Here is a 132,898-nt window from a genome sequence, read left to right as displayed (position 1 = left end):
GATGACCAAGGCATCCCTAATAAATATTCAAGAAGTCTCAAGCATCTAAGCTTGGGGATTCCCCGGTTGGCATCCCACCTTTCTTCTTCAACAATGATCGGTCAGTTTGGTTGAACCTAAGTTTTTGCTCCTTCACATGATATGTGTTGTCCTTGGAATGTCATTTTATTTTGTTTTTCTTGTTGTTTGAATAAAGTACTTAAGATCCGAAATTTTATTTGTGAGAGAGAGTCTTCACATAGCTACATAATTATTCATCTACTCATTGATCTTCACTTATATCTTTTTGGAGTAGTTTGTTAGAAGGATATAATAAAAACTTTTATAAAGTGGATTGAATACTGTGAGAAGTTTGATTCCTTATGATTGTTTTGAGATATAAAGATGGTGATATTAGAGTCATGCTAGTGAGTAATTGTGGATTGGTAGAAATACTTGCGTTGAAGTTTGTGATTCCCGTAGCATGCATGTATGGTCAGCCGTTATGTGATGAAGTCGGAGCATGATTTATTTATTGATTGTCTTCCTTATGAGTGGCGGTCGGGGATGAGAGATGGTCTTTTCCTACCAATCTATCCCCTAGGAGCATGCGTGTAGTACTTTGTTTCGATAGCTAATAGACTTTTGCAATAAGTATGTGAGTTCTTTATGACTAATGTTGAGTCCATGGATTATACGCAGTCTCACCCTTCCACCATTGCTAGCCTCTCTAGTACCGCGCAACTTTCGCCAGTGCATTACACCCACCACTTCAAAAAATACACTTTCGTGATGATACGTGTTTGTCACAACAGGTCGCGTTTTCTATCATGCATGTACATCCATGACGATTTTATGACAGAATCAAGATAGTCATACCTGTGTTGTCGTAGAAGTGTTCCATGACATTACTAAAATTATCATCACGGAAGTGTCCACTTCCATGACGATAAATCATGCGCCATAGAAGTGCTTTCATCAAGGGTGACCGACACATGGCATCCACCGTAACGGGTCGCCGTTAAGCTATTGGGTTCCGGTTTGGATCCGATAACCCGTTAACAGCGCGGACCAATGGGGACTTTCCACGTGTAAAATTCTGATTGGCCGGCAGATCCACGTGTTGGCCCGGCGTTCGAAAAGTTGTCATCCAGCAAATGGACGGAACGCACCTATGATACGTCAACACGTGTCTCGGCCCAACAGTGGCCCATTTAGGTTAAATGGCCGGGCCTGTCAAAATAAGCGGGTCGGCCCATTAGCGGCCTACTTGAGTCATGCCCATTTACAAGCACGGCCCATACAAGTTACACAGAATCATCCCATCAAAGGCCCATTCTAGATTTGACAATTTCCATCCCATCATTAGTTTAAGACCGTTAACGGCCACTACGTCTTTGGGACCAATTACAGCCCGAGCTTCTTTCGACCTGTTGGCAGCCCATCGTCAATTCCAGCACGTTAATGGCCCGGAACATCTTTCGGCCTTTTCTCGGTGCATTCTACAGTTGGGCCAATTCTAGCCCGCTGTGACTTTAGGCATGTCCTCGGCCCATTCGGTAAATGGGCCAACTCCTAGCCCATTTTGTCTCTCGGCCTGTTAACGGCCCGCACAATAGTTGGGCCTTTGACTTTAGGTCCAAGGGGCCCACGTTCTGTAGGGCATCATTTCAGCCCAACGCGACTTTCGGCCTATTAAAAGCCTAGTTTGCAAACTGGGCCTCCTCTGGCCCATAAAACTTTCGGCCTCTTACTGGCCCATAAAGTAAAAGGGCTGAGACAAAATTGACATGTATTTCGGCCTGCTAGAGGCCCGCGGGCCATTCCATTTATACAGCCCTATCGAGCTTTTGGCGTGTTAACGGCCTGCTAAGAGTCGTTAATACGGTGGGCCACATCATTTGGGATCCACTTAATATTATTTTGATCAGCTCAATTAAGGCCCGCTTTGACTACACATGTTTGTTCCTTTGTATGGCGTCCAGGAAATGTTTGGGCATGTTGGCCCCCGTTTCAACTATATAGCATATTCAGGAATTATCCTACTCTATACTATCGCCTCTAAAAAACATACACTATACAATAAAAAGACTAAGGCATAGAAACGTTGAATAATCCTACATTATACAATAAAAAATTACAACCGAATATACCCACTGGGCATTATAGTTCGGCACCAGTGATAATAAAGCGTACACAAACAGCAAATTACATACACTGGACAAATAAAGCTCATACATCATGGACACGCATCAACAGAACTTACCATTTGAACTATAATCTCTTTAGAAAATAGGATTGACCGGATTTAGATAGCACAAATTTCATTCTGCAAAATCTACAATTCCTTCGTGGTTACCTCAGTGTCTTGTTTCATTTTTTTGACTCCTGCATCTAATACCAGCAAGTCCAGTCTCAACTTATTGATTGTACGTTGAGAATCATGTACACATTGTCTTGCCACCTCTAGTTGATGCTCGAGAACATCGGCACATTTCAATTCCAATACATAATCATTTGGTAATGGCCATGCTGCACTGCTCACAGATCTTTGTGTTGATGTCACTTCATCCTGAAATGTTTCTGTAAGTACACATGACAAGGGCCAAAATATAGTTACAACAGTGAAGCAAGCAAGACAGACTATTTTGTACATGGCAAAACATGACTAACAATAATGTTACACGTCATGAAGCATAAGCAGGTGATATTTTAAAAATTATAAAAATGGTAGTATGTGCAGCCCGCATACAGAAATCTCTCTTAGCTCACCAGAGGAGCATGATGTTGGGGCCAAATCCAAAATACAGACAAGTTACAAATTTAGACAACACGTTGCATATAAGTAAGCAAGCAGTTGGTCATTCTGTAGCTCAATTAAAGTCTAAGGGAGCATAATGAACATCAGAGGGATTCATACAAACCTACTACAGCAAGCAAAACTATGCAATCATTAGCCTAGTATAAACTAGATTGTGAGCCTCATGCAGTAATGGTTGGTTAATAGACTTCAAAGTTTCAGGCACACTTCGCCAGAGTAATTAAATGGTAAGGACTTTAATTATGTCAACTAATAGTTATACAAGTACCCAACATCAGGCATCATTGTCTGGGCATCTCATTAACTGAGGACAAATAAAGCAATTGAAAAGAGCAAATTAACTATGCCTGAAACAAAAAAGAAATTGAACTGTTGAGTTTTATACAGTGACTTACCTTAACTGGTTGAACAGGCTCAGCGCTGCTCCTACTTCTCTTGCAAGGCCCCTTCCTACCATCTTGTACTTGGAAATCCTCAATCTTATCTTCATTGCACCCCCTCTGCAAGGTGACACAAACTAGTTACTCATCTCCTTGGAAGATAAATATGCATACTTTCCAGTCTGTGAACAACACAAAAGGATGAGATTATAACAAAACAACAACACATAGTGAAACATGCCACATCTCCTGCGCTTGCACACAATGAAATGAGCATTTACTATGTGTGCATTATGTAAAAACTAGGCATACCTTCGAACTGGATCTCTAGGTACTCTTGGAGAGCCTACTTTAGTGTACAGTCAAACCTTTATGTCACCTATGAGTTAGACAATCCCCCACTATAGCATCCCTTAGTGCTTAAACCATTGACAAGCTCTGATAGAGTGTTAGGTTAAGAACAACAAATAATCAAAGCAAATAGTCCTAGTATGGCTGGCTAATGCAAACAAGCAATTGAACAAATGTGTGAGCAAATCTTACATATCGAGAAAAGAAGCAAAGAAGGAGGCTTAAAGACCATCACTTGACTGACCAGATTTAAGGGGCATTTAAACATCATGTGCAACGTATGAACTAACATAAACATTGCATATTCCGGATTCTACAATGGAATGCACATGTATTAGGTTATGCCATGTATGATGATGCCTAAATGTACACTATAGCAGGCAGGAGTGATTTATCATTGCACACACAATTGAATTGCAGGTTAAGGGCTAGTTATATTCTGCCTTTTCAGAGCTTATTGTCAAAATAATCCATAAAAATGTAAAGAAGTCATTTTTGAGTTATGGGCTTGGCTTAACTTATTTCGCTTTGGAGGGGGTGTTTCGGGTAGAAGCTCAATAAAAATTGAAGGGAAGGGGAATAGTGAAATGACTCTATTGCTTGCCTATATTACACTCAAAATGCAACTGCTCATGCCTGCGTCACACTTGACCCTCAAGTAAAAACAAACACGCAAGCATTCATTGCCCTACCCGCTTGCATCTCCTCTCCCCTTTCCCTCTACCTCGATCCCCTGCCTACAGCGCTAGGGTTCCTCCAGCGAGTCGTCGCCACTGGTCCCATCTGGCCTGGTCCTCGACGATGCTCTGTCTAGCTAGGCTACATGGCCGGCGGGTAGGGCCAAATCTCCCTGGCTGCTCCTCCCTCTGGCGTCGCCCCTCATTCTCATGGTCTCCAGCAGCTGCTCCACAGTGGTCCGTCCAACGCACTACTCCGGCGGGCGTCACACAACTATGACTAATGCCACACTGCGGCAAAAGGCACCTTGTCCCCCCTCCCCTCCTCCTAGGTCATGGCCTTGAGGTGCTGTTGAAGGATGAGCTCATCCAACAAGGTGAGGATCTCCTCTGATTTTTTGCCAAATTTTCATTCTGACCTCCTATATGATGAATTGCTATGAGCTGCTTCTGCTGCTGCTATATGATGCATTGCTATGAGATGCTCCTCCTGCTGCTATATGATGAATTGCTATGAGCTGTTGATGCTATATGATGAATTGCTATGAGCTGCTGCTGCTATATGATGAGTTGCTATAAGCTGCTCCTGCCGCTGCTATATGATGAATTGCTATGAGTTGCTCCTGCTATATGATGAATTGCTATGAGCTGCTCCTGTAGCTGCTATATAATGAATTGCTATGAGCTGCTGCTGGTATATGATGAATTGCACACTGCTGTTGTTGTATGATGAGTTGCTATGAGCTGTTGCTGCTATATGATGCTTTCAGGTGGTGCAGCTATATGATAATAACCATCCACTTGGACATCGAATTTCAATAAATAATTTTTCTTCATTTAAATGTGGGTCATGTGTTCTTAGCTTAAATTAGGCAATGGGATATCTATGAAAGACATTGACCAAAGTAGATTGTGCCAAGTAGATGGTATCTTTGTATTTGTAATTTGAACAAATAGTGATGGTCTGTTTTCCTATCATATTAATTACTGCACTGGGTTCAATTTGTGATGTTTGCAAGTCAAATTAATTTTCACATGGGCAGCAAAATGAAAAAATATAATGCAATCTAGACTTTTCACTGATCATACCAAAGATAAGCTGAAAAGGAAGGCAATTAAAAGAACTGGTTGGCTTATTACCTAGAGCTTATATTCACAGGTGCTTATTTTCTTAGGATAACTCATAATAACTGTCCCTAAGAAACTTGGCCAATAGAACTGACATAGAAATAACATGTCACGATGATTGCAATGGAGGAGTGACCTACCATAGCACACTGTATAGGCTCACCGTTGCCTCTCCTTTTTGTGATGTTCCATGAAATTGCCACATACATCTTGTACTTTTTCATTGTGTAACCCTATCTGCAAGTTGACACGGCTAATTTCAGACATCTCTACATGATAATACATTGCATATCCGTTGCACATATTTAAACCACCAATTAACGATTGTGTGCGTAGCATAAACTAGCCATGACTTTGTGTGCTGGACTAGTAGGCACTCTGAGGGAGCCTAATGTAGTGCACTGGAATTCCTACATGCCACCTACGATTTTGTGTAATGTACTACCTCTATTCCTAAATATGTCTTTGTAGAGATTCAAGTATGGACCACATACAGATGTATATATATGCATTTTCGAGTGTAGATTCACTCATTTTGATCTGTATGTAGCCTATAGTGAATCTCTAGAAAGAATTATATTTAGGAACGGAGTTACGAGGTAGTATCATGTATGACATCTACATATCTAATTTAGCAGCTAGTAGTAGAAATCATTGTCTGCATAAAGGGACTACAGGTCAAAAATCCTAGCAAAGCACGCTGGAGGCACACAACAATACAAGAAGAGACGCACTTACAAGATCATAGCAATGCCTCAGTCCAGGATCTTGGTTGGCCAAGCTGTTAGATCTAGAAAAAAAATCGTCCTTGTAGTTTTTGCCAGCTGCATAACATGTAACAGCAACCTATTAGTATATTTGAAGTACATCGGGCAGGTGATGCTGGACGGGTTTAAAGGAGACAAGTACCTAGGGCGTGGCGGGTGATTGGAATCATGCCAGACGGTGGGAATCGGGTTAGAAACGTCCAGGGTGATGACGCTATGCTGGCTGTCAGGGTATGGTAAGGAGATCTAGAACCGTTGAGTAGGGTGTTTGTGGAGCGGCTCCGATAGGGTGGACTACGGTGTGGGTGAAGTGGATCTGTGGTCGTGGACGAGGGCATCGGCGAAGCCGCTCTGGTGGTTGGGTTCAGGATGGTGTCGACGATGCAGATTTGCAGCCGTGGATGGGGCGTCAGAAGCTGCTCTGGTAGGTTGGATGAGGGTGCGACGAAGCGGATTTGAGGCCGTGGACTTGTGAGTTGGCAAAGCGGCCCCGATAGGGTTGAGAGTGGTATAGGCGAAGCTACTCTGGTAGGGTTGACGATGGTGTCGGCGAAGCGGCTCCGGTAGGGTTGAGGAAGGTGGTGGCGAAGAGGATCAGAGGCCATCGACGGGGGCGGCGATGGGGCAGCTCCGGGGGTGTGTGGACGAAGCATCTCCGGTGGGGAGTACGAAGGAGCCGCTGCAGATGCGCTGCGGTTGACGATAGTACTGACGAAGCAGATCTGGCGCCATGGGCAAGGCCGACACTGAATGGGATCTAGTACAGTGATGGATGAGTAGTCTACTTGTTTCTAGGGGGGGTGGGAGGGGTCGATGCGGTCGCGGAAGCAGATCCGGCGAGGTGGACGCCTCTGGCAGTTAATGGGCTCTGGTACGCTGGTGGATGAGCAGTCTAGGGTTTCAAGAGGGGAGGGGTAGAAAGGCCGATGAAGTACGGACGGCGTGATGTAAGATGCTCTGGTGCTGTGGAGTTAGTCGTTTTTGCAGAGGCGAGAGGAAATGGGGGTGTCGTGTGGTGGGGGAACTGGAAGTTACCAAAGCAGCCCCGACCTATTATGTCGATGATGGCGGTATTGTAACTGTTGTTCTCCGTGCACCAAGGACGAAAGGGGAATTTCAAATGCTAAAGACTACGTGGCGGAAATTTTAGAAGGAGGCGGGAGATTTTGATGCCCGCGGGATCGTTCGTATCCAGTTTCAACTAATTTTAGACCGTGCTAGGGGGAAGGTCATGCGAGATTGTGTACACGGGGCACGCATCAGCAGTTAATAACTGGTGTGAAGTCCACCCCAGAAAAAAAGACAATAACTCAGGATGATGCACCGATAGCTTGGACGTTCACACGGGCGCGACCAATCGTACGGGTGTAGAGGCGTGTTCACAAAAAAAGTATCAAACGCTCAGCCTATGTATTTCTCGTGTAAATAGATAATTTAGTGCCATTGGTTATTTACTTTAAACATAATGCATTGACGTGTTAGTGTAGAGGCGCACAAAAAGAAATGGATATTGTAGTCCCATAAAAGAAATGGATATTGTAGCCCGCTACTTAAAAGTGTTACCTCATATGATTACATGGCCTCCATTTCATAAATTGCATACCCGTTGAATTCATATATGAATATTACATATATTACTTCATAATAGAACCTTAAATCATCCAAGACTAAAGAATTTGAATGCAAGACTAACAATGGTGCATGTACATGATAGCTACATTGGTTGTTTGAAGAAACATCACTGTAACTTTGCCATGCATAATTGAAAGGTTTATTTAGAAAGAAAAAATGTGATATGTGAGTGTCTAATCTTTATAGCATTGAATCGATATTGTACCTTTGGCTACGATACGAAGTAGATATTGATTTATGTTCAAGCGATGCACGTCCACGATCGCTAGATAGTGATACGTGAATAATTGTGCAATCTCTCTCACACACATACATATATTATTTCCCCGTGGGCATATCACACACACGCACTTTGTGTATTTCTCTCCCTCCATCAAGGTTAGAATTCGTCTTTCTACCCCGTCCTACAAGTCTCTCACACAGAAACACACACGCTCTCTCTGTCGAACACGCCCACCCCTTTAATTCCGCTCACCCACAGCCACTAATGTCTCAAAGTATAATTATGTCTCTCACACATATGCCTAAGGTTAACTCGAGTTCCGGAACCATATGAATACATACAATGGGATTCCAGCAGAGCACCTTTTGTTTTGAGATTTCGGTCTCTCTCTCACACACACACGCGCGCGCGCGTGTAGAGATTGTTTCTCGCTTCATTTTTTTGGCACTTGCAAGCACACCGTTTGTTTATCTCCGTGATGCTTTAAGTATGCCTCACACACATGCTATCTACCTATCCCTTAATATAGATATATGTCACACAGACTCCTTCTCCCTACTAGCAAGATGCCCATGCGTTGAACGAAACATCAAGATGCATTTGTATGAGTAGTGTATCTTATGGGAGAAAAGGATGAACGAGGGAAGGCCTTATTTGCAAATGTGGAGAGGGGTGTGGGTATCTTTTTGCAGAATTGCCATAGTTTCCTTCCTATCCGTCAGATATAAACCGGATGGCCTATATTGCAGGATGGCAGGCACACCATCATCACCAACTCTGTTTTTATAAGAGTAGAGATATCTAAGTGTCACTGCCCCCCCCCCACACCCATAGACACACACTTCCCGACACCTAAGGAGAAGGGTGACAGCTCGATCTTGATACTAATCTATCAACTGGCTTTTCTCTCAAACACACATACACACACAACCCGACACCGAAGGAGTAGGGTGGCACCTCGATCTTGATAGTAATCTATCTACTGCTTCTCTCTCAAACACACACACACACACACGCTAGTTGTGCCTCCGTGCCTACCGCGCACACTCCCGATACGTCTTTCTCTCCCTCCCCCCCCCCCCCCCTCCCCCCCCCCAACAATGACAGCAGAACGGTGACAACCCGATCTGATCTTAATCTGTCAATTGGTTTTTCTCTCAAACATTGTGTCTCTGTGCCTCGCTCAGACACACTCGATACGTCTTTCTCCCCGTAGCTCCCTCGATATGTGGACTTCTCGCGCACGCATAGTGACGATGACGCTGAACCCAGTGTGCCTTGTTTTTACTGGCCTCATGTGATAGTTTTCACCCTGTTTTCTGTTAATTAACAAGGCAAAATTTTATTTGTTACTACTAGTGAATCTAAAATCATTCGGGGCAGACATAAAATATATCACTTCAACCCAATTATCACAGTAACTATTTTAAAAGAAACTAGCTAGATGCCCGTGCGTTGCACGGAACATCCAGATGCATTTGTATGAGTAGTTTATCTTGTGAGAGAAAAGGATGAATCAGGGAAGGCCTTATTTGAAAACATGGAGAGGGGCGTGGGTATATTTTTGCAAAATTGTCATAGTTTCCTTCCTATCCGTTGGATATAAATCCGATGGCCTATATTGCAGGGTGGCACGCACACCATCATCACCAACTCTGTTTTCTACTCCCTCCGTTCCTAAATATTTGTCTTCTTAGAGATTTCAACACATGACTACATACGAAGAAAAATGAGTGAATCTACACTCTAAAATATGTCCACATACACATCTGTATGTGGTAGTCCATTTGAAATATTAAAAAGACAAATATTTAGGAACGGAGGGAGTATAATAGTAGACATGGAGATATATCTCCAGCATGGTCCACAACAAAAATGTGCTGGACTAGTTAGCGCCGGATGCTCGCAACACGATGACCTGAGTTTGAATTATGTCTTTAACTTTATATTTTTATAGTATATATTACTTATTTAATATATACTGCTTTCACTATTGTATTGACAGTAGAACCTGCAGAGTACTTAGAATACAAGATTAAGGATGGACTTGTTTCTTTTTAACTTTCTGTACGAAGCTGTAGCCACCCTGCAAGTCATGTGTACACTGTACATGCAATTAACTTTTTATAGAGGGAGAATCATACACGCAATTAACTCAAATGGATTGGATGTGACTCTATTATTTCTAGCTTAAGAGCATCTCCAACTGCAGCCAGCAAATTTCCTCCCGCTTCCTTCTGTGGAGGATGACATCAAACACCAGCGACATACATTTTCACAACTCTAACCAACCAGATGAACTTCGTGCAAACACGGACTGATTTCATATAAGCATGAAGGATTTCGTATAAAAAAGTCGGATCTTCATATAAAGATGATGGATTTCATTACATTTACATGAACTAAGCGGTGCTAATCCGTCTCTCTTGGTATAATTAATACTCCCTCCATCCGGAAATACTTGTCCTAGAAATGGATGTATCTAGACTTATTTTAGTTATAGATACATCCAATTTATCCATTCTTAGAACAAATATTTCTTGTCAGCCGGAGAGGGAGTACCTAATCTAAATGGCCGCATGCGGATCCCTTTGTCTTCCTCATGTCCGGCAGACACTTGCGGGGTCGACGAAGGTCCTCAGAAGAGATGAAGCAACAAAGAAACCACCTGAATGCGCAGTCGTCGCCTCGGTGGTGGCCTTCATGGGACCCAAGTGGTGGCGGCCTCCCGTGTTCTACTTCTCCTCGATGATGGCGGCGGACACGGAGAAGCTGGCCACCGACTTGTCGCTCTCCACGCACCCGACTTCTGTCTCTACCTGCATGGCACTGCCGCAGGTACGGGAGGCACACACACAGACATGGGAGGTGCGGCCACCACAGACATTGGTGGTGCAGTACGACGCAGCAGCGACGATGCCCGTACCGACGTGCTCGCCGCCGTGCCGGTGTTGAGCAACTCGCCACTCCTCATTAATATGAACTGGAGCGGCGAGTTGCTGAACCACGCGCCGGCTTGGGGTGGCAACTGGCTCCGTCGGGCCAAGCGAGGTTGGTGAAGCACTGAGCAACCTCGCCCATATCCGGAGGGCTCGGCGGGCCACCCAGTCGGGTAGTATGCCGGAGAACGGCTCCTCGGAAGCCATTGGAAGAGTGGAGAAAATGGTGAAGGAGGAGATGGGGGAGCGACGAAGGGGTGCGATTCTTGTCTGCTGTCTGTCTGGCCTCTTTTAAATAGAGGGCAGACGATAGGAGCTTGGCCGGCGTCTGGCCTCATTTAAACTGAGGGCGGACGGGAGGAGCTCGGTCGGCGTTGCGTTTAATTCCGGCCTGCTCATGAACGGGCGTGTGGCCGGAGTAGGTTTCTTGGTTTGCATGCGGGTTTAATGGAGGGGTTTGATGGAGGCGAGGAGGCATGTTCAGCCGGACGTGCAGCGGGCGGCGCAATACTATTCGATTTGACAGTGGGCGGTGCAGTTCTCATAATGGCTTTAATGTAGACGAGGGAGGGGGTAGCGGTTCCCGGAATGTTGAACGGCCAATGATGCATCCTCCTTCAATTAGCATTATGAATGCATGAGGGAAGTAATGGGAGGAGGACCGGAAAAAGAGGCTGCACGATGTGAATGCAACGCTGTTTGCACTCATATAAAGGTGCCCCTCCATTCCAATGCATCTACCACATCATACGCACAGTATTTGCCTAAGCACCTACACTAAGAGAAAAAGTGCTCACTCCAGACCCATGGCGGCGATGCGCGCGAGCAGGCAGCGGCTATACCAGATGGTCCACGACGCCGGCCTACGGCATGGCGCCGAGGACCGTCTCCAGACAGTGTTGGCGACGGCTGGTGGATGGCCGCCGTCGATGCCAACTACGACTCTCAGTTGGACCAGATGATCGTTGCCACCACCAACAAGTTCACCGTCCTCAAGAAGCTCGCGGACGACATCGCCGTACTCCTCCAGCCCGCGCACCCGGGCTCCTCATTGCCTGCCACCCTGATCGGCCTCCATGGCCGGAACCTCTTTCAAGCACTGGTGGCCCTGTGACTGCCCGCCGACACCATGAAGAATGTCCATCTGGAGGTCGCGCTCGCCACAAGGCGCCTTGCCCTGCAAGAACTCATCGACCTACACATCCACGTGTACGAGCAAATCGTGTACATAGGTATCTACAAGGCCAGTGAGGATGCTACTACGTTGGCCTTCCTCAACCGGCTGGAAGCCTTGGATGCCTTTGCTAAGAAGCACCTTGACCTCGCCACAAAAGCCGCCGCTCCTTAGCTGCCAGTCGGTGACCCGGCGCACTAAGTTGAGGAGGAGGAGGTCGTACATTGATGGATGCATCTTTATTCTTGCCTCCTGTAACCACCACTGCGATCGCATCATCGTGGCCTTAATTCTTATTGTGCTATTGCATTCTCGTTCCAGTCAATACCGACATGTACGATCCATTTGCTTAATTATATGCATCACTGTAACTAGTACTCCACCCATCAATTTATAAGTTGTGCTTACCTTTTCCATCAACTTCGTGCAACGCACGGGCATCTTGCTAGAAACACTAGAACATGTCGGACCGCATGTGACCAAACCGATGATGCGCCAACCTAGCTACTACGTACCCTGCTTATCTGGTGGAAATAGCCCCACCCTAGCATTTCCAATCGTTATTTCTACCTATCAATCGTGCCAAGGAGCAGAACCAAATGTTACAATTTATACGTGTTTCTCTACTCCTACTCCTATAAAAGACTCAGTTGGTGATGGTGGTGTGTCTGCCATCCGTCGTTTCTAACCATTAGATCTGCATCTAACGACTGTGAGGTAAGTTGTGGCATTTTTGCAACAATAACCCAATTATGTGCTCCAATTTGCAGAAACCCCTTATTATCTTGAAAGCAACCACATCCCTCCCTCACCTCATCAAAACAGCCTGAGAAATATATTTTGAGTGAAAAGCAATATATTTTTAGTGGTATATATGTATATCAAAATAAGAGTGATTTCTTTCAAGTTTGTGAACAAGTACTACTATTCTACTACTTTGGATCCGTCGCAACGCACGGGCACATTGCTAGTAAAAGGAAAAGGCATGTTGCATTCGCGTCGCACCCCCACACGCCTGAGAATCGGGAGTACTCCATGGCCCGTCCGGCACACCACATAGCTAGGGAAGGTGTGTTGCCTAGCATTTTCACTTTCATGTGGGACCGCCGTTGAGCAAACCGACTTTGGCAATCTGCACCCCACCCGCCGCCGGGTTGGAAAACAAAAACGAGGGGAAGATCTAGCTATAGCACGGAAGCCAAGAAATTTGGTGTCAGATGGGGCTCGTTGATAGAGTAGGGGCATTCCGTACTACTACTCCTACTAGTACGAAGTTTGTACTACAACTAGTACTACCTCTATACAACTAGGTACGTGCACGTCACAACATCGTAGGAACAAAAAAACGGGAAGATCTTGTTTTGGGTGGTTTATCTTTTTTCAGTCAACGTAGTATGAATAATATGATCTGGGAGGCACCCATGAAGCTTATGTGGCTTGGTTACCTGGCTACGAAACGTTAGAGAAAAGTAAATAGATAATGTGTTTAGAGTGCACTCCACTAAATAGATATACTTTGGATCCATTGCAATGCACGGGCCGACACATTGGTAGTAGTAAGAAACAAATTTCGGGTTTGGCACGAGCTCGTAATGCGGGAGCACCACAAGGCCTGCCGCAGGAGTTACATTTCCCTCTTAGGGCCCATGGGACCGAGCTTCAGTGGCTTAGTGCATCGGCCTATGAGTCAATGACATGTGGACCTTAAATGCGGCTGGCCCACATGTCATTCTCATGGTGGTGGCGTGGTTCGCGACTCACTCGTTCGAGATGAACCGGCTGGTGGTGGCGTGGCTGTGGCGAGGGTGCCACAGCTGGGCGTCGGGGCATTACGAGGCGTAGATGGCCACACCGGCGGGTACTACCTGTAGTATAGAAGTACTCCAGCTGATGATTGATGCCCGGGACAAAATGTGTCACAACCGCTGGATGAAAATTCGATGGTGCGGGAGTACGGATCGGAGCACAAGAGCGGAGCAGGCAAATCGTGTCCAATCGGGTGTGGCTGTGGTAGAAAGTTGATGGTAGCCGTAGTTCAGCTGGCCCGCATGTCATGCACACAAAGGTAGAGGAGCGGTGGAGCCGAGAGGGATGAGGCGCACGTCGGGGGACGTTGTGTCGTGGGTTGGAGCGGCGTCGTGGAAATCACATGTGGGTGTGGCAGTGGTAGAAACAAGAAACGTGATGGTCATCATGGTTACAAGCTGTCATGTCTGCTCACACATGCATTGCATACTGCTCACTGCAAGGAGCAATAGTAGAGAAAACTTGTTCCAAAGATACCATTTTTCTGATAAAATTCTCGACGTATCATTAGTTTTTACACATGGGATTACTCCTGCAAGGGTCAATCACAACATGTGTTTTGTAAAAAAAATACATCTTGATGTTCCCTACAATGCACGGGCATCTTGCTAGTTATAGAAGAAGCCCACACGGGCATCTTGCTGCAGCGTGTGCCACCGAACCAAACTCAATTTTTTTTAGGCGGTTAGGTGCACCGGATGCCGTGCCAAGCTACAAAATGTGAAAATAGCTCTAATTTTTTAAAACATGTTATCTTCAAACCAGCCACACCCATCCCTCACCTCATCAAAATAGCCCGAGGAATATATTTTGAGTGAAGCATGATTTATTTTTATTGATATATGTATATCAAAACTAGTGTTTATATTTCAAGCCCGGGAACAAGTATTATTCTACTACTTTGGATCCATTGCAACGCACGGGCCAGCACATTGGTAGTAGTAGTCTTTATCTCTATCTCTACTCTACTCTTATAAAAAACATAGTTGTTGATGATGGTGTGCCTGCCATCCTGCAGTATAGGCCGTCCGATTTATATCTAACGGATAGGAAGGAAACTGTCGCAATTTTGCAAAAAGATACCCACACCCCTCTCCACATTTGCAAATCAGGCCTTCCCTCGTTCATCCTTTTCTCCCACAAGATAAACTACTCATACAAATGCATCTTGATGTTCCGTGCAACGCACGGGCATCTTGCTAGTCTACTACTCTCTTATATCTTATAAAAAGTAGAGTTGGTGATGATGGTGTGCCTGCCATCCTGCAATATAGGTCGTCCGATTTATATCTGACGGATAGGAAGAAAACTATGGCAATTGTGCAAAAAGATACCTACACCCCTCTCTACATTTGTAAATAAGTCCTTCCTCGTTCATCCTTTTCTCTCACAAGATAAACTACTCATACAAATGCATCTTGATGTTCTATGCAACGCACGAGGATGTTTCCTTGGGGGTCTCTCCAGTGCGGCGTGGCCGTAGTTGCAAGTTGACACCCCTTGAGATGCCGATGTTGAGGGGCACTCGGATTTTGTCCGATGAGTAGGTAAGATGAGTTTGATCACGTAGTAAATGCATTCTAAAGACTACTTCCGTGTCCATTTCCTAATTCTCCCCCTGCCCACTGTTTCACAGGTTAGGCTCGGTGCGAGTGGAGATTGGCTTGCATATGTATGGGACGGTACCAACATTAATTTGCAAAACATTTAAAATGGTGACACCGTTCTTGTAGAAGCTTTGTCCAACATTGGGATCAGCCATGCAATGGGCCACCGCCCGAATTGGTATGATGGAACCACGGTGAGATTGAAGTAGAAATCATGGAAGGCCCGATAAGGTCGTCTGCCAACCAAAATTACACTCTCATCGCGGTGTTCGACATCGTGATTGCTTTCACGAACCTTGCACATGGCGTTCAAAGGTGGACCATGTTGTGTGTGGCCGATTTGTTGCCGTATGAGTACGAAGACGCTGTGCTCCTTTCTAACCGCATCTTTGCGGTGACAAACCAGGGGACTTGTTTCGTATGGGACACATCCTACGGTATACTCCCTCTCTTCCAATTTATTTGTTTTGAATTTTTTTTGTTTTATAAGTTTCAAATTCAAATTTAGAGCTCCCCATTAGATGTTGAGATTACAATGTCCATCAAATCATTGCGTGCATGTATAGTAAATAAACAAATCTCGAGTTTGGCACGAGTTCGTGCAGCATTAGCACCACAAGGTCTGGCGCAGGAGTTACATTCCCCTCTCGGGGCCCTCGGGACTGAGCTTCAGCGCCTTACTACACCTGCCTTTGAGTCAATAACACGTGGACCCGATAGGTGGCTGGTCCACATGTAATGCTCCCGAAGGCAGAGGGGCAGTGGGGCTGAGAGGGGTGAGCCGCAGGTCGGGGGACATGTGGTGTCATGGGTTCGAGCGGCATCGTGGGAATTGCGTGTGGCTGTGGTAGAAACTTGATGCTTACCGCATTTTAGGTGGCCCACATGTCATGCACACAAAGGCAGAGGGGCGGTGTAGCAGAGAGGGGTGAGGCGCACATCGGGGAACGTGGTGTCGTGGGTTGGAGCGGCGTCGTGGGAATCGCGAGTGGTAGTGGATGAAACGTGATGGTCGTCGTAGTTGTACTTCCATGGACAAGTTGTCGTGTCTACGGACACATGCATTGCATACCGATCACTGGAAGGAGTAGTAGAGAAAGCTAGGCGGATAAATAGTTCCTTATAGTCAAGCGGACCCATACTTCTACTTGTTCCAAAGACATGCACACCATCGAAATAGTCCATCTATATCAGTATACACAGAGAGGGAATAATTTTTTTACAACAGAGGAAATAGTTCATCCATCCATAATGCCCTGCTGCTGGTGTATCTTCTTCTTCTTCTTCTTCTTCTTCTAATTTTCTGTGGGAGACGGCTTCGCAACAAGCTCTCTGGACCTTGCAGCTATCTCGAAACTCACATGGGCATTGAGGGCAGCATATTTTATCCGCTCATACGTCAAGGGAAAATTCTCCCATCCAGACGACCTTAATGCCAGCGTCTCGTCACCCTTCAGAAGATTTGTTCTAAGCACAAAATTTGCTACGTCGAATAGGGATGGTGTCGGTTTATCATAGTCTTCTACATGAATTTTTATTTTGGTTTGTACGTCAGCGATGCTTTTCAAATCAAGGTTGTACGGCTCCAACTTCTGTTTGTCCCCTGCGATGGCTGCCCCACAGAAGTATATGTCCTCCTGAGACAAGAAATCGTGAATCTCACCTGGTATGAAGGGCTCGTGTATGATGTGGTACACCAAAACATCATCTTCGAGGCACAGCTGAAGGACGGCGGCGCGTTGGATCTTCCCAGTGGCACACTACGTGTACTCTGCGTCGAGACCGATGACCTTCATCTCCACCTTTTGGAGGGAGTTGGATACATTGTTGATCCACTTCCGAACAACCCTTGGGTGGTCGGTGACTGTGGCAACTATGCTCAATGAGCCTTCACGAGGACATGTTGGACGCTAAAAACCTGCATCTGGATCTCTTTCGCCATTTGGAACCGCTGGACCAGAGGGCTATGGTTTGGAGAATTAGGATTAGATGGCTAGTCTAACTGAATAAGATGATTATTTTAAGGGGGTTTCGGAATTACTCCAGGATGATGTGAAGAGGTTAAAACAATGTGAATGCAGTGTGGTTTGGATGCAAATGAAGATGAAGGAGAGGTGAAGAAGCCGAGGAAAATCGATTCCCGATGGAGAAGTAAATGGGAGAAGTGGCCTGCAGGAAGTTGATTAGACGGCTAGGTATACTAAATGAAAAGGCTATGCGGGTAGTGTCGGTGTCAAAACCGGTCGATCTCGGGTAGGGGTCCCGAACTGTGTGTTTGAGGATCGAAGGTAACAGGAGACAAAGGGAACATAATGTTTACCCGGGTTCAAGCCCTCTTAATGGAGGTAAAACCCTACTTCCTGCTTGATTAACTTCGATGAGTATAGGGGTTACAAGAGTTGATCTACCTCGAGATCGTAATGGCTAAGCCCTAGCCGTCTAGCCTATATGAATTCTGATTGTCTCTATGGACTAAACCCTCCGGATTATATAAATACCGGAGGGGCCTAAGGTTGTACATAGTCGGTTTACAGAGTTAGGAATCTATACATCCGGACGCCAATCTTGTCACCCACGCAAGGGAGAGTCCCATCCGGACACAGGGGAAGGCCTTCTACTCTTTATCTTTCACGGCCCATCAGTCCGGCCCATAACACACGGGTCGGACACCCGAGGACACCTTAATCCAGGACTCCCTTAGTAGCCCCCGAACTAGCCTTCAACGACGAGTAGTATCCGAATTATGTCTTCGGCTTTGCAAGACGGGTTCTTCATTATACTTCGTATCAATGTCAGTCCGGCCATGACCTTGATGTTCCTGCCTCTTACGCTTCCTCCCTGTTGCCGCTTCAATTTCCGTGCACTAAGTGAATACGAACGGTCCATGCTTTTTTGCAAACAGGCCCCACCATGCTCAGACGACATCTATATAAGGGGTTGTAGATCCCCCAATGCCATCCCACAACGCGCAAAAAGGAAAAGTGCCAAGTTTAGCCATGAATAGAGCCCTCCATTATGGCTAGTGCCCCAAGCTCCTCTTCGCGCCCCATGGCCCTCAAGAGGGTGATTAGCAGAGTTGCTCCATGCCTCATCTTCAGCTGAGCTGACTCCAGACGTAGGGCTATCTTCCCCTCATGGATCCAGTCTCTGTTCGAGCGGGATTGGCCTCAATCAGCAACGACGTGATGGCTGAGAACTTCCCCAACCCCAATAAGGAGGAGAGGGTGTGTTTCGTCCCATTCCTGTTGCGGGGCCTAGGTTTTCCAATCCATCCCTTTCTCATGGGGTTATTGGAATTTTACGGCATCCAACTACACAACCTCACCCCAGGTTCGATTCTGCATATCTCAGGTTTCGTTGCCCTCTGCAAGCTATTCTTAGGCATCGAGGCCCATTTTGAATTATGGAAGAAGTTCTTTTGCCTCGTTCCCCGCCATCGAGGAGGTTCCATATTTGAAGTGGGCGGTGCCGAAGTATGGCGTATAGCCGGATCCGGATACCTTAGTGGAGAGAGAGGGCCGGCCAAGGCAGGGCCGCGCGCCCCCTCCCCTCTAGTCCGAATTGGACTAGGGAAGGGGGGGGCGCCCCCCTTTCCTTCTCTTCTCTCCCTCTCCTTCCTTCCCCCTTCATCCTCCTAGTTGGACTAGGAAAGGGGAGTCCTACTCCTACTAGGAGGAGGACTCCTCCCCTCCTTGGCGTGCCCCAAGGGCCGGCCGACCTCCCCCCTTGCTCCTTTATATACGGGGGCAGGGGGCACCCTAGGGCACACAAGTTGATCATTGATCCCTTAGCCATGTGCGGTGCCCCCTCCACCATAATCCACCTTGGTCATATCGTCGTAGTGCTTAGGAGAAGCCCTGCGCCGGTAGCTTCATCATCACCGTCATCACGTCGTCGTGCTGACGAAGCTCTCCCTTGACACTCAGCTGCATCGAGAGTTCGTGGGACGTCACCGAGCCGAACGTGTGCAGATCGCGGAGATGCCGTACTTTCGGTATTAGGATGGGTCGGATCTTGAAGACGTACGACTACATCAACCGCGTTGTCATAATGCTTCCGCTTACGGTCTACGAGGGTACGTGGACAACACTCTTCCCCTCTCGTTGCTATGCATCACCATGATCTTGCGTGTGCGTAGGAAAATTTTGAAATTATTGCGTTCCCAACATGTAGCGGTTGTGCGGCGGGGGCGACACCGGCTCGTCCTTCACACGGCGGAGATGCTAAGGGGATGCCGGATCCTGCTTCACATGGCCACCAATTTGGAGCCCGCGGTTGCGTGGTAGGGACACCGGCTCGTCCTTCACCTGTCGCAGTGGGGATGCCGCCCCCCGCTTACGTGCGCTGGCGATGGCGGCGCCGGGCCCATGTGATGGAGGGAAAACCCCGTCATGATCTCCATCTGACAAACGAATTCTTCGTCCGTCGAAGCCGCCTCCGAGAGAAGATGGGGCCTTTGTTGTGGTTGGTCCTCCTCGTCGCCAGAGGAGCCCGCCGTCGTGGATGCAGATGGTCCCGCAGAGCAAGGTCGGCGGTACCACGATCCACCTGAAGAGGAACTTCTACCGGCGCGGAGAACTAGGACTTCGGCATCGCCGATGGGCTCAAATATGAGGAAGGGCTCAGCGAGGTGACGGCGAGGGAGAGGAGGACGGGCGCGATGCCAGGCAGGGGGAGTGTGGATCTGTGCGTCACCAGTGTAGGTCTTAAATAGCCACGGCCAGGCCAGACGGAGGGTCGGCCAGCCTGCTTCAGTGTGGTGCAGCAGCTGAAGTAGGTTTCTCGTGATGCGGCGTCTGCATTGAAGCGGCGACACCCGAGAGGTCGCGTCTGTTTGCACCGCCTTCCCATTCGGTCAAATCGCGGACATCAATGCTGGACACTGCCTGCTTTGGGCCGACATGAATGCGGTACGGCAAGCAGCCCGACGCGTGGGATGAAAAGCGCGGGAGGTGGGTTTGGGTGGGCCAGTCGATTAGATGCGGGCTTGGGAGCGGTCCGGATGCCTACAAAGCCTCTACGTTTGCGAGAGAAAGTGCGTCCGGACTATCCTGTTAACCGGTACAAACCCGCACTGGATGACACAACATGTCCGGACAGCATGATCCGGACGTATGCAGGCGGGTCAAGGGTCTGTGTTGAAGATGACCTTATATTTTGTGGAACGTAAGGGATACTATTGCTTTTTTCCTTTGAAACTAGGGATACCATTGCTTACTACACCTGTCATACATTGCGCCACATCACGCGGTACGTGTAATACAAACAAGAGTAAGAATTCTCTGGTGAACCCCCAACCAACTGACCGGGGCCAGCCAAAGCCAGTCTATGGCGGCCACCTAATGACACGGACGCTACACAAAACACGCAAAGCCGGTGCGGTCACTAAACAAAAGCGCACTCGGTGGCTGCACAAGTGTGCGTCCCAGTTGACAAGTGACCTGTGACGAAGCTGATGAGAAGCCAAAAAAAAGAAAAGAAATGGCAAGTGAGGTAGCTCGCCACATGTCCTCACATGCCCGGTTGGTCGGGAAAGCAAGGTGGGATTTGGCCTCGCAGCCAGAGCCAGGTGGTCATCAGGCAGCGTCCCTGACGGCGATGCCCAAACGAAATGGCCGCAGTAAAAAACACTCCTACTCACAGCTCAAAAAAGAAATATCGTACCCTCACGCGAATGTACTATATCTCGGCAAAAAATAGCACATGGCTCGGGCACTGAGCAAAGCAAAGAGGGGGGGAAAAGGAAGAGAAAGCTCCCCGTCGAAATCCATCCGCATACTTGGCACCCACCTCAGGCACAAAACAAGGGGATAAATCCAAGGGGGGAGACGAGGCGGGGAGAGGGAAAAAAAACCCTACTTAACCGACAGTCTCGCCGGCGGGAGGTAGAAGCGCGGCGCGGCTAGTCGTCCAGGCGGCCTCCACGCGCGCCCGCGGGTGGTTGCGGCGGCGGCGGCGGCGGGGAGCTGGGGGTCGTGGGGGCGGAGTCAGATGCGCTCGGAATGGGGAAGCCCGTCGATGTCGAGCTCGGCGGCGCGGGAGGCCTCGCGATCGCCGGCGGAGGAGGAGGAGGGGGAGGGTGGGGGTGCGGCTTCGCCGGCGCGGTCGGCCGCTCCGTCTCGTTCCGGTGCGTCTTCGTGCTCGCGCTCGCTGTCGGGGTCCTCGTCCCGGCGCTGTTCCTCCTCCTGCCCTCCCGCCCCAAGGGTTACCTCTCCAGCGACCCCGACGTTCTCGCCGGTGAGCTCTCCGCCTCCACCGCTTAACTTCTTCTTCCTCGTGGTTAGCGATTAGTCGGTTTAGTTGGTCTACTGCGCGTGCGCGTGGGTGCAGTGACGACTCAGTCAATTAGGCCTTAGACAGCGGATCGACGAGATGGGACGACTGCGAGTTCATCACCTCGGGCTGCTGTTCGATGCTTCGATGCATCCGCCCTGGATCTAGGATTTGCACGATTTTACTACTCAACTTCGGTCGGCTGGTGCTCTGGGACAATTGGCTGTCTCTGGTTGGTGAACGATTGGTTCTCTACTTCTCTTCTTGTAATGAATTTCAGATTCTGGATTCAGTTGAAACCTTACTTAGATAGTTTGAATTACAAGTTCATATAGGTTTTGCTGTTATGACCTGGTGTTTGAAGGCAATTGTTATGATTGATGCAACATAAAAGTTATTCCTGGAAATGTCTTGTTAGAGCCTTAGAGGTCACTTGGACATGGTACTCGGGTTCCCGTATTTTTCTTTTTGTATACAGCCTGTGCCTGTATGATTTGCTCTTTCATGGGTTTCCCAACACACAGGGTGTAGCCTTCAAAAAAACACACACACACAGGGTGTAGAATTCTTGGCTTGTTTCTGTCAAAGTTAGATGTGTAATTTGTTTCCAGAGTACTCCATCTGTAAAGAAATACAAGATCATTTAGATCACTACTTTTGTCATGATAACAAGGGTCATGGATTTATGAATTTCCTACTGCATAAGCTGGTGGTAGTGTACTGGTGATTCCAGACGTGGTTGCTGTGTTTACTTTACCCTGCCTGTATAAGATGCTCATTTAAATGGAGGCTTGCCATACATGTCATTGGCTTCATTTATCACTGGCATTGCATGGTTGTGTTGGCTAGGCTACGGATTAATTACAATTTACAAGCGTCCTCGTATTTTGCTATTAAGTGTTTATGTGAAGTGTTCTCGGGTGTGTGTTATGTTGTTGACATACCTACCATACTTATGCACGCCTATGAATTAGATAAGAAATTGTTCAGTGAATGATTGAAGGTATATTTCTCTGTAGTTAAGTGTAAAATATGGTTATTGTTCTTTGCCCAGACCATGAAGTTTAAATAGTTGTATATTTGGGACCTGTATGAAGTGGCTTGAGCAACCTCACATTCTCAAACTCGTCATATTTTTCATCAAGATTTAATTGGGTTCTCACGTGTAATTAAACTCACACTACCTATGCTAGCATTTTCTTAGCCCTGGATTCTAAGGGCTTAAGTAGAATATAAACTCCTTACTTAAGGTGTCTCAAATGTTTGCAGGACAATAAAATCTTACCATGTAATTAAGGTACTCTTATCTAATAGCTTACCATGCAATCTTAATCTAATAACTTATATACGGTAGTGCCATAGTGCTCTACTGCCCTCTTTAATCTCTGTATCACTTGGTTCTTCTATATGCATTTTGTCTTTCCTGTTGAGATAAATTTTCTGTGCTAGTATATACTAAGTTTGACGCCTGTACATTCTTATCAGTAATGGTGGCTGTGCTAACTAGGGATAGCTTGTTTCGTGCCCTGGGCTGCATGCCTGGAGGAAAGTGCTGCCCCGCCTGGGCTTCTGGATTTTGATTTTTTGGCCTGGCCAGTCAGCCTGGACAGGTAGCTGTTTGGATCCTGCCCTAGGCCTGGGAAGCCATCAAAGGATTAAATAAATATATGTACTGACATACTGGCCTGTAATCCATCTGCAAAGTGCTGTATTAACGCCAGGCTGCTGCTTTCCATGATCCAGGCTACCAGAATAGGATGCCTGAGTCTAACCAACTGCCTGGACGATCCAGGTCATGCACTGGTCTAGTTTTTCAGGAATCTAACCAAACAAAGACCAGGCTGCTCCCAGGGAAGCTCCAGGCCAGGCGTTTGGCAGCAAGGACCCGAACCAAACACGCTCCCAGTCCCTCGCATTTGTGGCACATTTATGTCAAGTGCATTTGACCTGTAGCTTTTTATACCCCTAGTCACTCCCTGTCCGCGGAAGTGCTAGAGTGATTCTTTATTGACTGGTTGTTATCTCTCAAACCACTACTAGCAATCCTATTTTACCACTAGGTTAGTTATTTACTTGTACTGAACTGTGCTAAACTAAACAAAAGCTAAACCACATTGTCCCTTCATCTTGGCTAACTTGGCGAACATTTTCCTAGAGCTTGTCTATTTCTATTTGCCCATATGTTTGTTTGTAAAAATGTCATTTGCATTTTCTACTTCACAGAACTATATAGTGATGCGTAATGGTGGATTTGAGTATCGACTAAAGGACTCTTTTCTCTGTTTCAGCTGAAATCCAGGTTGGTTTCACGTTGGAAAAGCCAGTATCGTTCCTCGCTGCTCACATGGACAGAATAGGGAGTGACATATTTGAAGAGATTGGTGTACCTAATAGCAAGGTGACAGAATTTTCTTATTTCTCTTCTATTCTTCTGCCTTTACCATTGGTTAATCCAAATATGTTTTAAAACAGGTTTCCATTGTTTCGATGCACTCTTTAGCTTCTAAATACTCCACGCGTGTGGTTTTTGGTGTTCTTCCTTATCCAAAAGATGCTTCAATAAGTTTGCCGGCCCTTAGTGTACTGAGGTCATCCTTAATAGGGATGATGCTGAAGCAGCTGAACCTATCCTTGACACCATCAATTTTTGGTTATCCATCTTCCATCGAGTTGTTGGGATTCCCTGGAGGAATTACTGTTGTTCCTGCGCAATCTGGTTCTATATGGGCAAGCACAGACCCACTATTCAACTTTGTGCTGAACAACTCCATTGGTCAGATCTTGGGTAATCTTACAGAGCTAAAAAATCAATTGGAATTTGGATTGAACTTGAGGTCCTATGAGGTATCACCGATTTAATCACTTTCGACGAGGTATTATTACCGATTTTCTGGCTTCATTTTTTGAATTTAAGCTCACTGTCTATCATATATATGCAGAGAATATACTTGCAGTTCAGGAATGAAATTGGTTCTTCAGTTGAAGCCCCAGCAACTATTGAGGCATCGGTGTTAGATGGGACTAGTATTCTGTTGCCATATAGATTGAAACAACTAGCTGAGCTAATCAAAGAACCTGACGCGAGGAACCTTGGGCTTAATCACTCTGTATTTGGTAAGGTAAAAGGAGTTCAGCTGTCATCGTATCTGCAACACTCAATCTCATATTTATCTCCTAGTCCAGCTCCTTCACCATCTCCATATCCATCCCCCTCTCCATCACCTTCTACAAGTGTACCACCATCTTTGTCGCCATCTGGGAGTGTCCCGTACCTTGCACCCCCAACCTCTAGTCCCTCCCCTCGGGCTTCTCCCCCTTTACCAAACCACCCCCCTTGTTTTCCATGTTCTGACTGTAACCCCTTTCCTCCAGCTGGTAGGCCAATGTTAAAACCACCCTGCTTTGGTAGTGGCCCTAAGCTGCCTCCATTTGTGCATTCACCACAGCCATCTGCTGTTCCATCCCCCCCAGTTCATAAACCATACCTTCCTCCAGCATTTCCACCAATCCCTGGCCGTGTAGATCCTCCCCATCCCTTACCATCCCCCAATCATGTACCAAACGCAGTCCCTGGACCAACTTATCAAATGATGCCGATACCTTCACCCCCAGTGCCTCATTTTCGACATTCCATTCCTCCACGGAAGAAACGAAGTGGCACAACAACCAAGTCTCCTCCAATTGCTCCATCTCCGTATTGTAAGTATCTGATCTCTTATCTCTGTAGCATGTACTTAGGGTTGTATTTCTAATTTAATGTTTATTATTTGGATAGTTAGTTTGAAGTGCTTTAGTTCTAGCCAAGTAGCCATTGACTTTTGAATTGAGACACTCAATGAATCTACTGCATTGTTTTGTATCTAATAGATAAAGTATTAGGGTTATTTTCCTTTAAATGAAAATAAATGATCATATTGAAGATAGAAGATATGTACTGTATTATTTTGAATTAACCTAATATTTTGTCTTGTGGTGCATTGGGTGCTTCTTTCGTACAACACTACCCTATGGATTGATATGCAATCAGGTCTGGTGGACATTTGATTTATGTATGTATCCCGTTAGCGAAATTGCATTGATTGAATCCGAATTTCAAAACCCACAAGTCTGCTTCAGTTACATATGTGCTGCTTCAATTTGCTTTTCAGTTCTCTGCCCCTGGGTAATTTATGAGCAAAATAAATCTCATTCGAGTGTAAACTTGCAGCTCTCCTCCATTCCTGAAGTGATGGTCAGATTGCTTCCAATGTATCTGCTCCATTGTTCACAAATCTATCCTGAATATGAGGTCGATGTGGTTGCAATTTTGCTGCTTGGAACTTCCTGAACTGGGAAGATGCTGCAAAGGCGGGTTCTGTGTTTCAGTAAATTTTAACTGTATGGTGAATTCCGGACCATCTGAGGCGGATATAACTGTAGATATAGGTCTATATTATGCTAATTTACAGGGCTTTATGTCACGAAGGTGGCTGCCTTACGCCTTTACCAAATTGTAAGGTCTCACCGAAGGGTTGGGGACTTGTGGTAGAGAAGAATGTGTACTCTTAAGGTCTCGCCGAAGGGCTGGGGGCTTATGGTAGAGAAGAATGTACTCATGCTCTTACCTGTGACATATTCAGCATACTACAACGCTCATCTTTGATGTGGCATTTCATGCCGTGGGCCTTTTCGTGCTGAGTGGTAATTTAGCATTTGTACTGTGGCGCGCTTGCTTATGTTGTTGAAATATCAAAGTTAGGTCACAGAGGTTACAGCTTTTGGCTTGCCTTTCATGTGCTCCACCTCCACCTTGGTGGGAATAAAATGAGCCTATATTTTGGAGTGCGGCGTTTCAGCACCAGGGCTCAGATGAGCCTGGGCAAAATCAGAAAAGCAAGAAAATCTGATTTTTTTTTCCAAGCAAATACTTGTGTGCGTGATGTTTGTGCAAAATTTGGTAGAATTTGGACATTCGAGAAGTACGTGACAAAAAAGACAAAATTTGGCTCTGTAAGGTTATTGTTCACGCACGGTTCTGGCCGAATTTCTCTTTTTTGCCACGAGCTCTACAGATGTCCAGATGGGATGAAATTTTGCACGCACATCATGCACTCAAACATCTTCCAGTAAAAAAATTTATTTTTTTTCTATTTTTAATCACTGCACTGTTCACCGGGCTCATCTGAGCCCGGGCACCGGAGTGGATTACCGTATATTTTGGCCAAGCTGTCAACATTATTAACTCAAAATCGAAATGGTGCCAAATTTGGTATGTTGAACTAGGTTGGTGCCACATTTGATCAGATTTACTGGAAAAGGCGGAACTTCGCCAGAATTTGGCATCCAATCAAGTATCCCTTCGTAAAGAAATATAAGAATGTTCAGATCACTACTTTAGTGATCTATATGCTCTTATATTTCTTTATGGAGGGAGTATCCCCTAAAATACTTGTAAATGTTCACGTTAGTACTGTGAGCTCATGTTCAGTTAAACCAAGCTGAAGCCGGGAGCGCAAATCCCAAATCAAGGAAGGAAAAACGAGAAAAAGAACTTCAGGGAGAAAGGGGTAGCAAGTCCTGAATTTTGCTGGTGCGCAACTTACTTCTTTTTGAACACAGGTGCCCAATATATTTATTGGCATGCCACAACAGTCATCAGATCTTATCCATGCACCGAAATAAAACAAAGTGGTGACAAGAATGATCAATACCCATAGTTAGCAGGATCAATCATGAATTCAGTTACACAAATGATTATCAATGAGGTGCTACCAATGCTTGATAAATAAACAATGTAAAATACAATTGTCAGTACCGCCTGACCATACCCTGTCACAATCGTAACAGCTGCAGGTGATCCAAACACAGCAACTAGCTCCAAGTGAGCACAGAGGCACTGGTCTTCTCTGAGCTAGAGCTAGCTCAGCAGCCGCCACACATGGGCATGGTGGGTGATTTCTTCTGCAGAACTAGGTATCAGCCATGGTTTTCGGCTGCTCCCTTTGCTTGGTATGTTGTCCCAATCTTCCTTCTTACTTTCTTTTATCTTTCCTGTCCCACGTGTCTCAGCTATTATACACAGTAAAAATAGGAGCACGGCTATCATACACGCAGTTACCGTGATCTTTTACTGCCTATTAGCTGGTGAATGGGTGCCCTGTCTTTGAACACCATTCTTCCATCCTTTGCTACATACTGGTTTTGCCAAGCTGGACCAAGAAACCATGCCGCAGCCACTCCCCCGAGCAAGCCTCCTAGCTGTTATTAATCAAGTGAACTCATGAGATAAACATTTCATTACAGCGCGGAATGAATTATGCAGAAGTTTGGGAGACTTACATGACCCCAGTTGTCAATGCCCCTTGAAAGGAGACCCATACCCTGTATCAAACCGAATATATGAGATTTCTAGATGGGACAAAGCAAATAGCAAAAACAAAGAAACATGAGGTAAGTGGAAATATATAAATCACTACCATGTTTAAGATGACTACACGTGCTATCTGCTCTAAACTTTCCCTTCCATGCCCCAAAAGCTTTCTGTGCCTCCATGTATAAACAGCATATGCACCAACCTGATGATACACATAAGGTGATAAAATGATGTAGGAACGTATATCATGAATTTCTTAACTAAATAAGAATAGGCCTACGGTTCTTGTTGTTAGTACAAAATACTGGTGGCAATTAGAAATGATATTATTCAAATGCTCAAGTATGACAGATAAAACGATGTACATTAAAATTTAAAGGCCAGCTCAATCAAGATGTTCAAACAAAAGATACACCAATGTAGTACATAGAACTGGGTCCAAATGATATAATATTTTTCAAATGCTCAGGTACGAGTGTACGACAAACAAAACGATGTACATTAGGCCTTGTACAATGCAAGCCACTTAGGGAGGTGTTTAGTAAAATAAACCGATTTTTTCTTAAGCACCAGCTGCTTATCTCTATAGCAGGGGTGCCTAATTAAGCGTTTGTCCTCTGTAAATAAGCACCGGTGCTTAGACAAAAATCGGTTTATTTTTCGAAGTACCCCTCTAAGCACCTTGCATTGTACAAGGCCTTAAAGGCCAGCTCAATCAAGATGTGCAAACAAAAGATACACCAAACGTAGTACATAGAACTGGGTCAAGATGATATGATATTTCTCAAATGCTCAGCACGACAGACAAAACGATGTACATGCAAGCTCAATCAAGATGTGCAAACAAAAGATACACAAATGTAGTACATAGAACTGGGTCAAAATGACATTTTTCAAATGCTCAACTACGGCAGGCAAAACGATGTACTCCCTCCGGTCCTTTTTAGTCTGCATATAAGTTTTGTTTGAAGTCAAAGCATCTTTACTTTGACCAAACTTGTAGAAAAAGGTATCAATATTTACAATGCCAAATCAATATTGTTAGATTCATTATGAAATGTAGTTCATGGAGTATATATTTGGTATTGTGGATGTTGATATTTCTTAATATATATTTGGTCAAACTTTGCAAAGTTTGACTTGACCCGAACCTAATACGCGAAGTAAAAAGGACCGGAGGGAGTACATTAAAGGCCAACTCAATCAAGACGTGCAAACAAAAGATATACACTAATGTAGTACATAGAACTGGGTCAAATTGAAGTTTCCAACTTTGAGGTCGTAGAATAGAAAGAAATAATGATGAAACAATCTGAACAAATTACAACAGATGATCTATGTTCTGATCTACCAGTGACATTTCGTAATTTCATATTGCTAGTAAATTATGCCATGCTGTAGGGTTAAGCAACCATGATAAAGCATCATACATAATAAAATACTCATGGCCCCTGATGTATTTATGTAACTGTATTTTGGAAATGAACTAGACATACCAGTCCAAAAATGGCCCCTGATGCGCCAACAGAAGGTGATTGACAATAGCGATAACTCATTAGTGAACCTGTTACAGTTCGAAGAATGAAGAATCATTTATGAACCAAGAAGCAGACAGCAATCACACCGCCACATGAATTTACCGAAAACAGGTAACAAGGAGAAACAAACACCTGCCAGTGCGGAAGTGAAATAAACAGCAAGAAATCTTTTAGGACCAGTAACGAGCTCCACAGTAGGGCCAATCGAATTCAACGAAAAACAATTGAACTGCATTGCCACAATGATAGGAAGGAAAGTTAGCAATGGTCATTTTGTAGAGTATAGTTCTAATTCTCGATAGAAACAGGATCACATACAGCAAGATGAGTAAGATTTCCATGAAGAATTGTTGATGTAGCCAAACGCCAAAATTCCCCTCTATCAATTAGGCTGTTGACCTTCCATCGTAAATCATGGTTGCAGTCCCATAAGTCAAAAAATAAACAGAGTATAGGTGAAATGGAAATTTCAACACGTACCAACCTTTGCTCCCCACATAATAAGCTTTCCTTGCGATGCTATCTGAGCGATATAAGCCCTTTGGTTAAAGCAGTAAAACTGTGTTAATCCACAAATGCTGAAAGGAGGCTAATACTACTATCGAATAGAAGGGAATCATGCGAATTAAATTGAGCAATCACTCACAGGATATTAACAGCAAGAAGAACATTAGTCCACAGCCTCTTCTTCGAATTGATCCCACGAGGCCGTCTGGGCTGCAAATTTCCGCTACCGACGTATCTCCCACCTGATCTATTCCCACCGAAGAAAGCAGAACTGCAAACAAACGATGCGGAGCACACATTTCCCAGCGCCCCAAGAACGTGGTGTGTGTCAAGTGGCTGTAATCCTCCAAACCAAATGTCGCCTATTCTCGGTAAGACATCAAGAGACCGCACCTCCTACGCATTGCACAATTCAGTTCAGATCAAGTTATGCAGCGAGCTCACAAATTCTTAAACCAATTTCTAACATGAAAAGTTAAAGAGTTCAAAGGCAGCATAGGTGATCATGATAACAACCAACATCTGTATAACTAGAGACTGAAGGATATCACAGTATATTACAAGTGATAAGTCTTAACTAATAAAGCTACCTAAAATAGGCTTAGATGTCGCCAGTGAAAATCCGACAGTTTGCGTCATCACAATAGAAGAGTGAATTGAAGGCTAAGCGAGAGCGCCAGTACCGGCGAGCTGAGGAGGCCGGCGAGGCGACGGCGGAGGGAGCGGCCGAGGTGGACGCCGGCGATGGCCGTGACGACGTTGGGCTTCCAGTCTCCGCCGTCGCCTCCACCGCCTCCGCCGCCGCGGCCAGAGGAGGAGCCGGGAGGGGGCGGGGGAGGCCACGGGAAGGAGGGGAGCAGCAGCCACGGCGCCATGGGATTGGGGCACCACAAGCCTGCGTCGTGGACCCCGTTGATGCCTCTCGATTGGAGACCTTTCCTCTCGCTTTGCTTTTTTTTTTTGAGTAACTCCTCTCGCTTTGCTTGGAGAAGCGGCATCGGACCGTGCTACGGTTGGCCATATGGGCTTCTTTTGCCTAGCGACAACATCATGGGCCTTTCCGATGTCATAAGTACCTCTGCGGCCCGCAAGTTCTTCAAAAGTCAATATGACAATTGCTCGCTGTAAAAATTAACTGTAAAAATCTGATGTCTGATCGAACGCATGGTAATTACTTGCTGTAGCGATTTTTTTTAACAATTTCCTTAAACTACATGACAATTATCTTTTTTTTTGCGGGGTACTACATGACAATTATCACTTTAGAACATGGTAAATCTTACACAGCAACATGACAAACTTATCTGTTTTTGTATGACAAATCTGTATGTTCGGTAGCACGTCAAATTTTTAACATTTACCAAACATAGCCATCCATATTGGAGTTTGAGCACAATATTTATATAGGTTTGGTTGTGTCGCTGTTAGATTTTTCAAGGAGAATAGTTTCAAAATGTTATCGTAATTGTTTATTTACATATTTATACAACAATTAACGGCCAAAATTGCACATTGGAGAACGTGCAGTATCTAAAATATCATGTGTTGTAGAACAAACATATTCTTTTGTATGCGCCTGCAAACTACTCCCTCCGTTCTTAAATATTTGTCTTTCTAGAGATTTTAACAAGTGACTACATACGAAACAAAATGAGTGAATCTACACTCTAAAATATGTCTATATACATATGTATGTGATAGTCCATTTAAAATCTTTAAAAAGACAAGTATTTAGGAATGGAGGGAGTATTTATGTTTTTTTCTACCAAAGCATGACAACCTTTGTGAAAACTATTCCCTCCGTATCAAAATGTAAGACTATTTTTACACCGTGATAGTGCAAAAAAGTAGGCTTTTTTTTGGGGGGGGGGGGGGGGGGGGGGGGGGTAGTTAATTGGCCACCACCCCCTCAAAAAAGAAGTTAATTGGCCACCACTACACATACACAAACAATTGATGTCATCCATCAAAACCAGTTTACTCTGTGGGATCGCTGCCATCCAGCATCCAGGTAAGCATTCGTAGTTGGACCCCAAAAAATGGTAAAGGACACACGTTCGTTTTGCAGGCAACAGCCCTGCGTTCGATGTTCGATCGGTCACCGGCCAGCCATAAATTCGTAAAGCGAGCCAGACATGGACAAATCCAAGCCAAAAGGGATCAAAGACGAGAAAGCGAAAGACAGAACCAACAGATCGGGGATCATGCCCGTGTCGTCGCTCCAGGCTCCCAAGATGATCTGGAAAGCGCGGGCAGGCGTGAGGGAATCGCACGAGCTCGCCTTGTCAATTCATTCATGTCACCCCAGCCCAGCCCAGCCCAGCCCAGCCCACGGGCCGGCATTGCTCGTGGAAAGTAAACCGTCACGGTACAGTGGGGCCAGATCCCTGCATTTTCTAACCTGCACTACTAAAGAATGTCTCTACCACATTGGCACGTTGGCTGGATCGTTCAAAAGTGCAGTGCACCCGCAGCGTTCGAATCGAATCTGAAACCCGCGCGAGGCAAAACCGGTCTCGTGAGCCGCTGTCCTTGGCGGCGGCGCGGTCACCGGTCTACTCGCCGCGCCCGACACAGAGCCTACGGCAAGCCCACGGCACGGCGGCGGAGGATCACTTTTCTTTCTTTTTTACCCCAGCAAGAAAGACCGTGCCACCGCTGCGACGATTCCTCCCTCCCTTTTCCCCGAAAACTTCACCCGCGGCGGCTACCGTGGTCGAATTCTCCGCTCCCTTTTGGCTTTTGGGCAAATTTCCTTTTCTTTACCCCGATGACACGAGAGCGCTTTGGCTTTGGGTTTGATCAGAATCAGATGATGATTTCGTCTGGGGAAACGCTGCTCACCTACTGGCAATAATTCGTTCGCTGGGACACGTCCCGGCCGAGCTTATCTACAACGGGAACGCACTGCCCCGGTTGAACTGGTCCCGCTGGATGGCGCTGTGCGCATACGTCTATCTATCCCGTCAAATCCGCCAGGCTGCTCGTAGATTGGATTGGATTGGGGAGGTTTCGTCTGCGCTGCAGGGCGTGGCTTGACCTGTTCGTCCATTGCTGAATTATCTTGTTCGGAAGAAGAAGAGAAATGATTGAGCAAGCAGCGACCTCATCATGTTACTTGGGCGACGCAGAGCACGTATGGCCACGATGAGCCACACGCGCCGGAAAGCTGTGTGTGCCGAGGTTTTGATAGCCCAACGTACTGCACGTACGTACGTACTTGTCGCCTGGCTGTGACAAAGACGGCGCTCCCGGCCATCGAGCGGCCAGCGGCGTGGCTGCATGCATGCATGCTGCATCTTGCATGGTCCATGCCGTGCCGTGCCCCCTCCACGACGCCAAAATTTCTTAAACGACAAGGCAAGCACGGACGAGATTGGAACGGCGCGCGCATCTTCACATTGCACTTGATTGGGTGCTCCTCTTCAGGCCCGAGCCAATAAGACCAAGATAACAACGGAATTAATCACTGTGGCAGAGCGCTCTCTCTCTCTCTGACTACGGCGTTAGTATTTCTCTGGGCAATGTCAGATGAAGTTCTTATTGTGTTCGTGGTTTTGCTCCCGGGATGGGCCATGGAAGCAGGCCGGAGTTACTGCTGCATGCGTCGCGATCATGGCGAGCCGAAAGACCAAAAGACCAAAAGTATCGGGTACGATGCGGAGAAAGAAACGTGGATGCTGCAGTGCCATTAGGCTTCTATCTATCTATCTATCTATCCTCTGCGCGCGACTGCGCGGGCAGCTACGGTGGAAATTGCACGCAGCGACGTGTGCTTTCAGATTCTTTTCTTCTTTCGCGAATTGACTGCTGAATATTCTGAGATGCTGCTGCTACTGCAGAGATGCTGGCAGATCGTCCAGAGCTCGAGCAGAACGGCACACACGACGTAGAGTTGAGACGGAGGGAACAAAAGTAGACAGGTAGATTCAATGTAATTTTGAACTGCATTCGTCATTTCGTCATTCCGGCCTGCATCCATGGCCCATCCTCGGAGCAAACCACCACGTACACAATAAGAACTTCATCTGCATTGCCCAGAAAATACTAACACCGCAGTCAGAGAGAGAGAGAGCGCTCTGCCACAGTGATTAATTCCGTTGTTATCTTGGTCTTATTGGCTCGGGCCTGAAGAGGAGCACCCAATCAAGTGCAATGTGAAGATGCGCGCGCCGTTCCAATCTCGTTCGTGCTTGCCTTGTCGTTTAAGGCTGGTCATAGTGGGGAGTAACTTAGACTAGTGTCATATGCATGATACTAGTTTAAGTTACTACCCTCATAGTGCAAAGTATCTTAATAGTAGTGCCATAGTTTGTTTCATTTATTGACTTATAGACTCATTTTACCTCGGAAAGCGCTATGTTACAGTAACATATTAGACTATCCATAGTGAAAGTAACATAGATGCATCTCTCTCCCTCTCACTCGGATATCCTTGGCAATGCCAGAGCAACAGCATGTGCGGGACGGGCGGGCGCCACCGGTAGCTGGTGGATGCATATGGTCCATGGAGCAAAGAAGGAAAAAGGCCATGTGATTTTGCGCGAGCGTGTAAAAAGACCACGCTGCCTTTTTCCTCCCCCTCTCTCTCCCTCTCGGTGGGCGACCGGGTGAGTGAGCTAGTGGAGGCCGAGAGATTCAGTCAGTCAGGTGTATGATCTGGACCATCGAAGGGTGCAATTGATCGGCCCGTGGCCGGCTTCGATCCAGGGCTGCGAGCAAGTGGCCGGGCGCTCGATTAGACGGGCGGAAGCTTGGCGAGGACGGAGAAAGCCGTGCATGCCGTTTCTGGATCGGGCCGCTGGAGTGGAGTGGCACGTACAGTAGAGTGTGCCGGTGATGAATTAGGGTCGGAATTCTCGCTAGGTGTAGCTGCTTTCCCTTTGTCTCACGCCCTGATTGCGAATCCATGCATGGCGAAAGCCTCTCGGAGGAGCAATAATTGCCCGCCACTACGTGCATGTGATCGACCTCTCAGCGAGGAAATTCGCAGCTACTTACTACGTGCAGCCTGTCTGTCTTGAGCACGCACGCTCCAAAGCGGGCGCCCCCGTCTAGTTCTGGTAGGAGCGGTGCTCGGAGTAGCATAGCGTCACCCACGCCAGCTCTGCCAACCAAAGAAGGAATAGTAGACTAGTGTAGAGTACTGCTATAGTAGTGGTAGTCACCTACTACCGTACTACAGTACATACGTAGCACATCTAGGGACGCGCCGAAGTCTACTGTGGGTAGGAGCAGGCGTAGGCGCGTCGCCTACAGCAGTGAGCATGCACGCCGGCACGCCCCCAAAGCCAAAGCAGACTAGTCGCCCGTCCGCCCGTCCGCCCATGGATCCGCAGCGAGCGACGTGCCGCCCGTCCGCCCCGCCCCCACCACCCACCCACCACCAGCCCCTCCGCCGCACCCAACCAACCAGCCAGCCAGCCAATTACCGTGACTGGCTGGCTGACCGGCACCGTCACGCCACACGACGCCGTCCGTGGCATGAATGAACCGCAAAAAAAGTCGTACTGCGCGCCCGCCCCGGTCCGGGAACGGAACATGACCCAGTCTTTCGCGCCGTGCCCCCGCTGGCGTCGTCGTGTAGGTGTAGGGGTGGGGGTGCTGCCGCCGCCGTGTAGATGTAGGGGGCGCCCGCCAGCGTAACGTGGGAATCATCGGCGGAACGGGCGGGGCCGGCGGGGTCAAGTCAAGGCGTGGTACAGCGTCCGTACCGTAGACTGGCTAGGGTTGAGGAGGTTGAACTGGACCTGGGGCACGCGCCTTCGGAGGGAGGGCGTTTTGGCTTGGCCGCCAAGGCGACCGCGCGAGCGAGGGCAAGGGCGCCGTCGATGACCTCGAGGGCAAGGTTTTGGCTCACGACGTCAGCGCGAAGGTCATCCACCGACTACTTAAAACATCTCAATAGTCTACGGCTATTTGACTATGGCGATCAAAGCACCCACTGTCGATGCTTGAGACCGAGTTCACTGCATATACTAGACAAATTAGGAAAGAGCGCATCTGTGCATTTCCGGGAACCTTGGATCTTCACGGACGGTTTACGTGATATTTCCAGGAAGAAGGTCTCATGAGGTACTGGGTCTCTTGAAGTGCCCAGTCATGCAAGGTTGTCTGCTGCAATGTTGTCGCTTCTTTTGACATGGTGCAGCCCAATATCGTCGAATTTGCCCTTGAGTTCTCGCGACCTGTTGTACCACGAGATCAGGGGCCGCCTCGACAGCTAAAGTGTCGAATGCCCGTGGAGGCCACAATGTGGAGGCCGTGGAGGAGGGCCTCGTACTCGGCAACGTTGTTGGAGTCCCAGAAGTGAAGCTGCAGAACATAGTTCATTTTATTACCTCTTGGGGACACAAGGACTACTCTGGCACCTAGTCCATGTAATGTCATCGATCCATCGAAATATATTGTCCAGTATTAGAGGTTGATCTTGTTGGGGACGTACTACGCCTCGGTCCATTCAGCCAAGAAGTAGGTGATCGCTTGTGACTTGACTTCCGAGTGTGGTTTGTAGGAGATATCGAATGGTAGAAGCTCGATTACCCAATTAGCCACGCGGCCTGTTTCGTCCTTATTTTTATGACGCCGGAGAGTGGTGCATGACTCGCCATTGTGATTGGGTTGGCCTGAAAGTAGTGTCGTAGCTTCCCTGGCGGCCATGAATACTTCGTATGTTATCTTTTCACAATGCAGGTACCGTGTTTTGCACGGCGTTAGTAGCTCACTGACGTAGTACACCGGGGGTTACACCCGCTGGGTCTTGCCGGTCTCCTCCCTTTCCACCGCGATCACCACACTTACCACTTGGGTGGTCACTGATATGTATAGCAACATTGGTTCGGATTGTGCCGGGAGGCGAGTAGTGTGTTTGATTGTAGTAGCCTTTTGAGATTTGCGAAGGCTTCTTTGGCCTCGTCACTCCAATAGAACCCGCCTCCTTTTTTTTGGAGCCTGTATAGCGGGAGTGCTTCCCCCTCAGCCTGGAGATAAATCGGTTGCCACACACCTGTCGAGCTTCTGCACGTGTCGAACTGTCTCTGCTGGCTTCAAGTTGATTATTTCTTGGATCTTCTCCGGGTTTGCTTCAATTCCCCGTTGGAACACTATGAATCCTAGAATTTGTCCTGCGGGGACCCCGAAGACACATTTTTGGAGTTGAGCTTCATGCTGAAGCCGCGAAGGTTGTTGAAGGTTTGTTGGAGGTCTGCGAGGAGGCTGGAGCCCTGACACGATTTGACCACGATGTCATCGATGTAGACCTTCGTGTTTATCCTAATTTGCTTGTTGAAACACTTCTGCATCGTTCGTTGGTATGTTGCCCCGACGTTCTTGAGCCCGAAGGGCATTGTGATGTAATAGAATGGCCCGTAAGGCATGATGAAGGAGGTCATCTCTTGATATGACTTCTTCATTCGTACATGATGGTATCCGGAGTATGCATCAAGGAAACACAAACGTTCGCAGCCTGTGGTGGAGTCAATGATTTGATCAATTCTTGAAGTGGGAATGGGTCCTTGGGGCAGACTTTGTTGAGGTCGGTGTAGTCGACGCCCATACAGCACGACATGTTCTTTTTGCGCATCATGACTGGGTTAGCTAGCCACTTTGGATATGTGACCTCTCTAATGAACCCGTCAGCCAAGAGCCCGGCTATTTCTTCTTCGATAGTCATTCGCTTCTCTGTGGCGAAACGACGTAAGGCCTTTTTCACTGTTCGTGCGTCCTTGCGGGCGTTCAGACATTGCTCGGCCTTTTAGGCTGGTACTCGGCATTTCGGCGGGTTTCCATGTGAAAATGTCCCATTTTGCTTGGAGGAAGGCAAGCAGTTCTGCTTACTGCTCGCTTGGGAGGTCTCCTCTGATTGTTACCATTTTCTTCATGTCCTACGGGTGTACTTGGAATTTTTTCGTGCTTGAGCCGACTGGAAGACTGAACCTGGCCTTGGATTTTCCAGGAGCTCCAATTTTTATGGATGTACATTCGCTTAATCCTTTCGAGCTCCGTGGAGGCCAAAGCGGCCTCGACGAGCTCCATGTTGGTGACCTCTGCTTCAGAAGCTCTTTCTGGGCTCCCGCAGGCGGTGATAGTGCCATTTGGGCCTGCCATCTGTAATTGTAGGTATGCGTTTTTTACATATACTGGCTGATACGTCTCCAACGTATCTATAATTTTTTATTGTTCCATGCTATCATAGTATAAATCCTGGATGCTTTATATGCAATTATATGTCATTATATATCTTTTTGGGACTACTTATTAACTTAGTGCCAAGTGCGAGTTGCTGTTTTAGGTTTTCCAGGATATCAATACCAAATGAAGTCCAAATGCCATGAAACTTTTTCATGATTTTTTTGACACAAGAGATCCTAGAAGCTTCGGGAGAGGGCCAAAAGACAAAGGAGTGGCCCACAAGCCACCAGGGAGCGCCCATGGGGGTAGGCGCACCCTGGTGCCCCGTGGGCCCTGCCTCACTCCGTTTGACCTAACTCCACCTCTATAAATTCTCTAAAATCAAGAAACCAATAGAGAGCCACCCGAAACACTTTTTCCGCCACCCCAAGCTTCCGTTCTCGTAGATCCCATCTGGAGGCCTTTTTTGGCACCCTACCGGAGGGGAAATCAATCACGGAGGGACTCTACATCAACCTTGCGGCCCTCGTGATGATGTGTGATTAGTTTACCATAGACCTACGGGTCCATAGCCAGTAGCTAGAGTGCTTCTTCTCTCTCTTTCATCTTCAATACAATGTTCTCATCGATGTTCTTGGAGATCTATTCGATGTAATCACCTTTTGGGGCGAGTTTATGATCAGATTATTGATACGTCTCCAACATATCTATAATTTTTGCTTGTTCCATGTTGTTATATTATCATTCTTGGATGTTTTACAATCATTTTATAGCAACTTTATATCATTTTTTGAGACTAACCTATTGACATAGTGCCGAGTTCCAGTTGCTTTTTTTGCTTGTTTTTTACTTCGCAGAATATGAGTACCAAACGGAGTCCAAATGCATCGAAACTTTTTGGAGAATTTTTATGGACCAGAAGGAACAACTTGGGCCAAAGAAGTACCAGAGGGGTGCCCCGAGGGGGGCACAACCCACCCGGGTGCGCCTGGGGGCCCAGGCGTGCCCTGATGGGTTGTGCCCACCTCGGTGGCCTCCTGCACCGCCTCTTCGCTCTATAAAGACACCAATATTCCAAAAAACCCTAAGGGAGTCAACTAAAAATAACTCTAGCTGTCACAAGTTCTAGAACCACCGGATCCAATCTAGACACCGTCATGGAGAGGTTCATCATCCTCATTGGTGCCTCTCCGATGATGCATTAGTTCATCATAGACCTATGGGTCCGTAGGCAGTAGTAGATGGCTTCCTCTCTCTCTCTTTTGATTTTCAATACAATTGTCTCTTGGAGATCTATTTGATGTAATTCTTTTTACGGTGTGTTTTGTTGGGATCCGGTGAACTTTAAGTTTATGATCATATCTATATCCATGAATATTATTTGAGCCTTCTTTTGATCTCTTATATGCATGGTTACTTATAGCCTCATATTTCTTCTTCGAATCTTTGGTTTAGTTAGGCCAACTAGATCGATTTTTCTTGCCATGGGAAGAGGTGCTCTGTGATGGGTTCGATCATGCGGTGTGTTGGGGAACACAGTATTTCAAAAAAATTCCTACGATCACGCAAGATCTATCTAGGAGATGCATAGCAACGAGCGGGGAGAGTGTGTCTACGTACCCTTGTAGACCGAAAGCGGAAGCGTTGAGTAACGCGGTTGATGTAGTCGAACGTCTTCGCTATCCAACCGATCAGGTACCGAACGCACGGCACCTCCACGATCTGCACACGTTCAGCTCGGTGACGTCCCTCGAACTCTAGATCCAGCTGAGGCCGAGGGAGAGTTTCTTCAGCACGACGGCGTGTTGACGGTGATGATGAAGTTACCGATGCAGGGCTTCGCCTAAGCACTATGACAATATGACCGAGGTGGAAACCTGTGGAGGGGGGCACTGCACACGGCTAAGAGATCAACTTGTGTTTCTATGGGGTGCCTCCTCCCCCGTATATAAAGGAGGGGAGGAGGAGGAGGGCCGGCCACAAGGGGCGCGCCCAAAGGGGGGATTCCTACTCCTAGTAGGAGTAGGTTTCCCGCTTTCCTAGTCCAAGTTGGAGAAGAAGGAAGGAAAGGAGAGGGAGAAGGAAAGAGGGGGGCGCTGCCCCCTCCCTAGTCCAATTCGGACCAACCCATGGGGGGTGCGCGGCCTCCCCTTGTGGCCCTTCTCTCCTTTCCACTAAGGCCCATGAAGGCCCAATACTTCCCCCAGCGAATTCCCGTAACTCTCCGGTACTCCGAAAAATAACTCTCCGGTACTCCGAAAAATACCTGAACCACTCAGAACCTTTCTGATGTCCGAACATAGCCTTCCAATATATTGATCTCTACGTCTCGACCATTTCGAGACTCCTCGCCATGTCCGTGATCACATCCGGGACTCCAAACAACCTTCGGTACATCAAATCACATAACTCACAATACATATCGTCATCGGGCGTTAAGCGTGCGGACCCTACGGGTTTGAGAACTATGTAGACATGACCGAGACTCATCTCCGGTCAATAACCAATAACGGAACCTGGATGCTCATATTGGTTCCTACATATTCTACAAAGATCTTTATCGGTCAAACTGCATTACAACATATGTTGTTCCCTTTGTCATCGGTATGTTACTTGCCCGAGATTCAATCGTCGGTACCATCATACCTAGTTCAATCTCGTTACCGGGAAGTCTCTTTAGTTGTTCCGTAGTGCATCATCCCGCAACTAACTCAATAGTCACATTGCTTGCAAGGCTTATAGTGATGTGCATTACCGAGAGGGCCCAGAGATACCTCTCCGACAATCGGAGTGACAAATCCTAATCTCGATCTATGCCAACTCAACAAACATCATCGAAGACACCTGTAGAGCATCTTTATAATCACCTAGTTATGTTGTGACGTTTGATAGCACACTAAGTGTTCCTCCCGTATTTGGGAGTTGCATAATCTCATAGTCATAGGAACATGTATAAGTCATGAAGAAAGCAATAGCAATAAACTAAACGATCATAGTGCTAAGCTAACGGATGGGTCTAGTCCATCACCTTATTCTCTAATGATGTGATCCCATTCATCAAATGACAAGACATGTTCACGGCTAGGAAACTTAACCATCTTTGATTAATGAGCTAGTCAAGTAGAGGCATACTAGGGACACTCTGTTTGTCTATGTATTCACACATGTACTAAGTTTCCGGTTAATACAATTCTAGCATGAATAATAAACATTTATCATGATATAAGGAAATATAAATAACAACTTTATTATTGCCTCTAGGGCATATTTCCTTCAGTCACCCACTTGCACTAGAGTCAATAATCTAGTTCACATCGTCATGTGATTTCACACCAATAATTCACATCTTTATGTGATTAGTTCACATCTTCATGTTACTAATACCCAAAGGGTTTACTAGAGTCAATAATCTAGTTCACATCGCTATGTGATTAACACCCAAAGAGTGATCATGTTTTACTTGTGAAAGAAGTTTAGTCTATGGGTCTGCAACATTCAGATCCGTATTTATTTTGCAAATTTTTATGTCTACAATACTCTGCACGGAGCTACTCTAGCTAATTGCTCCCACTTTCAATATGTATCTAGATCGAGACTTAGAGTCATCTAGATCGGTGTAAGAAGCTTGCATCGACGTAACTCTTTATCACCTCCATAATCGAGAAATATCTCCTTAGTATTCTAAGGATAATTTTGACCGCTGTCAAGTGATCCACTCCTGGATCAATATCGTACCCCCTTGCCAAACTAATGGCAAGGTACACAATAGGTTTGGTACACAACATAGCATACTTTATAGAACCTATGGCTAAGGCATAGGGAATGATCTTCATTCTCTTTCTACTTTCTGCCGTGGTCGTGTTTTGAGTCTTACTCAACTTTACACCTTGCAATACATGTAAGAACTCCTTCTTTGACTGTTCCATTTTGAACTACTTCAAAAATCTTGTCAAGATATGTAATCATTGAAAAATCTTATCAAGCGTCTTGATCTATCTCTAGATTTTGATGCCTAATATGTAAGCAGCTTCACCGAGGTCTTTGTTTGAAAAACTCCTTTATGCTTTCCAGAAAAATTCTACATCACACTACAAAAAAAAGACACATCCGTGACATTTTGGGCCGAACAAATTTTTTTTCTGTCATACTTATGACACTTCTACGACGATAATTGTGACAAAATCCGGTATCATCATAGATGTGGTGGGCTCCAACTTTTATGAAAAAAATCATGACAGAAAATGGGCTTTTCGTCCTGGGCGGGCCGGAGACGCAGCTGCATGACATCCTTTGGGCCGTCCATGACGGAAAAAACCATGGTAGAAGCGAGGGCACTCCCCTTCCCTTCTTGAGCGCCTTTGCCTCCAGATCCGTGGAGGCCCCCCTTTTTTTCCTTCCCCCCTCGGGGGGGGGGAGTTACTTTCCTCCTCCTTCTCCTCCTCCTCCTCGCCGTCCTCAACAGTGGGGGAGGAATAGGTTTCATCGTCTTCGAACGTCACGTCCGAAGTGCCTTTATGGCGGAGGCCTCTTCTGGTCCCATTGACCTTCTTCTTGGCCGTCTTCTCCGGCGCCTGGTAGGGCGCCGAAACCAGCATCTTCGTTAGAAGCGGGATAGCTGGGTTTTCGGGCAGCGGAGCCGGACACTGGATCCGCTCCGCCTTCTCTGTCCAGCCCTGGAAAGACAAATATGGAAGCTTAGACATCTTCCTTGAATACACAGGTGAAGGATACACCTTGCAATACGAAAAACTTACCGGACTGGCGGGATGGGCCAGGTTGTACCCACGGTCCTCGGTCGTCTTCGGCCACGTCTCATTGGCCTTGAAAAGCACCTTTCAGATGCCTTCGTGCGTGACGCCGAAGAACTGTTGCAGGGTCTGGTGCTTGGCCGGATCGAACTCCCACAGATTGCAGGTCTGGCTCTGGCAAGGAAGTATCCGATGTCCACAATGCCTGCTGTACGGCCAACCATGCAATTTTTTTGCATTTGAGAATGGCCCCACTCCGTCAAATGCACTCATAAGTTTCATATTTACTTTTACCATAAATGAGATCATGAAAAACCAAGAGCACATATTAGGCTGGTCGTAATGGAAGTATCATACGCGGTATTATGCATGCCAACTAGACTTTTTGGATGATGTGACACACAATTAAATGAGCAAAGAAAGGGTATGGTATCATATTAAATGTTGTACTACTTTATGTTATGCATGGCAATTAATGAAGTATTGTAAGATACTAACTTATGATACTATGCATTATGAAAGTAATATCATATACTATTATGATACTAGTATCATATGCATGATACTAATATACTATACTCCGCATTTCAACCAGCCTTAAGCTTTGCTAATTCATAATCGAACCAGGTTCGAGCTCTTTGTAGGCCCGGTTTGCGCTTTTGTCCGAAAAGAGTGGAAAGCACATCCAAGCCTCAATTGTTTCGAGCTATATATTGCTTCCTAGTTATATTACTGGTACGATAAGTAAGGTAGAGTGAAAGTTGCCGAGCGCTCTTTACCACCGCTAACCTACGCCATCCATCTGCACTCCACGAGCGTATATACATTACTCAAAAGACCAGTCGTTTCACTCCCATATAATCCAACAGAGAAGAAAGCGGCCGCTAAAAAGACAGCGAAAAAGCGAGCCTCGACCGAGAAAACACCAGGACGCGACGGTTTTTTTACCCCGAAAAGTCCCGCGGTCAAAAAGGGGGCAAGGCGGCCAGGGCACGCGGTGCCAGGAGCCCCCAGCCGTTTCCAAGCTGGGCACGCCGTGCCGCACACGGCCACAGAGCCGTATCGCGCGCGCGCGCCAGTCCAGTTCGTTTTTGGCCCCGTCGCCGCGCCTCGACCACCGTCCTCTCCTCGCCCCGTCCGTCCACCGGAAAGCTCCCCCCCGCTCGGCCGCACATGCCAGGCCTTGGACGCACTCGCCTCACCGCACCCTACCCTACCCCACCCCTTCCCCAGGGATTCAGATCCGGAACCGGCGGGCCCCGCCCACGCTCACGCCCAAAGCGCTCCCCGGTCGGGTCCGGCCCGGTTCGATCCGATCCCAGCCGGGTAGTACGGCCCCGGCCCTCCGCGCGCAGGGCCAATCAAACACCGGGAGTACAGACCAGACCCTGTCTTCTCCCCCTCCGCCCCGCGGAACACCCGGGTCGCGATCCCGCGGGATCCGTCAACGACCCACTGACCCCGGGCGCCACCACGGGAGGGCGCCCCACATGGCAGTGTGCGCAGCGCCCGCCGTGGGGCGCTAGGAGTTCCGGAGGAGGATCCGCTAGGCACGGACGGCGGGTCGGGGCCGGGGTCGAGGTCGGCGCCCGAGCTGGTCACCTCCCCCGCTAGTTATAAGAGACCCCTCAGCCTGCCTCCCCTCCCCTCCCTTCTCTCCGCTCCACCCACTCCCCCCTCTGCTCCCTCCCTGCTCCCCTCCGATCTGCGTTCGCGGCTCTCTCTCACGCCGGCGGCGGAGCAGCAAGATCCGTCGGAAATTGAGGAGCGGGACGGCGCCGGGGAGCGGCGGCGGCGAGCAATGGACGGCATAGGAGGCGCGGGCAAGCTCACGCGGACGCCCTCCTCGCTGCTGCGCTCCCCGACGGTGCGCAACTGCGCCTCCTTCCAGGCGGTGCTGGTGGAGGACCCGGAGCCCGACGACAAGAAGTCGCAGGCGCCGGCGCAGGGCAAGGCGCTGCACCCGCACGGCCTGCGCCCGGGCGGCCCGCCCCACCCGGCCCTCATCCTCGCGCTGCCGCTCGCGCTGCTCCTCCTGCTGCTCCTCCTCCGCGACGACCGCCACCTGCTCCTCCTCGCCGCCGCCGCCACCGCCGCGCTCGCCGCGGCGGCCGCCGCCGCGCGCCTCCTCCGCGGCCGCCTGCGGATGCGCCGCTCCCCGCAGTCCGGCTCCGTGCAGTGGTTCATCGGCGACGAGGACGACAGGCCGCACCACGCCCGGGACACCAAGGGCCGGGCCGCCGCGCACGGCCGCGTGGTGCGGGAGGGCGTCGAGTTCTACAGCAATGGGGACTGCTACGAGGGGGAGTTCCACAAGGGCCGCTGCAACGGCAGCGGCGTCTACAACTTCTTCGGCAAGGGCAAGTACGAGGGGGACTGGGTGGACGGCAAGTACGACGGCTACGGCATCGAGAGCTGGGCGCGCGGCAGCCGCTACCGCGGCCAGTACCGCCAGGGCCTCCGCCACGGCCACGGGGTCTACCGCTTCTACAGCGGCGACTGCTACGCCGGCGAGTGGGCCGGCGGCCAGAGCCACGGCATCGGCGCGCAGACCTGCTCCGACGGCAGCTCCTACGTAGGGGAGTTCAAGTGCGGCGTCAAGCACGGCCTCGGCAGCTACCATTTCCGGTGAGCCTTTTGCCAGCGAAATTCCCTGCTTTGATTTGGTCACACTGTTGGTTTCCATATCTCAGCAACTGTTCGATTGCTTCATTAATAACTCCCAACAACCTTACTAGTAGCAGTAATAATTCAAGCCTTACATCTTCATTCATTCACAGTAGTAATAATTCAAGCAACATCGGCGAGAAATTTGGTTGCTAATTTCTAACTTTCCATTGCAATTTGTTTCAGAAATGGCGATCGCTACGCCGGGGAGTACTTTGGGGACAAGATCCATGGCTTCGGTGTCTACCGCTTTGCCAATGGCCATTGCTACGAAGGCTCCTGGCATGAAGGCAAGAAGCAGGGGTTCGGAATGTACACCTTTCGGAACGGCGACAAGCGATCCGGGGAGTGGGACTTCGGGACTCTCAAGAGCCCCCTGCCCCCAACAGATCCTTCAGTCGAGCGCGCCGTGCAGGTACAAACCGATTTGCTTGGACATATTGCTCCCTAGGAGCCCTGCCACTGCAATTCCTTGTGGAATTCTAATGGTTCCATTGTATGATGATGATCAGGCTGCGCAACGGGCCGCGGAGAACGCCTTCCACCTGCCGAGGGTCGACGAGCAGGTGCACAAGGTGGTCATGGCCGCGAACAGGGCAGCCACGGCGGCGCGGGTGGCGGCGATCAAGGCGGTCCAGAACAGGATGGACGGCAAATTCTGCGACACCTATGTGTGAAGTGTGTGTGTGTGTTCAAGGAAACATGCCCCTTTCCTCTAACTGTACATTAGGGTAGCGAAGAAGGCCAATAACACTAATCGGCGAGTTTCAGACGACGGCGACGGCGACGACGACCGGGGCGGCACAACCGCCTGCTCCGAGTCAGTGTGAGAGAGAGATCAGCAACAAGGCGGGAGCGCCTCCGAGGAGGAGCGGAGCTGACAAGTTTTGCATTTCAAAAACAGCTCAGATCCTGCGACGATCGCGATCGCGATCATCATCGGCGGTCCCTCCCTTCCCCCCTCTTCCTTCCAGCAAGCTGTAAATTGTACATAGATCCAAGTTGTATCAATGGAAGAGTGAGCCTTTCCAGTTCAGTCGCCCTTCTTGGTTCTTATTACCACTTGCTGCATATCCTAGGCAAGTTCTCTGTGTGCATTGCACTTGCACATACCACGAATGTGCTTGTGCTTCCGCTTGCACCTGCTGCATTTTCATGGCACCAATCTAAATCTTGACTGCCCGGGCCGGACGCCATGTGCGGTGATTCCCCATTTTGCAACGGTAGGACACGGAGATGCACATGGGGGATTGTGAATTTCTTCCGGTCTGGTACCCCCTTTGCTGCCTATCCACTCCCTGAATCTGAGCCCCACCGTGTTGATTCAAAACCGGCAGCAGCGATTCATAGCCCTGGGTCCCCCTGCTGCCCCCAGATTTTCCCACCAGAAACATGAATGCAGGGGAGGAAGAAATCATGGAGGAAATGTTAGGCTGTCGCAATTGCGTTGTTGTGTGCCGGGGGAAGTGCTGTTGCTATATGCTATCCGTCCATTTTGTGGATCATGACCATTTTGAGGATCATGTCCATTTTCTGGATCAGGACAATCATGCCACCAACCAATGATTCCGCTGCATTATATATGTTGCATATGCTTATATATTCCGTAATGTCAGAAATCCCCATTATTCCGAATGCCTCATGGTGACATGGTCGCTCTTATCTTCGCGCCGATCCACGTTAACGTCCCTTGGGAACATGTTTGCTGTTGAAACCGTTTGACCCGCAAGTCTGTCGATCGATCGCACAAACATTGGGCGCATAACACATGGTTCAAATGTGCTGTGGTGCCCTAGAAACATGTCGCGGTCCAATTGTTGCTGATAGCGGCCTCAAGCAGAGACCAAACAGGGGTTGTGATACTCAGTAGCCCCTACACTGCTCCAGACAAAACCTGCTTAGGTAGGAGCATGGATTAGCTTAGTCCTCCAATCTGCTGGATTGCTCATCTCAAGGTGGCACACACTGTTTCTGCTTCTCACTGGCTGGCGGCTGCCATGCCTTCCTCCACAGACCACAGTGTGACGCAGTGTGTGCATGCATGGCGAGAGCTCCTGTTGTTTCCACAGTGCAATCAAAAACATGGGCGGGAAGGGGAGGGGAGGAACCAACGGCGGCCGGTTTTCTGGCCCCGGCAGCTTCTCCTGTTTCTGTTTCCGTTTGAATGAAAAAGCAGCAGGACAGGAGCCAACTTGTGCTTTCCATTCCAACGTCTTTTCTCCTTTTGTGCAGATGCAAGAGGGTATAGACATGATTATCATTGGCCTCGCACAAAGGCTAATTGCAAACCCGGCATGAGCCTAACACATCGTTAATTATATGTAATAATCTGCTTGCTTATTCTATGTCCAGGGCTTGAATCATACTAGTGACATGCCTAAACTAAGAGGAGCATCTCATCTGTTCATGACATGATTGTTGTGTTTTGTTTGATGCTCCAAACCATTTTTCCCTGCGACTTGCTCACCTGTTTTGGGACATGGAAAAATTCCCCTTATTTCTTTGAGCGCTAACTGAAAAAAATAAACAAATGAACTGAATTGTTCATCCGAACAAACGGGGCCTTGATCGAGCGTGAAGGAAGTCAACTCGCGCCTGCTGATCCCATGATGCTCTCTCGCTTGCGTGAGAAGCAGGTCACACATACTATGCATGGCCCGCAACGGCATGCATGGACCCGTTCATCCCTTTTACCATTTTCTTTCTTTAATTAAATAAATCAATTCACCGGCTAATATAGTAAACAAATTCCCATGGTTTCGTTCAAAGAATGCGTCGCTGCCAGCAGACATTGCTTTCGGTAGCCATCATGTGACCAGGCACCCGATCCATCCGTTGTTTTGTGATTTATATTTCCATGACGCATCGGTCATGGGCTACTTACTACTTATGATACTGCAATGCCGACCATTTTACAAGTAAGAAAAAGAAGGAGAGGAAGAAGGCGCCGCGGTGTGATCTCCGCTCCGACAAATAGTAAACAGGGGTAGCCGGCCGTGGAAAGGATCGCCCGCCTTGTAGCCTCCGCTTGTCGCCTGCCTGCGTTCAAAGCGCACGCAGACGCAATCACTTGACAGCAAAAAACATACGCGCACACGAACCTTTTTTTTGCCATCTACGAGTACCAAGTATTTTTCTTTTGTCCAAGCAAACAAGAGGCAACGTGCGGCTTTCCTCCGCTTGTGCATCACACACACGCCTCATGCAGTCGTGCTCGTGGATGGAGCAGGTGATCGACGTTCCAAACGAAATCGCCACATTGGTGGTGCATCTTCTTCTTTTCATACTCATTATACTTCCCTTTTTCAAGTTAAAAAACATTTTATTTTTTGTCCAAGCGTGTGGACAAGACTCAAGAGGAAGAGGAAGAAGAAGAAGATGGATTCGGTCTGCCCGATCGTGGCCCGTTTGAACTTTGAAAGATGAATGAAGATCGTGTGCCTGCTCTCGTCAACGGCGGTGACGCCGCAGGTCGGACCTGCGTGCGCATTCACGCCATCGATCGTGCGTTTTCTTGGTGGTGCATTGGTTCAGCAGCGTACTAGCAGAGGAGCAGAGCAGCGCGCTCCGCCGGAGGGTCTCGTCGGGCAGGTGGGTGGGTGGTGGTGGTGGTGTTGGTGGGTGGCGGATCGCGGAGCCAGGTAACACGGGGGGAGTCTCGCCTCGGCTTTGGCGGGCTGAGAAACGGCCGGCAGTGAAGCGATTGAAAAATGCGTGCGACCCGACCCGCGCCATTTCGTTCACGTCCCAGCTCCTTGGGGCGGCCCTTTTGACTGTTGACACCGAGGGGAGGGGAGGGGAGGGGAGGGGATGGGCCGGGATTCGAGCGATTCTGTTGGGTGTTTGACGCACACAAGAGTTTGCTGAGGTCAGAGGCCTTTTCATTTCGCTTCATTCATGCGTCCGTCCCAAGTCCAACCACGGGACGGGAGCAGTAAATGTGCGTGCGGGAGCACGTCGTTGGCGGTTGGGGCGTACGTCAGGTCACGGTTATAGGTACACAACGGACGTGTTTTATAGCACTCCTCCTACTGGCATTTGTGTTACTGTTAATACGTACATACTTCCTCCGTTTCGATTTACAAGTCCTGCGCGGTGAAGTAATACTACTTACTACCAGGTTTGCTTGCTTGCTTGCGACGGTGATTACCAGTAGTACTTTGTAGTACCAGCATCCGATGTCCTTTGGTTTGGTACTAAGTACTAGTAAGTAATTAGCATCCGATGGAGTAAAAGAAAGAATACAAAAAGTTGTACTGGCACCGTGGGAGTAGATACTGGTACTACTAGCAGAGTGCCGTACTAAGCACCTGCTAGCAATCATAAACAAGCACCCCCACCGTACTGCTAATTCGTACCCCTTGGCCCTGGCGTGGAGATTCAATATTAGTACTACTCTATTACCAATCATACCAGCAGGATGGCCGGTCACTGCGTTGCATCTCCAATTCTCGATGCAGAGACCGCTCGGGAGCCGCACTTTTCTTTCGTGCCATGTGCGAGAAATTAGACGTTGGAAACTCGCCCGTACGCTTCTTTTATAGTACACACAAGTACTCCAGGTCGGCAACGGCAAACCAAGGGCGCGCAGGCAGACGCGCCAATCGCTCATCATGGGAGCAGCTTGTTTGCCAAGAGAAAAGAAATCATCGTCATGGTTGCAACCAGGCACAGACAGGGCTCGCGTGACAGCCACATGCAACTATGCTCGACAGCCGGTCTAAACTACAATTTCGATATTGTCCACCAGCGCTGTAACAAATATCGACGGGACAGTGCCGTTGACGAGCGCCGGGCCATTTGTTTATAGAGTATGTGTGTATATGTGTGCGCGCGCGATTATTCGTGCCGCAACATGCTGACGGCGCAAAGGCGAGGGATAATCTATTTTTCAGCCCGTCGCATCAGTCGCTGTCGCCTGTCGCGGGAGAGAGAGAGAGAGAGAGAGAGAGAGAAGCGAACGGCAATCAGCATGGCATGGCGCCGCATGCCGCCCGCCGTGCCATGGCGGCGTGCGTGAGGTGTGTGTGAACCCGGGCAACGGATTGGCATCGGGAGAAAAACGGTCGCGCGTCTGGTGCGCCACGTCCCGCCCCGTATGACCGACCGGTGCGACCCGGCGCGCCCGTTCTTATCGTCGTCTGATTCGTTTCCCAACCAACCGTCGTGTGTGGCGCTGGGTAACTGCGATGGTAACAGCAGGCCAGAGTTTTCATGGCGCACGCAAGAAACAACAACCCAATCCACGGGTGATCTACCTCCTTGGTTTGTGACGCAGCGTCGTGCACGGAATGGCTCGTTCGCGGCTACGGGTTTCGCGAATCGCACGGATGGTGCCGTGTGCGGGCGACGTTTTTGCCCGGACGTGTCGTGCGTGTAATGTGACAATCTGATCATGACACCAGGGGAACCGGTGTCGCGGAAGCAAAAGGGAGTGGGGTTGACACATTTTATTTGGCTGGCGATGATAGGGCTTTCAGATGTCAATGATAGGGCTCAAGCTTTGGTAGATCGATTATATTAGGAGGTAGAGCTTCACAAGTGCATGTTTTTCACCTGTAGTAGTACTACAGATCAAGCAGTCTGCCGTGCTCATTTGGATTGACGGAGCGATGACAGGACGGGTGAAAAGGCCCGAGCAAATACTAGCACTATCGCAGCCGCAGTTTTGCTCCGCAAAAGTTCTAGCACTCGTACGACCGTCAGCCGCCCCGAGCAATCACCATCGCCTTACACAGACAAAATAGCGAGGACGCAAGAGATGAAGTCACAGACAGGACATACAGATAACCGCCGCCAGGAAAGTGTTACTACATGCATCGCACCGGAATGCGGATCAGATCAGGCAGGACTTTATTCAAACAATCAATCAACAGCTACACGAAACCGCGCCGCCCAATCATTTCATTTCTTCCTCAGCTTGGCCTTCATCCGGTCCACCGCGGCCCTCAGCGTGCCGTCGTCCTTGCAGAAGGTGAACCTCACCAGGTTCTTCCCGTCCTCGGGGTTCAGGTAGAACACGCTCGGCGGGATGGCCACCACGCCCACCTCGCGGATCAGGTACTCGCAGAACTCGATGTCGTTGTCAAACCCGAACGGGGTGTGGTCGACCATCACGAAGTAGGTCCCGCTCGAAGGGTAGACGATGAAGCCCGCGGCCTTGAGCCCGTCGACCAGGAGTGCTTTCTTCGCGCCATAGTCCCGCTTCAGCTCCTCAAAGTAGCTGTCGGGAGCTCTCAGGGCTGCCGCCGCTGCTGATTGCATCGGCGTGGAGGTGGCGAATGTGAGGAAGGAGTGCGCCTGCCTCACGCCCCATGTTAGGTGCGGCGGTGCTATCGCCCAGCCGATCTTCCATCCGGTCAAGGAGAACGTCTTCCCCAGAGAGTTCATGGTGACGGTCCTCTCATACATGCCGGGAATAGAAGCCATTGATATATGATCCGCCTCGAACGCCAGCTTGTCGTAGACCTCATCAGCAAAGAGCAACACGTCATTTTCCTTGCAGAGATCAGCAATGAATTCAAGCTCCTCCCTTGTAAACATTTTCCCGGTAGGGTTGTGAGGTGTGTTGATCATTATTGCTCTGGTGTTCTTTGAGACTGCGGCCTTTAGCTCTTCAAGAGGGACTGCAAAGTCCGGAGGGCGGAGTGTAATGGCTTTGACATTCGCACCAGCCATGGACAGTGTAGCCTCATAAGAATCATAGAATGGAGCAAACAAGATCACTTCATCCCCAGGGTTGATCAGACCCAATATCGTTGCAGCTATTGCTTCTGTGCACCCAGATGTAACAGTAACTTCCTTATCTGGATCGATCTGCAATCCACTGTCCTTGAGAAATCTTTCAGCAACAGCTGAGTTCAGTTCAGGCACACCATACCCTCTTGCATACTGATTTTTCCCAGCCTTGATAGCCTCAATAGCAGCTTCTTTTACAAAGTCAGGGCCATCAAAATTGGGAAAGCCCTGACCAAGGTTTATTGCTCCATGCTTCACTGCAAGCATGCTCATCTGTGTGAAAATTGTTGTTTTAAACTTCTCCAACCGCTTCGCCACCTGCAATACATAAGAGATTAAATCACAAGCTCAAGTTTATATATACTATGACAAGAAATACAACTCTAACTCGTTTAAGAATGGATACAAACACAAGAAAAACCTATATTACTCAATAAAACTAGAATACATCGAAGCAAAATTTATGTTTAATCCTATCATCATAGAAGTCACAGAAGAATCCCTGGACATCTGGTTCATGCCAGTTGAACTTTAACAATACTTTACCAAGCATGAAAGTTATGCATCGTGCTGTACACATAATATGTTTGTAAAGTGGACAGGTTTTACAGTTTTGACTGTTGATTCGACATTACAAACGGTCGTGCCTTGGCAAAATCCAAGGTTCTAAGCAACAGTTTGGCTGACATTCTTATGTCCAACCTCTCTTCTGTCATCTATTTTGGAGTACCCAGACTCCGCACGCATACATAATAAAAAGAGAGAGATCAAAATGATCAAACTGCTCCAAACTCTGCAAAACAAAAGAAAATCGCGTAACCAGCAGGAGCTCTACCTTTTCATATAGAAGAAGAGAGTTGACCAGTTAATAAGGAAAACTGTCCGAAAACCGTCAAAATCTGCAATTGGGTGTAAAAAAATGTTCCTTGATTTTCTCTAACCAACATGCTATCCCTGGCGTCATGGCTGGCAATACCATGAAACTAAAATCACCTAGATACAGGGCATGCCGGGTTATGGCCATGATGAAGTAGGACAATCACAAAAGTGGCACCATTGTTTTTTGTCATGCACTCATGCCGATTTTTAGCCCTACATTATACAATATTGTACCCTTTCGTGCTGCACGAATTTCATCGGAACTCAACATTCTATCTTCCAATATGGCTTTCACACAAGTGTGTATTTTCAATTTCCCCGTGGGAAAAGTGTGTATTTCACTTCACATTTGTAGGTACGAATTTAATAGGAACTAGACAGGTATGGTCAGAGCAAGCATGGAAGTAGTAGTTGATGAGTAATAATGGGACTGACCAGCAAGATGCGAATTTGTGGTATTTTGGATGGTCTGCCACTTTCTAATAAGTTAATAAAATCCAATAAGGAATGACCAACAATCTACATGCATGCTAAAAGTTTGTTTCTTTCTCCTAAACTTGTTTTGTTCCCTGTCTGATGTATATAATTTCCGGAGGAACCCCCTTTTTTTCTGTTGAACATAGACCCAATTTTCCCTTTTTTTTTGATTCCTTAGAATCTTTTTTTTGTCTTTCTGGCGGTATCAAACAGCCACCTAATATCTTATCCGCCTCTCTTTTTTATACATAGGTCGTCGATTCGGCATTGGTTAAAAAAGGGCAGGGTGCCCCCTTTTTTTCTCTCTAGTAAATAGTTCAAACCATTTTATCGATATGAGTGTTCTATATCAGATAAATTTTACATTAGCTATTTCCCGTGGGCTATGTTCTGCATCATAAGTTGTAAAAATTCAGATTGTGCTAGCAAAACCAACTTCTTCCTATCTGCCTAAAACTCCCTACAGTAATTCTTTTGACTAATGGCATGGGAAACTGCAACCACGCCAAAATAGAAGTCCACTTTACCCTCTAACTATTGGCTTGGCTCACTATTTTTGGGCTATCTGGAGCATTTTATGTCATGGCCGATTTCTGCAAGGACAAAATGGATGTAACCAAAAAATGGAAATAAAGTAATAGTGTAGTCCGTAGGGTGGTACACGCACATATAAATTTTGGTTTTACAAATGACAATGTACAACCTGTTCTTTACATGGGTCATTGGCTCATAGCCGTGGAAAACTGGAAAATAGTAGCAGTCTAACATATGGACCTTTATGGTACATGGCAGAATGCAGAGTATAAACATGTATGGAACGAACATAAGCGGTACTAGAATTCTTTGAATAAGGCACATAGTTTCCATCTGCATTATTTATATATACAGCTATTGAATAATTGATACTCTCTCCGTCCCAAAATTCTTGTCTTAGATTTGTCTAAATACGGATGTATCAAGTCACGTTTTAGTGTTAGATACATCCGTCTCTAGAAAAATCTAAGACAAGAATTTTGGGACGGAGGAAGTAGATAATATGGGCCTGACCAGAAAGGTGGGAATTTCTACCCAAATAGAAAAGAAAGAAAGAAAGAAAGAAAGAAAGAAAGAAAGATGGGAATTTGAGATATCTTGGATGGTTTATGCCGTCACTTCTCTTCTTAAATGATTGCCGGACAGAAGGGATTCCGTTATAAGTTTAGACAGAGTCAATATTTATATTAAGATATTGATAATTTTCTCTTAAACATTTAATTGATATCCCCATTCTGATGTTCTTACATTCTGGAAGAAAAAACCACAGTAGTTAACTTCTGCAGCAAAAGCTGCGAACATTCTTGTGCTAGCTTCCTGTTATGCTTCTTAGCACTAATACTAAACAAATAACTAAACTAACTTCATATAACTCAGTGAAGTAGTACTTTTAACCAATCGCATAAGAAACTTCAAGTCTGCGACTACACAAAATAAAGAAGCTAAAATTGAACGGATATTGTCTACGACAGTTAGGTTTTCCCTTTCCTTGTTAAATGGACCCAACAAATGTTTCTCATCTACATACAGCTGAACATGCCATTCACAGTAGCAAATGTCATGGCATCGAACTGAAGTTATAACTAGCCTGAAGATTACTTTGATTTTCTAGCAATGCAGCTTGCCTATATTGGAGCTACTCCTAACCTCAGCTCACGTGGTAGGTGGTATGCACAGCAGAAGCTGCTGAACCGAAGCAACTCAAAGCCTAAAATCAGAATCAGCTGGTCTCCACTCTGCAGCAACTAGTTCGATAGATAGGAGATTGGGTAATAACGCTTTCAGGGCTATGCGTTTTGATTCCCGACTGTGAGTAGCCACATAGAGCCGCACCCGCGAGCTGGAACCTGAGCCACCGAACCCCACATAGCGAGGCGTCAGGAAGAGAAAGGGAGAGCGACGCGCACGGACCTGCACGGGCCGCTGCTCCGCGGGCTTGGCGGCGCCGTTGTCGGCGGGGGCGGCGGTGGAGAGGGCCGCGGAGGCGGAGGCGGGGGCGGATGCCATCGGCGAGATCTTCTTCCGGAGGGAGGCGAAGAGGGAGCGACGGAGCGAGGAGGAGGAGGCGGAGGCGAGGTTTAATGGCATGAGCCCATGGGCATGGAGAGGGACGGCCGTGGAGGTGGAGGTGGAGACGGGGGCGGCCAGATTCATGACAGGAGGAGCCGTGCGTGCGTGCGTCGCGCCGCCACCCGCTGTGCGGCGCCTTTTGGCGAGACGAGACTGCCAGGTGGGGCTGCGTGTGGGTTACAGTGAATGACGGGTGGGCCCGGACGCGTCGCTGGCCCGCGCGTCATTGTGGGAAACTGCTTTCCGTTTGGTCGTCTGCTCGTTTGGGACCGGAGATGCCGCCGTATGTGATTCGAGGTCGGGGCCCTCGTCGGCGAGTGAGCTCTATGGCTCCAGTGTTGTCGCGTGCCATCGAATCTGGACGGGTTTTTGCTGACCGTCCGTAGTGGTGGGCCAGCAACCAGGCACTCGGCAATGCGTCTCTGTGAAGCCCCATGCGGCCTGTTGGGCTGCTCCATGCTCCTTTACCAGCCCAGCAAAGCACCGAACAGCAGAAGCCCATTTCGGTCGTCCCATTTCCCAAATCATTTGCCTCCCCCAAATCCGGCGAGCCAAAACGGCAAAACCCCACCTAAAACCTCGCCAGCCCCCGCCACCACCGGCGACGGCGACCATGCGCCGTCACCTCGACCTGCTCCCCCGCCTCCTCCTCCTACGCCGCCACGTCCACCGCCGCGCCAGGCCCGGGGCCTCGCCGCCGCCGCCCCCGCCGCCCAACCCGCCGCGCCCGCCGCAGAAGCCCGAGCCCGTCACCATCCACGGGGAGACGTGGCACGACAGCTACGCCTGGATGGGCTCGCTCTCCGACGCCGCCGCCATGCGCCACATGGACGTCCACATGGAGGCGGAGGAGAAGTACGCCGAGGCCTGCCTCGCCGCCGCCGCCGCCGACCGCCTCGCCCGCAAGCTCCAGCTCGAGATGGCCTCCCGCCTCGCCTCCGACGCCTGCACGCCGCCCGCCCGCTGGGGCCCCTGGCTCTACTACCGCCGCGCGGACGAGGGCAAGCAGTACCCCGTGCTCTGCCGCCGCTCCGCCGCCCTCCATGGGGAGTTCGTCTCCTACAGCGACCCCTCCGCGGGGTTCGACTTCACCGCTGGGAAGCGCATCGAACAGAAATTGGTGGATTACAACAAGGAGGCCGAGCGATTTGGAGGTAATTAAATTTGACCTTGCTACTATTCCAGTCGTCTCGAGCATGAGGGCTTCTGTTACACAGTCATTGTTATTTTTACCTTTCAAAGTGCCGTGTCAATGGCTCAATGCTATTTACACCTCTTAATAATTCATTGCTATTATTGTGTGCATTCATTCTGTTTTATGGACTCGATAGACTGAGAGGTTTGATATCCTGGTGAAGCAAATGTGAGGTTTGGTGTTTAATTGCTGTAGCTGTTGTTTATATTTGATTTTATCATTGGTATATACATTTGTTAGCAGGACGAAATATTTTCTTGACTTGCTCCTACCCTTGTTACCTAGTAAGTACTCCCTCCGTCCGGAAATACTTGTCATCAAAATGGATAAAAGGGATGTATCTAGATGTATTTTAGTTCTAGATACATCTCTTTTTATCCATTTTGATGACAAGTATTTCCAGACGGAGGGAGTACCTTTTTACCATCTAGGCATCTGCCGCGTGTTACCTTAGAATTACCAGAAGTTTGGGCATTTGTTAGTTAGTGCCAAATAAGTTTGCTAGGTTGTACTCCCTCCGTTCCTAAATATAAGTCTTTGTAGAGATTCGAATATGGGCTACACACGGAGCAAAATGAGTGAATCTACACTCTAAAATATGTCTATATACATCGGTACGTAGTCCATATTGAGATCTCTAAAAAAACTTATATTTAGGAACGGAGGGAGTAATTGCATAATGATACTGCAGTTGATCATTGATGTGCTATAAATTATTGCTAATGATAACTGGTGAACGTCAGCTGGGAGGGGGATGGCAAGGGAACTTTTTTTTTGTGGCAACTTTAGCTGGTAGGAGATGGCAAATCCTGCCCTTTTTTGCCGCAAAATTTATCTTCTTTCCATAAATTGCCATGCGTTTTGTGAAGAAACTGGCAACCCCATACAACTAAACTTGCGATCTAAAACGTTCGCAAATGCCAACCCCTCCCAGCGAACGTTTGCCAAATATTGCGGTCCTAAATTGTTCTCCACAATCATGATAGTACTTGATTTTTATTTCATTTTTGCTGTTTTAATTCTATGATCTTGCTGTATTGTTCTTGTATCGGCTTGTGATCTGAATAGTACAAATATTGTACACTTACCAAATATCAAGTCGAAGGCTAATAAAGATACTCTGGTGCATCCCCACCCTGCCATTTTTTATGCTTTATGCACTTTGCCAACTCTGCACTAGAGAATACAGACATAAATACTTCATCTTTGGAGGAATACACTTGCTAAATCATTTTGGTACTGAAGTGGGCGTTCGAAGGTAGTTAGTCCTTTTTTAGTTCTGATTATTCATATTACAAAAGCTAAAGCCTATCGATATTATGCAGGATACTCATATGAGGAGCTATCTGAAGTTTCTCCAGATCACCGCTTCATTGCGTACACCATGTATGACAAAGATAAGGATTCTTTCACTTTAATGGTCAGGGATCTGGTGACGGGCACACTATGCGATAAACCTCGTGCTGATCGGGTCTCAAATATTTCATGGGCTATGGACGGGAAAGCACTAGTTTATATTGTTACAAATGAGGACAGAAGGCCATATAGGTTGGTGGATTTGTTTTTGTTGCGTCGGTTCATCTATGCTGTGCTGTATTGCACTGTAACTGAAGTTTTTCTTTGGTAGGCTGTTTTGCAGCATTATTGGATCAAACAAGGATGATATTCTTATATTGGAAGAACCTGATGAGAATATTTATTTGAATATCAGACATACCAAGGATTTTCGGTTTATAACGTTAAATGTCTTTTCTGACACACACTCAAAGGTTCTGCTTCTCGTACACCCTATCTTTATTATTCGTAGTTGGTCCCCTGTTTGTTACTCATTCAAGATTATCCTTTTGCAGGTATATTTAATAAGGGCTTCTGACCCCTTGTCCAGAATGACACTGGTATGGGAAGGTGAATCCCAAGTTCATTGCATTGTGGAGCATCATCATGGACGCCTGTATTTATTCACCGATGCTGCAAGAGAAGGTGTCTGTGTTAATTCACATTACCTAATGCAGTGTGATGTGGAATCTCCTGGGCCAAAGAGTTGGAAGGTTTGTGCTATGCATCTACTATGTCATGTCAAAGTTGTCCGAGTGCACCTGTCACGAAAAATGTTGCTCTGAGTTAATTGGGACAAGTGACTTTGTGCGGTCTATTTGACACTATTTTGATGTTTGAATTCAGAATGTCTTCCTTGAGGAACCAGGTATTATTCTTGAAGATGTTGACTTTTGCAATACTCATATGGTGCTTATTCTGAGACAAGGCAGAAAACTCAGACTTTGTTCAGTTAATCTGCCTCTACCTGAAAAAATCCAAGTAAGTCAATCTTCTTTTCGTATGATGTTATATACAAGAGCCTAAGTTGAGAAATGATCAAATGAATAATTATACATTTTCCTAGTGATGGCCTCCCACACAGTCTGTTACTCTTTCGGGAGTGACGACATTGCAAATCTTTGTTGTTCACTAAATTTACTCAGTCCGCAGTCATATAGCCTAATTGGATATCTGAAACTGAGCTATGATTCTCATCATTTTTAGCATATTTTCCTGTTATTGGCTATTCATATGCTGCAACCATAATTGTATATTATAGAACTATAACTTTTCGTATTCAATTCATTTCTCAGGTACCTGCTCATCTATCAGATTTTCACCCACTTGACTTGCCTCTTCCCGATCATGTGTGTCAGATATTATCTGGCCCAAATTATGATTACTGTTCCTCAACAATGCGTTTCACAATATCATCACCTGTGGTATGCATATCTGGCTGCTGTTTGTCTGAGCTCATTGTTTCATCCTTCTACACCATCGACACTGGGACAGTTGTTTTTCGTTTTGCTTTGCACAGCAGGGCCAAATTAGTTACTTATACTTTTTTTCTATTTTTATGAAGTAACACCATCTTTCTTACGTATGGAAATGTTGATTTTGGACATCCCATTATTTGGTTGAGATAACTGGCCTTCATTAGTTTATGTAAATACTACCCTAATTGTCTGAGTTGGCTATTTCTCATAGAGAAAACATTTACATGAAAAACTTAAGATGTATTAGCCCTAGATATCCTTTGGTTCTGAGTGTCACTGAAGGTCTTCATTTATAAAGTAGCACAGCAGATGAATGATGCTACAAATGTATTGTAGAAGAAAACATATCCTTGGAAGCCACCTTTCACTCTGCCACCTTCCCAACAGTACACAGTATTTTATCTACTTTGCAATTTAAATCATCTCCTACCATGTTTTCAACGTTATATTTTCTTTTTCTTTTGCGAATTCAGTGCTATGCTTTATTTCCTTTACAAGGTGGTTAAGTGCTAGCAACTTAGTATCTCTTGTGATAATCTGCTTGCACAGTTGTTCATTAGTACATTTCGTTATTATTTCTTATCGTTGTTTTCTGATATCTAAAGGGTTGACTATGGCTGTATCTTGATTTAATTGGCTTATGTAATTGTTGCCTGGCCGCCTATATGTAAACGTGCATTCATACATGATGTCGCTGTTATCCATACAATTAAACCAAATGTAACAAAAAGTTCAACATTATTCATTAGCTGGACTTTTTTTCTTAATATATTTCATGGTAATTAACAAGCAACCTGTTATATATCTACTATACTAGTTAAAAACCTTTTGCTCTATTGTCCTTAAGTTACAACCAACTATTAAACTGTTACTACAATACCACTCCACATCTGGGAAGGTATTGCTTGTGAGTTGTAGCACCTTAGCATTACATTGCTGTCAACTATCTTTGTGGATCTTCTTATTTTGCCATCATGTAATTTAGCGAACTAAAATGGATCAATCAAAATTCGTATTTGTCAGTGTATTTTATTTCTTAGCAGTAACCTAATCTTTCAACTTAGATGCCAGATGCAGTTGTTGATTACAACTTACTAAATGGAAAGTGGCAAATAGTGCAACAGCAAAACATGCTTCATGAGAGAACAAAGGTACTGTATGGGAATGCTTTTGCTTCTAGTGCGGGCAAGCTGTCTTCAGATGGAGCTGATTTGTCAAGTGAAGATTTGGGAGATTGTGACTGGAATGAGCTCTCTGAATACTATGCATGTGAGTACTATGATGTTCCATCGAAAGACGGAGTTTTGGTTCCACTCACCTTGGTATATTCAAGAAAGCACAAGCAAGAGGGGAATCCAGGATTGCTTCATGGGCATGGTGCCTATGGTGAGATTCTGGATAAGCGTTGGCGTAGTGAGTTAAAGAGCCTACTCGATCGTGGTTGGGTGATTGCATATGCTGATGTTAGGTACGTATAGCCTACTTTCTGGAAAAAGGCGTCTTTACCTCCTGAAACAGCAAATGAATTCTTTCTGAAAAGATACCATAGAGACAATTTTCCAGGTCCATATTGACTTCCGTTGTCCCACTGATAATATTTTCAGTGAGAAATGGATGAGTTTGACTGATTTTGGTTCATGTGAGCTTATGCCATCTTCAAAAACATGCCTAACATGCCTGCTTTTGCCTTTAGAGTTTTTACTGGCAACATTCGTATTGACTTAAAAATATATGGTTTCAGGGGCGGTGGAGGTTATGGCAAGGAGTGGCACCGGGATGGTGCACGTACCAAAAAGATGAATTCTATATATGATTTTGTCTCTTGTGGTGAATTTCTTCTTGAAAAAGGTATCATACAAGAAAATAAGCTTGCTGGATGGGGATACAGTGCTGGAGGACTTCTGGTGGCTTCGGCAATCAATACTCGTCCAGATTTGTTCCGTGCCGCTGTTTTAAAGGTATGCATGATTTATGTGTAGCAATCAGTATGTCACTCCATGTTCCCCAAAATTAGATGTCCATGCTAAAGTTTCAAACGAAGCTAGACTCAGTTTGGTTTGCTGAACTGTTCTGGGCTGTGCTTATTTTATAATCTGCTGTTGAAATAACCACAAAAGTAGGCAAAAGCTGATCAAACAAACGCTAAAATATGCAAAAGCGGTGGGGCAAATGCAATAATGGTAATCCACTGCAATGCCAAATGCAGCCTAAATATCTGCCAATCACAAACCAACCGGCCCACACATTTCAAACTTACGTGCAGAATAACCTAGTGATTTTTTTTAAGCCCTTCCAGTGCTGTTTTCTTTGTCACTAGATATGATAGGTAAAAGCAACTAATGACCATTTTTAGTAATGGATTGCCTTCAGGCAAATTAATGTTCTTGAATGGTTTGCTGAGCTTGGAATGGCCATATTAGTCGTCCATTCTTGGTGATCTCCAAGATGTGCTATTACCGCATCTATTGTTGTTCATATTATTGATGATTCATTACCACAACTCACATTTTTCTTTCCCAGGTCCCTTTCTTGGATGTTTGCAACACTCTGCTCCATCCTATTCTACCTCTTACAGCCATTGATTATGAAGAGTTTGGGTTTCCTGTAGACCATGAAGAATTCCTTTCAATCAAGAAGTATTCTCCCTATGATAATATCCAGAAGGATGTCCCTTACCCAGCTGTGTTTGTGACATCATCATTTAATACAAGGTATGCATTACCGGGGTACAGAGTTATGCCTGGACCATTAGGATCCGCAGTATACTTGGCCAAACTTGCTAGTCCTCATTACTCCGTACCTTCCAGCATTATAGTCTGCATTCCACTCCTAGGTCAAAACCTTTTGATGCACTGCACTTAATTCCATTTTGCTCAAGTTATCTGCATCTGTAGTATACTACATTCAGAGATTAAATTGTAAGTTACCTGCATCTGTACTAATCTAAATTATAGAGGTTGAGTTATATCTGCATTTGGAGTATTTTACTAGAGCTATTGTAAATTGTCTGCATATGGGCTATTCTGCTCTGATCCTCCAGTTATTGTGTTTGACTAAACCAATTATTGCATTTGACAATGATAGGTTTGGTGTATGGGAAGCAGCTAAATGGGTTGCAAAAGTCCGTGAACTTACTCAATATGATCCAGAGCGGCCTGTAATTCTTAACTTGACAACAGATGTTGTGGAAGAAAGCAAGTATTTGGAAACCAAGGAATTAGCAACGGAGACTGCTTTCCTAATTAAAATGGTGAACAATACCTGAACAACATCCTTTGCCTTTCGGCTTCCGAAATTGTTTCTCAAACTCAATGATGCGGCCCATGTGGGACATGTGCTATGTCGCCAGTCCTCCATGTTTAACGAGATCTGAGGATTAGTCCATCGATTGGAGCTTATACGAGGTAACACACTCCTATTCTACTTTCTTACCAAGTAGAAATAACTTCTCTTCCAGATTCCAAGCACATTGATTGTAACACACATGATTGATTGATTCTCTCATCGACTTTCCAGATGTTCTAGGAAAATCATATGCACATATTCCTACATTATATGAGATAGCTGCCCACTCGAGCTATCTTAAATGGCCTGATCTCTTGCCACCACCGACCTGGTCTGCCACGGTTCTACCAATTGTATGATGTTATAATTGGATCATCTCAGTTGAACCATATCAGCGAAACAAGTATTGTTATCTTCCCCCCTTCCATCATGGAATTGACATCATATGTCATGAATTAGAGATGGAACACGCCGTCATCTACTCATTGGCACATTAAGTTAAATTAGGCCAAGATACGCATATTGTATATGGAAAGCTGATACTGCTAAACTGGATGCTAGGTAGGAGTATTGCAAACTCGATTCTTCATGGCCTTGGAGATGCACTGCTGCATAATAGGTGTGCACTATGACAGTGAGACCAGAACATACAACTCTTAGCAGCGGAAGCGCCAAATCAATCTTTCATCCTTTCACTGAAATTCAAATTCTCACAGCCTATGAACGCCTGTAGCAAAGTAAGGAATGAACAACGTGAACTTGGTGTGATAATCAGGGAGGGTGGAACAGTTGGATGACCATGTATACCATAAGTTTTTGTCGATGTGGGAACTTCTACCGATGAGAAGCTGGAAAGATGTCAAGAGGCATGAAGCATTGAACATGGGGGATTCAGTTGGAGAGATATTACATCTGGTTTTCATTTTTGTAGCTTATTTGCACTGGTGATGTTGTTGCTCTGTATAAACCGTACTTCCATCCGGTGCAATTCGGATTAACCGTGGTTGACACCTTGCAGGCTCGATGACAAATGTCCATATATTTGTACAGTACCATTCAGAACTGGAAAAAGAAAGCTGGAGTTCAGGAGTTGTAATGTGAACGAAGTCTCTTTGATTTTTATTTTCTGTCAATCAGTATATTACCTTCTGATAAGATCAATGCCCAACACGGCGTGCAGTCGCGTGTAGCATCATTGTCACTATTACCTTGGGAGAGTTACCAGCGGCAACGGGAGATGTTGTGGTTCCCCCTTTTATTTCAAATTTGATAAAATTGAAATGGCTGTATAGAACCAACTGGATGTCCTATCCTTTCTTAACATGTGTAATTCATGGAAGCTTCCAATGTGAGGGCTCCGTCGTGATGCGAGGGCTCCGCATGCTGTTGCAGTGGTGCTATGAGTGTGCAGATAGTGCTAAACTGGAGCACTGTCGAAGACCCCGAGCATCACTAGTGTTGCATTGGAGCATCGCAGGGCCACCGGAGCAACACCATTGTTGCAGCTCTCGCCGAAGCTACGTCCACGGCGCGGGGATGGAAGCGATGGCATGGTCCTAGTGAGGTCCTGTCATCAAGGAGTACGCAACGGTTGGTCAGGTGGCTGATATTTTACTTATCTTTTCCTAAGACCAGCGGACTGACGCCTAGCAACCGCCTATTGTTAATCATAAACTTATCAAAACTCCATCCAAAATCCACTCCTAGCAAATCTTTGTATAAATTTCACAAAGTTCCAATACTTCAGAAGATTTCCTTTTGGTATTACCGAGTTAGTTGGGGTTATTATGCTCAAAGATCAAGCCCAATTTTTAGGTAAATTACTAATTGTTAACTATTTTTTTACCACAGTATATGTGAATTCTAACGTCCAAATTTGATGGATCATTAATTTACAAGGAGCATTTTAGTCCTAAATTATCATCAGATCAGTACCTCACATGCACACACAAATGAGCACAATAAAAGGAAAGGAGGGACTATAAATTAGAATATTGTCCTGCGGAGAGCTGGACAGTTATGCTCGAACACCCAACAGTGGATGTAATATCCAACACCCCAACAGTAGGAGTACATAATATCTCAGTGCAAACACATAAAAAGCTGATGGTACACATTGTCTTGCATAGAGTTTGAGGGGTCATCTTTTGATGAACATGCACCAAAATAGTCTCCAGATTCTCCATACTTTTGGTCTGCGGCCAAAACAGGTTTGGTCAATGGCACATTTCATAAAAAAACAGATATCACCTAGCTAGACGATAGAATATTATGGTGAATACCTATATATACAAAAAAACTAATTATAAATTGGAACTGTACTACTAGTGTTAGGATCAAGAAGGAGAAGTGGATTTTGTTACTAAGAATTGTAGTTGGCTTTGAGTTCATACTAATTTCTTTTGATGACATGACATAACCTAACTGCAATGTCACAACTTATGCTATTGTCTCGCTACTCACTAAATCAATATATAGTCTACATTTGCGATGTTATTACCCACATCTGGGCTCAACTGTGATGCCTTCTACTCCCTTCGTTCTAAAATAGATGACTCAACTTTGTACTAACTTTAGTATAAAGTTAGGTCATCTATTTTGGAACGGAGGGAGTAGTTGGCTAGGTGTTACCAATATTTTAAATAAATAGCAAGTTTCATGAGACACTTGATGCATATATATTTTTTCAAAATGGAGCAAAAGATTTGCCTCATCCATTAGTTAAGCAGAAAAGAGTTTCCCAATTAATTAATGGAAAAAGCCGGGCGAAAACCATACTTGATGCATATATATATATATATATATATATATATATATATATATATATATATATATATATAGAGTTGTGTAATTGCTCATGTACCACCCTTTGATCAAAACTTGTGTCATCGAACATGAAACAAAGCCTAATTACTCCTGGTATCTTCATGAATAAAATTCATTTTCTGCATGCATTTTATACCCAAGGAAAAGAGGGACCATAGTGCCATTTTTACTGATCGTTCACTCTAGACATACTGAATCACTAACACAAAATGTGTCAACTTAGTATGAAAACGTAGCAAATTTCATAGACACAAAAATTGCATCCAAGTTGTAGAATATAGGGAGAATATGCATACCATAGCTAGTTGATATAGAACAAGTAAACGAATGACAAGTTAAGCTAGATCACAGTACGTACCATGGTGCGGCGGCGGCAGTGTGCAAGTAGCGCGTGTAAACAGCGAGATGGTACCCATGGAAGCCAACCAAGACCATGAGCAACAGCCAATTGAACAACACGGCGAGGATAACAGACAGGAACATGATGGTAGGAGCGAGCGCCACACATGGGACCAGATAGGGAAGCGCATCCATCGGCCCAATAAGGAGAACTCCGCGCGTGAGATTACTAGAGGCATGGCAAAACCAGAGGGCGGCATAGGGCCAGCCAAGGATGGAGAGGTTTAAGACAACATACAGCTCCTGAGTCATGTTCAGCCCGTAGATCATCACCGCCATGTACATGGTCCAGCCCACCGAGATGATGAATGCTTTCACGTAGACCAAGCGGGCGAGTTCTTTGGGTGTGTTCGTGCTAGGGCACGACGGCCGAGGCAGCTTGTCGATGCCCCGCTCGGTCCCCTTGTGCAGGCGGTGCAGGGCGATGGAGCGGCTGAGGTAGCCCGCGGCCCACACCGTGCTCCAGTGCAGGATGAAGATGGCGGTGCGAGGGCCGACGGCGGCGGCGGCGTAGAAGGCCAGCAAGGGGCCGTAGGAGAGGCGCACGAGGTCTGTGTAGAACCACCAGTCCCTCCAGATGAAGAGGGAGGCGAGGAAGGCGTATGAGCAGAGGGTGAGCGACATGACCCACACCTGGGAGGCTGGGACATCTCCTGCCCGTGGAAGTGCACCAGTAACACAGGGTGGGGACGGCCAAGGCCAGGATCAGCAAGGAGGACATGGTCACGAAGACGCGGATGATCACTGCGCGGGATGGCGACACTACAGGGAGTGGTTTGAAAAGGATGTGGGGGTTGCCGTGATCGCACTGTCGTGATGCACGAGCTCCGCGTGGTGCTACAGGAGCATCGACAATGCTGCAATGGAGCATCACTGGGCCGCGTGTGGTGCTACGGGAGTGCAAATAGTGCTGCATTGGAGCATCGTCGAGGCCCCCATAGCATCACGGGTGCTACGTTGGAGCATCGTCATACCACCTGAGCACGGTGCTGCAATGGAGCACACCAATGTTGCACTGCGGGTAGCGGGGATGCCAGAGGCGATGCGGGGAGACATGGGCATGTTGGGGACGAAAGTGATGTCATGTGCTAGTGAGGTCCTGTCATCAAGGAGTACACGTGAAAATCAACGGTTTTCACGTGGTTGATCTTTTGCTGATCTTTTTCTAAGATCAGCCGACTAACGCCTAGCAACTTCCTATTGTTAATCATACATATATTCAAACTCTACAAATTCACTCCCGGCAATTCTTTGTATAAATTTCACCAAGTCCCAATACATTAGAAGTTTTCCTTTCAGCACTATCGAGCTACTTAGGGTTACTTATGCTCAAAGATCAAACCCAGAATTAGGTAAATCACAGTACATGTGAATTCTAATGTCCAAATTTGAAGGATCGTCAATTAACCAGGGGCATTTTAATCCTAAGTTATTATCATATCAGTACCTCACATGCACACAAAAACGAACCAATAAAAAGGAAAGGATGGAGTATAAAATTAGAAGTATATTGTCATGCGGAGAGCTGAACAGTTATGCTCCACATATCCAACATCCAACACCGAACAGTGGAAGTACATAATATCCAACACCCCAAGAGTAGAAGTACATAATATCCCAATGCAAACACATAAAAAGTCGACTGTACACATTGTCTTGCATAGAGTTTTAAGGGGTCATCTTTTGATGAACATACAACAAATAATCTCCAGCCTCTCCATACTGTTGGTCTGCCGCAGAGACTTGGTCAAAGACACATTTCATAAAATAAGAAGCACCCGAGCACGAGAACTGACATGAGCACTACCGTCTAAACATATACTCCCTCTGTAAACTAATATAAGAGCATTTAGACCACTAAAGTAGTGATCTAAACGCTCTTATATTAGTTTACGGAGGGAGTACTATAATATGATGTAGATAGCTGACAACAACATCTGTAGAATCTTAAGAGAAGAACACAAGCATTGTAAAACATATTCATTACCATCTTCTCCAAGTTTTCCAACGATTTAGAATCAAAGGACAAAATAGCAATTTACTAGCCTTGAAAAAAAATGGGAAACCGAATAATTATCGATAGTTCTATACATTGTCTAGTGTATGAATAAGTTTGGATATAAGATTAATAGGTGGGAAACCAATCAATGACCTGATTGAGTCATTGGGAAATGGTAACTAGAAGAATCACCCAATTAACAGATCAATATATCCTATGACTAGAGATCAACACAATCTAATAACATTATTATGAATTTAAATTTAGTAAATTTTGGATTTATCTTTCTCACTAATTTGGATTTAATATTTTGGGGATGCTTTTCCAGAACACACTTTGCGGCTAAATTTAATTCACAATATCAAATTTTCATTATCTGATTTCGTCATTAAAGACATGGAAGATTTTGTTGTTCATTTACTCAACGTCATTATCCTGCTCTGCTTTCATTTTGTGATAACAAAATTAGTACTCCCTCCGTTCCAAAATAGATGACCCAACTTTGTACTAACTTTAGTACAAAGTTAGTACAAAGTTGGGTCATCTATTTTGGAACGGAGGGAGTACTATTTACTAGTACCAACTGGTAGTGGTATGCCTTGTTGCTTCAGTCTCAATGTAAATTAGCTTAGTAACACTGAAACCATGCTCATAAAGATGGAAAATTCAGCAACTATACTTGGACTGCATTACTACATTCCAATTGCAAGATAATACTTCCATCGATTACCTTCTCTGTCTCATAAAGTAGCTGCGCAGCTGCACATATATCTTCAGTCTCCCTCAAGTGCTTTTGTTTCACTGCAAAATAACACTTTCATTGATTACTTCTCTGTCTAACCATACTTAGGGCAAAGCGACCTATCAATGTGATGATAAAGTTGAAGTTGTTACAATGCATTCAATGGTATTTTTTTCCTTGAATAAGATTCATTTCTATGGGCATTCTGCTAAGACCAAGAGGACATATGCAATGTCATTTTGCAGTGCTATTAGTCTATAAACTAATCCCTCCGTCCCATAATATAAGACGTTTTTGCGAGCTAACATGTTCTATCAAAGAAGTGAAATTGTTGTCTCAAAAGAGAATGGTAAACACTGCATTATATACCCAGAGCTAATAAGGGTAACAATAAGAAAAATAATAATTGGATCATATATAAAACATATATCACCTAGCTAGCTAGTCGATAGAATATTATGGTGAATACCTATACAAAACTAACTAATTATAAATTGGAACTGCACTAATAGTGTTAGGGTCAAGAAGGAAAAGTGGATATTGTTACTAAGAATTGTAATTTCTTTTGATGACTTGACAAAACCTAACTGCAACGTCACATCTTATGCTACTGTCTCTCTACTCACTAAATCAATAGTCTTCATACAAACCTGCATTATTACACTCTAATAGTTTGGTTTACTGCAAAACAATTATATATACTTCTTCAAACAATGCCTAAATGGAACTTGGTTCAGAACATACCATGGTGACCACACAGCTTGATAAACTAAAGGGGGAGAGGTGGTTTTTTCAACTTTTGTTAGCAGCAACACAGAGGGAGGAAGTAACACTGATGATCAATGTTACAAAGTTTTAGTGTTATATAGTGCCGTGATACACAATTGCGATGTCATTACCCACATCTGGGCTCAACTGTGATGTCTTCTAGTTGGCTAGGTGTTGCCAATATTTTAGATAAATGCATGAAAGTTGCATGAGGCACTTAATGCAGCATATAAATAGAGTTTACCCTTTGATCAAAACTTGTATCATCGAACATGAAACAAAGCCTAATCCTGGTATCTTCCTGAATAAAATTCATTTTCTGCAGGCATTTTACCTAAGAAAAAGAGGGGTCGTAGTGGTATTTTTACTGATCGTTCACTCTAGACATACTGAAGACCATACTAAAGTTTCCCATAAAATCAGACATTAAATCACTAACACAAAATGTCAACTTAGAAAATTTGACACAAAAATTGCATCCAAGCTGTAGAACATATGAAGAATACACATACCCAGCTAGTTGATAGAATAATTAAACGAACAAGTTAAGCTAGATCACACATACCATGGTGCGGCAGTGTGCAAGTAGCGTATGTAAACAGCAAGATGGTACCCAAGGAAGCCAACCACGGCCATCAGCAACAGCCAATGTAACAATACCGATAACATAACAGGCAGAAGCAAGAGTGTAGGAGTGAACACGGCACATGGGATCAGATATGGAAGTGAATTCATTGGCCCCTTAAGGAGAACTCCGTGCATGAGATAGTTAGCGACATGGTATAACCAGAGGGTGACATACATCCAGCCAATGGAGGAGAGGAGTACGACAATAGACAGCTGTTCAGTCAGCTCAAATCCGTAGATCGGCAACGCCATGAACATAGTCCAACCCACCGAGAGAATGAGCACTCTGATACAGACCAAGAAGGTGAGTTCTTTGGGTGTGTACTTGCTATGGCACGACCGCCTAGGCAACTCGTGAATGCCCCGCTCGGTCCCCTTGTGCAGGCGGTGCAAAGCGATGCAGCAGCCCAGGTATCCAGCGGCCCAAACCGTGCTCCAATGCAGGATGAAGATGGCGGTGCAAGGGCCGATGGCAGTGGCAGCGAGTAGGCCAGCAGGGGGCCGTAAGAGAGACGCGCGAAGTCTGTGTAGAACCACCAATCCTTCCAGATGAAGAGGGAGGCATGGAAGGCGTATGAACACAGAGTGAGCGACATGACCCACACCTGGGCCATCTCCTGCCCGTGGAAGTGCACCAGTAACAGGGCAGGAACGGCCAAGGCCAGGATCAGCATGAAACCCATGGCCATGAAGGCGAGTATGATAAATGCACGGCGGATGGGGCTGAGCTTCCAGAAGGTCTCAAGCCAGTACTCCCTCCGGTCCTTTTTACTCTCCACATTGGATTTGCCGAAAGTCAAACTTTGCTAAGTTTGACCAAATTTATATTAAAAATTATTAGCATCTATAATATGAAAATATATTCCAAGACGAATCTAATGATATTGGTGTTGTTATGTGAATGTCTATAATTTTTTGTACAAATTTGGTTAAAGTTGAAGGAGATTGACTTCAGTCAAACCTAATATGCAGAGTAAAAAGGACCGGTCAAACCTAATATGCAGAGTAAAAAGGACCGGAGGGAGTACTTGTTCACCGGTAAGATGCGGATGAGCAGTGCAAGGAGGACGGGGTAGTAGTACTGGCCAAAGCGGCCTGGCCAGGATGTCTTCACACAGGCACTTCCGGCGTGCGGCGGGTGGGTCTTGGGACTGGCGGCGGAGGAGTTCCCGTCGCTGCACCGGTGGCCTTCCCCCTCTCGGTTTCTGTCTTGACCGGCGAGGCGCGGATGACGAGAGGGCCAAGTAGAGCTGCCCAAACCGGCCAAACCATGACGTTGCTTCCATGGCGGCGGCCTTCTCTTCGCCGACTTTGGCCTCCGTCGGCTGGATCTTGGGGATGGCGGAGGAGGAGTTCCCGTCTTCAGCGCCGGCGACCACTTTCGTCGGAGGAGGGGAAGCGGCCATGGGGATGGGCACAGCGGGTGGCGGCGGGCGGCGGCTACTAGGGTTCCCGCACATCTATCAAATAATGGCCCAGGTGTCCTATGGGCTGCTGCTACAGAGGCCGAAACGAAGCCCTCGGCCAGCCCATTCCAGCCCATTAATCTAGGAAGTTTTTTTTGTTGCGGAATCATTATCTAGGAAGTTAATGGACTGTACGCATGGAAGTAAGACGCTGCCCCATGCCAAAGGTGCATGGTGTATCCTTGGGGATTGTTGCTACGGCGTTAGCAAAATGGATCCCTGGGAGTACTCTCTCCGTCTCAAAATTTTTGTTTTAAATTTGTTTAAAGACGGATGTATCAAATCACGTCTTAGTATTGAATACATCTGTATCTAGACTAATCTAAGATAAGAATTTTAGGACGGATGAAGTATTATTTTTTTATAGTTTTATTTATACACGTGAAGCAGGGGTAATCATGTCATGCATGCTTTCCATAGTTCAGACACCAAATGTGAGGATAATTTTGGAATTGCGTTCGCGTTCATAGCAAAGATGATCTTAATCCCATCTCATCTTATTATAGAGTGCTCTGCACCACATATATTTATACCGTTGCTCTTGACAAAAATAGGTTTATACAGTCGAGCCAGCAAAATTTTTGGCGCCAGCTGCCTGTCAAATGGTTTCTTGTTTACTAAACTTGACAAATATATCTGTTTTATGGGCCTATGGTGTTGTGGCCTGACTGCATGAACCAATTGTGAAACAGCAGTTTGTTCTACATGCCTCCATCCTTGCATTAACTTGTTTGGTTTTCCTCCCTTCAAAAAAAAACTTGTTTGGTTTTCCTGGCAATGAAAAATGTATGTGAATTGTAATAAGAATAAGACCGAGTGTTGTTAGTTAGACCTTTTGAAAAATGAGCTAGGCACAGTAACTTTTATGGTTGAAGGATCAATTATGAGTTGATAATTTGTTCTTCCATTAAAATTGTGTTTCATTGTAAAGATTTTTCTCTATCCGTATACAGTTTAAGGTTCGAAAGCTCATCCGTCTTCCTGCATGTTAGTCTCCTTACGCTTAGCTTTTTTGTCAGACCTGACGGACAGCCCTGTGTTGAGACTCAAGAGTTTAATTTGGTCGGAAACATGTTCATTGCAGTCGTTGAAGAGAGATACAAAGATGAAGGTAACGCTTCTGTGTTTTGATGGCCTTGTTTTGATGCGGCGGTCAATGCACTAGAGACAATGGATTTTTTTAAAGATAAAAAGGTAGCTCGAGGCCTACCTTATATTTCAAAACAGGCGCGTGCCTGAAGAGAGTACAAGTACATGTGCTTGTGTTGTGCACCCAGGTACAAAGGCCACAAGCAGCCCATGGTTAGAGAGAGGGAGGGGGACAGAAAGGAGAGTGAGAGGGAGAGAGCAACAATCCTACTAGCCTTCGATCATAGTAGCCCAAGATTGCAAAACCTCCCTATCCTGCTGCTTCGAAGCTCTGTTGCACCAAAGGCGAAGCAAACTGGCTGCATAGAACCTAAAAATAAGGCTCCGTCCAGTTTTTCTGGTTAAAGACTCGATTGTTCTTAGTGTGCCAAAGGGTTACCACACAGGCAGCAAACACAACATTCCACTTGCGCTTGTCGTCCAGCTGAGCTGCAGCATGATATACGAAGTACTTAACATTAGGCGAGTCACGCGCCAGGGCAGCCAACAGAAGCTTCTCCCAAAGAGTATTGACATAGCGGCAGCGCAGTAGCAAATGATCAGCTGATTCCATGGCCGGGCAGAGGTCACATCCAGCGTAGGGAGCAGCCATGGTCCAGCCTTTTTTCACCATGTTATCTTTTGTGTTCAAACGGCCCCAGAAGACCAACCACAGAAAAACCTTGTGCTTGATGGGAATGATGGGGTCCCAAATCCATGACTCGAAAGCCCACCGCACACCACGGAACGTGAGCAACTGATAGAAATAACTCGTGCTAAGCTGCTTGCTGGCGAGCAAGGGCACACGGGCATCCGAGTGATGGCTGTTAGGAGTCACATTAGTAAGCAGTTGGTTGAGCTCCAAAAGTTCCCGGGCAGTCGTGTGGGATAAATTTGGCTGTAGCCGCACATTCCAGCTTCCTTCAGTAAATTGAGACCAAACGGAGTAGAACTGGTTGACAGCGAACGAGCACAGGGTCAGGAAAATATGCCTTAAGCATCCAGCGCCCAGCCATTTATCATACCAAAAGAAGACATGGGAGCCAGCCCCAACAGAGCAACACGAGGAGGAAATGACCAAAGGAAGGCGGCCCTTGAAGCCCTTCCACATGGCAGTGCCCTTGTAACCAGCCCCATGTGGCAGAGAACCCTGGCAGTACTGTGACGCAAACCAGCGGAAGCACGAGATATCAGAAGGCTGAAGAACCCTGGCTGCGAACTTGCAAAGCATAGCCTAATTATGAGCCTCCAAATTCAGTATACCCAAACCACCATTGCAGCGTGCTATGATGACTGAATCTCAGGCCACAAGGCAATGACCTCCCTTGACCTTGCTTTTACCCTGCCAGAAGAAGGCTCTGAGGATACCGTCCAGCTTACCCAAGGATTCCTTGGGCCATGGAAAGCAAGCCATGAAATAGCTAGGTAAGCCAGCCAGGACTAAATTAATGAGCGTCAACCTCCCCCCCAGGGAGAGAAAAGTGGCCAACCAACCTGATAGACGGAGATCAACCTTGTGGATGACCGGCAGCAGCATACCATGCTTTAATCGACATCCGGTTCCACACAGACAGGAACCAAAGTGCTCTTATGAAAATTGATGCTCAGCCCCGAGAACCCAGAGAAAGCAGACAGGATATCCTTGATCACATTGGCTTGCTGCAGCTCACCTCTAAAGATAATCAGCGTATCATCCGCATACTGCAAGACTGGGAAGAAATCGTCCGATCTGAGGGGGTATAGTAAGGTGCCATTCTGAAAATGCATACAGCAGAGCCGTTGGAGCACATCAGCAACAAGGATGAAGAGGTATGGAGACAGCGGGTCACCTTGCCGGAAGCCTTTCTTGGCAAGAATGGGATCGCCCAGTTCCCCATTAAGCAACACTCTTTATCGACCCGTAGAGAGGAGTGCATGGACCCATTGAATCCACCGTGGTGGGAAACCCCTCGCTTCAAGCACTTGGGTGAGGCAAGCCCAGGTAATAGAGTCAAAGGCCTTTTGGAAATCCATTTTTAAGGCTATCACCGGCATTTTCCTTTTATGTGCAGTTTGGACCAATTCAGCAGCCAGAGCAAAATTTTCAACTATCGAGCACCCTCTCAAGAAACCAGATTGCAGCGGGTACACCAAAGCGGGAACTTGCCTTTGCAGTTTGTTCGTTAGAACCTTAGACACAAGCTTGTGTGCGCTATGAACCAAAGAGATGGGTCGGAAGTCACGCATCTCCAAAGGTTGTCTTTCTTGGGCAGCAGCGTGATGAAAGCTGTGTTAATGCCGTCCAGGGCCACCTCTCTGCCATGAAAGTCTGTGAAGAACTTGAGGAGGTCATCTTTGAGGAGGTGCTTGGAAGCCTTGTAAAATTCATTTGTGAAACCGTCGGGGCCAGGACTTCTGTTGGCTGGAGAAGAATCAATAGTCTGGACAATCTCAGCCCATGAAAACCCGTCAACAAGCTCAAAGAGGTCGGCCGGAGCGAACAACGTGTTGAGCGGAACCGTAGGCAAAGAGGGGGCAGGATGGCCCATGATGTCAGCAAAGTATCTGGTTGCAATGCTAAGCTTCTGGCTGTTTTGAAAATGCTGCACCCCATCATGGACAAGAACCCTGACGTTGTTACGGCGTGCCTGAGAGTTGGCAGCCGCATGGAAAATTTTCCAGTTCTCGTCGCTTGAGAGACAATGGATGATATTTGGCTATTTGATAAGGATTTCATACAGTTCTGTGTTTGCAAGATGTTTCAAAATATTTTTTCTGCTGAAAGATGAGAAATTGTCGCGAATAGTAAAACTAGCTCCAGTTTGTGCCGTAGAAATGGAGTATATAGCAAAAAACTACCATTTTTAAAAAAAATTCAAAAAACTACCACAAAAATGGTGGGCTGTTCCAAAAAACCTAGTCGCCAAACAATTACATTTTAAGTGGGTTTATGACACATGGGGCCCGTCCGTCAGGGTTTTGACGACCAGAGGCTAACGGCGCGTGGGCGAACGGCCGTTAGGGTGAACCGTTCTGCCCACGGTCAAGATGACCAAGCGAGTCGTCTCCTCCTCTATTTTCCCCCTTCCCCTCTATCCTCTCACTCCGTCTCCCTCTCCCGCGATGTCATCGGCGGTGGCGAAACCAGTCGACGGTGCCACTGTACGGGGGAAGGTGGAACCATGGATGGCGGCAGAGATTTTTCGGAAGTGGATAACTGGCCGGGCAGCGACAGCTTTGCAATGCAGTCGTCGGTGTCGGCGCCATAGCAGACACATACTGCGATGCCACAGGCTACACCACCGTCGCCGGAGAATCAATAGTTCTCGCTTGAGTACAAAGCTGGCAGGGCTCTTGCTAGCACCGTCGTCGCGGATCTGGCTAACTCCCAGCGCTGGGCCTCGGCATTTGGAGGGATTGAGTAAGTCTATTTCTTCTCTACATCTACTATTGACTGACGTGGCTTGAGACTGCGTTGGTATTTCCCCAAAGAGGAAGGGATGATGCAGTACAGCTACGGTAGGTATTTACCTCAGTTATGAAATCAAGGTTATCGAACGAGTAGGAGAACCAAGCAACACTATGTAAATGGTACATGCACACAAAGAACAAAACCTTGCAACCCAACGCGTAAGAGGGGTTGTCAATCCCTCCTCGGTAAAAAGATAGATTAAATATGCAAATAAAACACAAAATAAAATATGCAAATAAAAAATGCAGCAAAGTATTTTTGGGTTTTTGGAATAATAGATCTGAAAACAAAAGTGATGAAAAATAGATCAGAAAGCAATATGATAAAAGATAGACCCGGGGGCCGTATATTTCATTGGTGGCTTCTCTCGAGAAAATAGCATACGGTGGGTAAACAAATTACTGTTGGGCAATTGATAGAATATCAAATAATTATGATGATATCCAAGGCAATGATCATTATATAGGCATCATGTCCAAGATTAGTAGACCGAAACGATTCTGCATCTACTACTATTACTCCACACATCAACCGCTATCCAGCATGCATCTAGTGTAGAAATGGAGTAATGCAATAAGAACGGTGACACGATGTAGACAAGATCTATTCATGTAGGAATAGACCCCATCTTGTTATCCTTAATAGAAACGATACATACATGCCTCGCTACTCCTTCTGTCACTGGGTAAGGACACCGTAAGATTGAACCCATCACAAAGCACCTCTTCCCATGGCAATAAAAATCGATCTAGTTGGCCTAACTAAACCAAAGATTCAAAAAAGAAATACGAGGTTATAATTAATCATGCATATAAGAGATCAAAGAAGACTCAAATAATATTCATGGATAGAGATCTGATCATAAACTTGAACTTCATCAGATCCCAAAAAACACACCGCAAAAAGTCATTACATCAAATAGATCTCCAAGAGACCATTGTATTGAGAATCAAAGAGAGAGAGAGAGAGAAAACCATCTAGCTACTGCCTACGAACCCCGTGGGTCTATGGTGAACTACTCGCACATCATCGGAGAGGCACCAATGAGGATGATGAACCCCTCTGTGATGGTGTAGATTGGATCTCGTGGTTCTGGAACTTGCTGTGGCTGAAATTGTGTTTCGTCTGCTCCCCTAGGGTTTCTGGAATTTCTGAGGATTTGTAGAGCAAAGAGGCGATTGAGGATACCCTCGTGGGCCCCACAACCCATCAGGGCGCGTGAAAGCACAAGTGCTCCCTGGGTGATTTTGGTAATTAATGTCAACATATCTCTTGTTGGACTAATACTTTTATCTAGTATATTTTAGAAAGTTCAGCAAAGGTGCGACATGGACAAGAGGATGTGGAACCCCTTCAAGAAGCTAAGGACAAGGATTGACAAAATCTCAAGACTCTACATTTTCATTTCAGTGATCCAAGATCACATTGAGTCCATAGGAAAGCCAATACTATTAAAAGGGGATGAGGTGTTGCTTAATGACTTGCTTGCTCAAAGTGCTTAGTGATATGATCCAAAACCCTCAACCACTATCTCATTTCCACATATGTCCCAAACAAAAAGTCAAACTCGGCCCCACCGATTTGATCTATCCGGCGCCACCGAGTTCACTTGACATAGCCATTGCCAGAAACCCTAATCAATTCGGTCTCACCGATGGGATCTCGGTCTCACCGAGATGGGCTTGCAAACTCCGTGTTGCCTATTGCAATTATCTCGGTCTCACCGAGATATGCAATCGGTCCCATCGAGTTTGCTTGACCAACTCTCTACTTTGCTTATTACCAAAATAGGTGTCACCGAGTTTGTATAAGTCAAACCGAGTTGAGGTTTTACCCTAACCCTAGCATATCGGTCCCACCAAGTTGATCATATCGGTCCCACCGAAAACTCTAACGTTCACATTTTAAACCATATCGGTCTGGCCGAGTTTCTCGATTCGGTCCCACCAAGTTTGGTGAATTGTGTGTAACGGCTAGATTTTGTGTGGAGGCTATATATACCCCTCCACCCATCCTCCATTTGTGGAGAGAGCAATCAGAACGTGCCTACACTTCCACTACTCATTTTCTGAAAGAGAACCACCTACTCATGTGTTGAGACCAAGACATTCCAATCCAACCACAAGAATCTTGATCTCTAGCCTTCCCCAAGTTGCTTTCCACTCAAATCATCTTTCCACCATATCCAAATCTGTGAGAGAGTTGAGTGTTGGGGAGACTATCATTTGAAGCACAAGAGCAAGGAGTTCATCATCAACACACCATCTATTACCTTTTGGAGAATGGTGTCTCCTAGATTGGTTAGGTGTCACTTGGGAGCCTCTGTCAAGATTGTGGAGTTGAACCAAGGAGTTTGTAAGGGCAAGGAGATCGTCTACTTCGTGAAGATCTACCCAAGTGAGGCAAGTCCTTCGTGGGAGATGGACATGATGGGATAGACAAGGTTGCTTCTTAGTGGACCCTTCGTGGGTGGAGCCCTCCGTGGACTCGCGCAACTGTTACCCTTTGTGGGTTGAAGTCTCCATCAATATGGATGTACGATAGCACCACCTATCGGAACCATGCCAAAAATCTTTGTGTCTCCAATTGCGTTTGCACACTCCAATCCCATCCCTTTACTTTCTTACAACTTACATGCTTTACTTTCCGCTGCTCATATACTCTTGTCATGCTTGCTTTAAATGTATTGTGAATGTTTAAACTTGTGCTTAAACTCCACCTTAACTTAAAGAAATTAAAAACTACTACTTTTATTTGTTAAGGGTCTAATGCCCCCTCTATACACCTCTTCTCGATCCTTTCAATTGGTATCAGAGCCAGGTTTCCATTGCTTTGGTTTAATCACCATTGGAGGAAGATGGATGAGTCTACGTTGGGGAGTCTTATACGTAGAGTGCCTCTACTTGATGGAGAGTTCTTTCATGAATGGAAAAAATGAGATGCTTGAGATTTTCAATGAATATCACTTGAACAAGTACATTACTAGCCCTTGTGCACCCCTTGTTGGTCCTTTGCATCCTACCCCTGATGAGTCTATTGACATGATCCGCAACCTTAGAACTGTCAATCTTATTACCAGAGGTTTGCCTAGAAATTTGTTTGGTTGCTTGCCTACTCTTGATTATGCTTACACTATATGGAGATTTCTTGAGGAACGATTTCCAAACTATTCCTTGCAAAACTTAGATGAGATTCTTCATAAGTCTATCGCTTTGAGTAAGATGAATTCCAATGATCCTAAGTTTGGTGATTGTTTATTTGAGCTTCATGACCTTATGCATGCTAAAGGAGATGTTGGAATCATTAGTAATATCATCTCCGAAGCCATTAGAATTCATAAAGATGAACATTGTGATGATCACTTATCTAATGAATCACTCTCTCTAGGAATTGATCAATCATAAGACGATGTTGAACATGGATACTATGATGAGGATGATGACAGTGACTTTGATCTCGATGAGTCTATGCGACATTTTGGTCTTATGGCTAATCTTCGCGGTTACATGGCTAGAGGAAAGGAATGGGTTCTTGATAGTGGATGTACCGATCACATGACAAGATACAAGGATATGTTTTGTGAGCTTGCTGAAAATGACGGCCCTCGAAAGTACGTCACTTTTGGTGATAACTCAAAGGGTAAGGTGGATGGCCTTGGTAAGGTGGCCATCTCACATGATAGCTCCATACAAAATTTTATGCTCGTTGAATCTCTTGGCTATAATTTTCTTTCCGTATCTAGACTAGTTGACTTTGGTTTCAACATCCTATTTACTGAAGTAGATTGCCAAGTGTTTCGAAGAGATAATCATAATATGGTCTTTACCGGTATATGTAGAGGTGATCTATACATTGTTGATTTCACTAAAAAGGCTCAACCTAGAACTTGCTTAATTGCTAAATCTTCTAAAGGTTGGTTGTGGCATAGAAGACTAGGTCATGTGGGCATGCGAAATCTTGATAAGCTTATTAAAGGTGATCATATACTTGGAGTGAAATATGTTATATTTGACAAGGATAGATTGTGCAGTGCTTGTCAAGCAGGAAAATAGGTTGGAGGAAGCCACCCCGTGAAGAACATCATGACCACGAGAAGACCGCTCGAGCTACTTCATATGGATCTCTTTGGTCCCAACGCCTATAAAAGTCTCGGTGGAAACTCATTTGGTCCAGTCATAGTCGATGATTTTTCAAGATTTACGTGGGTGTTCTTTCTTGATGATAAATCACAGGTCCAAAAGATCTTCAAGAACTTCGCTAGGAAGGCTCAAAATCAATTTGAAGTGAAGATCAAAAAGGTTTGCGGCGACAATGGAACGGAGTTCAAGAACACAAATGTGGATACCTTTCTTGACGAAGAAGGGATTTCACACGAGTTCTCGGCTATGTACACTCCTCAACAAAATGGAGTTGTTGAGAGGAAGAACCGGACTCTTATTGAGATGGTGAGAACGATGCTTGATGAGTACAAGACGCCAAAACACTTTTGGGCGGAAGCGGTTGAGACAGCTTGTCATGCAACAAATCGTCTATATCTTCACAAGCTACTCGGCAAGACGGCATACGAGCTTCTCATCGGTAACAAACCCCAAGTTGGATACTTTCGAGTATTCGGCTCAAAGTGCTACATTCTTGATAAGCATCATCGTTCTAAATTTGCTCCTAAATCTCATGAGGGTTTCCTACTTGGTTATGGCTCAAACTCTCACACTTACCGTGTCTACAACAATTTCACCCGAAAGGTTGAAGAGACGGTAGATGTGAAGTTTCATGAATCTAACGGCTCGCAAGTAGAGCAATTGCCAATTGATGTAGGAGACAAAGATCCTTTGGAAGCAATCCAAGACTTTTCTATTGGCAAGATACGCCCAACGGAGGTGAAGGAGAGTGCCTCGTCCATCCAAGTGGAAGCTTCTACCTCACGACAAGGTGAACCAAGAGCTGACTCGGAGGCATCCACAAGTGGGACATGCCAAGATGGAGAAAACGAGGAAGTACACCAAGATGAACCTCATCAACCTCCTTCTCCACCTCGACAAGAGAACAACAACACCAAAAACGAAGAAGGCCAAGAGGAAGAACAAGATGATGAAGAATATATTCCACCCCGAACCAAACAAAAGCTCTCACAAGTTAGAGCAAGAGTTTCACGAGACCATCCCGTCGAACAAATCTTCAATGATATCCAAACCAGGAGAATCACTCGCTCTAAAACTCGTTTGGCTAATTTTTGTGAACATTATTCATTCATCTCTAGCATTGAACCTATGAAGGTTGAAGAAGCATTGGAAGATCCGGATTGGATAAATGCCATGCATGAAGAGCTACACAACTTTGAGAGGAACCAAGTGTGGACATTGGTTGAGAAGCCTGACAACAACCACATCATCGGTACCAAATGGATGTTTCGCAACAAGCAAGATGAAGATGGACAAGTCGTTCGCAACAAAGCATGTCTCGTTTCCCAAGGCTACACTCAAGTCGAAGGTATGGACTATGGTGAGACATATGCCCTTGTTGCTAGACTTGAGTCCATCTGCATTTTACTTGCTTATGCAAATCACCATGATATTACCTTGTAGCAAATGGACATTAAAAGTGCTTTTCTAAATGGTGAAATTGAGGAGGAAGTTTATGTTAAACAACCTCCCAGCTTTGTTAATCCTAAGAAACCCGACCATGTTTACAAACTTCACAAAGCTCTTTATGGTCTTAAACAAGCTCCTAGAGCGTGGTATAAATGCTTGGCCAAGTTCCTTATTGAAAAAGGCTTTGAGATTGGAAAAATTGATTCCACTCTTTTTAATAAAAGTGTTAATGGTGAATTATTTGTGTGCCAAATTTATGTTGATGATATCATATTTGGTTCGACTAACCCTCATTTTAGTGAAAAGTTTGGAAAGCTAATGTCGGAGAAGTTTGAGATGTCTATGATGAGTGAACTCAAGTTCTTTCTTGGCTTGCAAATCAAGCAAACTAAGGAGGGTACCTTTGTTTCCCAAACAAAGTATACCAAGGACCTACTCAAGAAGTTCAACATGCAAGAATGCAAAGGTATGAATACACTCATGCCTACTAGTGGACATCTTGACTTGACTAAGGATGACAAACCGGTTGACCAAAAGGTCTATCGCTCTATGATTGGTTCATTGTTATATCTATGTGCCTCTCGTCTCGATATTATGCTAAGTGTGTGCATGTGTGCATGATATCAAGCGGCCCCCAAAGAATGTCATCTTAAGGCTGTGAAAAGGATAGTGAGATACTTAATTCATACACCAATTTTTGGCATTTGGTATCCTAAGAGGTCCTCTTTTGATCTTGTTGGCTACTCCGATTCGGACTATGCCGGATACAAGGTTGATAGAAAGTCCACTTCGGGTACTTGTCAATTTCTTGGTAGATCTCTTGTGTCTTGGTCCTCCGAGAAACAAAACTCAGTATCTTTATCAACCGCCGAAGCGGAATACATTGCCGCCGGTTCATGTTGTGCTCAATTACTTTGGATGAGTCAATCTCTTAAAGATTATGGCATATATGTGAAGCATGTTCCATCGCTTTGTGACAATGAAAGTCGTATTAAGATTGCTCACAATCCCGTGCAACATTCTCGAACTAAGCATATTGAAGTTCGTCATCATTTCATTTGAGATAATGTTGTTAAAGGATACATTGATGTTAACCATGTTCGTACCGATAAGCAATTGGCGGATATTTTCACCAAACCGCTTGATGAGAAAGTATTTTTCCATTTGAGAGGTGAATTGAACATCATTGATGCTTCAAACTTGGAGTAGAAACTCCATTTGTATACATGCAAGGCATGAGCCCTTGACTAATCCTTGATATTTCTCTTATGATGATGATCATATGTCTTGGGTCAACACTTGTACCCTTCCATGCTATCTAACCCTTGTAGGTACTTGGATGAGCTTGAATTTAAGAGATTGCAACTCACTCACATCTTGAGTAATCTCTACATCACCAATTATCTACAATATGGTGGTTGAAGACAAGGAAGCATGAGACCTTTCAACATATCCGATGGTAGCTGGAACTACGTCGGTATTTCCCTGGAGAGGGAGGGATGATGTAGCACAGCGACGGTAGGTATTTCCCTCAGTTATGAAACCAAGGTATCGAATCAGTAGGAGAACCAAGCAACACAACGTAAGCAGCACCTGCACACAAATAACAACACCTCGCAACCCGACGTGTTAAAGGGGTTGTCAATCCCTTCTAGGGTACGACGCCTCAAGATAGGAAAAAGGACGTGAGGTAAATTGTTGTAGATTGATAGATCGAACGCCAAATAAAATAAATAAAGATAAAACGCAGCAAGGTATTTTTGTATTTTTTGGTTTAGTAGATCTGAATAAAAATGCAAAGGGAAAGTAGATCGCAAGGCAAATATATGAGAAAGAAGACCCGGGGGTCGTAGGTTTCACTACTGGCTTCTCTCGAGAAAAATAGCAAACGGTGGGTAAAAAAATTACTGTTGGGCAATTGATAGAACTTCAAATAGTTATGACGATATCCAGGCAATGATCATTACATAGGCATCACATCCAAGATTAGTAGACCGACTCCTGCCTGCATCTACTACTATTACTCCACACACCGACCGCTATCCAACATGCATCTAGTGTATTAAGTTCATGGAAAAACGGAGTAATGCAATAAGAACGATGACATGATGTAGACAAGATCCGTTTATCTATATGGCGGTAGATATAGATCTCGTCTTTTTATCCTTAGTAGCAATGATACATATGTGTCGGTTCCCTTTCTGTCACTAGGATCAAGCACCGTAAGATCGAACCCACTATCGGGCACCTCTTCCCATTGCAAAATAAAAAGATCGAGTTGGCCAAACAAAACCCAAATATCGGAGAAGAAAATGAGGCTATAACAGATCATGCATACAAGAGATCAAAGAAACTCAAATAACTTTCATGGATATAAAAAGATATGACTGACCATAAACTCGAAGTTCATCAGATCCCAACAAACACACCGCGAAAGAGTTACATCATATGGATCTCCAAGAGACCATTGTATTGAGAATCAAGAGAGAGAGATGAAGCCATCTAGCTACTAACTACGGACCCGAAGGTCTACAAAGAACTACCCACGCATCATTGGAGAGGCACCAATGGAGGTGGTGAACCCCATCCAAGATAGTGTCTAGATTGGATCGGGTGGTTCTGGACTCTGTAGTGGCTGGATGAATATTTCGTCGATTCCTTTAAGGTTTCTGGAATATTGTGGTATTTATAGAGCAAAGAGGCGGTCCGGGGGGCACCCGAGGTGGGCACAACCCACCAGGGCGCGCCAGGGGGTTCTGCCCCCCTTGAGGCACCCCAGGTGCAACTAGGGCCCATTGCCTTCCTTCTGGCCCATAAAAAATCATCATGGAGTTTCATGGCATTTGGACTCCGTTTGATATTGATTTTCTGCGATGTAAAAAACATGGAAAAAATAGCAACTGGCACTTGGCACTACTATGTCAATAGGTTAGTACCAAAATGATATAAAATGACTATAAAATAATTATAACACATCCAAGATTGATAATAAAACAGCATGGAACAATCAAAAATTATAGATACGTTGGAGACGTATCAGCATCCCCAAGCTTAACTCCTACGCGTCCTCGAGTAGGTAAGTGATAAAAACATAATTTTTGATGTGGAGTGATGTTAATCAAGTCATATCATATTCTTTTCTTTATAGCATGGACAGTTGGAAGCAATAGTCTAGTTTTGACATAATAATTTAGATACTCAAGCATATCAACAAGCAATCATGTCTTTCAAAATATCAATGCTAAAATAAGTTATCCCTAGACCATCATGCTCAAACATTGATCCATTCATGAAACACACTTGAATATTAACTACACTCAATGCTTGAGCACGATCATATTGCCTCCTAGTTGGTGCTTTTATGAGAGAAGATGGAGACTCAAATATCAAAAAATAAAAATTGCATAAAGTAAAAGAAAGGCCCTTCGCAGAGGGAAGTAGGGATTTGTAGAGGTGCCAGAGCTCAAAACAAAAAATTAAAGATAAAAACATTTTGGGAGGTGTATCCATCCCACCAACAAAAATGACTTAGAGTTCCCAACACTTTCCATGCTAGATATGCCATAGGCGGTTCCCAAACAGAAAATAAAGTTTATTCCCTTTTCCACCATAACTTTCACTTTCCATGGCTACCCGTATCCACGGGTGCCCTCCATACCAACACTTTCCAAGGAATTTATTATTTGACAACATAAAGTAAATTCATTTGTTTTTGCATTTCGGGACTGGGCATCCCTAATACCTTTGCCTTACTCTCGTGCAATGACAAGTGAATAAACACTCATCTGAGAATAACACATCCAACATGGAAAATATTAGCCACCCGTTACCATTCCGTGAGCGAAACAAACACACAAAAGAGAAGTTTATTTTGAAAATTAGAGATGGCACATGCAAATTTGCTTAGAACGAAAAAAGAATACCACATATAGGTAGATATAGTGGACTCATGTGGAAAAACTGGTTTAAAGGATTTTGGATGCACAAGTAGATGTCATACTTAGTGCAAAATGAAGTCTAGCAAAAAGATTGAGAAGCGACCAACCTAGAAACGAATAATCTCATAAGCAAGCATTAAGCATAATTAACACCGAAAAATGCACCACAAGTAGGATATAATTTTCATTGCATGATTATTGACTTTCGTGCATGCATAGGGAATAACAAACCTTAACACCAATATTCCTACTAGAGCACAATTACTCATCAAGATAACTCACATATCGCATCATCATATCTCAAAACTATTACTAAGAATCAAGTTTATTTTTTCCAATGATCTTCATGTCATTTTATTTTTCTTTATCCTTCTTGGATATCTATCACTTTGGCACTAATTTTCATGTGTTGCTTTTCATAAGCTCAAAAAAATATAAGCGGAGATCATTAGCATAACAAATTTTTCTTTCTCTCAAAATAATTTAAGTGAAGCAAGAGAGAATTTCTTAAAAATTTTACTAACTCTCAAACAAATCTAAGTGAATCAAGAGAGCATTTCTTCAAAAATAACAAAGCACACCGTGCTCAAAAAGATATAAGTGAAGCACTAGAGCAAGTCCTAGCTCATAAAAGATTTAAGTGAAGCATAGAGAGCAATTCTAACAAGTCATGATATAATTTTAGCTCTCTCAAATAGCTGTGTCCAAAAAGTATTGATGACTTAAAACACAAAATAAAACAAGCAAAGACACATATCATACAAGACTCTCCAAGCAAAACACATATCATGTGACGAATAAAAATATAGTCTCGAGTAAAATACCGATAGTTGTTGGAAGAAAGCGGGGATGCCACTCAGGGGCATCCCCAAGCTTAGTTGGTTTCTCATTCTTGGATAATAGCTTGGGATGCCGGGGCATCCCCAAGCTTAGTCTCTTACATCCTTCCTTCATCAATCGTAAGATAACCCAAGACTTGAAAACTTCAATCACACAAAACTCAACAAAAACCTTTGTGAGATCCGTTAGTATAAGAATAATAAACCACTACTATAAGTGTTGTACCAAACCAATTCATATTTTGTTTTTGTATTATGTCTACTGTATTCCAACTTTTATATGGCAAAAACTCATCAAAGAAAAATATAGAGCCATCAAAATAAGCACACAACACAAAGAAAACAGAATCTGTCAAAACAGAACAATCTGTAGCAATCTGACTATTTCGAATACTTCTGTAACTCCAAAAAATCTGAAAAATTAGGATGACCTGAGAAATTTGTATATTGATCTACTGCAATTGGAATGGGTATTTTAGAGCTCTCTGGTAAAAAATGATAATTGTTTTCGTGAGCGCAAACTTTCTGTTTTTTTCAGCAAGATCAAACAACTATTGCCCAAGAAGACCCTAAAGGATTTACTTGGCACAAACACTAATTAAAACATAAAAAACACAATCATAACAGTAGCACAATTTTGCTAACACTCAAGAATATAAAGCAAAAATAAATTTTATTCATTGGGTTGCCTCCCAACAAGCGCTATAGTTTTACGCCCTTAGCTAGGCATAAAGCAAGGATCTAAGTTTTGTCATCTTTGGTTCGAGATCCATAAGATGCCCTCATGATTGATTCATATGATGGCGTAATTCTTGTTCTAGGAAAGTGTTCCATACCCTTCCTCAAAGGAAATTTGAACTTAATATTGCCTTCTTTCATATCAATCACGGCACCGATAGTGCGTAAAAACGGTCTACCAAGAATAATTGGACAATACGAATTGCAATCAATATCAAGAACAATAAAATCTATGGGCAAATAATTCCTATTTTCAAGAATAAGAACATTATTAATTCTTCCCATAGGCTTTTTAATAGTAGAATCCGCCAAGTGCAAATTCAAGGAACATTCTTCAAGATTGGTAAGACCAAGCACATCATATAAAGATTTCGGAATTGTAGAAACACTAGCACCCAAGTCACACAAAGAAAAACACTCATAATTTTTAATCTTGACTTTGATAGTAGGTTCCCATTCATCATGCAATTTTATAGGAATTGATACTTCTAGTTCCAACTTTTCTTCCAAAGCTTTCATCATAGCATCAACAATATGTTTAGTAAAAGCATTATTTTGTTCATAAGCATGGGGTGAATTTATCATGGATTGCAACAAAGAAATACAATCAATCAAAGAGCAACTATCATAATTAAAGTCTTTGTAACCCAAAATAGTGGGCACATCACTAGCTAAAGTTTCGATCTCTCCAAACCCAGTTTCATCAATTTTCTCAACAAGATTTTCACCCTCCGAAATATTGGGACGCCTTCTACCTAAAGTTGACTCTTCTCCAGTCCCTTTTTCATCATTCTTAACTTTACTAAACAAGGAATCAATAGAAGAAACACCAATCATTTTAAGATCTTCATCACTTTTGCAAGAATAATCACTAGAAAAAGCTTTTTCTAAAAATTATCTTTTAGCTCTAAGCATAGCAGTTATTTTCTTACTTTCATCCATAGAAACATAAAGAGCTTTAATTGATTCATCTACTTTAGGCACACAAAATTTCATCTTGAGATTTTCCACATCATGAGTAATTCTATCAACACTTCTAGACCAATCATCAATCTTATTCAACTTTTCTTCTATGGAAGTGTTGAAAACTTTTTGTGTATTGATAAATTCTTTAATATTATTCTCTAGATCAGAGGTGTTACTATTATTATAAGATTCATGTCCATAGGAATTACCATACTTGTTAGAGGAATTACTATGAAAAGGCCTAGGATTAAAGTTTCCTCTATAAGCATTCTTGTTGAAATTATTGCAAGAAATAAATTCACATCAATGGCATCACTATTTTTATCAATCAAAGTAGACAAGGGCATATCATTAAAATCAATAGGAGCACTTTTACTAGCAACCAATTTCATAAGAGCATCAACTTTATCACTCAAAGAAGAAAATTCTTCAGCCGAATTAACTTTTTTTACTAGTAGGAGCTCTTTCGGTATGCCATTGTGAATAATTTGTCATGATATTATCAAGCAATTTGGTGGCTTCAACCAAAGTAATTTCCATAAAAGTACCACCCGCGGCGGAATCTAAAAGATTACGAGAAACAAAACTCAACCCCGCGTAAAAAATTGTATGATCATCCAAAGATTTAACCCATGAGTTGGGAAATTCCTTAGCATCATTTCATCCTTTCCCAAGATTGCGCAACATGCTCTTGTTCAAGTTGCTTGAAATTCATGATCTGGGTTCTAAGGGAAATAATTTTTGCGGGAGGAAAATACTTAGTGATAAAAGCATCTTTGCACTTATTCCAAGAATCGATACTATTGCGAGGCAAACAAGAGAACCAATTTTTTTCAGAATCACGCAAAGAGAACAGAAATAATTTCATCTTAACCACATCATTGTCCACATCTTTTTTATTTTGCATATCGCATAATTCCATGAAGGTATTAAGATGGGACGCGACATCCTCATTAGGAGTACCAGAAAATTGGTCTTTCATAACAAGATTCAGCAAAGCAGTATTAATATCACAAGTCTCTGCACTAGTGGCGGGAGGAGCAAGTGGAGTGCCAATAAAATCATTGTTGTTGGTATTTGAGAAATCACATAACTTGGTGTTCTCTTGAGTCATGATTACCACACAACAAGATTCCACTCAAAAATAGATCCGGTAAGAAAACGGCGAACGGAAAAAGAGAGGCGAATAAAATGGCATTTTTTTGTGAAGTGGGGGAGAGGAAAACGAGAGGCAAATGGGAAATAATGTAAATTGGAAGGAGATGAGATTTGTGATTAGGAACCTGGTTATGTTGGAGATCCTCCCCGGCAATGGAGCTAGAAATTTGCACGTTGACAGAAGACTATCTTGACTTGATCCTCCCTGGCAACGGCGCCAGAAATTCTCCTTGATGGTAGCTGGAACTACGTCGGTATTTCCCTGGAGAGGGAGGGATGATGTAGCACAACGGCGGTAGGTATTTCCCTCAGTTATGAAACCAAGGTATCAAACTAGTAGGAGAACCAAGCAACACAATGTAAGCAGCACCTGCACACAAATAACAAAACCTCGCAATCCGACGTGTTAAAGGGGTTGTCAATCCCTTTCGGGGTACGGCGCCTCAAGATAGGCAAAAGGATGTGAGGTAAATTGTAGTAGATTGATAGATCGTACGCCAAATAAAATAAATAAAGATAAAACACAACAATGTATTTTTTATTTTTTTGGTTTAATAGATCTGAATAAAAATGCAAAGGGAAAGTAGATCGCAAGGCAAATATATGAGAAAGAAGACCCCGGGGTCGTAGGTTTCACTAGTGGCTTCTCTTGAGAAAAATAGCAAACGGTGGGTAAACAAATTACTGTTGGGCAATTGATAGATCTTCAAATAATTATGACGATATCCAGACAATGATCATTACATAGGCATCACGTCCAAGATTAGTAGACCGACTCCTGCCTGCATCTACTACTATTACTCCACACATCGACCGCTATCCAGCATGTATCTAGTGTATTAAGTTCATGGAAAAATGGAGTAATGCAATAAGAACGATGACATGATGTAGACAAGATCTGTTTATCTATATGGTGGTAGATATAGATCTCGTCTTTTTATCCTTAGTAGCAATGATACATACGTGTCGGTTCCCTTTATATCACTGGGATCAAGCACCGTAAGATCGAACCCACTATCGGGCACCTCTTCCCGTTGCAAGATAAAAAGATCGAGTTGGCCAAACAAAACCCAAATATCAGAGAAGAAAATGAGGCTATAAGAGATCATGCATATAAGAGATCAAAGAAACTCAAATAACTTTCATGGATATAAAAAGATATGACTGATCATAAACTCGAAGTTCATCAGATCCCAACAAACACACCGCAAAAGAGTTACATTATATGGATCTCCAAGAGACCATTGTATTGAGAATCAAGAGAGAGAGATGAAGCCATCTAGCTACTAACTATGGACCCGAAGGTATACAAAGAACTACTCACGCATCATCGAAGAGGCACCAATGGAGGTTGTGAACCCCATCCGAGATGGTGTCTAGATTAGATCTGATGGTTCTGGACTCTGCAGTGGCTGGATGAATATTTCATTGATGCCTTTAGGGTTTCTAGAATATTGTGGTATTTATAGAGCAAAGAGGTTTTCCGGAGGGCACCCGAGGTGGGCACAACCCACTAGGGTGCGCCTTGGTGGGTTGTGCCCCCCTCGGGGCACCCCCTAGGTGCAACCAGAGCCCATTGCCTTCCTTCTAGCCCATAAAAAATCATCATGGAGTTTCGTGGCATTTGGACTCTGTTTGATATTGATTTTCTACGATGTAAAAAACATGGAAAAATAGCAACTGGCACTTGGCACTATGTCAATAGGTTAGTACCAAAAAATGATATAAAATGACTATAAAATGATTATAACACATCCAAGATTGATAATAAAACAACATGGAGAAATCAAAAATTATAGATACGTTGGAGACGTATCAATATCCTTTGACAAATTATATATATCAAATTTCATTCGGTATCAAATTTCATGATTGTCACTTTATATACACAAGTGCTCTTCCTTGCAAGACTAAACCATGTAGGTAGACGAACTCAAACTACAAGTGGTGCCCCCAACTCATTGATGAGCTACATCAACCCTAAGCATCCCACACAAGTTCAACTACATGATCAAGATCAACACCACCACCCAAGGTGATGCAGAGCATCCCAAGGTCATCCCCATGGACCTACCTACGTCTCCTACGACACCTCTTGGACCAATGACAAGAGCCCGATCAAAGGCCATCGAAGATAAGGTGAACTCGCTCCTCTCCGAACATCCACTTCCTACATATGAGACATGGCTACTACCTCATGCGGAGACACTATGCGTGATCAGGCACTTGGAGGAAGGCCGCGGAGCAGCTACATCCAACGGACAAGACGGCGAGGACACCAAGTGCCAAGGACAATAAGAAGAGCTTCCAATGAAGCTATAGCCACCGGACGACCGGTCGGGACCGCACGTCCGGCACCTGAAGCCCTAGACGACCTACAGCGAGCGGACATCCGTCCAGGACCGGACGACCGATGTCATCATGATACGTCTCCAACGTATCTACTTTTCCAAACACTTTTGACCTTGTTTTGGACTCTAACTTGCATGATTTGAATGGAACTAACCTGGACTGACGCTGTTTTCAGCAGAATTGCCATATTGTTATTTTTGTGCAGAAATAAAAGTTCTCAGAATGACTTGGAAATTTACGGAGACACGTTTTGGAATTTATAAAAAACATTGGCGAAAGAATCAACACCAGGGGCCCACACCCTGTCCACGAGGGTGCAGGGCGCCCCCCTGGGGCGCGCCCCCTGCCTCGTGGGCCTCCTGAGGCTCCACCGACGTCAACTCCAACTCTATATATTCATGTTCGGGGAGAAAAAAAATCAGAGGGAAGGATTCATCACGTTTTACGATACGGAGCCGCCGCCAAGCCCTAATCTCTCTCGGGAGGGCTGATCCGGAGTCCGTTCGGGGCTCCGGAGAGGGGAATCCATCGCCATCGTTGATACGTCTCCAATGTATCTATAATTTTTGATTGTTCCATGCTATTATATTATCTGTTTTGGATGTTAATGAGCTTTATTTTACACTTTTATATTATTTTTGGGACTAACCTATTAACCAGAGGCCCAGCCCAAATTGCTGTTTTTTTGCCTATTTCAGTGTTTCGCAGAAAAGGAATATCAAACGGAGTCCAAACGGAATGAAACCTTCGGGAGCGTTATTTTTGGAACAAACGTGATCCAGGGGACTTGGAGTGGACGTCAAGAAACAATCAAGGAGGCCACGAGGTAGGGGGCACGCCTACCCCCTGGGCGCGCCCTCCACCCTCATGGGCCCCTCGTTGCTCCACCGACCTACTTCTTCCTCTTATATATATTCATATACCCCAAAAACATCCAGGAGCACCATGAAACCCTATTTCCACCGCCGCAACCTTATGTACCCAAGAAATCCCATCTTGGGGCCTTTTTCGGAGCTCCGCCGGAGGGGGCATTGATCACGGAGCGCCTCTACATCAACTCCATGGCCCCTCCGATGATGTGTGAGTAGTTTACTTCAGACCTTAGGGTCCATAGCTAGTAGCTAGATGGCTTCTTTTCTCTCTTTGGATCTCAATACTAAGTTCTCCTCGATTCTCTTGGAGATCTATTCGATGTAATCTTCTTTTGCGGTGTGTTTGTCGAGATCCGATGAATTATGGGTTTATGATCAAGTTTATCTATGAACAATATTTGAATCTTCTCTGAATTCTTTTATGTATGATTGGTTTATCTTTGCAAGTCTCTTCGAATTATCAGTTTCGTTTGGCCTACTAGATTGATCTTTCTTGCAATGGGAGAAGTGCTTAGCTTTGGGTTCAATCTTGCGGTGCTCGATCCCAGTGACAGAAAGGGAAACGACACGTATTGTATTGTTGCCATCAAGGATAAAAAGATGGGGTTTATATCATATTTCATGAGTTTATCCCTCTACATCATGTCATCTTGCTTAAGGCGTTACTCTGTTCTTATGAACTTAATACTCTAGATGCATGCTGGATAGCGGTCGATGTGTGGAGTAATAGTAGTAGATGCAGGCAGGAGTCGGTCTACTTGTCACAGACGTGATTCCTATATACATGATCATACCTAGATATTCTCATAATTATTCGCTTTTCTATCAATTACTCGACAGTAATTAGTTCACCCACCGTAATACTTGTGCTATCTTGAGAGAAGCCACTAGTGAAACCTATGGCCTCGGGTCTATTATCCATCATACAAGTTTCAAATCTATTTTATTTTGCAATCTTTACTTTCAATCTATATCATAAAAATACCAAAAATATTTATCTTATTATTATTATTATTATTATTATTATTATTATTATTATCTCTATCAGATCTGATTCTTGCAAGTGGTCGTGAAGGGATTGACAACCCCTTTATCGCATTGGTTGCGAGGTTCTTATTTTTTTGTGTAGGTACGAGGTGAATCGTGCATGGTCTCCTACTGGATTGATACCTTGGTTCTCAAAAACTGAGGGAAATACTTACGCTGCTTTACTGCATCACCCTTTCCTCTTCAAGGGAAAACCAACGCAGTGCTCAACAGGTAGCAATCGTCATCATCAACCTTCGTCCATCACCAATTTCATGATGCTCACCGCCGTGCATGAGTAATTCCATCATAGGCTTGCTGGACGGTGATGGGTTGGATGAGATTTACCATGTAATCGAGTTAGTTTTGTTAGGGTTTGATCCCTAGTATCCATTATTCCATTATGTTGCTATGACTTTGCTATGCTTAATGCTAGTCACTAGGGCCCGAGTGCCATGATTTCAGATCTGAACCTATTACGTTTTCATGAATATATGTGAGTTCTTGATCCTATTTTGCAAGTCAATAGTCACCTACTATGTGTTATGATCTGGTAACCCCGAAGTGACAATAATCGGGACCACTCCCGGTGATGACCATAGTTTGAGGAGTTCATGTATTCACTAAGTGTTAATGCTTTGTTCCGGTACTCTATTAAAAGGAGGCCTTAATATCCCTTAGTTTCCAATAGGACCCCGCTGCCACGGGAGTGTAGGACAAAAGATGTCATGCAAGTTCTTTTCCATAAGCACGTATGACTATATTCGGAATACATGCCTACATTACATTGATGAACTGGAGCTAGTTCTGTGTCACCCTATGTTATAACTGTTGCATGAGGAATCGCATCCGACATAATTATCCATCATTGATCCATTGCCTAAGAGATTTTCACATATTGATCTTTGCTTAGTTACTTTTCCGTTGCCACTGTTACAATCAGTACAAAAACTACTACTGTTACTTTTGCCACCGTTATCGCTACTTCCATATTACTTTGCTACTAAATACTTTGTTGCAGATATTAAGTATTCCAGGTTCGGTTGAATTGACAACTCAACTGTTAATACTTGAGAATATTCTTTGGCTCCCCTTGTGTCGAATCAATAAATTTGGGTTGAATACTCTACCCTCAAAAACTATTGCAATCCCCTATACTTGTGGGTTATCAAGACTATTTTCTGGCGCCATTGCCGGGGAGCATAGCTCTATTCTTTGAGTCACTTGGGATTTGTATCTGTTGATCACTACGAGGAACTTGAAAGATGAAAGAACCAAGATTTTTCCCTCAACTACGAGGGGAGGTAAGGAACTGCCATCTAGCTCTGCACTTGATTCACCTTCTGTTTTGAGTAAACTTGCGACACCTATACCTGCTATTGATTCTGATATGTCACATGTTATTGATGATGCCACTTCTGCTATGCATGATGCTTATGATGAAACTACTTCTATGCTTGATAATAGTGTGCCATTAGGTGAATTTCTTGATGAACAACTTGCTAGGGTTAGAGAGAATGAAATTATTAAAACTGATAATATTGACGAAAGTGATGATGAAGATTCTCCCCCTAGATATGAATTGCCTGATGTACCTGAGGGTTATGTTATGGATGAAGAAACTGCTAGAGATCTTTTTGCTTGCAAAGATAGATATGATCTTAAGAAATTGTTAGCTAAGCTGAAAGAAAAATCTTTGAATGCTAGAATGAAACATGACCCTGCTTTTGCTACTTCACCTATCTGTATTTCTGATAAGGATTATGATTTCTCTGTCGATCTTGAGTTAATTACTTGGTTGAATCTGATCCTTTTTATGGCTATGAATCTGAAACTGTTGTGGCACATCTTACTAAATTGAATGATATAGCCACCCTATTCACTAATGAGGAAAAAAATCGTTACTACTATATCCTCAAGTTATTTCCGTTCTCATTAAAGGGTGATGCTAAAACATGGTTTAATTCTCTTGATCCTAGTTGTGTGCGTAGTCCCCAGGATATGATTTATTACTTCTCTGCTAAATATTTCCCCGCTCATAAGAAACAAGTTGCCTTAAGGGAAATGTATAATTTTGTGCAAATTGAAGAAGAGAGTCTCCCACAAGCTTGGGGGCGGCTTCTCCGATTACTTAATGCTTTGCCTGATCATCCTCTCAAGAAAAATGAAATACATGATATCTTTTATAATGGACTAACCGATGCTTCCAGAGACCACCTGGATAGTTGTGTTGGTTGTGTTTTTAGGGAAAGAACTATTGATCAAGCTGAATTGCTATTTAATAATATATTGAGTAATGATAATGATTGGACACTTCCTGAACCAACTCCTAAGCCAACTCCGAAGAAAAGGGGTATTCTATTTCTCAGTTCAGAAGATATGCAAGAGGCAAAGAAATCTATGAAAGAAAAGGGTATTAAAGCTGAAGATGTTAAGAATTTACCGCCTATTGAAGAAATACATGGTCTTAATAACCCGACACAGGTAGTAAAGGTAATTTCTCTCTATAGATTTGATGAAGGTGATACTCCTCGTAATAAGTCTGCTAGCCAATGCTTGGATGAGTTTGATAATTTTATTGTTAAATAAGAAAACTTCAATGCTTATGTTGGTAGACAATTCAAACGTAATGCTTATATGGCTGAACACTTGAGTGATTATATGTCTAGAGTTAAAGGTGAACTTAAACATATTAGTAAACATGCTTCTATGGTTACCACTCAAGTAGAACAAGTGCTTAAAGCACATGATGATTTGCTCAATGAATTAAATAATAAGAAAAATGAAAATGTTGTTAGAGTTGTGACTAGAGGTGGTAAAATGACTTAGGAACCTTTGTATCCCGAGGGCCACCCTAAGAGACTTGAGCAAGATTCTCAGAGAACTAATGTTGATACACCTAGTCCTTCTAAGAAGAACAAAAAGAAAAATGATAGGACTTTGCATGCTTCCAGTGAACCTGTTGTTGACACACCTAAGAATCCCAATGATATTTCTATTTTTGATGCTGAAACACAATCTGGTAATGAACATGAACCTAGTGATAATGTTAATGATGATGTTCATCTTGATGCTCAACCTAGCAATAACAATGATGTAGAGATTGAACCTGTTATTGATCTTGATAAGCCACAATCAAAGAATCAATGTTATGATAAGAGAGACTTCGTTGCTAGGAAGCACGGTAAAGAAAGAGAACCATGGGTTCAGAAACCCATGCCTTTTCCTCCTAAACCATCCAAGAAAAAGGATGATGAGGATTTTGAGCGCTTTGCTGAAATGATTAGACCTATCTTTTTGCGTATGCTTTTGACTGATATGCTTAAAGTGAATCCTTATGCTAAGTATATGAAAGATATTGTTACAAATAAAAGTAAGATATCGAAAGCTGAAATTTCCACCATGCTTGCCAATTATACTTTTAAAGGTGGAATACCTATGAAACTAGGAGATCCCGGAGTACCAACTATACCATGCTCCATTAAAAGAAACTATGTTAAAACTGCTTTATGTGATCTTGGAGCCGGCGTTAGTGTTATGTCTCTCTCTTTATATCGTAGACTTGATTTGAATAAGTTGTCACCTACTGAAATATCTTTGCAAATGGCCGATAAATCAACTGCTATACCTGTCGGTATTTGTGAGGATGTACCTGGTGTGGTTGCAAATGTTACTATTTTAACGGACTTTGTTATTCTTGATATTCCTGAGGACGATAGTATGTCGATTATCCTTGGTAGACCCTTTTTGAATACTGCAGGGGCTATTATTGATTGCAACAAAGGCAATGTCACTTTTCATGTTAATGGTAATGAGCATACGGTACACTTTCCAAGGAAACAACCTCAAGTCAACAATATCAATTCTATTGGAAAAATTTCAACGATAACTATTGGAGGTTTTGAATTTCCTCTCCCTATTGTCAAGAAGAAATATGATATTCTTATTGTTGGGGACATGCATATCCCCGTTGAGGTAACTTAGTGTTATTCGAAAATTCTCCGGTTTCATGTTATTCAGAAAGAGTTTGTTAACAAGACTTGATCAACCTTGTTAGTGGATTCCTTTTGATGAGCATGAGATGGATGAAGTTAGAAAGCACAACTCTCTGTACCCTCCTTTTACTTTCTGTTATTTAAATTAAATAAAGTAAAAATAGTATTTTCTGTCTGTTTTCTGAATTACCCTTGCAATAAAAAATACCCCAAAAATAAAAGTTCTCCAAATGTCCTGAAAATGATATATGATTTTTTGTAGAATATTTAAGAATTATTGGCACTGAGAACACACCTGGGGGCCACACCACCTGGCCACGAGGGTCCAGGGCGCGCCCCTGCCTCATGGACCCCACGTGGACCCCCTCCACTTATTCCAGCACCCACACACTTCGTCTTCCTCCAGAAAAAATCCTCCCACAGCTCAAACCCGTGTTCTAGCTCATCTTGCTGCCATTTTCGATCTCCTTGCTCAAAGCTCCATTCATGAAACTGCTTTGGGGGATTGTTCGTCGGTATGTGACTCCTCCAATGGTCCAATTAGTTATTCTTCTAGTGCTTTATTTATTGCAAATTTTTGCTTCTTAGGTGACCCTGTTCTTGAGCTTGCATGTTGATACGTCTCCAACATATCTATAATTTTTTATTGTTCCATGCTATTATATTATCAACCTTGGATGTTTTTAATGCATTTATATGCTATTTTATATGATTTTTGGGACTAACCTATTAACCCAGAGCCCAGTGCCAGTTTCTGTTTTTTCCTTGTTTTAGAGTATCGCAGAAAAGGAAAATCAAACGGAGTCCAATTGACCTGAAACTTCACGGAACTTACTTTTGGACCAGAAGAAGCCCACGGAGTATCGGAGTTGGACCAGGAGAGTCCCGGAATGCCCACGAGGGTGGGGGGCGCACCCCACCCCCCTTGGGCGCGCCCCCTGCCTCGTGGACAGCCTGGAGATCCACCAACGTACTTCTTCCTCCCATATATACCCGTATACCCTAAAAACTTCGGGGAGCACAATAGATCGGGAGTTCCGCCGCCAGAAGCCTCCGTAGCCACCGAAAACCAATATAGACCCATTCTGGCACCCTGCCGGAGGGGGAATCCCTCTCCGGTGGCCATATTCATCATCACGGTGCTCTCCATGACGAGGAGGGAGTAGTTCTCCCTCGGGGCTGAGGGTATGTACCAGTAGCTATGTGTTTGGTCTCTCTCTCTCTCTCTCTCTCTCTCTCTCGTTGTAACACCCTCGATGCGACTATAGCTCCCACGTGTCGAGGCACGACTTAGAGACATAATCGCATTGAAGGCATATGTCGCAAGTTAGGCAATCTTCACAACATCCCATGTAATATAATAATGAAAGGGAAGATAACATAGTTGGCTTACACTCGCCACGTCAATCAAGTACATAAATAACATACATCATCCAAACACTCATGGCCCGACTACGACGCCAAATTAAAAGAGAACCCAACATGCGACACGGTCCCGTTCACCCCCAACTGGGCACCACTACTAATCGTCGGGAAAGGAAACATAGTATCGTTGAGAGTCTTCGTCGAACTCCCACTTGAGCTCGTACGCGTCTCCTGGAGCAGAATCATCAGGCCCTGCATCTGGTATAATAGTAATCTGTGAGCCACAGGGACTCAGCAATCTCGCACCCTCGCGATCAAGACTATTTAAGCTTATAGGTATGGCAAGGTAAAAATATGAGTGGAGCTGCAGCAAGCGACTAGCAAGTGTGGTGGCTAACTTATTCGCAAAAGAGAGCGAGAAGAGGAGGCAAAGCACGAGCGAGAAGCTAGAGAATAGCCTGCGCAAACATTACTCCAACACCGTGTCCACTTCCCGGACTCCACCGAGAAGAGGCCATCACGGCAACACACTCAGTTGATTCATTTTAATTAATTAAGGTTCAAGTTATCTACAACCGGACATTAACAAATTCCCATCTTCCCATAACCGCGGGCACGGCTTTCGAAAGTTCAATCCCTGCAGGGGAGTCCCAACTTAGCCCATGACAAGCTCTCACGGTCAACGAAGGAATAGACCTCCTCCCAAGACGTTCCGATCAGACTCGGTATCTCGGTAACTCAAGACACTTTGACAGGTTAAAACAAGACCAGCAACACCGCCCGAATGTGCCGACAAATCCCGATAGGAGCTGCACATATCTCTTTCTCAGGGCACACTCAGATGAGACATCCTACGAGTAAGACCAACCCTCAAGTTGCCCCGAGGTGGCCCCGCAGTCTACTCGGTCGGACCAACACTCAGAGGAGCACTGGCCCGGGGGGGTTTAAAATAAGATGACCCTCGGGCTCCGGAAACCCAAGGGAAAAGAGGCTAGGTGGAAAATGGTAAAACCAAGGTTGGGCATTGCTGGAAAAGCTTTAATCAAGGCGAACTATCAAGGGGTTCCCATTATAACCCAACCGCGTAAGGAACGCCAAAATCCGGGAACATAACACCGATATGACGGAAACTAGGGCGGCAAGAGTGGAACAAAACACTAGGCGAGAGGCCGAGCCTTCCACCCTTTACCAAGTATATAGGTGCAATAAGATAACATAGAAATATAATGATATCCCAACAATTAAATAAATGTTCCAACTAGGAACGGCTCCATCTTCACCTGCAACTAGCAACGCTATAAGAGGGGCTGAGCAAAGCAGTAACATAGCCAATCAACGGTTTGCTAGGACAAGGTGGGTTAGAGGTTTAACATGGCAATTGGGAGGCTGACAAGCAAATGGTAGGCATCGTAGCATTGGCATAGCAAAGAGCGAGCAAACTAGCATAGCAAAGATGGTAGTGATTTCGAGGGTATGATCATCTTGCCTGCAAAGCTGTCAGAGTTGACTGGATCCTCAAAAGCAAACTCAACGGGCTCCTCGTTAGCGAACTCGTCTCCCGGCTCTACCCAAACAAGACAAACAAGCAACAAAGACACAATCAACCACGTGCAAACTCAATCAACACGATGCAAAGATGATATGCTATGCGGGATGCGATGTGGGATGCCAAATGCAAGATATGACAGGAAATGCATGAACCTGGCCTCAACTTGGAAAACCAAGTGTACCACTGGAAAGATGGGATGAAATCGCTTGAAAACGATATAAAGATCATTGGAATCGGAGTTACGTTTGGAAATGGCAAGCGTTTTAAGAATGACACCGGTCTGCGATTTACAGCAAGTAGGCATCTAAATGCAATGAAATGAACATGCTACAGCACCCAAACATGGCATAAAATACATGGCAGGGATGCACACAAGATGCGTAACAAAAGTTTAGCACTGAGCTACGGCCAAATCATCAATTAACAGGTTCAAACAAGCATGGCAAAAACGCAAATGCAAAACAGATCTCAGACTTAGTGAAATTAACACTTGTCTGGAATTTCAGATCATACAGCCCTCTTCGGAGCAACAAAACAACATGCTACAGGACGTGAACATGACAAAGAAAGACATGGCATGGAGCTACTCAACAAGCTTAACAAAAGTCCCTTAGTGACCTTGAGCCAAAAGGGATCACAAAATATACTAACAAGCACATGAACATAGCAAAAACATAATCAGTTTTCAGACTTAGTGAAAACTGGGACATGCTGAAATATAACTCACGAAGGCATGTTTACGAGCTCGATGCACTCACCACGGTGCAATTCATGGCAAGACAAGCATACACCCATAAATAAGGCACAAAATACAAGCTATACATGGCAATAACAATGGCATAGCATGCACGGATCAACTACAATAACATCGGCAAAATCGCAAACAAGTTGACGATCTGCCCAGATTCGCAACGAATCAAAAGTAGAGCTCGATTGACTCAAGCTAGGGTGCTCCATAATTGCAAACAAAGACATGGATGGATAGAGCACTACAACATTAACAAAACTCCCTTACTGATCATCCTCAAAAGAGGCACGGATCACTAGGAAATAGCATGAACATATGGCATCATGAACTAAATAATCCAGACTTAGTGAAAACTACTAAGTCCCTGAAAACAGATTTACCGGGTGCCTCACTTTGCAAGCTTGCACAAGTCACCACACACATCACAAAAATGCATGGGTTGCACCTCTGGAAAGATAACAAAATCCTTAACAAAACATATGTAGGACTCACAGGCATATCATGCACACAATAATCATGGCAAAAATGACAAAAGTCTAAGATGAACTAGCAGATCTGACAACTAACTCATGAAGGCCTCTTCTAACAGCATTTCGGGCATCAAGATAAACTCAAATGAAAATGATGCAATGGAATGAAATGATGTACTCATCGAGGCGAACATTTTGATATGCTATATGCCCAAATAGGAGCTACGGATGAGGAGATACAGCAGGTCAAAGTAGGCATAAAAATTAGGGTTAGAGAGACAAAAGTCAACCGAAAAAAACAGATCTCAGATCTGCATGCTTTACGAAGATCGCCGGGGTCCCTGTTCACCGGAGTCAGAGCGCTCGCCGGAGATGCGAGGAAGAGGCGGCCGGATCTGGCACCGGTCGCCGGAGAGGAGCGGCGTGGAGGCGGCGGGGCGGCGCCGGTCGCCCGCGGTGGCGCGGTGGCAGCGGCGGCCCGCGGTGGCGGCGGCGGCAGCCGGGCGAGGTGGCGGCGATGGCGGCTCCGGCCGCCGGAGTTGGAAGAGGCGGCGGGGATGGCAGCCTCGGGCGGCGGCGCGTGGATGGGCTCGCGGGGGCCCCTCCTGGGCCTCCCGGGCCGGCGGCGGGTGAGGGACGCGGCGGCCATGTGGCGGCTCGCCACTGGCTGCGGGCGGCGGCAGAGGTCGGGTCGGACACATCCGGCCCGGCAAATTTTGTCCGGCGGTGGCGTGGGGAATGGATCTAGGAGAGAGGGAGAGATCCGAATTTCGGGGGGGGGGGGTCTATTTATTGGCATAAGTGGAGCTAGGAGAGTCCAATTGAGGTGCGGTTTTCGGCCACGCGATCGTGATCGAACGCTCTAGGACATGGAGCAGAGTTTGGTGGGTTTTGGGCCAAATTGGAGGGGTGTTGGACTGCAACACACACGAGGCCTTTTCGGTCCCTCGGTTAACCGTTGGAGTATCAAACGAAGTCCAAATGATACGAAACTTGACAGGCGGTCTACCGGTAGTAAACCAAGGCTGCTTGGCAAGTCTCGGTCTAATCCGGAAATGTTTAATCCCCACACACGAAAGAAAGCTAGAAATGACCACCGGAGGAGAACGAAGCGCCGGAATGCAAAACGGACAACGGGGAAAATGCTCGAATGCATGAGACGAACACGTATGCAAATGCAGTGCACATGATGACATGATAAGATGCAACACGCAAGCAAAAGACATGACAACGACTGCGAATAACTGACGGACACCTGGCACATCGGTCTCGGGGCGTTACAACACTCGACCACTACGAGAGGATCTCGTCCCGAGATCTAGAATGGCACCGGAGGGAAAAAAAAGGAAGAGAAAGAGAAGAAGTAAAACTAAGTTGCTTCTTTGACGAACGAGTGAAACCAAAGAACCTTGAAAAGGTTAAGCCATTACAAGAAAATAATACAACGGAGATGAACGAAGTTGAAAACACTCCGTTAGCAAAGAGGAACAAGGAACAAAAGTAATAATGGAATCAAAAGAACGGAGGAGAAAACAACATCTTCTACCACAAATGAGCTTGAAAAGCATCTTTAGGAGAAGAGTCGAACGGAGTTGTTGGAAAACCAACAACGAAAAGAGTAAGCTTGATGTGGGCTTAAGGAAAACATCTCAAAACTGAGGTGAAATTCTGCCACTAACAGAAACAAAAGATTGGATTGATATGAACAAGGAGACGAGAAACGCATTTCACCGGGAGGATAAATTAAGAACTTGGGTCATTATAAGCACCATAGATAGCAACAATCCTTCGGGAAGGCTTTAGGTGAAAATATGACACAAGACAACTCCAACGAAGAGATTAATGGATTTAAACTACCTCATTCTTGATAACTTGTGAATCATGAAACACGAAGGGAACATTATCAAGAATAACATAATACCACCTTCAATGATATGGAAGAAAGGAATTGCACTCCGGATTGCAAGAAGAAGAATGCTTGAGCTCCCTAGAAATGAATCTCGATGAAAACTTTGAGAAGGAATTAAATCCTTGATGAATCGTCATGTAGAACCTCCATGAAGAACTCCGTTAAACAAAAGAATGATCAAACGGAAAGAAAGGGTAGTTGAAAACACAAAGTGGAGCCTTGTAAAGATTTTGATAGATCTCCGTGATTACATAGTTGAAAGAGGTTGGAACCCCGGGAAAAAGATAAAATGAAGCAAATGAAACTGAGAATTTGAAGGGTCTCCGGAATAACGAATTAATCATTAGGATGAAATAAGAATAAGAATTATGTTATGCGTATCCTTCAACAATTTAATTGCTGACAAGCAACGGATTTGGCATACTACTTATCCTCATATCAAGGATTAAGAGAGATATAACGTAAACTTGAGAAGGTCTTCAACGATCCACCGGTAGAATTGACAACGAATAAATTGATATGATGAAGAAGGAAGAGAACTCTTGAGCAAAACACCGTAAGAATTGAAAAGAACGATTAAAACATGAAGAAACACCAGGAAGGATTAGCAATTAAACGAAGATGCTTGAGACAAACTAGATAAATGAGAACGAAGAGATCAAGAACTATTTAGAGGATATTTGATTGATGCATCGGCAAGATAGGAGAATGATAACTGATAGCTGAGAATGAATAAACCTGAATTGATGGACTCCGGATAACAAAACTGAGAAGACTCTTGAATTACTCCGGATAGGTGAAAAGAATTCCCACAATCAAAACAATTATGAGAGGATGGCAGAGAATGGAGCAAGATTTAAAACAAACTCTTCTTCGGTCTTCAACTGCAGAGAATGACGATGATAAAGACCACCATGGATTGTTGAGATACTCCGGGATGAAGACTAGAAAGGTTGAACCACAATGAAAAGAATTTGAAAGATCTTGGAGAAATACATTTGACTGATGATAATTCATTCTTACGTCAAACTTTGACAAGAAATTTGAGGATAACTCCGGGAAAATAAGAGTCAGGTAAGATCCTGGGAAAAGACCTGTGGGTTAAGGTCCACTCAAAAGAAACACCGTTGAATGATTTAAAAGATAGATTGCGGCGGTTGAATTAAAAGGCTTGAATGAGATAACATCCTCGAAATATCTTGAACGGATTGAGAATGGAAACGAATCATCCGAGATATCTTCAGCACTCCGGATCAATTGAATAGCGATAAATGAATTATTATGAGATGCACCGGCATAAGAAAAACATTAGAAGTACGGAAAAGAATATGATTACACCGAAAGCTTGAATTGAATCCACCGGAGAAGAAAATGAGTGACGAGAGACGAACTTGAAGCTTCGTTAACATCTTCCTGAGAATCAACGGATAAGAACATTGACGGAAAAGAATGGAGAGACTTCTCATCAGTAAAAGGATACTTGAATAAGAAATCTGAGTCCTCGAAGAAAAAGGGGGGGGGGGGGGGGAAAACAAAGGCAACTTAGAGACAAATGAAACAAACACCGTTGAGAAGAACTGATACTTGATCTTGCGGTTGTTGAAATGATCGGATCCACTTGAAGAGAAACACACTGGTGAAAAAGGATTGACATGACAATCTCAATAAACGAGAAGGTATGGAATCAACATTTGACTTCGAAGCAACTCGAATACCACAACTCAAAACAAAAACAAAGGGATTGGCTTGCAGAATAAGCCGGAACAAACATATGATAGAGATTTCGTCCGAAGTTTTCGTGGTGGGGCCTACACGGGCTCGATCGTACAGCACCATCATGTACAAGGCAGTGCACATGACATACGAAGCGTCCCCGAGTCGGCATAGCCAAGGACTCTTTAAGACACAACGAGACCACTGTAAAACCGACCGTGAATAGGCGGACCACTAGACGTCGAACCCCAATTTCATATCATACATCTGTCGGAAAGATATCCTACGAGCTACTTGAATTCCCACCTATGAAACTCCCAAACCTTTCCGGTTATGCAATCAGGTGTTGGGGATACAGGGGAAGCATAATATCTCACCCAAACTAGCAATTCCTACATCCAGCTGTATCCATCCTTCAACACATAACCAAGAAACATTCGGAAATCGTCTACCTCAACCTTCGAAAAGCATCCGTTATACAAGTCATGGCGATACTCCCGAACTCCCGCCCCAGTACTGGGTGGCGTCGAGGTTATCTCACCAACGAACTGCATAAAAGAGATTTTCGATGTCGGCGTACTAAACTCAGGTATTCCAGAACTGCAACGATAAAATTATGATGACAACACCTCAGAGCTCAACTCCCCGGGACACTTCCACTAAACCCCTGACAGGAGGCACCAAGACAATGTTCTCATCATAAAACCATCGAAACGATTCCAAGATACCCGCGTGATCCGAATTTTTTTTTAGTGAAATTTGAGAAGAGAAGAGTCAAAACTCTACGTCAGGATGCCTTACCAGAGCGATGAGGAGACTGGGAAGTAAAAAGAATTCCTAAACTCTTCGATATATAATTCCTAAAGACTCAAAACATTTTTCTAGACACAACTCGGCCGCTAATAACGATCAAGCAATGGGGCTCCTAAGGTCGGGGAAGGCTCTGATTACCAACTTGTAACACCCTCGATGCGACTATAGCTCCCACATGTCGAGGCACGACTTAGAGACATAATCGCATTGAAGGCATATGTCGCAAGTTAGGCAATCTTCACAACATCCCATGTAATATAATAATGAAAGGGAAGATAACATAGTTGGCTTACACTCGCCACGTCAATCAAGTACATAAATAACATACATCATCCAAACACTCATGGCCCGACTACGACGCCAAATTAAAAGAGAACCCAACATGCGACACGGTCCCGTTCACGGGGGTTGACCCGTGGTGATGATTAGCAGCCCTTTCCTTTGTATCATAGCAACTCTCAGAAGCAGCTTGAGGGTGAACTCGAGCATGCGCAGAGGACCTCGTCTTAGTAGTCCGGGACGTAGACCATATTATCATTAGACACTCGGTGTCCCTGAGTCGTTAGAGCGTGGGAGCGCTAGTTCTGATAAATTCGAATATCCATACCGTTCCATTTTTATACTCACCTCGACGTCGTTCGCTGATCGTTCACACCACCGATTGAATAAGCGTTTTCTCTCGCTCTTCTCCTCCGTTTCGTGCTCGCTCTTCGATCTCTTATCGGACGCGTTTGTAATGAGGTTGTGGCACAGGTGAAGGGCCTGAGGTGGCTCTTCTCCGGTAGTGCCGTTGTGTGAGTCAACTAAGTAAAATTAATTAATTCCAAGTTCAATAGATGTTGGCCTGTAATTGTTTAAGGGTAGAAGGGTATTGGCGCCCGTGCCGAAAGCTTTCAAGTTAGGGACGTCCCCTCAGGGTTGAATCCCTGCAGGGGAGCCCCAACTTAGCCCATGACAAGCTCTCACGGTCAACGAAGGAATAGACCTCCTCCCAAGACGTTCCGATCAGACTCGGTATCTCGGTAACTCAAGACACTTCGACAGGTTAAAACAAGACCAGCAACACCGCCCGAATGTGCCGACAAATCCCGATAGGAGCTGCACATATCTCTTTCTCAGGGCACACTCAGATGAGACATCCTACGAGTAAAACCAACCCTCAAGTTGCCCCGAGGTGGCCCCGCAGTCTACTCGTGTCGGACCAACACTCAGAGGAGCAACTGGCCCGGGGGTTAAATAAGATGACCCTCGGGCTCCGGAAACCCAAGGGAAAAAGAGGCTAGGTGGCAAATGGTAAAACCAAGGTTGGGCATTGCTGGAAAAGCTTTAATCAAGGCGAACTATCAAGGGGTTCCCATTATAACCCAACCGCGTAAGGAACGCAAAATCCGGGAACATAACACCGATATGACGGAAACTAGGGCGGCAAAGAGTGGAACAAAACACTAGGCGAGAGGCCGAGCCTTCCACCCTTTACCAAGTATATAGGTGCAATAAGATAACATAGAAATATAATGATATCCCAACAATTAAATAAATGTTCCAACTAGGAACGGCTCCATCTTCACCTGCAACTAGCAACGCTATAAGAGGGGCTGAGCAAAGCAGTAACATAGCCAATCAACGGTTTGCTAGGACAAGGTGGGTTAGAGGTTTAACATGGCAATTGGGAGGCTGACAAGCAAATGGTAGGCATCGTAGCATTGGCATAGCAAAGAGCGAGCAAACTAGCATAGCAAAGATGGTAGTGATTTCGAGGGTATGATCATCTTGCCTGCAAAGCTGTCAGAGTTGACTGGATCCTCAAAAGCAAACTCAACGGGCTCCTCGTTAGCGAACTCGTCTCCCGGCTCTACCCAAACAAGACAAACAAGCAACAAAGACACAATCAACCACGTGCAAACTCAATCAACACGATGCAAAGATGATATGCTATGCGGGATGCGATGTGGGATGCCAAATGCAAGATATGACAGGAAATGCATGAACCTGGCCTCAACTTGGAAAACCAAGTGTACCACTGGAAAGATGGGATGAAATCGCTTGAAAACGATATAAAGATCATTGGAATCGGAGTTACGTTTGGAAATGGCAAGCGTTTTAAGAATGACACCGGTCTGCGATTTACAGCAAGTAGGCATCTAAATGCAATGAAATGAACATGCTACAGCACCCAAACATGGCATAAAATACATGGCAGGGATGCACACAAGATGCGTAACAAAAGTTTAGCACTGAGCTACGGCCAAATCATCAATTAACAGGTTCAAACAAGCATGGCAAAAACGCAAATGCAAAACAGATCTCAGACTTAGTGAAATTAACACTTGTCTGGAATTTCAGATCATACAGCCCTCTTCGGAGCAACAAAACAACATGCTACAGGACGTGAACATGACAAAGAAAGACATGGCATGGAGCTACTCAACAAGCTTAACAAAAGTCCCTTAGTGACCTTGAGCCAAAAGGGATCACAAAATATACTAACAAGCACATGAACATAGCAAAAACATAATCAGTTTTCAGACTTAGTGAAAACTGGGACATGCTGAAATATAACTCACGAAGGCATGTTTACGAGCTCGATGCACTCACCACGGTGCAAGTCATGGCAAGACAAGCATACACCCATAAATAAGGCACAAAATACAAGCTATGCATGGCAAGAACAATGGCATAGCATGCACGGATCAACTACAATAACATCGGCAAAATCGCAAACAAGTTGACGATCTGCCCAGATTCGCAACGAAGCAAAAGTAGAGCTCGATTGACTCAAGCTAGGGTGCTCCATAATTGCAAACAAAGACATGGATGGATAGAGCACTACAACATTAACAAAACTCCCTTACTGATCATCCTCAAAAGAGGCACGGATCACTAGGAAATAGCATGAACATATGGCATCATGAACTAAATAATCCAGACTTAGTGAAAACTATTAAGTCCCTGAAAACAGATTTACCGGGTGCCTCACTTTGCAAGCTTGCACAAGTCACCACACACATCACAAAAATGCATGGGTTGCACCTCTGGAAAGATAACAAAATCCTTAACAAAACATATGTAGGACTCACAGGCATATCATGCACACAATAATCATGGCAAAAATGACAAAAGTCTAAGATGAACTAGCAGATCTGACAACTAACTCATGAAGGCCTCTTCTAACAGCATTTCGGGCATCAAGATAAACTCAAATGAAAATGATGCAATGGAATGAAATTATGTACTCATCGAGGCGAACATTTTGATATTCTATATGCCCAAATCGGAGCTACGGATGAGGAGATACAGCAGGTCAAAGTAGGCATAAAAATTAGGGTTAGAGAGACAAAAGTCAACCGAAAAAAACAGATCTTAGATCTGCACGCTTTACGAGGATCACCGGGGTCCCTGTTCACCGGAGTCGGAGCGCTCGCCGGAGATGCGAGGAAGAGGCGGCCGGATCCGGCACCGGTCGCCGGAGAGGAGCGGCGTGGAGGCGGCGGGGCGGCGCCGGTCACCCGCGGTGGCGCGGTGGCAGCGGCGGCCCGCGGTGGCGGCGACGGCGGCGGCAGCCGGGCGAGGCGGCGGCGATGGCGGCGATGGCGGCTCCGGTCGCCGGAGTTGGAAGAGGCGGCGGGGATGGCAGCCTCGGGCGGCGGCGCGTGGATGGGCTCGCGGGGGCCCCTCCTGGGCCTCCCGGGCCGACGGTGGGTGAGGGACGCGGCGGCCATGTGGCGGCTCGCCACTGGCTGCGGGCGGCGGCGGAGGTCGGGTCGGACACATCCGGCCCGGCAAATTTTGTCCGGCGGCGGCGTGGGGAATGTGTGACGCCCCCGATTTGACCATACACTAATCATGCACGCAAATGTGTACGATCAAGATCAAGGACTCACGGGAAGATATCACAACACAACTCTACAATTAAAATAAGTCATACAAGCATCATATTACAAGCCAGGGGCCTCGAGGGCTCGAATACAAGAGCTCGATCATAGACGAGTCAGCGGAAGCAACAATATCTGAGTACAGACATAAGTTAAACAAGTTTGCCTTAAGAAGGCTAGCACAAACTGGGATACATATCGAAAGAGGCGCATGCCTCCTGCCTGGGATCCTCCTAACTACTCCTGGTCGTCGTCAGCGGGCATCACGTAGTAGTAGGCACCTCCGGTGTAGTAGGGGTCGTCGTCGACGGTGGCGTCTGGCTCCTGGGCTCCAACATCTGGTTGCGTCAACCAGGTAGAAGGGATAGGGGGAAAAGAGGGAGAAAGCAACCGTGAGTACTCATCCAAAGTACTCGCAAGCAAGGAACTATACTACATATGTAAGCATTGGTATCAAATGGAATAAGGGTATCATATGTGGACTGAACTGCAGAAAGCCGGAATAAGGGGGGGGATAGCTAGTCCTTTCGAAGACTACGCTTCTGGCAGCCTCCGTCTTGCAGCATGTAGAAGAGAGTAGACTGAAGACCTCCAAGTAGCATCGTATAGCATAATCCTAACCGATGATCCTCCCCTCGTCGCCCTGTGAGAGAGCGACCACCGGTTGTATCTGGCACTTGGAAGGGTGTGTTTTATTAAGTATCCGGTTCTAGTTGTCATAAGGTCAAGGTACAACTCCAAATCGTCCTGTTACCGAAGATCACGGCTATTCGAATAGATTAACTTCCCTGCAGGGGTGCACCACATACCCCAACACGCTCGATCCCATTTGGCCGGACACACTTTCCTGGGTCATGCCCGGCCTCGGAAGATCAACACGTCGCAGCCCCACCTAGACCAACAGAGAGGTCAGCACGCCGGTCTAAACCTAAGCGCCCAGGGGTCTGGGCCCATCGCCCTTAGCACACCTGCACGTTGCGAACGCGGCCGAAAGCAGACCTAGCCTAGTGGCCTTCCAGTCCAATCCGGCGCGCGCCACTCAGTCGCTGACGTCACGAAGGCTTCGGCTGATACCACGACGCCGGGATACCCATAACTACTCCCGCGTAGATGGTTAGTGCGTATAGACCAAATGGCCAGACTCAGATCAAATACCCAGATCTCGTTAAGCGTGTTAAGTATCCGCGAACGCCGACCAGGGCCAGGCCCACCTCTCTCCTAGGTGGTCGGAACCTGCCCTGCCGCTCCGCCTCAAAACTCCACTCGCGGGTGCTCCTCAAGCCGACCCGTCTTTAATCACCACATGTATCATGTATAAAGTAAATAGTATATACCCGTGATCACCTCCCGAGTGATCACGGCCCGATAGTATAGCACAGCAGACGGACAAGAATGTAGGGCCACAGATGGAAATACTAGCATCCTATACTAAGCATTAGGATTGCAGGTAAAGGTATCAACAGTAGTAGCAAGGACAGGCTATGCATCAGTATAGGATTAACGGGAAGCAGTAACATGCTACGCTACTCTAATGCAAGCATTATAGAGAAGAGTAGGCGATATCTGGTGATCAAAGGGGGGGCTTGCCTGGTTGCTCTGGCAAGAGAGAGTGGTCGTCAACTCCGTAGTCGTACTGGGTAGCGGCGGCGTCGGTCCCGGTGTCTAGCGAGAGAAGAGGGGGGGAGAAACAATAAATATTTAAGCAAACAGATGCGTAGTGATGCATGACATGACAAGTTACGGCGTTAGAGGTGCCCTAACGCGGTAGTAGGTGATACCGGTGAAGGGGGATAACATCCGGGAAAGTATCCCCGGTGTTTCGCGTTTTCGGACCGGTGAACCGGAGGGGGAAAGTTGCGAGTTTGATAGGTTAGGGATGCGTGGCGGACGAACGGGCTGCGTATCCGAATTCGTCTCGTCGTTCTGAGCAACTTTCATGTACAAAGTTTTTCCATCCGAGCTACGGTTTATTTTATATTAATTCTAAAAGATTGAAATCATTTTTAGGATTTATTTATTTAATTTAATCAACATTATCCAGAATAGTGTCTGCTGACGTCATCATGACGTCAGCATGACGTCAGTAGTTGACTTGGTCAACCTGACAGGTGGGTCCCGATCGTCATACTCTGTTTTAATTAACTAACAGTTAATTAGGTTAATTAGTGATTAGGTTAATCTAATTATAATTAATTAACTTAATTAATTCCTTAATTAATTAATTAATTAATTAATTTTATTATTATTATATTTTTTTATTCTTTTCTATTTTACATATTATTTTTAATTCCTTTTTTTTAACAAAACGTTCTAGGGCTGGGGCCCCCGTGTCAATGGCCCAGAGGCCTAGCGGTTTTGGGCGCTGTTGCGGGCATAGCCCGAACGGGCGCACGCCCAGGGGCGGGCAAAACCGACCGGCGGCGAGCGGGCGCAAGGGCAGCGGTGGCCGGAGCGATGGCGGGCAGGGGGCCTCGGTGGTCGGGACGTGCGGGCATGCGGGTGCGGGCGAAGCCGCAGCCCGCCTGGTAGCAAGGTGAGGCCGGAGCGGGGTCTGCTCGGCGCGGCCGGTGCAGCCGGCCGGCGCGGGCGAGAACGGTGAGCGGCGAGGCCCGGCAAGGCGGAACGGCAAGGCCAGGCGGCGCGGCAGTGGGGGCTGCGGGCATGCTGCGAGCGGGAGGGAGGCGGGCGTCGCAGGGAGCAGCGGGCGCACGCCGGCAAGCACAGGCATGCGGGGGCCGAGGCACGGGGAAGGGGGACGCGGCACCAGGCGTGGGGAGCGCGAGCACGCGCGCGAGCAAGGGCAGACGGGCACGGCGGCGCGGATGCGAGATTAGACAGGGGGAGAAGAGGGGGGCGGAGGCCGATGGCCTCACCAGCGTTGCAGGGGGCACGGGGCGACGAGGCTCGATGGAGCTCGTCGAGGAGGAGGACGGGACGTAGGCGTCGTCGCGGCGTCGGGGAGGCGGGCGCAGTCCGGCGAGGAGGAGGATGGGGACGCGGCGACGGCGGGGCAGCGTCAGGCGGCTTCGGGTCCTCGTGCGGCGGCGATGGTCTACGAAGGCGGTTGACGATGGTGAAGCGGTCCCCGGCGACGGCGGGCGGCGGGATTGGCGATGGGGACGGGGCGGTAGCGTTGTGGGGGGGGGGCGCGGGGCGTCGGCCCTATCCCGATCCAGAACTGGATCGGGGGGGAGGAGCGAGGGGGCGAGCGGGGTGGGGCGAGTGGGGGGGGAGTGGGGATCGGGTGGGTTAGGGTTTGGGGGGGAATGGATAAGGGGAGGGGGGAAGGCCGGTTGGGCCTGCGCCCGAATGGGCCGGCCAACTGGGCCAGTAGGCCGTGGGAGGGGGTTCCCTCTTTTCTTCTCTTTTTTTTGTTAGTTTCTTTCTTTTATTTATTTTCCTTTTCTGTCTTTATTTATTTTAAAATACTTAGGCAGTTTACAAAATTGTGTTTATTACACCATATTGACCTATGTAAAATATGGCATCTCCCGAACACTTTTGTTTTAAATTTTGAAAAACTTTTATTGTTTGCTTTGATTTTGAAATTTGAATTCGAATGGGATTGAATCATCGCGAGGTTTACAACAGTAAGAGTGGTGACGAGGCATCATTAGCAGAGGTTACTGTAGCTTGATTATCCGGGCGTTACAAATCTCCTCCACTACAAGAAATCTCGTCCCGAGATTTAGGAGGTAGAAGGAAACAGTGCAGGGTATTCATCGCGAAGACGATCCTCGCGTTCCCAGGTGGCTTCGTCTTCAGAGTGATTCGACCACTGGACCTTGAGGAACTTGATCGCCTTCTGACGGGTGCAGTGTTCAGCTTGGTCGAGAATGCGGACCGGATGCTCTTTATAGGAGAGGTCCTGTTGCAATTCGAGCACTTCATGGTCCACTGCTCGGATTGGGTCCTTGAAGCAGCGTCGGAGTTGTGACACGTGGAACACATCGTGAACCTGAGAAAGGTTCGGCGGAAGCTCCAGTTGATATGCCACTTTTCCACGCCTTTCGAGAATAGTGAAAGGACCAATATAGCGGGGAGCTAACTTTCCTTTGATCCCGAAGCGGTGTGCACCCTTCATTGGTGTAACTCGAAGATAAGCCTTTTCGCCAGGTTGATAGACCATGTCTTGGTGATGACGGTCATACTGACTTTTCTGACGTGACTGAGCAGTCTTGAGATTCTCGCGAATAATGCGAACTTGTTCTTCGGCCTGTTGGATAATATCCGGACCAAAGAGTGGACGGTCCCCAGTTTCTGACCAGTTCAGAGGGGTTCGACACTTTCGTCCATATAGCACTTCGAAGGGGGACATCTTCAGACTAGCTTGATAGCTATTATTATAAGAGAACTCGGCATATGGAAGAGATTCCTCCCATTTCTTGCCGAATGAGATTACACAAGCTCGAAGCATGTCTTCGAGAACTTGGTTGACACGTTCAACTTGCCCTTGCGACTGAGGATGGAACGCAGTACTGAACGACAGATGAGTCCCCATAGCTTCTTGGAAACTCGCCCAAAACCTTGAAGTGAATAAGCTGCCACGGTCTGAACTGATAACCAGTGGGATACCGTGAAGTGAAACAATTCTGGCCATGTAGAGAGTAGCAAGCTGACTAGCCGTGATTGTCTCTTTGACCGCCAGAAAATGGGCAACTTTGGAAAGCCGGTCAATGACGACAAGAATAGCATCATTACCTTTCTGCGATTTGGGAAAACCAGTGATGAAGTCCATCTCAACATGGTCCCATTTCCATTCAGGAATAGAGATAGGTTGCAGAGTTCCAGCAGGCCTTTGATGCTCTGCTTTGATTCGGCGACAAATGTCACACTCAGCAACATAACGAGCAATGTCCTGCTTCATATTAGACCACCAGAATCTTTGACGAATATCCTAATACATCTTTGTACTACCAGGATGGATGGACAGAGGCGTATCATGAGCTTCTTGCATAACCCTTTTCGTCTTATCCAGGTTTTTCTTCGAACATGGTACCACTAAGCGGCCTTTGAAATACAAGGCGCCATCGTCGGCGATCGTGAAGAATGAGGGCTTTCCCCTTTTGAGGTCGCGCTTAATCTTGAGGACTTCATCGTCACACTTCTGTATCCATTTGATGGTGTCCACAAGATCTGGTTTCACAACCAGGGTATTGAGAGAACCCTTGGAAACAACATGGAGGTTCTGTTTGGGGAAACCTTCAGGAGGGGGAGCGAGTGATCCCGGGGGAACAATATGGAGGTTCAGCCTTCTAAATTCTTCGGTAAGCGAGGGCTGAACTTTGTGGACCTGGAGGTGGTTGCAGTAAGACTTGCGGCTCAAGGCATCAGCCATTACATTAGCCTTGCCGGGGGTATAGGATATACCCACGTCAAAGTCTGCAATAGTCTCCATCCATCTTTGCTGGCGTAGGTTCAAATCTGGCTGAGTAAACAGATACTTCAGACTTTGATGGTCGGTGAAGATCTCGCAACGATTACCGAGAAGGTAATGTCGCCACTGCTTCAGTGCATGAATGACAGCAGCAAGCTCGAGGTCGTGAACTGGGTAGTTTTCTTCGTGAGGGCGCAATTGACGAGAGGCATAAGCAATCACTCTGCGCTCTTGCATTAGGACATAGCCTAATCCTTGACGGGAAGCGTCGCAGTAAATGACGAAGTCCTTCTTAGTATCAGGTGGAGCAAGTACGGGGGCAGAAGTCAACTTGTCTTTGAGCGCCTGGAAACTTTCATGACACTTGTCTGTCCAGTCGAACTTGACACCCTTATGCAACAAATTAGTCAGAGGCCTGGCAATCTTGGAGAAGTTCTCGACGAATCGACGGCAATAGCTGGCGAGACCGAGAAAACTTCGGACTTGCTTCACATTCTTCGGAGGAGTCCAATCGAGTATAGCCTGAACTCGTTCAGGGTTGACGGCAATACCATCCTTGGAGATGACATGCCCAAGATAGGTTACTTCGGGGAGCCAGAATTCACACTTGGAATACTTAGCATACAGTTGATGTTCTCGAAGCTTCTCTAGCACAAGACGCAGATGTCCAGCATGTTCTTCCTCGTTCTTGGAAAATACAAGGATATCGTCCAGATAAACCACGACGAACTTGTCGAGGTAATCCATGAATATATAATTCATCAGACGAGAGAAGGTGGCGGGAGCATTCGTTAAGCCGAATGACATGACGGTGTACTCATATGATCCATACCGAGTCACGAAGGCGGTTTTTGGGATGTCCTCTTCACGAACACGGATCTGGTGGTAACCCAACCTCAAGTCGAGTTTGGAGAACACTGATGAGCCAGCCAGTTGATCATAAAGATCATTGATTCGAGGAAGAGGATATTTATTCTGAATGGTAGCTTGGTTTATAGGACGGTAGTCTTGGACTAATCGGTTTGTCCCATCCTTCTTCTTAACAAAGAGAGAAGGTGCTCCCCAAGGAGAGCAACTTGGGCGAATGAAACCTTTGACAAGAGATTTGTCGATTTCCTCCTTAAGCTCAATGAGTTCATGCGGCGGCATCTTGTAGGGTCGTTTAGCTATAGGGGTAGTGCCGGGTTTCAAGTCGATGATGAATTCGACAGCTCTAGCAGGAGGAATCCCTGGAAGTTCTTCTGGGAAGACGTTTTGGAATTCACGAACGACGGGAATGTTTTCAATGCCCTCGAGTGGTGCAGCGTTCAACGCGTTCAAGGCATAAAGTCGTGCCTCGGCGTTCTGAACTAGATGAGCTTGGTAAGCTATTATTTCGTCAGAAGGGTGTAGCAGATGGACGACCTTAGTGGCGCAAACTATAGAAGCAGTATGCGCTTTCAACCAATCCATTCCCAGAATGAGGTCGATGCTACAGGACTTTAGTACGATGGGGGAGGCAAGGAACTCCAGTCCTTCAATTTCAACGGGAACGTTGTGACTAACCATAGAGGTTTGACACTGGCCCGCAGGGGTGTGTACCACAATCGCAGTGTTCATCTCTTCGTATTTGATGCCATGCATGAATGCAAACTCAGCTGATATGAAAGAATGTGATGCTCCTGTATCAAATAAAACAGATGCTGGTACTGAATTTACGAGGAGTGTACCCATCACGGTAGCAGGCTAGTCTAGAACTTCATTGAGATCAACATGGTTGGCATGAACACGACCATAAGACTGGCACTGTTGTTGCGAGGCTGGTTGCTTCCACGGCCAGTTGCTGGAAGGGCCAGTTGATTCTGTTTCTGGTTGCATTCCCTAGCACGGTGCCCTGGTTGTCCACACCTGAAGCACAAACCATTCTCGGGAGTAGGAACAGGAGCTTGGGGTGGTGGAGCTGGAAGCCTTGGCTGCCTAGTTGGAGCCGTAGGCAGACGAGGTGCAGCATAGGACTGCCTTGGGGCAGGTGCACTTGGCTAGTACATGCTGTTGGGAATCCATATCTTGCGCTTCTGCGAGGACGGGCCCGAAGATGAGCCCGTGTCACGGCTGCGCTTGTGAGAGCTCTGGTATTCCTGCAGACCAGTTTCGACATTGATGGCTTTGTTCACCAGAGTGGCAAAATCAGCAAAATCATGCACTAGAAGTGCGAGTTTGATGTCAGCTTGAAGGCCATCCCGGAACTTCTCCTGTCTGCGTGCATCAGTTGCAATGTCCTCTTCAGCATAGCGGGACAAGTCCAGAAACTCCCGCTGATAAGCTTCCACAGTTTTGTTGCCTTGGGTGAGGTTGCGGAACTCACGCTTCTTCCGGTCCATAACTCCCTGAGGGATGAAGCGAGCACGGAAGGCAGCTTGGAAGTCTGGCCAGGTGATGATTGTTCCAGCTGGCAGAGTACGCCTGTGGCTGTCCCACCATTGAGCTGCGGGTCCCTTCAGGAAGAAGGAAGCAAAGGTGACATAGCTGGCAAGGGCTACATCAGCAGACTCCATCTCATAGGTGATGTCTCGGAGCCAGTCATCAGCATCCAGAGGCTGAGTTGAGCTGCGGTACACAGTTGGGTTCAGGCGCATGAAATCCTGCAGAGTTACTGGGGTTGGCTGCTGGTTCATATTGGGGCGAGGAAACTGAGCCATAATATTCTCCATGAACTGACGATTCAGCTCAAACTGTTGCATCATCCCAGCCATGTACTCAGGTGGTGGTGGGGCGTTGCCACCACGACCACGACCACCTGGTCTAACCATCCTGCTAATATTTAACAGGGGTAGTTCAGCATTGAGGAATTGTAAAAACAAGAATCATTCATGATGAAACATGCACAACGAACGTAGCATGATAGATACTACATAGTAGTCGGCATATCTTACAAAAGAGATCAGCACAGAGTTCGTTACACGGAGTTCGGTACATAGGCTAAGACATCATAGGCGGCACACAGGCTCGCGGCGAATGCAGCTAACACTAATAAGCAAGTCTACGTCAGTCCCATGCGGTACTGCGGAGGTAGGTGTAGCCCGACAGCTGGTAGTGACGCGAAGGGAAGACCTCCACGTGAGTAGCCTGGGGCCCACGGATACTCTGGTGCGGAACCCGATGCGCAGGTGGCAGGAGAGGACCCAATGCAGGAGAGTAGCCTCCCACATCTGGCCAGCCGACGCCCTGGGGCATCACGGTCTGGGCAGGGTAGATCGCAGAACGCGACAGGTCACCAGAGTGGACAGAGAGGTGTAACAGCGTCAGAGCACGATACAGGTGCTGACGGGTGGTGTACAACTCGTGGCGAAGAGCTCGGTTAGCTCTATCCAGCCCATCAGCATGCAGAACCAGGTTCTGATGGTAGAAGGGCTCTCGGGTGACAGTGGAGTAGGCAGCAGTGTAGTATCCCTCCGCGCCAACACCGGACGCGATAGCAATGTGCCTGAAGGGGAGGTGTCCAACTCCTGATACTCTCCTCGAAGACGTGTCAGAGCAGCATAAGCAGCATCGTGGACCGCCATGTCGATGGTCACTCCAACACCATGAGCAGTGTGCAGCACGGTAGTGGAGTCATACTCCCGAGAGTAGAGGTGGACGATGGCACGGTACTGCTCCTGGTTGAAGTCCTGATACTCCTCATAGACGGTGTACTCAGGGTGCCAGCGATAACCCAGATAGGTCATCATCTCAACCAACACAGCAGGTGATCCTGAGGCACCAATGGCCGTCGTGTGGCGCACGACCTGCCTCGTGGGTTCCATCTGAAAACACAGATGTTTTCACAGGAGTCAAATGACAATGTGGATAATGTTCAAATACAATTCTAAAGAATAACTAGGGCTTATCCAACTTTGGGGTGAATGTCGTAACGGGATCCTAGTGTCAGAGTTAGTAAATTCGTTTAACCCGAGTAGAAGAGAGTTCAGAGTCCCAGAGTAAAGGTCGAGGAGTAAAAGATCCTAGTACCACCCGATGGCGACGTGGGCCCGTAAGGCACACAGCCAAGTTAGTAAAAGTTTTTGCAATGTCTAGACTCGACTTCGGCCAAGGAGTGTGGAAGGGGGGTTCCTACAGGCAGTCGGCTCTGATACCAACTTGGTCAACCTGACAGGTGGGTCCCGATCGTCATACTCTGTTTTAATTAACTAACAGTTAATTAGGTTAATTAGTGATTAGGTTAATCTAATTATAATTAATTAACTTAATTAATTCCTTAATTAATTAATTAATTAATTATTTTTATTATTATATATATATTTTTTTCTTTTCTATTTTACATATTATTTTTAATTCCTTTTTTTAACAAAACGTTCTAGGGCTGGGGCCCCCGTGTCAATGGCCCAGAGGCCTAGCGGTTTTGGGCGCTGGTTGCGGGCATAGCCCGAACGGGCGCACGCCCAGGGGCGGGCAAAACCGACCGGCGGCGAGCGGGCGCAAGGGCAGCGGTGGCCGGAGCGATGGCGGGCAGGGGGCCTCGGTGGTCGGGACGTGCGGGCATGCGGGTGCGGGCGAAGCCGCAGCCCGCCTGGTAGCAAGGTGAGGCCGGAGCGGGGTCTGCTCGGCGCGGCCGGTGCAGCCGGCCGGCGCGGGCGAGAACGGTGAGCGGCGAGGCCCGGCGAGGCGGAACGGCAAGGCCAGGCGGGCGGCAGTGGGGGGGGGCTGCGGGCATGGCTGCGAGCGGGAGGGAGGGCGGGCGTCGCAGGGAGCAGCGGGCGCACGCCGGCAAGCACAGGCATGCGGGGGCCGAGGCACGGGGAAGGGGGACGCGGCACCAGGCGTGGGGAGCGCGAGCACGCGCGCGAGCAAGGGCAGACGGGCACGGCGGCGCGGATGCGAGATTAGACAGGGGGAGAAGAGGGGGGCGGAGGCCGATGGCCTCACCAGCGTTGCAGGGGGCACGGGGCGACGAGGCTCGATGGAGCTCGTCGAGGAGGAGGACGGGGACGTAGGCGTCATCGCGACGTCGGGGAGGCGGGCGCAGTCCGGCGGGGAGGAGGACGGGGACGCGGCGACGGCGGGGCAGCGTCAGGCGGCTTCGGGTCCTCGTGCGGCGGCGATGGTCTACGAAGGCGGTTGACGATGGTGAAGCGGTCCACGGCGACGGCGGGCGGCGGGATTGGTGATGGGGACGGGGCGGCAGCGTTGTGGGGGGGGGCGCGGGGCGTCGGCCCGATCCCGATCCAGAACTGGATCGGGGGGAGGGGGAGGGAGCGAGTGGGGCGAGCGGGGTGGGGCGAGTGGGGGGGGGAGTGGGGATCGGGTGGGTTAGGGGGGGGGGGGGGAATGGATAAGGGGAGGGGGGGAAGGCCGGTTGGGCCTGCGCCCGAATGGGCCGGCCAACTGGGCGAGTAGGCCGTGGGAGGGGGTTCCCTCTTTCTTCTCTTTTTTTTGTTAGTTTCTTTCTTTTATTTATTTTCCTTTTCTGTCTTTATTTATTTTAAAATACTTAGGCAGTTTACAAAATTGTGTTTATTACACCATATTGACCTATGTAAAATATGGCATCTCCCGAACACTTTTGTTTTAAATTTTGAAAAACTTTTATTGTTTGCTTTGATTTTGAAATTTGAATTCGAATGGGATTGAATCATCGCGAGGTTTACAACAGTAAGAGTGGTGACGAGGCATCATTAGCAGAGGTTACTGTAGCTTGATTATCCGGGCGTTACAGAATGGATCTAGGAGAGAGGGAGAGATCCGAATTTCGGGGGGGGGGTCTATTTATAGGCATAAGTGGAGCTAGGAGAGTCCAATTGAGGTGCGGTTTTCGGCCACGCGATCGTGATCGAACGCTCTAGGACATGGAGCAGAGTTTGGTGGGTTTTGGGCCAAACTGGAGGGGTGTCGGACTGCAACACACACGAGGCCTTTTCGGTCCCTCGGTTAACCGTTGGAGTATCAAACGAAGTCCAAATGATACGAAACTTGACAGGCGGTCTACCGGTAGTAAACCAAGGCCGCTTGGCAAGTCTCGGTCCAATCCGGAAATGTTTAATCCCCACACATGAAAGAAAGCTAGAAATGACCACCGGAGGAGAACGAAGCGCCGGAATGCAAAACGGACAACGGGGAAAATGCTCGAATGCATGAGACGAACACGTATGCAAATGCAATGCACATGATGACATGATAAGATGCAACACGCAAGCAAAAGACATGATAACGACAGAGAATAACTGACGGACACCTGGCACATCGGTCTCGGGGCGTTACACTCGTGTTCTTGAGGTGGTATGATCTTGATGTATCACGAGCTTTGCTATTATAGTTGGATCTTATGATGTTTCTCCCCCTCCACTCTCTTGTAATGAATTGAGTTTTCCCTTTGAAGTTATCTTATTAGATTGAGTCTTTAAGGATTTGAGAACACTTGATGTATGTCTTGTGTGGGATACCCGTGGTGACAATGGGGTATTCTATTGATCCACTTGATGTATGTTTTGGTGATCAACTTGCGGGTTCCGCCCATGAACCTATGCATAGGGGTTGGCACACGTTTTCGTCTTGACTCTTCGGTAGAAACTTTGGGGCACTCTTTGAGGTTCTATGTGTTGGTTGAATAGATGAATATGAGATTGTGGGATGCATATCATATAATCATACCCACGGATACTTGAGGTGACATTGGAGTATCTAGGTGACATTAGGGTTTTGGTTGATTTGTGTCTTAAGGTGTTATTCTAGTACTAACTCTAGGGCTGTTTGTGACACTTATAGAAATAGCCCAACGGATTTGTAACGCCCTCAATGCGGCTATATCTCCCACGTGTCGAAGCATGACTTAGAGGCATAACCGCATTGAAAGCAATGTCGCAAGTGAGGTAATCTTCACACAACCCATGTAATACATAAGGGAAAGAGATACATAGTTGGCTTACAATCACCACTTCACACAATACATGAGTAAAGCATTACAACATCCAGATACAAACAAGGTCTAACTACGCAACCAAAATAAAAGAAGAACCCCAAATGCGACAAGGTCCCCGATCGACCCCAACTGGGCTCCACTACTGATCAACTAGAACGAAACAACACAAAGGCCAAGATCTTTATCGAGCTCCTCCTGAGCTTGGTTGCGTCATCTGCACGGATCAACGTCACCTGCAAGCTGGTTTTGGAAGTATCTGTGAGCCACGGGGACTCAGCAATCTCGCACCCTCGCGATCAAAACTATTTAAGCTTATGGGTAAGGTAAAGGTATGAGGTGGAGCTGCAGCAAGCGACTAGCATATATGGTGGCTAACGTATGCAAAAGAGAGCGAGAAGAGAGGGTAAAGCACAGTCGATAAAAGTATGATCAAGAAGTGATCCTAGAACAACCTATGTCAAGCATAACTCCAACACCGTGTTCACTTCCCGGACTCCGCCGGAAAGAGACCATCACGGTTACACATGCGGTTGATGTATTTTAATTAAGGTCAACTTCAGGTTTTCTACAACCGGACGTTAACAAATTCCCATCTGCCCATAACCGCGGGCACGGCTTTCGAAAGTTCAAATCCCTGCAGGGGTGTCCCAACTTAGCCCATCACAAGCTCTCACGGTCAACGAAGGATATTCCTTCTAGCGGGAAGACCCGATCAGACTCGGAATCCCGGTTACAAGACATTTCGACAATGGTAAGACAAGTCCAGCAACACCGCCCGAATGTGCCGACAAATCCCGATAGGAGCTGCACATATCTCGTTCTCAGGGCACACTCAGATTGTCCAAACTTCCCATAGGCCAGCCCAGAGTTGCCCCTGGTGGCCACCGGCGGCTGATAGTTTGGACCAACACTCAGAGGAGCACTGGCCCGGGGGGGGGGGTTAAAATAATGATGACCCTTGAGTCTGCAGAACCCAAGGGAAAGAAAAGGCTAGGTGGCAAATGGTAAAACCAAGGTTGGGCATTGCTGGAGGAGTTTTATTCAAGGCGAACTGTCAAGGGGTTCCCATTATAACCCAACCGCGTAAGGAATGCAAAATCCGGGAACATAACACCAATATGACAGAAGCTAGGGCGGCAAAAGTGGAACAAAACACCAGGCATAAGGCCGAGCCTTCCACCCTTTACCAAGTATATAGATGCATTAATTAAATAAGATATATTGTGATATCGCAACAAGTAAACATGTTCCAAACAAGGAACAACATCTCCATGTTCCAACAAGGAACAAACTTCAATCTTCACCTGCAACTAACAATGCTATAAGAGGGGCTGAGCAAAGCGGTAACATAGCCAAACAACGGTTTGCTAGGACAAGGTGGGTTAGAGGCTTGGTTCAACAATATGGGAGGCATGATAAGCAAGTGGTAGGTATCGCAACATAGGCATAGCAAAAGAGCGAGCAACTAGCAAACAAAGATAGAAGTGATTTCGAGGGTATGGTCATCTTGCCTGAAATCCCGCAAGGAAGAAGAACGAGTCCATGAAGAAGACAAACGGGTAGATGAACGGTTCCTCACAACACGACGTTAACGGAACCAACCCAAAGAAGCAACACCGGAAAGAAGCAAACAATATAGTAAACAACCAACACATAATCATGGCATGATGCACAATCAAGTATGATGCATGTCCGGTTTAATGAAGCATGGCATGGCAAAGTGCACAAACAACCCTACAAATTAAGTGGAGCTCAATATGCAACGCCGTTGCATATTCACGAAACACCACATGCAAGTTATTTAGTTCGATCTCGTTTATGTACCCAACAATATTAAATGTTGTTAAACATGGCAAGAGGGTGAAGCAAAGTAAAACTACCTATCTAGTCAAGGTTAAATGAGGCCGGAACAACAAAACAACAAGTCCGGAAAAATCCCCATGTGCAATTTAAGGATTTGGTACTGTTCTGCCCTAAACCATATTTTAGAGTTGTTAAACATGCAAAGTAAAGCCACCATGTTAAACTAGGCAAAATTCTACCCCATTTACATATAAAGTTTATTAAATTCGGAGCTACGGTTAAATAGTTATGAATTAAAATATTTTAACATGACATAGGAGCAAATTTAAACAAACATCATTTTAAGCATTTTAAACATGGGTGAAATTGACATATTATTAAACTAGATGAAAATCTAAGCAAGTTTCATATATAAAGTTTTTACATATGATGCATGGTTGGAGAGTTATTATATGCATGATCATGAAGGGGTTTTCTGCAAAACTGTAATTTTGTGGATAATTAGGAAAAACCTCCAGAACTGAAAAAAAATCATAACGGGCCGAATCAGAGGCCGGCCCAACAGCAGGAAGGGAAAAAGGTGGGGCGCTGGGGTGGCCTCACCCATGGGCTTCGGCCCACAACGGAGAGGAGAGGGGCGCGCTGGGCCTCGCTGCAGGAAGTGACCCACGCGGGCACGAGGAGGCCGGCCCGGTCTCGCTGAATCGAGACGAACAGGGCAGCGGTTCAATCTGGAGTCGGTCAACGCGGCAGGGGCGCTGCACTCCACTCCTTCCGAACATCAGCGCAGGGAAAGAAGGGGATGCAACGGTGGACTCGGCGGCGTAGGACTTGCAGCGGCGTATGGGTGGGCCTTGGCGCCCGGAGGAGGTCCGACCGGTCTTGGAGGATATCAAGGCGCGGACGGCAGCTCGAAGAAAAGGGCGATGGTGGAGGAGGAGGTAGGGACGACGCGGAAGGCATAGGAGCTCGCGACGCTCGGGCGTGAGGCAGAGCTGGACTTGGCACAGTCCATGCAGAGGCAGGGAGCGGCAACGGGAGCTCGCCGGACTCGGACGAACGGCGACCGGAGTGAGCGGAGGTCAGGGACAACGGATCCACGCCGGAGCTGGGCAGATCCGGCCCTGAGGATCCCATTCCCGGCGATGGACGGAGCTCGGGGAGGCGACGCCCCATGGCGGTGGCTGGAGCCTGCGAGAGGGAGAGAGAACATGAGGGGGAGGAGATGGAGAAATAGAGGCAGGAGGAGAGGAACAGGGCGGCGCCTGGAGGTAGCAGGGGAGCAGCGGCGGCGAACTTGGCAGGGAGGTGACCTTCGGCGGCACGAGGCGAAGGGGAAGCAGGCGTAGAGGCGCAAGAGGAGGAGCTCGGGGCTGCTTCGGTGCCGCGCTGCTGCTAAGGTGAGGCAAGGCGGCGGCTGGATGGAGCCGATGGTGGTAGGCGAGCGCTGGTTGGACTGGCGCTGAGAACGAGGTGGAGTTACAGTTGCTGCGGGAGGGGATCCCGATGTGGATTTGGAAAGCGGCGGCGGGCGACGGGGCACATCTCTTAGATTTTAGGGTTTGTCCAAAAAGACTAGGAGTGGAGTATAAATACATCACCGATTAGATTAGGGGCTAATCTGGATCCTTCGATCGAAATCGATCGGTTGGGAAAAATATGTTAGGAAGTCCAATTAACAAAACGAAGACGTTTTGTAGATGTTTGGGGATGATCCGGGCACAACGATAACGACTGTCCGGGTCGGGTCCGGGACAACTTTCGGGCGCGCGCGAGGAGGGCCGTGGGCTGACGAGAGGTTCGGTTGGGCCTGGCGGTAGGTAGTGGGCTGTGTAGACGGTCTCGAGTTGAGAGAAGAGAAGAGAGGGAGGCCCGGCGGCTGTTTTCGGAGATCGAAAACGTCCGACGTTAGACCGGCTATACTGCCGCTATAGTTATCCGTTGGGGCGTCAAACGGACTCCGAATGCGATGAAACTTGGCAGGCGGTCTACTGACAACAAAACAACACCGCACGCCAACTTTCAACCCATTCCGAGAACATTTTACGACCACTTCTAAAATAATATTCGGACGTGCCGCAGGCGCGTGCAAGTGTGGTTGGGCTCAGAACGGACAACGGACGGAACGAGGAGACCGAGATGGATGCAAGTTTTGAAAACAAGATGATGCAATGCACATGATGACATGACAAGATGCAACACGCAAGCAAAAGACATGGCAACAACAACGAATAAGCAGAGGACACCTGGCACATCGGTCTCGGGGCATTACAGGATTGATTGGAAAGAATAACTTTGAGGTGGTTTCGTACCCTACCATAATCTCTTCGTTTGCTCTCCGCTATTAGTGACTTTGGAGTGACTCTTTGTTGCATGTTGAGGGATAGTTATATGATCCAATTATGTTATTATTGTTGATGGAACTTGCACTAGTGAAAGTATGAACCCTAGGCCTTGTTTCAACGCATTGCAATACCGTTTTTGCTCACTTTTATCATTAGTTACCTTGCTGTTTTTATATTTTTAGATTACAAAAACCTTTATCTACCATCCATATACCACTTGTATCACCATCTCTTCGCCGAACTAGTGCACCTATACAATTTATCATTGTATTGGGTGTGTTGGGGACACAAGAGACTCTTTGTTATTTGGTTGCAGGGTTGCTTGAGAGAGACCATCTTCATCCTACGCCTCCTACGGATTGATAAACCATAGGTCATCCACTTGAGGGAAATTTGCTACTGTCCTACAAACCTCTGCACTTGTAGGCCCAACAATGTCTACAAGAAGAAGGTTGTGTAGTATACATCAAGCTCTCTTCTTGCGCCGTTGCCGGGGAGGTTAGCGCTTGAAGGTATATCTTTAGATCTTGCAATCGGATCTTTTTGTTTCTTGTTTTAGCACTAGTTTAGTTTATAAAAGAAAACTACAAAAAAAATATGGAATTGAGTTTGCCTCAGACGCTTCATCTTTTTAATATCTTTCGTGAGTATGATGGAAATGAAAATTGTGCCAAAGTGTTAGAAGAAGAATGTATTAAAATGTTTGGCACTAAATATTTGAATGATGAGCATGATTGCAATGTTGTTAGTATGAATTCCTTGAATATCCATGATGCTAATGATATGGAAAGCCACAAGCTTGGGGAAGCTATGTTTGATGAAGATGATATTTTTTGTCCCCCAAGTTTTGATGAGCAAATTTATTATGATGAAAGCATGCCTCCTATTTATGATGATTATATTTATGAAATTGGATTTGGAGAGGTCATGACTTTATTTTGTGATGAATCCACTATTTTGGAAGAGGTTCCAATTGATTATGAGAACAAAGTTGCTATCTATGATGATTATTGTGATGACTTGTATGCTATAAAGAATAATGATATCCGTGAAACTTTTCATCATGATTTTAATTTTCAATTGGATTATGCCTCACATGATAGTTATTCCGTTGAGTTTGCTCCCACTACTATTCATGAGAAGAAATTTGCTTATGTGGAGAGTAATAAAATTTCTATGCTTGTAGATCATGAAAAGAATGCTTTATGTGATAGTTATATTGTTGAATTCATTCATGATGCTACTGAAAAATATTATGAGGGAGAAATATATGCTTCTAGGACTTGCAATAATATCAAGTTTCCTCTCTATGTGCTTAAAATTTCGAAGTTATGCTTGTTTTACCTTCCTATGCAAGTTGATTATTGTTCCCATAAGTTGTTTTCTCACAAAATCCCTATGCATAGGAAGTGGTTTAGACTTAAATGTGCTAGTCATATTCTTCATGATGCTCTCTTTATGTTACAATTCTTATCCTTTATGTGAGCATCATTGAAATCATCATGCCTAGCTAGGAGCGCTAAACGATAGCGCTTGTTGGGAGGCAACCCAATTTTATTTTTGTTCCTTGCTTTTTGTTCCTGTTTAGTAATAAATAAATCATCTATCCTATATTATGATTGAGTTTTTATGTTTTAATTAGTGTTTGTGCCAAGTAGAACCTTTGGGAAGACTTGGGGAAAGTCTTTGAGATCTTGCTGTAAAAAACAGAAACTTTAGCGCTCACGAGAATTGCTGCCATTTTTATTGGAGAGTGCTATTTAGTTAATTATTTTTGCAGATTATTAATAGATAAATTCCTCAGGTCCAACAATTTATTTTATAATTTTTGGGGTTCCATAAGTATACGTTTGATCCAGATTACTACAGACTGTTCTGTTTTTGACAGATTCTGTTTTTATTGTGTTGTTTGCTTATTTTGATGAATCTATGAGTAGTATCGAAGGGTATGAACCATAGATGAGTTGTAATACAGTATATATTACACCAATATTAATTTAGAATGAGTTCACAACAGTACCTAAGTGGTGATTTATTTTCTTATACTAACGGAGCTCACGAGATTTTCTACTTTAAGTTTTGTGTTGTGAAGTTTTCAAGTTTTGGGTAAAGATTTGATGGATTACGGAACAAGGAGTGGCAAGAACCTAAGCTTGGGGATGCCCATGGCACCCCCAAGATAATATAAGGACTCCTAAAATCCTAAGCTTGGGGATGCCCCGGAAGGCATCCCCTCTTCCGTGCCATTGATAGCCTTTACTATGCCTATTTTACAAGTCTTCATGTTGCTGTTTGAAAATAGAAAGTTTACCGCTGTTGCAGTAATTCCCTAGAAAAGTCAGAATGTGATAAAATATTGAAACCTTTTGGATATTAAGCTCTGATAAATTTACTACAGTGGTAATTTTATTTCATAAGTTTTGGAGTTAGGGAAGTATGGATCTAGCTGCACTCTTTACAGACTGTCCTGTTTAGGAAGATTGCTGTTATGTTTGCATTGTTTGCATATGTTTGCTTCTTTAGTGATTCTATTTCAGGATAGGACTATTAAATATGCAGAGGCATTTAGTATGCAATGTTGAATAATAATTTTAGTGATTTGCTACAGTAGAGTATGATAAGTTTTTTTGCATTGGTTTATACTAACTTATCTCACGAGTCCTTGTTGAGTTTTGTGTGGATGAAGCTTTTGAGATTTAGGGAGACCGTGATATGAGAGGAATAAAGGAGACACAAAAGCTCAAGCTTGGGGATGCTCAAGGCATCCCAAGATAATATTTCAAGAAGTCTCAAGCGTCTAAGCTCGGGGATGCCCCGATTGGCATCCCACCTTTCTTCTTCAACAACTATCGGTTAGTTTCGGTTGATCCTAAGTTTTTGCTTCTTCATATGATGTTTGCCATTCTTGGAATGTCATTTTATTTTGCTTTGCTTGCTGTTTGAATTAAATACCAAGATCTGAAATTATTAAATGTTAGAGAGTCTTCACATAGTTGCATAATTATTCAACTACTCATTGATCTTCACTTATATCTTTCGGAGTAGTTTGTGGTTGCTCTAGTGCTTCACTTATATCTTTTTAGATCACGGAGGTGGTTTTATTTTATAGAAATAATTGATCTCTCATGCTTCAAGTCCTAAACAGCATGGTAATTTGCTTTGGTTATGAATTTAGTCCTAATATAATGGGCATCCAAGAGGGATATAATAAAAAAATTCACATAAAGTGCATTGAATACTATGAGAAGTTTGATACTTGATGATTGTTTTGAGATATGAGGATGGTAATATTAGAGTCATGCTAGTGAGTATTTGTGAATTTGAGAAATACTTGTTCTAAAGTTTGTGATTCCCGTAGCATGCACGTATGGTGAACCTGTAACATCCCAAATTTTCAATTTGGAATGTTATACATTAGATCATCATTGCATATCATATTTTATTTTGCATTTTGGTCAATCCTAAAAATTCTACACAACTCAATGACCCACGGAGAGAGTTGGGGATTTCGTTATTTTCATATTTGAGTTTTCTCAAATTTTGAGAATAGGATCATTTGATTTTATTTATTTTATCATCAATTATTTCTATTACAAAAATATGAGAGAGGGAATAAAATGACTTTCCCAAAATAAAGAAATATTGAGGATTTAATAATAAAATCAAATAACATTTTATTTCGGAGTTTTTCGGTGTTTTATTTGAATTTAGGAAAAATGTGCGTTTTTCAAAATTGCATTTAGGTCCCAAATAAATGTTCACCTTGTGCGGCTTGATTTTAGAAACCCGAGAAAATTTATTTCGGAATTTTTGGAGTCCGTTTAGTATTTCTTTTTCTTTTTCTTCTGCGCGTAATATTTAAAAAAATGCGCACCGACCTTCGGGCCGTGTCCGACCTGGACACCGGCCCGGGCGGGCTTTATAAGCCGGGGAGAGGCCCAGCCCCCGCAAACCCTAGCCGCCCCGTGCCCCACGCGCCGCCGCCGCCGCCGGATTCCGTCGCCCGAGGTTCGCCGCGCCTCGACTTCCGTGCCATCGTTTTTTTAAAAAATAGATCGGTTTTCGTTGGTTTTTCCGTCGGTTTTTTTAGATTCGTTTTTTTAAATAGATCGGTTTTTCTGGTTTATTTAAATAGTGAGCGTTCGTCCGTTCGTTCATTCTAGTGAACGTTCGTCGTTTTTCTTTTTCTCGGATTAAATCCGCGATTTTTCTGATCGCGATTCCTGATCCGATTTTCGTTTTAGTATCACTTTTCGCTCGTTCATCGGAATCAGGCGATTCAAGCGCCTAGAGTTTCGTCTCGAAACCCTCTATCCGTTTAACCAACTTAAACAAGATTTTGCTACTCTAAAATTTTCCCTAGATCCAGATTACTAGAACGAAGTTGTTTTCTTTCGCCGTTTGACTTTCGTTGCTTCGTTCGTTTTGATTCTTTTTGCCAACCGGAGTTCTTAAGTTGAACCTTCTGGTTAGATCTCTTATTTGAGTTTTACCTGTGCATTAGATGAGTACTTATTGTATGCTTGTTTGTTTGTCTATGATAGAATACCCGGAGTGTGCCGCCTGTTACTTCGAATCGTTAGGTTTCCCGGATCATCAGCAAGGCAAGTAACACTTTGATCATACCTTTTCTACTACCCAGTTTTATTGCATTAGATCAAATCCTCACACATTGCATGATTAGGATTCTAATTAAATTGTGGGATGGGAAGTAGTTGAGGTAGTACCTATTACCTGTTCATTATCAAACCTTTGGGAGTTACTTCTACGTTTGCTTATTATGCCATGCTATGCTAGTAGACGAGGATTGGATGAGTGATATCCATGATAGATGTGAGTTTTGTTAATTAATGGTTTATCTAAGGTGGCAACTTAAACACACATCTGGGTGGATTGAGGCACCTGGGTATTCCAGGACTTGCCTATTTTCTTTTGGACCGCCACCCAGGCTCAAAGGGATCATGAGACTATTCATACTAGAAACTTCCGTGTGCAGCCACGCTTGAATGTCACATCTGATCGCTACATCCCTCTACATACTGCCAGATGGGTAGCATTACCTACCCGATCGCGTAAGACTTCTGAAAGAGCCATGTAGGTCATCCGTCTTCTCAAACACCATGTAGTGCGAGAAACCAAATGGAGGCGATCGAGTCTTGTGGGGAAAAGTGCGCAAACCTCTGCAGAGTGTAATAAACTAATCATGATTAGCCGTGTCCCCGGTTATGGACATCTTGAGCATCTAGTACCTGGATTTTCATGTGAATCTCAACATGTTACTCTAAATTAATTTTGTTGGGTTATGTTAAATGATGATGCTTAATTGGGATTGAGAATGCTGTCAACCATTCTCAATGTTTAACAACTATCATGATAGCTAAATAAATTTATTCCTTTGAAGTAGGGAAAAATTGGCTTTACGCAAAACTGTAACCATAGAGCTTTCCACCAGCCAAATATGCATATAGTATAGCTGTTTCATTCCATTACTCTCTATGTGTTTACATTGCCAGCATATTCCATGTGCTGACCCGTTTCGGGCTGCAACGTTAATGTTGCAGACTTTTCAGACGACGATTAAGGAGTTTTAGGTCGTGGTTCTATACTCAGTGATGCCGTTGGAGTTGATGGACTCACTTATCTTCCAAGCCTTCCGCTGTTATCATATTTAGATGGCCTTAAGCCATATTTATTGTAATAAGTTCTCTTTTGAGACACTCGATGTAATAAGTGTGTGATTGCTACTCTGCTATAAATCCTCCGAGTACTGTGTGGTGTCAGCATTACTGATCCAGGGATGACACCGGAGCACAGAGATCAGACTGTTTGGGGTCTGGTCGCTACAGAGATGGTATCAGAGCACACACTGACTGTAGGACACGACCACTAAGCTAAAAGACCTAGATCACTTTTCACTCTGTTCTCTTCTGACTTCTCATCTTTTCTACTCTTTAGGATGGAGGATGCAAGGAACA

General features: G+C 45.6%; 6 protein-coding genes across 12 annotated transcripts; 3 read left to right on the top strand and 3 right to left on the bottom strand.

Moving 5' to 3' along the window:
- The first annotated feature begins 21,206 nt into the window (after nucleotides 1–21,206).
- LOC125509534 (inverted formin-2-like) lies at nucleotides 21,207–26,411 on the top strand. Of its 3 annotated transcripts, none has more exons than XM_048674520.1 (6): nucleotides 21,207–21,721; nucleotides 24,046–24,155; nucleotides 24,230–24,601; nucleotides 24,697–25,456; nucleotides 25,785–25,806; nucleotides 25,965–26,411. In XM_048674520.1, exons 1-5 carry the CDS (start codon nucleotides 21,487–21,489, stop codon nucleotides 25,799–25,801), a joined length of 1,494 nt encoding a protein of 497 aa, XP_048530477.1. In that variant the 5' UTR covers nucleotides 21,207–21,486; the 3' UTR covers nucleotides 25,802–25,806; nucleotides 25,965–26,411. The 3 variants fall into 3 exon arrangements, with proteins under 3 accessions (XP_048530477.1, XP_048530478.1, XP_048530476.1); XM_048674521.1 differs by having other exon boundaries at nucleotides 25,906–26,411; XM_048674519.1 differs by lacking the exon at nucleotides 25,785–25,806 and having other exon boundaries at nucleotides 21,208–21,721.
- Nucleotides 26,412–27,428: 1,017 nt separating this feature from the next.
- LOC125509536 (RHOMBOID-like protein 10, chloroplastic) lies at nucleotides 27,429–31,116 on the bottom strand. Its single transcript, XM_048674522.1, has 9 exons — nucleotides 30,838–31,116; nucleotides 30,294–30,550; nucleotides 30,132–30,186; nucleotides 29,966–30,046; nucleotides 29,780–29,876; nucleotides 29,606–29,673; nucleotides 28,213–28,311; nucleotides 28,076–28,117; nucleotides 27,429–27,994 (listed from the first exon to the last, which is right to left on the bottom strand). Exons 1-9 carry the CDS (start codon nucleotides 31,027–31,029, stop codon nucleotides 27,851–27,853), a joined length of 1,035 nt encoding a protein of 344 aa, XP_048530479.1. The 5' UTR covers nucleotides 31,030–31,116; the 3' UTR covers nucleotides 27,429–27,850.
- Nucleotides 31,117–44,664: 13,548 nt separating this feature from the next.
- LOC125509533 (junctophilin-4-like) lies at nucleotides 44,665–46,735 on the top strand. Its single transcript, XM_048674518.1, has 3 exons — nucleotides 44,665–45,660; nucleotides 45,886–46,114; nucleotides 46,212–46,735. Exons 1-3 carry the CDS (start codon nucleotides 44,834–44,836, stop codon nucleotides 46,374–46,376), a joined length of 1,221 nt encoding a protein of 406 aa, XP_048530475.1. The 5' UTR covers nucleotides 44,665–44,833; the 3' UTR covers nucleotides 46,377–46,735.
- Nucleotides 46,736–51,461: 4,726 nt separating this feature from the next.
- On the bottom strand, nucleotides 51,462–56,033 carry LOC125509532 (probable N-succinyldiaminopimelate aminotransferase DapC). Its single transcript, XM_048674517.1, has 2 exons — nucleotides 55,738–56,033; nucleotides 51,462–52,755 (listed from the first exon to the last, which is right to left on the bottom strand). Exons 1-2 carry the CDS (start codon nucleotides 55,978–55,980, stop codon nucleotides 51,604–51,606), a joined length of 1,395 nt encoding a protein of 464 aa, XP_048530474.1. The 5' UTR covers nucleotides 55,981–56,033; the 3' UTR covers nucleotides 51,462–51,603.
- Nucleotides 56,034–56,055: 22 nt separating this feature from the next.
- Nucleotides 56,056–64,291, top strand: LOC125509531 (protease 2-like). 2 transcript variants are annotated; one of them, XM_048674516.1, is made up of 12 exons: nucleotides 56,056–57,050; nucleotides 58,417–58,639; nucleotides 58,719–58,860; nucleotides 58,942–59,139; nucleotides 59,273–59,407; nucleotides 59,722–59,850; nucleotides 60,969–61,372; nucleotides 61,646–61,862; nucleotides 62,425–62,615; nucleotides 62,989–63,308; nucleotides 63,421–63,592; nucleotides 63,751–64,291. In XM_048674516.1, exons 1-10 carry the CDS (start codon nucleotides 56,510–56,512, stop codon nucleotides 63,167–63,169), a joined length of 2,361 nt encoding a protein of 786 aa, XP_048530473.1. In that variant the 5' UTR covers nucleotides 56,056–56,509; the 3' UTR covers nucleotides 63,170–63,308; nucleotides 63,421–63,592; nucleotides 63,751–64,291. The 2 variants fall into 2 exon arrangements, with proteins under 2 accessions (XP_048530473.1, XP_048530472.1); XM_048674515.1 differs by having other exon boundaries at nucleotides 63,421–64,291.
- Nucleotides 64,292–67,906: 3,615 nt separating this feature from the next.
- Nucleotides 67,907–72,158, bottom strand: LOC125509530. 4 transcript variants are annotated; one of them, XR_007284142.1, is made up of 3 exons: nucleotides 71,579–72,030; nucleotides 69,144–69,214; nucleotides 67,907–68,144 (listed from the first exon to the last, which is right to left on the bottom strand). XR_007284142.1 is itself a non-coding variant. In XM_048674514.1 (3 exons), exons 1-3 carry the CDS (start codon nucleotides 72,008–72,010, stop codon nucleotides 68,091–68,093), a joined length of 549 nt encoding a protein of 182 aa, XP_048530471.1. In that variant the 5' UTR covers nucleotides 72,011–72,092; the 3' UTR covers nucleotides 67,907–68,090. The 4 variants fall into 4 exon arrangements, 2 of the variants coding, with proteins under 2 accessions (XP_048530471.1, XP_048530470.1); XM_048674514.1 differs by having other exon boundaries at nucleotides 71,587–72,092; XR_007284141.1 differs by having other exon boundaries at nucleotides 67,907–69,214; nucleotides 71,579–72,158.
- Between the last annotated feature and the right edge of the window lie 60,740 nt (nucleotides 72,159–132,898).

This window comes from Triticum urartu, chromosome 5 (genome assembly GCF_003073215.2).
Source record: "Triticum urartu cultivar G1812 chromosome 5, Tu2.1, whole genome shotgun sequence".
NCBI classification, from domain to species: Eukaryota; Viridiplantae; Streptophyta; class Magnoliopsida; order Poales; family Poaceae; genus Triticum; species Triticum urartu.
The sequence above is the reverse complement of the archived record's forward strand: the minus strand, read 5'-3'. Positions and strand labels throughout refer to the sequence as shown.

Excerpts from the sequence above, each read along its gene's own strand:
- LOC125509536 (XM_048674522.1), bottom strand. The coding sequence starts at position 31,029 with ATGGCGCCGTGGCTGCTGCTCCCCTCCTTCCCGTGGCCTCCCCCGCCC. Across the intron at positions 28,312-29,605 it reads CAGGGGCCATTTTTGGACTG|GTTGGTGCATATGCTGTTTA; the intron begins GTATGTCTAGTT and ends GTGTATCATCAG. Across the intron at positions 28,118-28,212 it reads GTGTAGTCATCTTAAACATG|GGTATGGGTCTCCTTTCAAG; the intron begins GTAGTGATTTAT and ends GGTTTGATACAG.
- LOC125509531 (XM_048674516.1), top strand. The coding sequence starts at position 56,510 with ATGCGCCGTCACCTCGACCTGCTCCCCCGCCTCCTCCTCCTACGCCGC. Across the intron at positions 57,051-58,416 it reads GGAGGCCGAGCGATTTGGAG|GATACTCATATGAGGAGCTA; the intron begins GTAATTAAATTT and ends GATATTATGCAG. Across the intron at positions 59,851-60,968 it reads TCACAATATCATCACCTGTG|ATGCCAGATGCAGTTGTTGA; the intron begins GTATGCATATCT and ends CTTTCAACTTAG.
- LOC125509532 (XM_048674517.1), bottom strand. The coding sequence starts at position 55,980 with ATGAATCTGGCCGCCCCCGTCTCCACCTCCACCTCCACGGCCGTCCCT. Across the intron at positions 52,756-55,737 it reads CGGAGCAGCGGCCCGTGCAG|GTGGCGAAGCGGTTGGAGAA; the intron begins GTCCGTGCGCGT and ends TATGTATTGCAG.
- LOC125509533 (XM_048674518.1), top strand. The coding sequence starts at position 44,834 with ATGGACGGCATAGGAGGCGCGGGCAAGCTCACGCGGACGCCCTCCTCG. Across the intron at positions 45,661-45,885 it reads CTCGGCAGCTACCATTTCCG|AAATGGCGATCGCTACGCCG; the intron begins GTGAGCCTTTTG and ends AATTTGTTTCAG. Across the intron at positions 46,115-46,211 it reads CAGTCGAGCGCGCCGTGCAG|GCTGCGCAACGGGCCGCGGA; the intron begins GTACAAACCGAT and ends GATGATGATCAG.
- LOC125509534 (XM_048674520.1), top strand. The coding sequence starts at position 21,487 with ATGGGGAAGCCCGTCGATGTCGAGCTCGGCGGCGCGGGAGGCCTCGCG. Across the intron at positions 24,156-24,229 it reads TTGGTGTACCTAATAGCAAG|GTTTCCATTGTTTCGATGCA; the intron begins GTGACAGAATTT and ends GTTTTAAAACAG. Across the intron at positions 24,602-24,696 it reads TGAACTTGAGGTCCTATGAG|AGAATATACTTGCAGTTCAG; the intron begins GTATCACCGATT and ends ATATATATGCAG.
- LOC125509530 (XM_048674513.1), bottom strand. The coding sequence starts at position 72,010 with ATGTGCGGGAACCCTAGTAGCCGCCGCCCGCCGCCACCCGCTGTGCCC. Across the intron at positions 69,215-71,586 it reads TGCTCATCCGCATCTTACCG|TGAAACAAAAGCACTTGAGG; the intron begins GTGAACAAGTAC and ends GTTATTTTGCAG.